The sequence below is a fragment of the Lynx canadensis genome, chromosome B2 (assembly GCF_007474595.2).
Source record: "Lynx canadensis isolate LIC74 chromosome B2, mLynCan4.pri.v2, whole genome shotgun sequence".
Taxonomy (NCBI): Eukaryota; Metazoa; Chordata; class Mammalia; order Carnivora; family Felidae; genus Lynx; species Lynx canadensis.
The window spans coordinates 3,046,287-3,186,669 of NC_044307.1; the positions used below are offsets into that span (position 1 = coordinate 3,046,287).

General features: G+C 49.2%; 3 protein-coding genes and 20 non-coding genes across 24 annotated transcripts; 11 read left to right on the top strand and 12 right to left on the bottom strand.

Annotated features, from left to right (window-relative positions):
• Positions 1–6,968: 6,968 nt before the first annotated feature.
• On the top strand, positions 6,969–21,250 carry LOC115514734 (zinc finger protein 883-like). 2 transcript variants are annotated; one of them, XR_003969079.2, is made up of 3 exons: positions 6,969–7,418; positions 7,878–7,968; positions 8,694–9,342. XR_003969079.2 is itself a non-coding variant. In XM_030316867.2 (3 exons), exon 3 carries the CDS (start codon positions 18,863–18,865, stop codon positions 20,783–20,785), a length of 1,923 nt encoding a protein of 640 aa, XP_030172727.1. In that variant the 5' UTR covers positions 6,969–7,418; positions 7,878–7,968; positions 18,679–18,862; the 3' UTR covers positions 20,786–21,250. The 2 variants fall into 2 exon arrangements, 1 of the variants encoding a protein (XP_030172727.1); XM_030316867.2 differs by lacking the exon at positions 8,694–9,342 and adding an exon at positions 18,679–21,250.
• Positions 21,251–30,193: 8,943 nt separating this feature from the next.
• Positions 30,194–30,267, top strand: TRNAK-UUU. Its single transcript has one exon. It is a non-coding gene; the product is annotated as a tRNA-Lys (tRNA).
• Positions 30,268–35,205: 4,938 nt separating this feature from the next.
• Positions 35,206–35,277, top strand: TRNAM-CAU. The gene has a single exon. It is a non-coding gene; the product is annotated as a tRNA-Met (tRNA).
• An 18,623-nt stretch (positions 35,278–53,900) lies between these two features.
• Positions 53,901–56,901, top strand: LOC115514729 (POM121-like protein 2). Its single transcript, XM_030316858.1, is given in 12 exon segments — positions 53,901–54,211; positions 54,213–54,321; positions 54,323–54,440; positions 54,443–54,643; positions 54,646–55,238; positions 55,241–55,304; positions 55,307–55,366; positions 55,369–55,518; positions 55,521–55,596; positions 55,598–56,121; positions 56,124–56,324; positions 56,327–56,901. Coding segments are annotated over 12 exon segments (2,982 nt in total).
• Positions 56,902–61,278: 4,377 nt separating this feature from the next.
• Positions 61,279–61,350, top strand: TRNAM-CAU. Its single transcript has one exon. It is a non-coding gene; the product is annotated as a tRNA-Met (tRNA).
• A 2,776-nt stretch (positions 61,351–64,126) lies between these two features.
• Positions 64,127–64,208, bottom strand: TRNAS-GCU. The gene has a single exon. It is a non-coding gene; the product is annotated as a tRNA-Ser (tRNA).
• Positions 64,209–67,216: 3,008 nt separating this feature from the next.
• On the bottom strand, positions 67,217–67,288 carry TRNAQ-CUG. Its single transcript has one exon. It is a non-coding gene; the product is annotated as a tRNA-Gln (tRNA).
• A 5,683-nt stretch (positions 67,289–72,971) lies between these two features.
• Positions 72,972–73,044, bottom strand: TRNAV-AAC. The gene has a single exon. It is a non-coding gene; the product is annotated as a tRNA-Val (tRNA).
• Positions 73,045–74,474: 1,430 nt separating this feature from the next.
• On the top strand, positions 74,475–74,549 carry TRNAI-AAU. Its single transcript has one exon. It is a non-coding gene; the product is annotated as a tRNA-Ile (tRNA).
• Positions 74,550–77,589: 3,040 nt separating this feature from the next.
• TRNAV-AAC lies at positions 77,590–77,662 on the top strand. The gene has a single exon. It is a non-coding gene; the product is annotated as a tRNA-Val (tRNA).
• A 4,623-nt stretch (positions 77,663–82,285) lies between these two features.
• On the bottom strand, positions 82,286–82,360 carry TRNAI-AAU. The gene has a single exon. It is a non-coding gene; the product is annotated as a tRNA-Ile (tRNA).
• Positions 82,361–84,088: 1,728 nt separating this feature from the next.
• On the top strand, positions 84,089–84,161 carry TRNAV-AAC. The gene has a single exon. It is a non-coding gene; the product is annotated as a tRNA-Val (tRNA).
• Positions 84,162–84,873: 712 nt separating this feature from the next.
• Positions 84,874–84,946, bottom strand: TRNAV-AAC. The gene has a single exon. It is a non-coding gene; the product is annotated as a tRNA-Val (tRNA).
• Positions 84,947–89,510: 4,564 nt separating this feature from the next.
• Positions 89,511–89,584, bottom strand: TRNAT-AGU. The gene has a single exon. It is a non-coding gene; the product is annotated as a tRNA-Thr (tRNA).
• Positions 89,585–94,905: 5,321 nt separating this feature from the next.
• Positions 94,906–94,978, top strand: TRNAV-UAC. Its single transcript has one exon. It is a non-coding gene; the product is annotated as a tRNA-Val (tRNA).
• A 4,605-nt stretch (positions 94,979–99,583) lies between these two features.
• TRNAI-AAU lies at positions 99,584–99,657 on the bottom strand. Its single transcript has one exon. It is a non-coding gene; the product is annotated as a tRNA-Ile (tRNA).
• A 311-nt stretch (positions 99,658–99,968) lies between these two features.
• On the bottom strand, positions 99,969–100,042 carry TRNAI-AAU. Its single transcript has one exon. It is a non-coding gene; the product is annotated as a tRNA-Ile (tRNA).
• A 3,916-nt stretch (positions 100,043–103,958) lies between these two features.
• Positions 103,959–111,961, bottom strand: PRSS16 (serine protease 16). The gene is made up of 12 exons (XM_030316852.1): positions 111,889–111,961; positions 111,653–111,813; positions 110,816–110,915; positions 110,081–110,210; positions 108,707–108,830; positions 108,378–108,455; positions 108,239–108,286; positions 107,399–107,689; positions 106,684–106,825; positions 104,663–104,842; positions 104,440–104,585; positions 103,959–104,333 (listed from the first exon to the last, which is right to left on the bottom strand). The coding sequence occupies exons 1-12, from the start codon at positions 111,959–111,961 to the stop codon at positions 104,088–104,090; spliced, it is 1,719 nt and encodes a 572-aa protein (XP_030172712.1). The 3' UTR covers positions 103,959–104,087.
• A 7,478-nt stretch (positions 111,962–119,439) lies between these two features.
• Positions 119,440–119,512, bottom strand: TRNAV-AAC. The gene has a single exon. It is a non-coding gene; the product is annotated as a tRNA-Val (tRNA).
• A 5,308-nt stretch (positions 119,513–124,820) lies between these two features.
• TRNAL-UAA lies at positions 124,821–124,903 on the top strand. The gene has a single exon. It is a non-coding gene; the product is annotated as a tRNA-Leu (tRNA).
• Positions 124,904–131,032: 6,129 nt separating this feature from the next.
• TRNAR-ACG lies at positions 131,033–131,105 on the bottom strand. Its single transcript has one exon. It is a non-coding gene; the product is annotated as a tRNA-Arg (tRNA).
• Positions 131,106–133,137: 2,032 nt separating this feature from the next.
• Positions 133,138–133,218, bottom strand: TRNAS-CGA. Its single transcript has one exon. It is a non-coding gene; the product is annotated as a tRNA-Ser (tRNA).
• A 6,164-nt stretch (positions 133,219–139,382) lies between these two features.
• TRNAV-CAC lies at positions 139,383–139,455 on the top strand. Its single transcript has one exon. It is a non-coding gene; the product is annotated as a tRNA-Val (tRNA).
• The last annotated feature ends 928 nt before the right edge of the window (positions 139,456–140,383 follow it).

The window sequence follows — 140,383 nt, forward strand, 5'->3', positions numbered from 1 at the left end:
TTTTAGAGAGAAATCTTCTGAATGTAATAGTCAGAAAGTCTTCAGTGACAATCTAACCTTTACTCAGCATCAGAAAATCCACAGTGGAGAGAAATCCTTTAAATGCAATGATTGTGTAAAAACTTTCAGCTAGAATTCTTCTCTCATTAAACATCAGAGAACTCATACTGGTGAGAAATCATATGAGTATGAAAAGTCCTTCAGCCCTGGCTCATTAAACACTTATTAAACAGAAGAATACACACTGAAGAGAAACCCTGTGAGTGTAATGAATCTGAGAAAGCCTTTTAAAACCAGTCAGTTATGATTCAGCATTGGCAAATACACACTGGAGGAAAACCCTACGGGTGTAATGAGTGTGAGAGAGCCAAGCGCCAGAGTTCACACCTTGCCTTACATCAAGTAATCTACACTGGAAAGAACCTTTATGAACATAACGGGGGAACGCTTTTAGCCAGAGCTCAAATCTTGCCAAACATCAGAAAAAAAAAAAACACTGGAGAGAGACCCTATGAATGTAGCCAGTGTGGGAAAGCCATTGGCCGGAGTTCAAATCTTACCACACATCAGACAACTCATCCTGGAAAGAAACCTTACGAATGTGGTGAATGTAGCAAAATCTTTACCCAGAGCACAAGTCTCATCAAACATCAAAAGACCACACACTCCACAAAGACCCTATGGACATAGTCAGTCTGAGAAAGCCTTCAGCCAGAGTTAAATTCCTTTAAGCATCCGATAACTCACACTACCTAGAAATTCTGTGAATGTGATGAATATATTAATGACTTTACGTAAATGTCAGTCATCACCAGAGATCAAAGATTTCACTGGTAAAACAAGGAAAGTTTAAGTAAGACTTGATATTTCATGAAAGGTGATCAAGTTAGCGTTGTGAGCAAGAAACTACCAAATAAATTTTGTAAGATATTTGAGGACGGGTACTGTGTAGTTCTGATATTTCAGCTTTCTATCAGTGTTTTATAGAGAGACTCCATTTAAATACTTACATCATTCATTAATACATTTTTGGCCAGATTTTTTATGCTCTCATCTTCGGAAGCTTTCTGAAATTAAAAAAAAAAAAGAAATTCCCTTATAGAACAAATATGTCACAGGGATGAAAAGTACAACATAGGGAGTATAGTAGAAAAATCTTGTAATAACGTTGTATGGTGACAGCTGGTAACTACTCTTATCATGGTGAGCATTGTGCAGTGTATAGAATTATTGAATTACTATGTTGTGTCCCTGAAACTAATAGAACATCATATGCCAGGTATACTTGAATAAAAAATTTAAAAAAAAAAGAGTGCCCCAAATGGAAACAGAAGCATCCAAATAAAAATTAAGAAAATTTTTTTTATTGAGAAGGTCACCCCAAATTCTATTTCCACAAGTTCTATTCAGAGAAGCCGGGAATCCAAGTATCTATCACATAAGTCTTCCCACCCGTGACAGAGACAATTCCAGAGGACCTGAAGAAGCAAAGGGACATCTTTTAAATGGCTGAACCCCTAAACAGAGCCATTCATTCCACTATGCTTCACTTCCTCATCTCCAACACCACAAGATCTTATCTAAGACGGAAAGACAACATGGGAAGAGAGTGATTTTCAAGGTGTGTCTTATAAGAATAAATTCTTCAGGATCTAGGCATGTACTTTTTGAAGACTATCTTCTCTCCTTTGAACATACTAGTAAAGCAGTAGAAGATTAGGAAAGACACACAGTTAGTTATCTCTGAGCCTATTTCTTATTACTTGGCACTTGGTTTAAAAAGTACCATGTCATCATGCTTCATGAATGAATCCTAATTATCCATATTTTAATAAGGTCACATCATTTTAAGAGATTGGGCCTCTTGAGATACCCACAGCATCTGAGAAAGAAACCAGAAATGACCTAAACATGATGAATTGTGAAACTTGATTCCCTCATCTCTCCCCAAACTTCTATTTAGTTTTAGTTGGCTGTTATCAAACAGTGTAAATTCAAATACAATTTAAAATATACCCTAAATTATATGGCAACAGTTATAATACAGCCATACATTGACAACAGAAATAATGGCAATGTATACAAGTTATTTGTCTAATCTTTAGGCTAGTATTCAATAACATGAAATGGAAAATACAAGTTAAACTTCCATTAACTTCAATTTTTTTAAGTAGGTGCCCAGCGTGGAGCCCAGCGCAGTGCTTGAACTCACAGCCCTGAGATCAAGACCTGAGCTGAGATCAAGAGTCAGACTTTTCACTGATTGAGCCACCCAGGTGCTCCCATTCCAGCCATTTTTTGGGAGTGTTTGACATTTTTTCTGTATACAAGATCATATCATCAACAAACAGACGGTTTTCCTTCTTCCTTTCTGATTTGGATGCCTTTTGGTTCATTTTCTTGCCTAACTGGATAGAACTTCCAGTACTATGTTGAAAAGAATGGTGAGAGGGGACACTCCTGCCTTGTTCCTGATGTCAGAGGGAAAGCTTTCAACCTTCCACCATCAAGTACGATGTTGGCTGTGTGTTTCTCATATACAGCCTTTATTATGTTGAGGTGTGTTCATCTTATGCCCGATGTGAGTGTTTTCTATCAGGAAAACATGTTGAGTTTCATCTGATGCTCTTTCTGCATCTGTTGAGATCATAACACGATTTTTGTCTTTCATCCTATTAATGTGGTTTATTGATTTGTGTGTGTTAAACCATCCTTGCATCCCAGGGAAAAGTCCCATTTGATCATGGTGTATGATCCTTTTAATGTAGTGTTGAATTTGGTTTGTTAACATTTCGTTGACAATTTTTGCATCTATATTCATCAGGGACATTGGCCTGTGTGTGTATGTATACATACGGTGGGTGGCAAAACAATGCTCCAGGCATTTCTTAGGTTGTACTCTTATTTTTAAAATTAATACACAGACCACATCATATTTGATAGAGTCCACGCTTCTGTGTTCTGGTACTTAGCACAGTGCCTGTCCCATTGAGAGGATCAGTTAATATTTATGGGGGGGAAAACGTATAAAGTAAACAATATCTATTGATTCTACCTAACTGAAGTTCCTGGGGCCATATATTTTATTTGATTTTATTTTTTAAAGTTTATTAATTTTCAGAGAGACAGAAACAGTGTGAGTGGGGGAGGGGCAGAGAGAGAGAGAGAAAGAGACAGAATCCCAAGCAGGCTCCACGTTGCCAGCACAGAGCCCGACGTGGGCCTTGAACTTGAACCATGAGATCATGAGCTGAAATCAAAAGTTGGATGCTTAACCGACTGAGCCACCCAGGCACCCCTGGGCCATACACTTTTAAATAAATAGATAAAAGTTTTAAATGAACATATTAAATTAACATCCTGTTCATTTCAATATTTTCAATAATTCCTCTGCCCGCTCTCATTTTTAAAATGCTCTATTTTTTAAAGTAATCTCTATACCCGGGGCGCCTGGGTGGCTCAGTTGGTTGAGCGACCGACTTGGGCTCGGGTCATGATCTCATGCTTTGTGAGTTCAGGCCCCACGTCGGGCTCTGTGCTGACAGCTGGGAGCCTGGAGCCTGCTTCGGATTCTGTGTCTCCCTCTCTCTCTGCCCCTTCCCCACTCATGCTCTGTCTCTGTCTGTCTCAGAAATAAACATTAAAAAAAAATAAAAAAAAAATAAGTAATCTCTATACCCAATGTGGGGCTTGAACCTACAGCTCTGAGGTCAAGAGTTGCACGCTCCACCGACTGAGCCACCCAGGCACCCCCCATTAACTTCAATTTAATCCATTCATTGATGAGGTAATGAGATGATGGTTATTTTGGTGCAACTCTAGCAGCTGGCATTTGGGGTAGTTGGAATACGTAAGAGTCAATAATGTTATTTTTCGTTGGCAAAATCAGTTAAAGTTGGTTAATAAATGCCAAGAGACATAGCTTCTAACAAAATAGCATATAAATTTGTATTATAGAATCAATGATCCAAATATGTTAATAAAAATTTTCTGGTTTCGGGGCGCCTGGGTGGCTCAGTCGGTTGAGCGGCCGACTTCGGCTCAGGTCACGATCTCGCGGTCCGTGAGTTTGAGCCCCGCGTCGGGCTCTGTGCTGACAGCTCAGAGCCTGGAGCCCGCTTTGGATTCTGTGTCTCCCTCTCTCTGACCCTCCCCCGTTCATGCTCTGTCTCTCTCTGTCTCAAAAATAAATAAACGTTAAAAAAATTTTTTCTGGTTTCATATATTCTATGGGAAATCATTAAAATGTTCTATAGAGGGATCCTGCCTGCAAGGGAACACAGGGAACCTTCTGGAGACACAGAAGTGTTCTGGATCATGATGGGGGGTGGTGCTTACTCAAGTGTATACATTTGTCACATCGTTCACCTGTATATTTAAAAATACTCTCAATAAATATTTGAAAAGAATGTTATGTGAACAGCCCATTGATTTCTATTATTTCTCTTTCAGATCATGTGATTTTTTTTTTCTTTAAAACATGCACACGTTCTTGAGAAGTTTGTAAAATGAGCTCTTTATTTAGATTTACAAGACTGTAGGATCCAGAGTCAAGCTCAGCCCCATCAATTTCCCTCCACACACACAATACACACTTGTATGTATATGCATTGCCATGTTCTGCGGCCTTATTGAAGGTCATGAGCCTTCATCTTTCCCAGTTTATGCTGACAATGCTTTTGTAGTTTTTAATTTTTCCAGATAGAATTGCTTTTGTTTTTCCAATTTTGCTTTATTTGAATCTTCATGGCAATTTTTCATTTGGGAGCAATGACGTTCTAGATAATTCTGAGCTGTGTTTGACTCTCTTAACTGTCCCTAATTTCTTTCAGATGTTCCTTGTGTCATCTACTGAGAGAGAGTGCCTCACACTGAGGGGTCTCAGAATCCCGCCCATTCTCGGAGGCTTGATTAGATGTAAGGATATGAGACTCAAGAAATGTAGAGAGACGATCAGACGAATCCATTGATGGTTGTCTTTTCAGGCTCATCCACTGATGGAGGAACAAGACGTTTTTGGAGATGACACTTGTTCAGCACCAGGAGGTGTTCTTCTCTGCTCATTACTGACTTCTTACAGCCACTGAGGTGCTTCTCAGTGCTGGGCCCTTTCACTCACCTCCTTCACTGTTAGAATGAACAAGCAACATCAAGGCTATACCTTACTGAGGGATGGAATCTGAGACTTTCCATCTGAAATATGACAGTGTTTGGATCTTGGAGATATTGTCATTGGTAAAAATATCGGTGTCTATCCAAAGTCAGGCGGCAGATGAGCTAGAGTATACATCTCTCTCTCTCTCTCTCTCTCTCTCACACACACACACACACACACACACACACCCCACAGTAGATAGAGTAGGAGAATAATTGGACTGGGATTAGACATGGACTCTAATCCCAGTTTGGACATTTGCTAGTTGTGAAATTTTAAGCACGACCTATCTTGGGTGAGCATTAGGGCACACAGCGCAACAATTAAGAATGTGAACTGTAAAAAAAAAAAAAAGTGAGCTCCTGTAGCCAAATCATGGGTGACCTTGGGCAAGGTATTTAACCTCTCTGAGACCATTTTCTCATCTGTAAAATGAGGTTAATAATGACATCAATCATTTATTCAAAAATTATTTGATTATCTACAATGTGCCAGTCTCTGTTGGAGCTTATGTTTTGAGGTGAAATGTGCTAAAACACATCTGATAAGGACTACCAGGAATAAATGTATAGTCCAACAAAATTCGGTTTATTCATTCGCTGCAACAAGGTAGACCCTTACCAGTAGAAACGTGGACCATCTCACAAAGAATGAAGCAGGGTTATTGTAGGATTTCGAGGAAGAGTAAATTTTAGGTAAAATTAGATAAAGCAGCATTTTTTTTTTTTTGATGGGCTCAATGTAAGTTCGGTCTGGATTAAAAAACAGACGCAAGCCTGTTGTTTTAGAAATCTCCAAGTTAACATAAACGTGACATGTTGTGTGTGAAAATGCTGTATCTGAAGCTCTGCACCCGGTTTGGAAATAGAGATTGTTTCTGTTGAAAATGGCTCGAATTCCCCTGGCAAGAGTGGGATGTTGATTTATCCTGAGAACGATGTCAAATAGTTTCTGACGGTCTCTGATTTTAGCAAAGATTTCTCACTAGTTTTTTCTTAAAAAAAAAAAAAAAGTGGGAGTAGCAAGGCAAAGGTGGGCATGCCATTAGTAAGAACGTAGGAAATCTTTAAAGAGGATCATTGTGCGCCTGGGTGGCTCAGTCGGTTAAGCCTCCAACTTCACCTCGGGTCCTGATCTCACAGTTCAAGCCCCACGTCAGGCTCTGTGCTGACAGCTCCGATTCTGTATCTCCCTCTCTCTCTGCTCCTCCCTGCTCACACGCTGTCTCTCTCTCAAAAATAAATAAAGATTAAAAAAAATAAACTCTGTGAAATTTCACAACTGCAATATGTATGACCAGTTGGGGAGAAATATTTGCTGTTAACTTTGCAGCAGGCTCTATCCGTGTCATCTGAGTCTGGTTAATGGCAGAGCTGACTTCGCTTTCTCAAACGAGATAATACATACAAAGCGCGGAGAAGAGTGCCTGGCACACAGTATGCGTTTAATAATCATTGCCTGTTGCTATGGAATCTGATTTTCCTGTGGCTCTGGGATTTTAGTGGTTCAATGTATGTCGAGAGAAGATAGCAGGAAGCTTCCTTTCTCCTTCGCTTACGAGAGCAGAGTCAGTGCTGTAAAACCGAGGAACTAAATTGCACGCGAGTTACTCACGAAAACCCCACTCCCCGAGGCTGTGCCGCACCGACCAGACCAGGACTGTACACCGAACGTTCTCCCAGACAAGCCCGGCTCTCCAGCGGCCACGCCCAGACCCCGCCCAGTTAGGGTCACGTGGACGTCTGCAGACCCGCCCCCCTCCGCCCAGTCGAGTCCGCGCAGCCGCAGACGTGGCTGGGAATTGTTTGCGGAGAAAGAGCGGGTCCTGTGGAGCCGAGAGCTGCTCAGGCGTAGTTCCTTTGGGACGGGGACCTGGTAGTCGGTGCCCCTGGCTCGGGACTGGTGGGTCAGGTCTTGCAGGCCCCGAAGTTTCGCAGGGCCTTGCCCTTTCGGAAGGGGCGGGGGGGTCGCCTTTTCACCTGCGCCGGCTGTGGCCCTCGAGAGGGGCGGGGTCGGGGTTCGGCACGCCCACCCCCCCGGGCCCGGATCTGCGCGGTGTCTTCGAGGGTCTCGGTCTCCCGGGTGAGGCGGCCTCCGGGCCTCGGAGCCCGGCCCTAGCGGCCCTGGTGGTCCCACGCGCGGCCTGGGGGTCCCGCAGGGAGGAGCGGAGGGGACTCGCCCCCTCCCCCCCCCCCCGAGCCATTGAGGGAGCAGAGCTGCGGTAGCGCCGGGAGGCAGCCTGCGAGAGGCCCCGCCGGGAGAGGTGAGACCTCGGCCGGGCGGGGTGTGGGGTGAGGTGGAGCCGGGACGTGGGGACACGACTGTCCTGTCGCTTCCCCGGGGGCTCAGAGAGCACGAGGGGAGGAGCTCTTCGCGAAGGTGGGGAGACAGGTGGGATCTGTGTGGAGCCCCTAGCAAAGCCCCTCCGGTGTCGCTCCCCGGGACCCCTCCTCCCACGCCGGCCTTTTATCCTTCGCGGTTCAAGGAAGAAGGCCTGGTTTGATCAGTTTCAAAGTCACCGTACCGCAGGGGGGCGTGCCGATCTCACAGCTGTACGGACAGGTGCAGCCACCAGCACCGGCAGGATGCACTCCACGCACCTGCCTTTATCGTGGTCACCCCTGCCCCCACTGCTGCCTTTATCGTGGTCACCCCTGCCCCCCACTGCTGACCGCCGGTAGCCGCAGACCGTGCCCCATCTCTCTCCTTTTGTCTTTTCCAGAACGTCCTAGAGATGGAATCTGACTCTGTATAACCTCCTGGGGCTGGCTTCTGTCACTCAGCACCAGGCCTTGGAGACTCGTTTGTCTTGTGTGAGTTCCGTACCGCTCAGTAATATTCCACTAAATAGATAGACCGTAGTTTGTTTGTTTTTCATCTGCTTACCTGTTAAAGAACATTTAGATTGTTTCCCGGTTCTGGTAATTATGAATTATGCTGCTCTAAATGTTCAGGTACAGGTTTTTCTGTGAACATAAGTTTTCATTCAGCCTGGTTTTGAAAAGCAAACCGGTCTGAATTTGAATGCTGGTTTGAGATTTATTGATTGTGTGGTGACCTGAGACCAGTTACTTAACTTTTTTGAGTAACTTTATCAGGGAGTTGCTGTGAGGTTAAATGACCCAGCGTATCCGTGGTTCTCCACTTTTTCAGACTCAGCAGGCCCTTTTTTATTACAAGTATTGTGGAATGCCCTCATTTCTATCCTGAAATGAAATTTATGAAATGGGTAAAACTAACGTACATAATTCTTAAGGCTATATAATGCCCTAACTTTAGGATAAAGGAGAAAGAAAAAGGAACGCACTGCAACTCAGGCTCAAAAAAAAACAAAAACAAAAAAACAAAAAAACCAAAAAACTGACCGAATCTTAGTAAAAACTCAGAACAAAGTACCTTGATTTCGATGGTAGTTGCCTTTATAGAAAAATCATTGAAAACAAAGTAATCACTGAAAACAGAAACAAAACTCTGTGGTTGTAAGGAAGATTTCAGTTCTGGCCTCCTCAAACCTTGAACCACTCTATTTTCTTCACAGATGGCAAGGAAAATACAGTCTCTCGGCTGAGAACCCTTTCACCCCCCTGAAACCAACATGAATCTGCCCAGATCTGTGTCATCACATTCTTTATCCCTCCCATGTTAGTAGAGGGCTGTCTGCCCTTCTGTCTGCGCCTTGGATCCCATCCATCCTACATTTTCAAGACCTTTAATTTTCCCTTCTCCCTCTTCATAGTTTATACACCTTTGCAACTGTACCCTTCCTATTTTTTGCCCAGCTTTGAGGTGTATTTACATACAATTGTCTTCATCAATTTTATTGGAATGGTTTGAGTTTTAACAATTGTTTATGGTTGTGAAACGTCTACCAAAATCAAGATCTAGAACTGTATTGTCCCGATTGAAGAACCCCCTAGCCATAGGTGGCTATTTAAAGTTAAATTAATTAAAATGAAATGAAATTAAGCGCTCACCTCCTTACTTGTACTAGCCATATTTCAAATCCTTATGGCCACTGCTGTATTTGACAGCCCAGGGACAGAAAGTTTTCCTCATTTCCGAAGTTATTGTGGACAGTTCTACTCAGTGCTCCTATAGCTATAGCTCACAAATTTTGATTTGTTATGTATGTTATCATTATGTTCAAAATATTTTCTTACATTTCTTATAACTTTATAAGAAGATAAATAAAGGGGCTCCTGGGTGGCACAGTCTGTTAAGCACCTGACTCCTGATCTCCGCTCAGGTCATGATCTCGCAGTTTGCGAGTTCGATCCCCACATCGGGCTCTATGCTGATGGCGCAGAGCCTACTTGGGATTCTCTCTCCTCCTCCCTGTCCCTCCCCTGCTTGTGCCTACACATGCACTTGCTCTCTCTCTTGCCAAATAAATACACTTCTTAAAAAATTTAAAAAATAATAATTTCTTGAATAATTGATTTAGCACTGTTTAATTTCTAATTATATGGCGATTTTTTCTGGATATCTTATTGTGACTGGTTGCTAATTCCATTTTTCTCAGAAAATATATTGTGAATGATCTCAGTCTTCTTACATCTGAAAAATGCCTTTATTTTACTTTCATTTTTGAAAGGCATTTCCTCTGTATATACACTTCTAAGGTGACAGGTAGTTTTCTGTTTGTAAGGAACTTTTAAAGAAGTTCCTCCATCGTCCTCTTGATCGCATGGTTTCTGACGTGTTGTCTGTGTTCTTCTGTATGCAATGTGTCTTTTTTCTCTCTGGCTGATTTTTAAGATTTTCTCTTTATCACTGGTTTTGACTAAATTGATTATTATATGCATTGGTTTAGTTTTCTCCATGTTTCTGAGCTTAGAGTTTGTTGAACTTCTTGGGTCTGCGGGTCTGTAGTTTTCATCAGATTTGTACAGTTTTCAGCCACTATTTCCTGACATACTTTTTCTGCCCCACTCCCCCAGTCTGTAGATTTCAAGTGCACAAATATTAGTCTGTTTAAATTTGCCCCCCACCTCACTGATACGCTGTTCATTCTTTAAAAAAAAATTATCTATTTATTTTTGGAATGTTTCTGTTGCTATCTGAAATTCACTAACCTTTATGTTTGCAGTGTCTACTTTGCCATTGACCCATCAGTGCATTTTTCATCTTGATCATTCGTTTTTTATTTCTAGAAATTCTGTTTGAACCTTTTTTTTAAATTTCCTCCACTGCTCTCTACTTATTTGGACACGTGGACTGTAGCTGTATTAATTGTAATTCTCACCTCTGTTCATTCAGATTAGTTTCATTTGACTGATTCTTTTTCATTGTGGGTTGTAATTTTATTCTTTTTTTTTCCTCTAGTGATCTTTGTTTGGATGCCAGGCATTATAAATTTTTCTTTTTGAGTGCTAGGTAGTTTTGTGTTCCTAAAGGCATTTCTGAGCTTTTATCTGGGATACTTGGAAACAATTTGATCCTTCCAGGTCTTGCTTTTAAGATCTGTTAAGTGGGATCGAAGCAGTTCTCAGCCTAGGGCTAATTTTTTCCTCATGCTAAGATGACCGTTCTGTGGATTCAATGCAGTATTTCGTGTATCATGCAATTTCCTAGTTTGGCTGTCAAAATGGGCCCTGTGTGAGCTCTGTGCACCGTTACCTCTAATACTTTTAAATAGTTCTTTTCCTGGCCTCGAGTAGTTTCCTCACATGCATATGGTGATGTACACCTTGCTATATACTCAAGGGGGGCCCTCTGAAGATCTCCAGAGTTCTCTCTACAAGTCTCTTTTCCCACTACTCTGTTCAGCAAACTCCGGCCACATGGGCCTCCCCAGACTCCGCACTCCCCCTGTTCAGTTCTTACATATGGATTCCCTAACCTTATGCTACAGTCTGGAAACTCTGCAGGCAGGCAGTTGGAGAGATTAGTTATCTCTTGCTATATAACAAGTCACCCCCGACACTTTGCAGGCTTAAAACAGCATGCATTATTATCCCAGGGTCAGGAATGGAACATGGCTTAACTGGATCCTCTACTTCACGGTCTTTTGCAAGGGCTGCAATCAAGGCATCAGCGAGGTCTGAGATCTTATCCGAAGGCTCAAGCGGGGAAAGATTCACTTCCTAACTTACTTAAGTGGTTGTTGGCAGGATTCGGTTTGTTGAGTTCTTGGACCGAGGAACTTAGCTTCTTGTCGGCTCGTGGATGGAGGCCACCTTCGGTTCCGTGCCACACAGACCTCCAGTGTTTCAGCCTCTTCAGAGTCAGCAAGAGAAAGAGTCCGCTACCAGGATGGAAATAACATTCTTTAGTAACCTCATCATTCCCTCAGTGTTGCAATATTTTATTGGTTGACACATGTTACTCAAGAGAAGGGAATTACACAAGGCTGGGAATGGGTCCCGGGTCATTGAGGGTCATTTCATAGGCTGCCTACCACACCAGGGCAGGGGTCACCTTTATTACTGGATGTCTGGTATCTTACCATTGTTTTATATATTTTGTCCTCTGTCGAAATCCATATTGTCACCTCCAGTTTTGTCATTGTTCATATATTTCTTGGTTGTTCCAGGCAGGAGGATAAACCTGCTTCTTGTTATTTCACCGTAGCTAGAAGTTCATTGTGGCTAGAAGGGCAAGTCCCAGCTCGGCTGCTGATTCCCATCTGTTTAAACCTACTGAGAATTGTTCTGGCCTGGCATCTGGTCTGTCCTAGTGAATGTCCCTGGGGACTTAAAGTGTGGATTCAGCAGTCGTCAGATGTTGTGTACTAAATAGCAAACAGGTCAAGGAGTCTGGCAATGTCATTCAGATCTTCTGTGTCCTTACTGTTTTTTAAAGTGCATGTGGTCAATTGTTGAGAGATGGCTGTTGAACATGAAGAAACGTCCCTCTTCAGCTCTGACAATATTCTATCTTGAAATCTGTTATTATCTGACAATATAGCCATCCAGCCTTCTTACAGTTTGCATAATAAATCTGTCTCTATCCATTTACCCTTGATCTATGACTTCACATAGGAAGTAATGTCTCTTGTAGAAAGTATATAGTTTGTCTTCTCTATCTTGATCTCTGCCTTTTAATCGGAAAGCTTAGAGGAGGATTAGACAGACGTTTTTCTTTAAGAGCCAAATGGTAAATACTTCAGCCTTGGTGGGCCATTCACTCAACTCTGCCACTCTGCCAATAAAGAGAAAGCCGCGGGGGGGGGGGGGTGGCGCCTGGGTGGCTCAGTCGGGTGGGCGGCCGACTTCGGCTCAGGTCATGATCTCGCGGTCCGTGAGTTGGAGCCCCGTGTTGGGCTCTGTGCTGACAGCTCAGAGCCCGGAGCCTGTTTCAGATTCTGTGTGTCTCTCTCTCTGACCCTCCCCCATTCATGCTCTGTCTCTCTCTGTCTCAAAAATAAATAAACGTTAAAAAAAAAAAAAAGAGAGAGAAACCACGGTAGATGGTGTGTAAATGAATGGGTGCAGCTATGATCCAGTAAAACTTTATTTTCAGAAACCGGTATCGGCCAGATTGGCCCTCAGGCCATAATTTGTCAACCTCTGGTTTCGACTATTTGAATTTACTGTAATTACTGATACGTTTGGGTTTGTCTCACCATTGTTCATCCCTTTGTTTTCCCTTGAGTTTCCTTTTCTTCTGTTTTGTGGACCATTTAAATACTTTTAAATATTTGTTTTAAGTTTTCCTATTAGCTTTTTAGCTGTGCTAAAAAGGAGCTGTGCTCCTTTTCATTATTATTTTTAGCAGTTCCTCTAGGGATTACAATATACATCCTTAATTCTTCAGTCTTCTTAGCATTAACATTTCACTTCCCGTAAAAATGTGGAAACCTTACAACCACATAGGTCCAATTACCACACTCCATTCTTTTGTTCTAGCTGGCTCATGTATTACCTGTACATATGTTACGAATTGTACTAGGCAGTGTTATAATTTTTCCTTTACATAGTCGTATGTATGATAAAAAATTGGATAAAAGCAAGCTCTTACATTTTAATTTACCCAGATATTTACCATTTCTAATACTTTAAATTTCTTTGTGGGGATCAGAATTTCCATCTGGTGTCATTTTCCTTCATCCTGAAGAACTTAATCGCTTCGGCAACAATCAGGGAAAAAAAAATCCAAAAGACACGCTTGGTCGTCTGTCAGTGTGCCTTGTCGTGGTAAAGAGGCCCATCTCGGGGCGCCTGGGTGGCTCAGTCGGTTGGGCGGCCGACTTCGGCTCAGGTCAAGATCTCGCGGTCCGTGAGTTCGAGCCCCGCGTCGGGCTCTGTGCTGACTGCTCAGAGCCTGGAGCCGTTTCAGATTCTGTGTCTCCCTCTCTCTGACCCTCCCCCGTTCATGCTCTGTCTCTCTCTCTGTCTCAAAAATAAATAAACGTTAAAAAAAAATTAGAAAAAAAAAAAAAGAGGCCCATCTCCCAGTCACGTTAGCCAGGGACCCAGAAGTGCACCATTACAGCCCCTTCTGTCTCGCCCGCGTGTCCGGCTTGTCACCACGCCCTGTCAACGTTGCCTCCTACGCGTATTGCCAATGTGTCCCTTCTTTCTGTCTCTGCTCACTTTCTCTCTAATCCGCGTTCTCATCTCGCCTAGATTTCTGCAGCATCCACACAGCACTGTTTCGTGTCCGTTCTGGCCTTTCCACCTCCCTACTCCCTGTCAGAGAGAGAGCCCTTCTAGCACCCAGATCTGCTTTTGTCATCTTCTGTCCCCTCCTCTGAGATGGCTTCTTCCTGTGTCAGGTTGAAGACCGTACGCTCTTGCCCGGGCCGTGACCTCCCAGAGCTGGCCTCTCCCCCTGCAGTGGCATTCTCCACCCACCCCCCACCCCCCGTTCGTTCATACACCTGGTCTGCTCCGTGCACGCGGCCCCCTTCAGCGTGTCACCCTCACGTGTCCCCTGGAGTGATGCTGCCTTCGCACCAGCTGCTGCTTCCTCTGCTCGGGGCGCTTTTCTTTATCTTGTCGCCCCGGTGGCTCCTACTGATCCCTCGGGATTTGGTCCAGCATCGTCTCTTCAAGTAAACCCCGCCGAAACCCCGACCAGGTCAGATCGCCTTATTAAAGACGCTCATGGCCTCACACGACTCTTCTCTATGACACCCGTCACAGCTATAGTTACATATTTGTTTGTGTGACTGTTTGGTTATTGTTTATCTCCTGGACGCTCAGCTCTGTGCGATCAGGTACCATGTTTTGTTAAGCTCTGTATTGTCAGTACTGAGCAGCGGGTTCAATAAATATTGGTTGAAAGAATAAAGGTCATTTATTCCAAAACAGAGGTATCCGAGTATATGTGCCGTCGAAGCGAGCACCAAAAGCAGAGGTATCCTAAAAATACTTGGAAGGAGAAAGATAATCAGGAGGCATTATTATAATGGTAAAATGTGCAATTCTCTGTGACACCAGCTGGGTGTCCAGTTCAGTTCTGACCCTAATCAGAGCTAGCGAGGACCCCAGGGGGTACGTGCTCAGTCTCACAGGACGGCCCCCCCCCACTTCAGATGCCGGTGGCAAGTAGCGGGTCCCCGGATTGCCCGCGACCCCTGTCTGACTTGGCTACAAGTCAGAGGGTCCCATGACCTCCCTCCTTGGATTAGATCATTTGCCAGGACAGCGCACAGGACCCAGGGAAACGCTTAGGTTGACCATTTAGTGGATTGTCAAGGACGCGATAAAGTTTACAGATGAACAGCCAGACGAAGAGATACCTGGGACAGGGACCCCAAGGGTCTGTTCTGTTTTTTTTTTTTTTTCCAGACTTTATGCTTTTTGCTTTTTAGGTTTTGGGGGTCCCGTTGCTGCATTCTCTTGGAGACGGTCCTGTCAGTGGTGTCCAGTCTGCTAGTGAGTTCTTCGAAGGCACTCTTCGTTTCTGCTGGTTGTGTTTTAAATCTCTAGCATGTCTTTCTGGTTGTGCTTACACTGCCCATCTGCTCTTGCCTGCTGTCTACCTTCTCCATTCGACCATTTAGCTTATTAATTACAGTAGTTTTAAATTCCCAGTGTCAGGAGTCCAGCGCGCCCGCCGTGTCTGTGTATTCTACGAGTTGGCTGTCTCTCCCCACCGTACCCCGTGTACTTACAAAGAGCGTTACTCCTTTTCTTTCAGAAGAGTCCGATTTCCTTAGCCTCCTTGTATCTATTGAGTCCGCTGTCCTTCACGAACCCACCTTCTCATGCTGTGCGTGACAGCGCAGAGCTCCAGTTCGCCTGACTTTCTGACTCGTCCGTGGGTTCCTTCAGTGGTTTCTGTTTGTGCCTCTTAACGGGTATCTGCGAAAAGTTGTTCTGCAGTGGTTGTTTTGGTTTACGGGCTGAAAATCCCTCTTAGCGTTTATGCAGTAGATGCTCTCAAACATGTACTGCTCCAAATATCAGGGTAATGGCTTTAACTCACCTTTAGCTTTAAGTAATTTCTAGGGCTTGGTTGCCAAAAAAGGACAACAACAAACAAACACGCCCACACACACACCTGGCCGGACTTATCTTTGAAAACGGCTGTCATTGGGACGTTTTCCTAAGAAAACCACCAGCATTTGTCCACTCACCAAGCATTCGTCAGGCATAGTCTGTGCGCCAAAAACCATGCCAGGAGTTGAGGGCTCGGAGGTTAAAGACTTTAGTCCGTGACCTCCAGAAGCTCAACGTCCAGTGAAAACACTGGTGGGTGCCGTGATGGAGTAGTGCGGACACAGCATGGGAGCAGTGGTGAAGAAGGGGCTCTGGGGCTGGCTTTAATCCTGGCTCTGCCACTTACTAGCTGTGCAGCCTTTGCACAAATGCCCTAAACTCTCTAAGCCAACATGACCAGTAGAAATATAATGCAAACCACATGTGTCATTTAAAAAATTTCCTACTAGTCATGTTTAAGAAAAGTAATGAGAAACAAGTAGAATTAACTTTAAGGATATCTTTTTTTTTAAATCCCGTGTGTGTAAAACTTAACACGTAATCAATATAAAAAGTTATTAATGGGACATTTTCCTTTTTTTTTTTTAATCTTCAAAATCTGGTGTGTATTTTACACAGAGTACAGCTCAGTTTGGCGTGGCCATGTTTCTGGTGTCCAGCAGCCACACGTGGCTAGAGGTCGGTGCACAGGGCTTTATGGGTTTATGCCCCTTCCCTCACTCGTAAAATGGAGACAAAAATAGCTTCTACCCATGGAGTTCCAGTAAAGGATAAGTGATTAAATACATGTAAAGTACTTAGAACAGTGACTGTTCAAAGCATAAGCACTTGTTAAATATTAGCTGTTATTATTTGTAGGAACAATTATTTTATGATGACAGAGGCTAAGAGAACATAGATAAGGAGCCTAGAACAGGTGACGTTAGGACTGAATCCTGAAGAATGAGCAGGAATCGGCATAGCAAACAGTAGGTGGTTCAAGGGCAGTTCTGGACAAAAGATCAAGTGCAGGGAGACGTGAGAGACTTGATGAGTGCTAGGAAGTGGACACAGGGTGGCTGGAGTGTAGGGTGTGTGTGAGAGTGACAAATGGCGAGGCTGACTGGTGATGGGTCAGCTCACGAAGGACCTCCATCTCGAAAGTATGAGAAGAATTTAAGTATTTGGAAAAAATTCACACCGTAAGTGGTATTGAGGACTGGAAAGAGGCCAGATGGGAGGGCTTCCCCTGATGTCACACAGATAGTCGTAGAAAAGTGGGATTAAAGCTCTGGATTTTCTGTGTCTTTACCCACTATCCTCTGCTCCATCAGGCAGCTCCCTAGGGCAGCAGAGATTAAGATTCAACTCTGGAATTCTGGCTTACGTGTAACTTGAGGCAAGTGACTTCAGCACCCTGAACCTCTTAAAGTAAGATCCTGTTTTCCACCTCACAGGGTTTTTAGGAGAATTAACTATGTCAATATTGTGGGTCAGCTCGGAATAAATTCAATAACTGTTAGCTCCACAGCCAAAAGAGTCTTCCAAGTTTCTTTCCCCCCAAGACAAGAAACAGTAACTCTGGAGACACAAATATGTGCACATCAGATAAGGGGTAAACAACAAAAGGCATGGCTTTTAGGTATTGAAATTAGAAGTTGAAACAGTACAGTAAATATTGTGGGAGATCTGGAAAATGGGAGTTAAGACTGTCATGGGACTTATGTAATTTGAGTGGGGCTCTAAAATATGGTCAAGATTTAGGTGGGCAAAATCAGGAAGGAAAGAAAGACTTTGGGGGCAGGAGAAGGAATGATGAGTTACATGAGGAATGAACGTTGAATGTTGGGAATACAGTTAATAAGACCACTAATTCCTTGTGTTTAATGCTTGCCTGTGATATGCCGTGATCACTGAAAACGGATGTTTAAGTGAACAAATCTACTGTTTACTATCCCTTCTGGGGAACCTTACCAGCCCAAAGTAAAAGACTGCATAGGTGCTAACACTTGGGGGTCGTCTAATGAAACAGCCAAGTCCGTGCCCAGCAGTCCTGCGATGAAACCCATCATTTATCATGTCCTTACACACAAGCACTTAACTTTCAACCAGCACATCGGTAACTCGGTCTTAAGCGTGAACCCATAATTAAAGACTACTTCTAGACACGCTAACATAGAAGATGAAGGGTCATCTCTCTTGTTTGTCTTCTATTCATAGTGTTTCTTGTCTTTCTGTCCATGACTGAGAGTAAAAAAGAAATACGTTGTCCTTGGAAAGCCATGAGAATTATTTTTCATTGCAAAAGAGTAGATTTCTCCCTATTCAAATTTTCCTTCTCTTTCCCTCTTCTTACATTAAATGTAAAACAGTAATGTCAGTAGCAGTTATTCACCAAAGGGGAATTAGGTAAAAGTATTGTTTTGTGTAAGTAAAAAAAACAAATTTAAAAGAAATGTTTTTGTTGTTGTTGTTTTTAAGCTTTTCTTTTTATGTAATCTCTGCACCCAACATCAGGCTCAAAAAGAAAAGTTTTCTTTTTTTTAACGTTTATTCATTTTTGAGAGAGAGAGATAGAGTGTGAGTGGGGGAGGGGCAGAGAGAGAGGGAGACACAGAATCGGAAGCAGGCTCCAGGCTCCCAGCCGTCAGCACAGAGCCCGACACGGGGCTCAAACCCACGAATCGTGAGATCATGACCTGAGCTAAAGCCGGACACTTCACTGACGGAGCCACCCAGGCGCCCCGAAAGAAAAGGTTTTTTAAAGAGACATTTAAAGAGCTCTTAATGGGCTTTAGGATAATAGTTTCAATGCTGATTAAGTACTTTTCTCACAGAAGACTCCCTAGAAGCCATTTCTCTTTGATCACAGTTCTCCTTTCCTAATACCTCCTCATCTTCATGTTCTTCTTTTTTGTAATCTCTTCAGTTTAGACTTTTCCTGAACCACCTTCTCACCTGACCGTGTTTGCTCCATTCCCTTCGGTCACTTTCATTTAGCTCCAACCCCTTCACACCACTAGCATTTCCTCCCCAGAGAGCAGGTAATATTTACATCCCCCTGTTGTATGATCTCAGTGTTTACAGCTTCATTACCCCATTCCTCACAGAGCAGCTTCTTATATTCCAGCTTTGGACTTTCATGTCTTGCAGATGGCGAGTCTGGACCTGAAGCCGAGAAGTCAACACTACAGCAGCAGGACATTTTCAAAGAAATTCCATCCCGAGGAATAAACACGGAAGAACTTACAAAGATAAAGTCTGTGTTGGGAGGTACCTGGAGACCCAGAGAACAGTTTAAGAATCAGCACATCTGGGACGAGATAAAGTCACCTGCATGGAAATTCCTGCCCAAGAAAGAGGTATAGAAGCTAATGAATTTGGAAAAGCTGTCACTGTACAATCAATAGTTTCGGAGCAGTGTGAGCCTGTAGAACGGTGTGTTCGTGAACATGCTACACGTGGGAAAAGCTTCCAACAAAACTCAGACTTAATTATACAAAGGGAGTGTGATGGAAAGAGACCTTGTGAATGTAGTGGATGCGGGAAAGCCTTAAGAGACCACACCACTCTTATTCAACATGAAAGAACGCATACTGGAGAGCGAGCCTACAGATGTAACGAATGCGGAAAGGGATTTAACCAGAGTTCCCACCTGACAAACCATCAGAAGACTCACACAGGGGAAAAGCCCTACAAATGCAATGAATGTGGGAAGGCCTTCAGTTATTGTTCAGTCCTTATTCAACATCAGAGAATTCATAGTGGGGAGAGACCTTATGAGTGCACTGAATGCGGTAAGACGTTTAGTCGTAGCACATACCTTACTCAGCATCAAAGAATTCACACTGGTGAGAAACCCTATAAATGTCTTGAATGTGGAAAGGCTTTTAGCCAGAGCACGCATCTTACTCTACATCAGAGAATTCATACTGGAGAGAAACCTTACGAATGCAGTGAATGTGGTAAAACCTTCAGTCAGAGTGCACATCTTACTCAACATCAAAGAATTCATACAGGAGAAAAGCCCTATGAATGTAATGCCTGTGGAAAAGCCTTCAGTGATCACTCCGCTCTTATTCGACATCATATCATTCACACTGGGGAGAAACCTCATGAATGTAATGACTGTGGGAAAGCTTTCAGCTACTGCTCCGACCTGATTCAACACCAGAGAACACATACTGGAGAGAAACCATACAGGTGCAGTGAATGTGGGAATGCCTTTAGTGACTGTTCAGCCCTTATCCAGCATCAAAGGATTCACACTGGGGAGAAGCCCTATGAGTGTCGTGAATGTGGGAAAGCCTTTGGTAACTACTCAGCTCTCACTCGCCATCAAAGAACTCATACTGGGGAGAAACCCTATGAATGTAAGGAATGTGGAAAAACCTTTAGCAGAAGCACATACCTTACTCAACATCAGAGAAGTCACACAGGAGATAAACCATATAAATGTCATGAGTGTGAGAAAACTTTTGCCCAGAGTTCATTCCTTACACAACACATGAGAGTTCACACTGGAGAAAAACCCTACAGATGTAATGAATGTGGGAAAGCTTTCAGTGACCGCTCGGGGCATATTCAGCATCAGAGAACTCACACTGGTGAGAAGCCCTATGAATGTAACGACTGTGGGAAAGCTTTCAGTTTCTGCTCAGCTCTTATTCAACATAAGAGAATTCATACTGGAGAGAAGCCCTATAAATGCAATGACTGCGGAAAAGCCTTTAGTGATGGGTCAGCACTTATTCAACATCAGAGAACTCACACTGGAGAGAAACCCTATAAGTGTAACGTGTGTGGAAAAGCCTTCAGTCAGAGTACAAACCTCAGAAATCACCAGAAAACTCATTCTAGTGAAAAATCCTATACATGTAGTGAATGTGGAAAAGCCTTTAGTTACTGCTCAGGCCTCATTCAACATCAAATCATTCATACTGGAGAGAAGCCTTATGCGTGCAGTGAATGTGGCAGAGCCTTCAGCCGGGGGACAGACCTTAAAAAACATCAGAAGACTCATACTGAAGAGAAACTCTACAAATGTAATGAATGTGGAAAAGCCTTTAGCCAGAGCACGTATCTTACAAAACACCAGAAAATTCACAGTGCCGAGAAAGCAAATATACATACTGCCTGTAGGAAAACCGTTAAGCAAAACTCCTCTGTTCAACACGAAAAATCTTACACTGGAGAGAAATCCTCTGAATGCCTTGAGAGTCTGGCTGCTGTGGAGACCAGGGAAACAGAAGGATCATGAAAACTGTCAACTAGAGTGGCCACATGGCTTAGTGGGAAGAGCGCATTTATGGGTTTTAGAGGTCCTGGGTTCTAATCTCAGCTCTGTTACTAACTGAGTGCATTACTTCCTTTAGGGTAAGTCACTTTACCTCTTTAAACCTTAATTTACTCACCTGAAAAATTTGAAGGTCTGACTAACTGATCTTTAAGATTCACATTTATTTTATTTATTACCAATGTGGGCTTTTACAGAGGTGATTCTTAAATTGTGACCTATTTATTCTACAACAGTTCTGATTTACATTGTGAGGATGTGGTCATCATTATGGATTCAGTAAAGATATGGCCTACACACTATTTATTACCATGGGTCCTCCAAAATTAAACATACTATGACTATTCAAGGAAATTAAGAGATAAAGTAATATGAATTCTGTTAATTATTGCAGTAGGAAGGTTGGGATCTTTTCTTGATTAAGAATATGGTGTTGGGGGCGCCTGGGTGGCGCAGTCGGTTAAGCGTCCGACTTCAGCCAGGTCACGATCTCGCGGTCCGTGAGTTCGAGCCCCGCGTCAGGCTCTGGGCTGATGGCTCGGAGCCTGGAGCCTGTTTCCGATTCTGTGTCTCCCTCTCTCTCTGCCCCTCCCCCGTTCATGCTCTGTCTCTCTCTGTCCCAAAAATAAATAAACGATGAAAAAAAAAATTTAAAAAAAAAAAAAAAAAGAATATGGTGTTGGATAAAACCTCAAAAAGAATGAATCAAATTATTGGTAAAGGCTGGGTTACCTAGAATCCACCCAAACTTAATGGTGCAATATAAATTTTCTCTATTAATTGGTTGCTATCATGTCCCAAGTGAAAAGGAACTGGAAAGCAGTTCTAAAGTCTCGAGCAGATTTCTAAGAACAGATGAAATTGGAAAGTGTATTTGCCATTTCCACCTAAATATGTAAAGGCCACGTGAATGAAAATGAATGTTGATCTAGGAGAGTCTGTTGGTCTCTGGTCTTTTTCCTATGATTACAGAGATAATAGCCTGAAAATATGAAGATTTATTTCAGAGGCCTGTGATACTAAGTTGACCAGTTAATTTTTTTCCAGATTTTCTGTGATGCCTGTGCATGTTTATAATCAAAGAAACACTTTTTAAAAGGAATTTGATAACTAAGCAAATTTAACGGTTTGGAATAGGAGACTACTTTAGCAATTAGCAATGGATTTAAAAACTCTGAGCACAAGTTTAAGGACTGTCATAAAGCTGTTTTGTGGCATTTTTGTTGTTGCTGTTCCAGCCTGTTTCCCCCTGCAGCAAACATCACTTCCACGGAGACACATTTCAGCCAGGCGGCTCTCACTTTCTCTCCTGCTTCCCAACACTCTGACCATGTTGCTAACTGCACTCAGTATACCCTTCTTGTGTACCTTCCTCAGCCTGTCTCTTTCAAGCTTTCATCTTATGGCCTGGCACACACACACTGTTGGGTGGGTGGTGGTGATATTGATGATGATGATGGTGATGACGATGGTGGTGATGGTGGTGATATTGATGATGGTGATGATGATGGTGGTGGTGATGGTGATGATGGTGGTGATGGTGGTGATGGTGATGATGGTGGTGATATTGATGATGATGGTGATGATGGTGGTGATATTGATGATGGTGGTGGTGATGATGGTGGTGATGGTGATGATGGTGGTATTGATGATGATGGTGATGATGATGGTGGTGATGGTGGTGATGACAGTGGTGATGACAGTGATGATGGTGATGATGCTGGTGATGATGGTGGTGATAGTGATGATGGTGATGACAGTGATGCTGGTGATGATGATGGTGATGATGGTGATCAGCACTCATCTCTTTTTTCTTTGCATTTCTGTAACATTTATTCACATGGACTTTTTAGTATCTAGTGGTTCCTTGATGCTCAGTAGGAATATGGAAAGTAGGTTCTATACCTTAGTTTTAAACCTTCACAGAAACTAAGTCAAAGTGGAAATATAGTAGATGTTCAATAATCTTCATTGACTGAGGAAGGGAAGGTGCTGTTTACCACTGACTAAAGAAGGGCAGGTACCATGGGAGCACTGATGGAGGGATGGCGGGCCCTGTGGGAGCACTCACCGAGGAAAGGTCGATGCTGTGGGAGCATTGACGGAGAGAGGGCGGGCCCTGTGGGAGCACTGACTGAGGGAGGATGGATGCCATGGGAGCACTGACAGAGGGAGGGTGGTGCTGTGGGAGCACTCACTGAAGGAAGGATGAAGGGCACCATGGGAGCATTGTCAGGGGGAAGGCAGGTACTGTGGGACCATTGAGAGAGGGAGGGTGGTCACCCTGGGAGCAGTGACGGAGGGAGGGAGGGTGCTGTAGGGGCGCTGACTGAGGGCAGTGCTCGGGAGCACCGCAGGAGGGAAGCAGGTGCCGTGACTCAGGAAAGGAAGGTGCTGTTTACCGTTGACTGAGGAAGCATGCGTTATATGTGTTATACCTAGATGATTTCCTTTATCAACCCCTTAGCAACCAGGTTTGGCTCAGTATTCAGAGAGTTTGCATTTGTTAGGATTAGGGGTGACTCTCAGACCCAGACCAGTGGTGGCACACAGATTATGCACGTGAGCACGGGGGCTCCCTGGGGATGGGAACTCCAAGATGGCAGGAACACAGGCTTTCAGTCTCGTTGCCCCACCATCCTCGCTGTGTGCCTTGGCCTTGACATCCAGGCATCTTCTCCCTCTTCAAGACGGCAGAAGTGAAAGAACATCTCTCTCCCACTAGGAGTGCGACCTAATCTGGAAGTTTTGTGCATTATATTACTCATATCCCATTGACCGTAAACGGGCCATAGTGATATGGGAACAGAGGCAGGAGGAAATGGCAGGTAAAATCAACTTTCCTCAGAACCTGCAGCCCTTTGGCAAATACTCAGGCAAAGACAGAGTACAACATTCCTCCAGGAGCTCCCACTGTCAATGCTAATGCTTTGCTAGAGGGGAAGACAACCTTGGCTTGAGGATAGCTGGCTCTCCTGCATCCTGTGAGTCTTCTGTAGGTATGAAAGTCCCGCTGGAAACCTCCCCGTGACTTTACCTCCCCCAACCCCATGGTATATAATCGTCTCTGCTCATGGTCCTGGGACAGCTCTTCCTGCCCACATGTCCTGTCCCCAAGCTTTAATAAAACCACCTTTTTGCCCTGAGGACACCTCAAGAATTCTCTCTTGGCCGTGGGCTCTGGACCCCAGCACCATTCCCAAACCCCACCGCTGTGACCTCATGTCCTGCAGAAGGAGAAGGAGCAAAGTCATGTGTCGTTCTCAAGGGGAGAATGGTAATAAACAGCCAGCTGTGATCTCAGAGCGGTTGTGCTCCTTGTCGCTGACATTGCAGTAGAAACGCCCTGGCTTCATAACGCAGGGCCCAGGAGTTCAGTCTGGAGGGCAGGCTGGCAGGTGGTCCCCTAGGGCCGCTGGGGAACAGGGGAAGCAGGGAGACCGGTCTGCACAGGCCAGGCGCTCTCAGGAGGGGCAGGCCGTGCTCCCCATCCGCACGGGGAAATTCAGCTGATTTCTAAATGCATTAACGTTTACTATAAGGCCTTTCTCGCCACGCGATGCGCCCAGAGCTGAGCACCAAGCCAAGTACAGGCACCCCCAAAGCAGGCACGTGACCAAGGATATCTCAAACGGGTTTCAAGCCGGGTGAAGGTCTGTGTTGGCGTGTGCTCGTGCGCTCTTCGCACAAGTCTGTCCGAGAAACTGGAGCACTGGTTTTCCTCCAGCCTATCTGGAAACCACAGCGATACGGCCGAAAGAGACCTGAAATCCAGCTGAGCAGAGCCCTCCACAGCAAGGGAGGAAAGGCCAAGGCGGGTGGGCAGGGGAGGGGAGATGCGGTTTCACCCAAGACCCCCACCTCTGGGAGCAGACACACGACAGGAGGGCCTCGAGGGCGGGGGTTTTCTCCCTGAGCAGGGAGGGGTGTGTGTCCCACCGGAGGCACCCCTGAACCTGGGGACCGGTGCTGGGTGGGGACACCCTAGAACATCTGGCTTGGGGAGCAAGAGGCGCTTCTGTCCGGGGGCCCCAGGGGCTCTGGGGCCTGAGATGCCCTCGTTTTCAAGGTCCCCGGGCTGACTCCTCCAGAGCTGCCTGGATTCCTTGTAAAGGAGATCACTGCTAATCTCACGGTGGCTGCCGGAGGGGCAGGGAGCAGTTGGGACTGTCTCCAGATGATGGAGGTGCTGGTGAGCACCATCTCACTACTTCAGGGGCACAGGGGAACGCTGCCGCCCCAGTGCGGGTTCCCCAGCGCCCCTGGCCTGCATCACCTGGGCTCCCAGGAGCCCCTCGCTCAGCCCTGGGCCACGCTCCACGCGGGTGGAGGGAACCAAGTCAGAGAAGCGCTGTCTGATCTCGCTTCATGTGCTTTCTAAAACACAAAGCAAATGAACACACAAAACAAAACTCACAGATACAGACAGCAGACTGGTAGTTGTCGAGGGGAAGGGGGCCGGAAGATGGGTGGAGGGCATCACTTGTATGGTGATACCTTCCTATTGTATACAAATACCAAGCTATTATGTAGTGCACCTGCTACTAATGTTATATGCCAATTTTTCTTCAATGAAAAAAAAAAAACAACCCTCCCTCTAAAACCTCATGAAGGCACACAGCGTGGTGTCCGTGCAAGGATGGACAAGTGGATCAATGGAACAAAAGAGGAGCACATTCTGTATTTAACAAATGGGATGCAGAGGAGTATGGAGAGGAAATTGTGCTGGCATAATTACATATCTGTATGAGAAAAATATACACCATACCTAAGAGCTAATTCCAGGTGCATTAATGGTGCAATGTAAAAGACAAAACTATAACGCATTTAGAAGAGAAGATAAAAAATACACACTGGGGACTTTTGGACAAGAATAAGGAATAAGACACAACAGCACTAAATATAGGAAAAGTGGGGGCGCCTGGGTGGCTCAGTAAGCGTCCGACTTCGACTCAGATCATGATCTCATAGTTCATGGGTTTGAGCCCCTCGTCGGGCTCTGTGATGACAGCTTGGAGCCTGGAGCCTGCTTCAAGTTCTGTGTCTCCTTCTCTCTCTCTGCCCCTCCCCCGCTCGCACTCTGCCTCTCCCTCAAAAATAATAAACATTAAAAATTTTTTTAAAAAATAAACATAGGAAAAGTGGATTGACTTAACGAGATTAAATTTACAAGTTATTTTAAGAATAAGTGAAATGAAGAATTTGTTCATCAAAAAGCACTACGAAAGAATGAACCTAACTCACAAAATGGGAGGGGATGTTTGTGACGTAAGTAACCTACAGAGGACTAGCGTGAAAACTCAGAATTCAGAAAGAGCCTCTAGGACTATGAAGTCTGTGACTCCCAGAGAGAGAGGGAGCCAGGCAGATGTTTAGCCTGAGATGTCACCAGTGTCCCTTCTGCCTCACTCAGTTAGAGATGAGTCACCAGGGCCCCCGGTCAAGGAGAGGGAATTTGGACCACCTTCTGCGGACCGGACAGACTGCCAAAGAATTTGTGCACATACTTTAAAACAACTACAGCAATCAACCTTATTAGAAACTTAAGAAAAGGCAAATTAACCTGCAATCATGATGCTACTGATCTTCCACCAGAATTGCTAAAATTAAAAAGACAAGAAATACTATTATTGGCAAGGATGTGAAGTAATAGCTTCAATCACTACTATTCAGAGTCTAAACTGACACAAATACCGTGGGAGACAGCTGGACTTTCGTCAGTTGAAGATACACATACCGCGTTATCCTAGACGTTTCCCCGGGAGAAACACGTGCACACATACAGCAGGAGACGAGTATCCGAATTTTCACAGTAGTGTTGTTTGTAGAGCCACAATTGAAAACAACCCGAGTGGACATTTGCACCAACGCCAATAAACAGTGTCCAACACTATTCAGCAGCTGACAACAGATCAGAGCTACAGAGAACGATACGGATGAACCTTACAAACTAATACTGTGAAAGGCAGACACAAAGGAAACATTTAGTACATTATACTTATGTAAGTTTCAAAGGAGACAAAATTAACATGTGCACGTGGTGAAATGTATTAAGAATGTAACCACGCAGTTACTGTAATGCCCACAGTTTCCAAAACGTAGTTTGAAGTATCAAAAGCAAGGCCCATGGCGCGCCTGGGTGGCTCAGTGGGTTGAGTGTCCAACTTCGACTCAGGTCATGATCTCGCGGTTCATGAGTTTGAGCCCCGCGTCGGGTTCACAGCTGTCAGCGTGGAGCCCCCTTTGGATCCTCTGTCCCGCCCTCCCCCGCCCCTCCTGACTCGCGCGCGCGCTCTCTCTCTCTCTCTTTCAAAAATAAAAAAATAAGCGGCTCAGGAGTCAGGGTTTATTCCTTGGCGACCTAAAGGTTGGAAAGGGGGAGAACTAATGACCACGGAGACGACGTGTGCAGACAGGCAGTCCCGGTGTGAAGTCCCACCACAATCTGTGGCTCCTGCACCAGCACCGGCCAGCGCGGTCAGGCCACGTGATTAGAACAGAAGACCCACGGTCGGCAACTCAGGTTGAGACACACGACCAGGAGCCATGTAAGCAGAGCCTAGAACACTCTGCCGAGGAAAAGACCATCGTGTCCTCTTTCGGTCTTAAACTCTTGAACGCGTTCACACGTCCTCCTGCAGGAAATTTGTTTACTGCGTGCTTCCTATGTGGCTGGTAGGCCATTCGTTCAACACGCACTTAACGGATTATTAAGGTGTAGCCGCAGAGGACATGCGTTCCTCTGGACCCCGGGACGATGGCTGTCAACAAAATGGGCAAAGTCTCTGTCCGTGGAATTCGCATGCTAATGGGAAATTCAGACAAATGAGTGAAAAAAGTATGTAGTATATGCACTTATAAGAAATAAAGCAGGAAGATGATGGGGACAACTTTTAAAAAGTGGTTTGAGGGGCGCCTGGGGGGCTCAGGCGGTGAGCGTCCAATTCGGCTCAGGTCATGATCTCACAGTTTGTGAGTTCGAGCCCCGTGTCGGGCTCCGTGCTGACAGCACAGAGCCTGGACCCCGCTTCGGATGCTGTGTCTCCCTTTCTCTGCTCCTTTCCTGCTCATGCTCTGTCCCTCTCTGTCTCTCAAAAAATGAATAAATGTTAAAAAAAAATTTAAAAATGGTTTGAAATTTTACGTACGTTGAGCAGGTAAGATTTCACTGAGCAAGTGCTATTTGAGCAAAGGCCTGAAGGACAGGAGGAAACGAGTTAGGCGCATCTCTTGGGAAGAAAAGAGCTTTCGGGGGCAGAGCACACAGCAAGGGCGAAGGCCTGAGCCCGGAGCAGGCGTGGTTCGTGCCTGTCTGAGCCCAGCAGGAGGCGCTGTGGCTGGAGAAGACGGGGAGGGGAGGGAGGTCACTGGCAGCAGCTGGGCCTTTATCCGAATGAGAGGGAGCCCCTGGGAGAGTTCTGCCCTCATTCTGTGTAGACAGGAAGAAGGCAAGGAAAATTGAAACAGGAGACCAGTGACGAGTCTGTTGCACAAATCTCGGCGGCAGGCAAGGGAAGCTGGGCGTTCCAGTGGGACAGCACCGCACCAGACGGGTTATAGTTGGCGAAGACGGGTGAGGAGCCAGACTGGGGAGGGGGGGCAGGAGTCCAGTTTCGACGGCGGGCAAGTGTAAAATACCTGTGCAGGAAACGATTGCATCTGTGAAGCTGGAGTTAGAGGCAGAGTCCGAGATGAAAAGAGGCATTTGCACATACGCAGCATTTGAGGACTGGGCCCCGAACATGGCCATGCCCCGGGAAGGGACAAACCAGGGAGTGATACCACATCATGTAACAAGTGCTGTTAATGACACGGAAATAACCCCAGGAATCCTGGGTGCATTCCGGGAGCTGCAAAGCCAGTCTTGAGGCGTCCGCAAAAGCTTCCAGAAGGAGGTGATGGGTGGTGTCTGAACGGAGATCCAAAGCACAAGCAGGGGCTGGCAAATGGGGAAAGGGGAAGGAGTTCCAGGGTGACCGCGCCTGCAAAGCGGAGAAGCAAGGGAGGACATGAGACAACAGGAAGGTCACTGTCCCCGTGCGCTCCAGCCTCGCTGTCACACTCTCCTGCTGCAGGACTGGGTCTCCTTCCACGATTTCTTTGGGGGGCGATGAGGGGGAGGGGGTAACGAATTCCACATGCACATCCATTACATCTCCCACTAAGGCAGGTGCAAATAGAACACAACCCACAGGAAGTGTTTTTAACACAGATTTGGGGTCGCAGGAAATAACATCAGATTTCAATGCTTATACCTGTCTTTGGTTCCTAGAAGCGTATGGTAGGAAGATCAAGAAAGACCAAATACAAAATGACAGTATTGGGATAAAGTTCCATGGGAGACATGAAGTGGAAATAACGAATTCAAGGGGATAAAGGATCCAAGTAAACTCTTCCACGGAAGATTAAAGAAGGGGTCTCTCTCTCACAAGGGATATCGCTAAGTATATTTTTAATGTTTATTTAATTATCTGTGAGAGAGACAGCGCAAGCAAGGAGTGGCAGAGGAGCAAGAGAGAGAATCCAAAGCAGGTCCCGCTGCCAGCACGGAACCCCTTGCGGGGCTTGAACATACATCCTGTGAGATCAGGACCTGACCTCAACTCTGCCACTTAACCAACTGAGCCGCTCAGGTGCCCCGAGGCATGTGGCTAAGTATTAGGTTACCTTTTAGATTTCTTTGATACAAGTCACAACACCCTTTGGAAGAATTTAAACATGTGAAGAAAAATGTTACATGTCCACTGAAAAAAATGTAACAGGGAATACTAAATTGCCAACATTCTTTCAGGGGTTAAGAACACCAGCCCAGGGTACAAAGTAGGGCCACTCACAGTCACCACGACATTTCTCTTCCTTTTTAATGACTCATTTTTTTCTTACAGCAAGAAAAAAAAATTGGCAGATGTTCCCAAATTTCGCAGATTCTTACCATCGTTCTCCCCTGGTTGCTTTTCACATTTCTTCTCTTGTTCTTTGTTAGTTATTTATATTTTTATTGTTTCTTTGTTCCTCTTTGTATCCTTTTTGGTTGTTTCTCGGTGCCCCGTAAATAAGGGGTTAAAGATTTCACTAAGCATTCCATAAATATTTACTGGAAACAATCGGTTGCTTTTGTTTATCTTCCCCCTCTACAACTGTACTCAAATAAGGATTGTTTTCTGGATGTATATTCCTTCTCTGTTGTTTTCTAGATGTACATTCCTTCTCTACCTACAGAAAACATGAACAAGTGCTGAGTGAACTGACTGACTATAGAGATGAAACGCATGTTCAGCTGCCTTTCCTGAATGCAAGAATGAATTGACCACACTGTTGAGCCGAAGTAGTTTCGATCTTATTTATGCATCTAGACAGAGCTGTGCTCCAAGAGCCTGGGTAGCTCAGTTGGCAGAGCATCAGACTTTTAATCTGAGGGTCCAGGGTTCAAGTTCCCTGTCCAGGCAGTATGGCCCTTGCTTTCCCCTAGGGGTCTGAAGGTTCTCTAGGTTTTGTCCTTCAGAGAAGGTTAAGCTTGGGTTCAAGTTGGACGACTTTTACCTGTCCCAAGTAAAACCTTACCCAGTAGCCAAGGTTTGCTATTTATTCTATGCAAGCAGAAGACAACTTTAGCACTTTTTAATAGATTTCCCAGGAACACAGTACAAAATGTTCAAAAGTCCATAGAGTGTAAGAAACATCCTCTAGACTTGGGTGTTTTAGAAAAGGAACTGGAAACCATATTTACAGAGTAAGGTGTTCACCGTGTCAAAATCCAGGACCTTCAGATTTTCTGTCCTTTGTGCTCACAACTGAGCCCTTGGCAGGTGAGGAGAGTCTCTGCCAAACCCCCCTGACGTCACTTTGTTTTTTCTTTCTTTTTTTTTTTTTAAGTAGGCTTCACGCTCAGCACGGAGCCCAACACGGGGCTTGGGACTCACGACCCCAAGATCAAGACCTGAGCTGAGCTCAAGAGCCAGGTGCTTAACTGACTGAGTCACCCAGGCGCCCATGTCACATTCTAATGATAAACAAAACGGTGTGGAGTTACTCGTCCGATACTGCAGTATGGTCTTAGGTGACATACTTATCCGACCCAGAAACACCAGGACACTTTGCATTTTGCAAAAGTGCATTTTGTTCATTTCTACAATTTTGGCAAAGTGCGGGTTGATGGTGCTGTTGACTGCTCAGTGGATTACATTTTCTCCAGAAATACACACTTCCCCCTCCCTCTCTGCCTACAGATTGTACTTCCCGTTCCACTTGAAGATGTTATGATGGTTCCACAGGAAATCCTAAGGAAACCTAAAACAAACACAAACGTCCTAGAACTAATAAGTATGTTCAGCAAAGTCACAGAATACAAGATCAGAATACAAAAATCCATTGTATTTCTATACATTAGCACTAAGCATGTGGGCACCAGAACTAAAATACAGTACCATTTAAATGGTACTTAAAAAAATAACTTAGCTTCAAATCTACCTGGATATGTACATGCGGAAAAAACACAAAAACTACAAATGCTGTTGAAAACAATCAAAGACCTAAATAAATGGAGAAATATTCTGTGTTCATTTGATTGGAAGACCCAAAGACGTCAAGTCTTGTCAAAGTTAGATACAGGTTTAACAGAATTCCTACCAAAATTCCGGTGTGAGTTTTTTGTAGACACGAACACGACTATTCTACGATGATATGGCAAGGCAAATGAGTTAGAATAACTAAAACAATTCTGAGAAAAAGAGAAATAAAGTGGAAGAAATCAATCTCCTTATTTCCAGACTTATTTTACAGCCACAGTAAGAGACCGTCTAATCATTGGCAGACAGATGTGTAAGTCAAAGAAACAGTAGAGAACCCATAGATCGCCACATACAAGTACAGCTAAGTGATTTTTGACAAAAGTGCAAAAGCAATTTTAGAAGGAGGAAGGAAGTCTTGGTCTTCTCAAAAAAAAAATGGTGGTGAACGAATTTGATATCCATAGGCAAAAAAGCACAAACCTCAACCTAAACCTCACACCTTATTAAAAAAGTAATTGGAAATGATAAGTAAAATACAAGGGGCGCCTGGGTGGCTCAGTTGGTTGAGTGTCTGACCTGGGCTCAGGTCATGATCTCGGTGGTTGTGGGTTCGAGCCCTGCAACGGGCTCTGTGCTAACAGCTTCGGAGCCTGGAGCCTGCTTCGGATTCTGTCTCCCTCTCTCTGCCCCTCCCCGCCCCCCACACTCTGTTTTCTCTGTCTCAAACATAAATTTAAAAAAACCATAAAAACATAAAACTTTTAGAAAAAAATAAAATCTGGAGGACCTCGGGCTTGCAGAGCTTTAGACATGACACCAAAAACACATCCATAAAAGACAAATGTGACTCATTGAATTTCATCAAATTAAAAGCTTTTGCTCTGGAAAGGACCCTCTTAAGAGGATAAACAGGCAAGTTACAGTTGGGAGAAAATATTTGCAAACCAATATCTGGCAAAAGACTCCTAGCTAGACTATGTGAAGAATTCTCAAAACCCAACATTAAAACAACAATCAACCTGGATGCCCTGGCCTGACTCAGTGGATAGAGCATCTGACACTTGATCCCAGGGGCTTGAGTTCAAGCCCCACGCTGGGTGTGGAGCCTACTTAAGAAATAAATAAGTAAATGAAGGTGGGCACAAGACACAAAGAGACATTTTACCAAAGAGGATATACAAATGGCCCGGGAAAAGATGTTCAATATCACCAGTCATTTAGGAAATGTGAGTTCATGATGAGGTGTCACTGCGCAGCCCTCAGAAGAGTTACAATAACAACGTTTAGTTGTGTGACCCTGCTTAGGACTGGCCAAGGGGGCACAGAAACCGGGTCTGGTCACCCATGGCTGATGGGAAGGGAAAGTGGTGCCGCCGCTCTGGAAAGCAGTTTGGTCGTCTCTTTCAAAAGGCTACACACAACACTGTATGCACTCCAGCAATTCCACTCCTGGGCAGTTATCCCAGGACAACGAGAACTTATGTCCACACAAAACCCCTACATTCTTACTCAGAGCAGCTTTGTTTGTAATAGCCCCAACTGGGAAACCACCCAAAGGTTTCCCAGTAGGTGGCTGGGTAAACACACTGTGGTCCATCTATTCTATGGAATACAACTCAGCAGTAAAACAAACAACAAACAAACAGCTCTTCGAGGTATTCACAAGAAAACGGAGGGCAGGCTGAATCTCTCCAAAGCCTTTGGATTCATGGGTCCTGCCATGTGAACAAAGGCCGGGAGCAAATCCTATAGAGATCAGAAGTAAGAATTCTCCAGGTAGAGGGGACCATCAGAACAATATGTTGGATACGGTCGGTAAACAGCGAAAAACCCCAGCGGAACTATGCCCTAAGAGGCAAGAATGCTTCCACAGATGAGGGGACAGAAACCGCCTCTCAAATGTAGGACAGAGGTGGGAAAGCTGACTCAGAGAGGACAGTGTGGCCCGTGTACTATCCCTTCACCTGCCACAGGGACACACGTACAGGGAGGAATCTGGAGTATAGACCCTGACAAAGTTCACTTGTTTACTGTGTAATACCAAACGAAAGCTGCTGGAACCAGAACCTTTTCCCTACTCTTTGACTACTGGTCCCCTCCAAATGAAAAGGGCACTGTCTTCCACTCCATTGTTTGACTCCAGGGGGACAGAGCCATTTTTTATTACCATTATACAGGTGCCAGTGTTTTTCAATCTACTATGTGTCTCAGAAGTGTAAAATCAACAGCGAAGAAAAGGCCAAGACTGGTATCTTAATAAATGAAATAGACTATCATGGTGAGTGGGAACTATCAGAATAAACCCCATGTAGTAAAATATTGTGTGATGGAATTTGGTTTCTCTTCCTTTCTCTCTTTCTCTCTCGATTGAAAGATAGATAAACCAGTAGACAGATTGTTTGCATACTGTACTGAGTTTGGGTTTAACATGTATTCTGACTCGGGGGATGCAGTCCCGAAAGTTTGAACGCTGTGCGCGCCGCGCTCTGCTCCGGGGAGGGCCGTGCGCGCCCCCGCTTCTGCCCCGGGACGGGCCGCGCAGCGACCCCCGCCTGTCCCCGGAAGGGCCGTGCGCGCCCCCTCTTCTGCCCCGGGACGGCCTGCGCGCGCGCCCCGACATCTGGCACCGGAGCAAGCGTGCAGAGGCCGCCCCTCCAGTGTCCCTGCGGACGGGCGTGGGGGCGAAGGGGAGACGAATACCTGCAGCAAGCGAGCGGCGTCCCCGCGAGGCTCGTTCAACGCCCGTCGTCCCGAAGTTTCCTCATCGCGAGGATCCGAGGTCTCAGCGATCGGGACGCGCCCTCGGGCCTGGCGGCCTCGCGGGGGCAGCGACGAGCCAGGGCGGTTGTTCCGGGACGTGCCCAAAGTTCTGTTCTGATCGGAGCCAAGGGAATGCAGCTCCTGTCTCTATCGGTGTCTCGTTTTTTATTTCCGACGGCGTGTGTGAGTGTGACTGTGCGCGTGTGTGTGCGTGAGTGCGTTCGTGCGTGAGTGCGCGCGTGAGTGCATGCACGTGTGTGAGTCTGAGTGCGCGCGTGCGTGTGAAAACGGCTCCCGACGGGATCCAGCGGAGACTGTGGCCCCCGGGCAAGCCCGGGAGCACCGCGCAGGGTGGGTCCCCTCTGTTCCCGGCGCGCCGTCCCCGGGACAGTCTGCTTCCTTGCAGCACAGACAGAAAACCTCCTTTTCCTCCTCGCGACGGTCTGCGAGCCTTCTGGAGGGGAAGCCCGCGCGGCGGTGGCACGACTCCTCTGACGGCGGCGGGTCCGCTCCGCGACGACTCGGATCGCGATGACTCGGATCGCGCCGAAAAGGCCGCACGCAGTTGCTCAGCGAGCGCACTTTCCCCCCGCGGCTCTCTGAGCGAAGAGCGGCTCCTGGAAAGTAAATCGAGTTAAGGGGGGTGGGGGGGGGGGCGGGGAATCCCGAGCTTGCACACTCTTGGGCTGGTTGGACAAGCGGGGTCCGGAGGTCGGAGCCCTTGGCCGCCTGGTCGGGGGAGAGCGGATCTCCCACACGCGGAGAGGAGGGTGACAATCCTTTCCAAGGGAAGGAGATAGAAAAAAATAGCTAGATGGGGCGCCTGGGTGGCGCAGTCGGTTAAGCGTCCGACTTCAGCCAGGTCACGATCTCGCGGTCCGTGAGTTCGAGCCCCGCGTCGGGCTCTGGGCTGATGGCTCACAGCCTGGAGCCTGCTTCCGATTCTGTGTCTCCCTCTCTCTCTGCCCCTCCCCCGTTCATGCTCTGTCTCTCTCTGTCCCAAAAATAAATAAACGTTAAAAAAAAAAAAAAAAAATTAAAAAAGAAAAAAATAGCTAGCTAGCCCAGCTCCGACAAGGTGATGTTTGTCATATTAACAGAGGGCTAAACGGGAAGAGCAGAGTGGCGCAGCGGAAGCGTGCTGGGCCCATAACCCAGAGGTCGATGGATCGAAACCATCCTCTGCTATGAGCCTTTTACACGTGCCTCCTCGTGCAGCGGAGTTTTACTAAATTAGACGATGAGCCCAAACACCTAAACCAGTTTCCAGATCTTCCATACCCTCCTCGAATCTGGATTCTTCGTTCCCAACTTCCTTTGAAAACGTGCCTTCTCCAAGGAGGCAATTCTCAAACTTCTGCCCAGCTCAAGTTCCCGGAAGGGTGGAATTCCTTCCATCCAGGGTGTCCAGCAAAAGAACAATGGGAAATAATCCTTCAGTTAAGGTGGTCTTTATATGCTCCGAGATTTCATGGAGAAGGTGACAAACTCCATATTTACTTCCGCCATATCTTCCAGCAAAGGGATTTCCAAATGTGCTAATATCTACCGGTGATGTTTTGATTGCGTTGCATAAATGCAAATATAACTCAAACCAAAAGAATTCATTATGATACAGACGTGTGGTCCTATCAAACAGCAAAGTTGCAGATTGTGATATTTATACTTACATTTAGTGCAGGCTAGTGTAACAGCATGAGCAAAGGAGGACTTTAAGGAAATATACATTATATACATAAAATCTGCATAATGTATACATTATAGGCAAAAATCTTTTATATACATAAAACATACATAAATATACATAAAATCTGCATAAACTCATTCAAGGAGAAAGAGAATCGAATGTAAAATTTCCCTTCATAGAAGGGCATGTTTTTCTATATTTTAAAGGGATTTTGGCCGGTAGTCAATCACTATGGTTTTTAGATTCCATTTAATGTGATAAAGGAGTGTGATGCCAGACTTCAAAAAACAGTGAAAAGTTTACGATATGCCAGTCATTACAGTCTTCACGCATATCTGATGAAAAACGTTAGGTATTTGTTTAAAAAGTACATGAGGGTGTTCCGAATTGGCAAAAGATAGTTTAGAAGGTAAAATCGTCCCCTAACTAGTGAAGTTCAGGGCACAAAGCAGGGTCACATTTGCCAGGACATTCCCTTCCCTGGATGCTTCATTTTTTTTTTTACATCAATAAATATTTGGCAAAACGTAATAATTCCAACCATTGCTCTCTACTGATTGCTTTCCCCTTCTCCTACTTTGTCATTAGTTTTGTTTTTTCTTGGTCATCCAGAGAAGACCAGTGACCATGATAAGTGTTACTAACTATATTCCAAAGACAATCAGTTGGTTCCACTTTTGAGTCTCACCCTTACAAACTCTATGTCAATAAGCAAGGGTTGTTGTGTCGATGCTATCTACTTCCTTCTACGTAAACCGGAATGGCTTCTCAGACACGGTACAAACAACGTAGAACAGCTCACCAGTGACTATGGCGTAGCGCTCAGGATAACTGAATACACTTCTGCTCCGTGAATTGGTCCCATGGACTTGAACCCGTTTCTTCAACAGTCTTCCCTGAGTCCAAGAACGTATTTACAATACTCATCAATAGCAGCGATATTTGCTGAAACCATTTCTGTATATGAATAAAAGCTACTTCCTGGGGGCCTATGGGGCTTGCTTGGTAGAGCCAGAGACTTTTAATTCTAGAGTCAAAGGTCCAAAGCCTCCTCCAAGTAAGAGAGTATTTTCTCCTTTGAGGCGCAACGTTCCTTTCTTTGTACCTGAAGGAATACGTTCAAGGTACCGTGCCCAAGGGACTTCATACCCATGGATTTGATTTAAAGGCTAAATTCTGGGACCTCTGGGGCCTCTCGGGACCTGGCGAGTGTGTTTTGCATAAGCGAGTGTCGTAGATCACTGGCCAGAGGCCAGACTCTGGAGGCAGCCTCTAAGATGACCCCGATGATCTTTACCTCTTAATATTCTTGCCCTTGTATAGCTCCTACACCATCGTTTCAGGGTTGGTCTTTTGTGGCCAAACACAGAGGTGGTTGTGGCTCTCGGGGAAGCCAGGTGCCATGTCCTGAGCAGCCCCAGGAAGAGGCCCACGTGGGGAGGAAGCGAGTCCCCCGACCAGTACCCTTGGGAGAGTCTGGCACGGGACCCTCCTGCCAGAGTCACGCCGTAAGATGGCTGGAGGTCTAGCTGGCATCTTGTCGGCAACCTTAGGAGGGACCGAGAGCTGCAACCACCCAGAAAGGACACTCCTGAACTTCTGACCCGCAGACCTCAGGAGACACGTGCTTGTTGATTGTTTCAACCACTAAATGTGGAATTGTTCCAGTAATAGATCAGTAATACAAACCTCAAACTCTGTTTGCGGCTTGCGGCTCCCTGAACTACTCGGGAACTGCATCTAGGAGGCCTGTCCGCTCAGAGGCCCGCTTTGGGGCTTTGACTTCTTAGTAGTGAGGATGGTTTCCATCTCTTCCACTCCACAGCTCCCAGAGCGACAAGACCGTTGTTCCTGCAGTTCACTGGGAGTGGGGGCTGAGTTTTGTTTCTAGGTCATGGTTAGGTGAACGTGTACCAGGAGGGACGTGCGATAACACAGAGTGATCCTCTATTTGCAGCAGATCCCAATGACGTCGCCTTGCCTCAATTTAGAAGCTGCCAAAATAGAAATGCAATTTTGCCTCCAGGAGTAAGAGCCTTAAAAGCAGAAGCAACGTGGCGCCCTAAGTGCTCTCCTGCTCTGTGTTTTTCCTTTTAGATTCCATTTTCACATGTCCCTTAGGTCTCTGCAACGTTTTATCATTTTCATTTTCTAAAATGAACTCTCAAAGAACGGATTTGTAACATATGTATCGATTCATAACAGTCCTTAAGCTTTTAAAGAATTGGCTTATAATACTTTAAATCACACAATTCACATGGATGGCGGTAAATAAATTTTCACGCAGAAAACCCGCGAGGAACCGCCATCTAGATCAAGAAACAACATTTTTTTTTAAAGCAGGTTCCACGTCCAACGTGGGGCTCAAACTCACGACCCTGAGGTCAAGCGTCACACACTCCACCAGCGGAGTCAGCCAGGTGCCTCTGGATCAAGAAATACAATATTACCAGCACCTCAGAGACGACCGCGAGGCCACCTGTCAGGCACTTTCCTCCAAAAAGTAACCACCGCTCTAACACCAAAGTTGAGTTTCCACTGTCCTTAAAATATATGTCAGTCGAGTCCTCTTGTCTATGCTCCTTTGTGTCTGGCTTTTTTAATTCAATTACGCCTGTAAAGTAATCTATGCTATTGAATGTAGCCATAGCGTCTTCATTTTCATGGCAGGGAAGTATTCCATCGTACGTATATTACACAACTTATCTATTTGGGACGACTACAAGTAAAAAACCAAAAAAAGGAACATTTTTGTATATGTCGGGGTCTGAGTCTATATACAGAGGCGGAATGTTGGATCAATGAGATTCGTTGACAGGTCCAACACTGTAAAATGTTGCCCCACAGACTTCCAAAGTTGTAACAATTTACACTCTTTGATTTTGCCATTCTGCTAGCTGTATGGCTGCAACTCAAACATCTTAATTTGCATTGCCTTGATTAATAATGAAGCCAAGCATATTTTAATACGCTTAGGGGCTTTCTGCGTACTTTTATTTTGCTAAAAAGCCTTTTCAAATTTTTGTGCTTTTTCTACCGGGTTGTCTGTACGTTTATTATTGATTTGTGGGTGTTGTTTACGTATTGTGGATAAAAGACTTGTGTCAGTCAGATGTGCTGGAAATATCGTTTCCCACATTACAGTTTGGCTATCAACTCTCTTAACGACGTCTTTTGACGTAGAGAATTTCCTAATTTCAATTTAACCCAGAATATCAATATTTTCCTTTATGGGCGTGCCACTCAGTTTTCTGTTTACGGAATCTTTGCCTACTCCATGCTCGTGAAGATATCCCTTTATGTTAGCTTCTAGAAGCTTCGTTTCACCCTTCATATTTAAGTCTAAGATTAATACGGTATTGATTTTTGTTTATGTGATATAAAGACAGGATTTATTTTTTCAGTATTGTTTATTGAAAAACCATTCATCCCCCCACTGCTATGTAGTGCAATCTTTTCCATAAATTGTGTCTACAAATGTTTGGTTCTGTTTCTGGACACTGGTTGCACTGGTCTATTTTCAGCATACTGTCCTACCATGGCATTGGATAAGCCTTGATATCTGTCTGTGTACATCTTCTCATTTTGTTTTTTTTTCAACAGAGTATTGGATTTTACATTTCCATTCCAAGTATAGAATGAGCTTGTCAATTTTCACAATACTGTCTTTTAATTGTAATTGCATTGAGTTTATAACCAATCATTTTAAGGAGGACTACAATTTTACAATACTGATTCTTTGATTCAATAAACACAGGATATTGTTAATCAGGTTTCTTCACAGTCTCTTGACAATGTTTTATTGCTTTCTGAATAGAGGTCTGCCCACTTTGGTAAGATTTATGTCTCCAATGGCTTCAAGTCACATACACACACACGCACACCCTATGTGTGTGTATGTAACTATATATATATACACACACAATATATACATATATAATATAATACATATGGGGGTGTGTGTATATGTAACTATGTACATAATGTATATGGGAGGTGCATGTGTGTGTAACTATATATATAATATAATATTATGGGGGCGTGTGTATGTAACTATACATATAATATTATATGGGGGTGTGTGCGTGTGTAACTATATATATATACGTACATTCCTCTCACCCTGTTCTAATAATCCTTAGTGGGAGAGTTGATGAAAAGCTAGTCAGTTATGCCCAGAAATGATTTTCTTTCTTGGAGGTTAGCTTTTCAGTTCCTACTAGCTTATAAAGTATTTTATAATTTTAGGAAAAATTTTAAATTTAATGTCATTTAGATTAGGAATATTCAGTGAGAGGATATACTACACGTGGAACTAGAAATCTGTTCCATGATTTCTTCTGGAAATCATAAATCTAACCAACTCTATAAATCTAATGCAAAATGTGTGCAAATAAATGATTTACAAGACAGTATGAAAATGAGACCTAATCTGCTTATTTAAAAATGTATTTATAGGACATCTTGGGCACATACAAATGTTAATAATAGATACATAACCCAATCTAGAAACAAAATATTACAAATGAAAATGTGGTTCCCAACTTTTTGCATCTTCTACCCAACCCCTTAAAGATAACACTCTCTTGGGGGCACCGGGGCGGCTCAGTCAGTTGGGCGTCTGACTTCAGCTCAGGTCATGATCTCACAGCTCGTGAGTTCGAGCCCTGCGTCGGGCTCTGTGCTGACAAGCTCAGAGTCTGGAGCCTGTTTCAGATTCTGTGTCTCCCTCTCTCTGCCCCTCCCCCGCTCACGTTCTGTCTCTCTCTGTCTCAAAAATAAATAAAAACATCAAAAAAAATTAAAAAAAAGGTAACACTCTCTTGAATTTGATTTCTACCATTAATTACATTTCTTTATTTTTACTGCATTGTAATTTTATCGATATAATTTTCCACGTTTTTAGAATTATATGTACGTTATTGTACGTATTCATCCACAATGTGCTTGCTCTTTTATTCTTGAAGAGATTTTCATAGATTGAATCGAATGGATTCATATTTCTCAAATTTTTTACCTAGATGTAATCAAGACTGCTGTCTAATACTCATAATAATTCTAGGGGCGCCTGGGTGGCTTGGTTAAGCGTTGGACTCTTGGTTTCAGCTCAGGTCATGATCTCACTGTTTGTGGGATCGAGCCCTGTGGGATGGAGTCCTGAGTCGGGCTCCACACTGACAGTACAGAGCCTGCTTGGGACTCTCTCTCTCCCTCCCTTTCTCTGCGCCCCTCCCCTGCTTGCTCTCTCTCTCTCAATATAAATAAACTTTTTATTAAAACGTTTTTTAACGTTTGCTTATTTTTGAGGCAATGCGAGAGGCAGACAGAGGGTGACACAGAATCCAAAGCAGGCTCCAGGCTCTGAGCTGTCAGCACAGAGCACGACACAGGGACCGAACTCATGAACCATGAGACCACGACCCGAGCCAAAGTCAGATGCTTAACCCACTGAGCCACTCAGGCGCTCCTTGACATAGGTAAACTTTTAAAGTCATACCAATTCTGACACCGTGTTCTCTTGCAATTAAAACAACTTTTATCAGTATTTTTTAGATGCAGTAGAAATCCCAGTTGTGAGCAAGGGAAAATGATCATATTTGAAAAGGCACAGGCATATCTGGAAACCCTATTATCATATTTAATCAACATCAAAGCACAGACCATTGGGTAACAAGATGAGAGAAACTAGTGATGTTCTCCCTCTCCGGCATCAGGTGTTTCTCGTAGAAAGAGCCCATATAAATGGAAAGACACGTGTTAGCCCCGTAAAAGAAAACAAAGCAGCTTACTAGCAAGAAGGCGACGTGGGTGGCTTTTGTTTCGGGAGAAAAGATCGTGGCGAGAGGCTGGTACCGTGAATCCGCAGGGCCGTCTTGTGGTGCCTGAACAGGACGGTCACCATGTAGAAACTGGTCCAAATCATGAGGAACAAAAAGAAGAAATCTTGCATAAACATGACAGTTCGCAACAACATTGCCTGATGGTACGCGAACCGCCTTGTTTTACAGAACTTCGGGGAATATACGGGTCCGACCCCAGCGGAGTTGCCTGTGACCACAGTGCTTATGATGACCCACGTGTTGATTAGCACCTTGCTGGCCCAGGAGTAAACCAACAGGGGCAGGATTTGTGCGTAGATCTTGGACTTGAGCCATGCCCACCTGGAGCGAGCAGGGCGGATGACAAGGGCCTGAAAACTGCTCAGGAGAGAAGCAGCACATATACAAACACCCCGCGTCACTCTGGGAATGCACAGCACAGCTTTACAAATGTTTTGGACAGCCTCCAAAACATCCCTGACTCCGAAGGGGGACGTTATATACGGGACGCCCCTGAAGGTGGCTGTTGTCACATCAGCCAAAGTTAGATGAACGAGAATCGCATCTAAGGGCTTTTTCTGATGAGGTCGAATGAATGCGACGTGCGGATATACAACGAAGAGCAGGAAGTCCCCCAGGCGCCCAATGCCAGTTTGAAAGGTAATTAAAACCCCCCAAATTACGTCAGTTGAAAAGAAAACTTGCATGATTGTTTGACGGAGGCAGCGTCACTTAAAGGGTCACATAAATCTATTTCCAGTATGACAGCAGTCGCGGGGGATAGCACATCTGTGCCGTCTCCAGAGGCTCGGTGTCACGCCCCGTTCACACTCCTGGAGGGCGGTTCCCTGTATGGACCAGTTCAGCTTCGCGTGCACACCTTGATCCTTGTTCTAGGCCATTTTCCAGGAGGGGTCTGTTCTACTTTAAAGACAATTCTGCAAAAAGCAAAAAAGAAAGAAAGAAAGAAAGAAAATAAGGACAATGTAGAATATAACAAAAGGCAATTTTTCTTCAAATTCCAATATTGTTTTTTTTTAATTCTAACCTTTAATTTTAAATATTTTGTCCCTTTTATGGACAACAGTAGTACAGGTGGGGCATCTGGGTGGCTCAGTCGGTTGGACGTCTGACTCTGGATCTCAGCTCAGGTCGTGATCTCACGGTTGGTGGGTTCGAGCCCCGCGTCCGGCTCTGTGCTGACAGCTCGGAGCCTGGAGCCTGCTTCGGATTCTGTGTCTCGCTCTCTCTCTGCCCCTCTCCCGCTCTCTCTCTCTCAAAAATAAATAAACATTTTTTTAAAAACTTAAAAAAATGGTAGTACATGTATAGAATTCACTTTTCAGAATAATTACCGCACGCTGCTGCGTTACGAATCGTAAAACATACTTAGACCACACAGTTAAAACTCCTGAGTAGTTTCTGCGGTCAAAATGCTAATTTTGCTTGTTACGACAAATCCCCTTTGCTTAGAGAACACATTTCTCACGTTTACAGATGCCGTGAGGGTCCCACGGAGGTGGGTAAAGGGATCAGCTGTATTCATCAAGGTACCAGACAAATTCGCTTTCCAGCCACCCAACAGAAACGACAAAGTCTCTGTCGTTTAATTAACAAACAGCCCTTCTCCTTACACTGACCTAGAAATTGTAGACCTCTCCTTTTCTTCACAAGGTATATGTGAAACTCTTGGCAGAAGACTGAACGGCTGGTCACCACCGACCGCTCCCACATCCTTGCTGCTCGTCTTCTGCTGTCCCATTTCTCACTCAGCTTCCCTTTCTGACCTTTCCCCCCGCAGCCCTGTTTTCCGATCCCTGCACCTCCGCGTTTCTCGTGGGTTCTGCCCTCACTCCGTGCTCTTTCCTAGCAATCCCATTCACTCCCACGATTTCAACCTCAACTTAACCATCCTCAATGCCCAGCACGCGGGCTCAGTCGGTGGAGCGTAGGACTCGATCTTGGGGTTGTGGGTTCAAGCCCCACGCAGGATGTAGAGATTCCTCAAAAATGAAATCTTCAAAAATATGTATCTTCAACATCTAAAGCAAAAGAAACTACACGCGGAGGGTCTTAAGGAGTTTGGACAATCCTGTAACATGTAGGAACTTGCAACGACTCACTGCTATCCGAGTGATGGTTTCTGGCCAAGACCTTCCTCCCGAATTCCAGAACTAGACCGCATACACATTTGCCAAACGCTACTCACGATTTTACACTCCAAATTTGTTTCTCCTCTTCAGGCAGGAGCATTAATTGAGTTTAGAGCTGAAAGTGGCATCATTTAAATATTTTTTTACAACTCCCCCTTCATAGGGGGAAGAAATGTCATACTAATTCTATTTCCTACAAATAAGCACTATATCCCTTCTTTCCTGGCTCGTTCTTCCAAACTTTTTTTTAAGTTTTTTTTTTTATGTTTATTTTTGAAGGAGAGAGAGACAGAGCGTGAGGGGGTAGGGGCAGAGAGAGAGGGAGACACAGAATCCGAAGCAGGCTCCAGGCTCCGAGCTGTCAGCACACAGCCCGACTCGGGGCTCGAACGGGTAAATCACGAGATCATGACCCGAGCCGAAGGCTTAACGGACTGAGCCACCCAGGCACCCCCCCAAACTTACTTTTTAACTCATGACTTGAAAATCTCTTTTCTGGTGTTCTGTGGTGCATTTACGATTAGTTCAATTTTCTTGCTTGACTTTGCCATTCAACATATTTATTTTAAATTTTTTTAACGTTTTTATTTATTTTTGAGACAGGGAGAGACAGAGCATGAACGGGGGAGGGGCAGAGAGAGAGGGAGACACAGAATCCGAAGCAGGCTCCAGGCTCCGAGCTGTCAGCACAGAGCCCAACGCGGGGCTCGAACTCACGGACCGCGAGATCATGACCTGAGCCGAAGTCGGATGCCTAACCGACTGAGACACCCTGGCGCCCCTCAACATATTTATTATGTGGAAAATAATTACATCCTGTCTGATGGCATCACATTCTTGCTTAAAATTAATCAGGCTATTGGGGCGCTTGGGTTAAGCATCCGATCTCGATCTCCACTCAGGTCATGATCTCATGGTTTAGTGAGTTTGAGCCCCACGCCGGGCACTGGGCTCACAGCGGGGAGCCTGCCTGGAATCTCCTGTCTCTCTGCCCCTCCCCCACTCGTGCTGCCTCTCTTTCTCTCTCTCAACATAAATAAACATTAAAAAACACAATCGGGACATGGTCAAAAAGGGGCGTGTCGGGGGAGAAAAACAAATTAAAAGCTGCATGTTGTCAGGCAGGATAAAAAAAAAAAAAAAAAAGCAAGAGCCAATTATAACGTGCCTGCAAGAAACGTCCTTGACCGGTGAACACACAGGACGTCAAGAAAGTGCCAGAGTAGGGGCTCCCAGAATCCCTCCCTCCACGGAGCAACCAATAAGCCGGCCACAAGGAACAGAAGCAACTGTTCTGGAACTCTGAGACGAACGAGAAAACTCACGGGAACGGGCGTCTGTCCGCCCACCGTCCAGTTCCATGACCGTGGAGACGGCAGGCTGTGGTCGTGGTGTGGCTTGTCGGAGGGAAGGGGAGGGGGTGTGTGCAATGCAGACAGTGTGCTTCGAGTTTGTCGTTTTGTGTCGCGACCTGCTTGGTGGCTCTGGGAGGGAATGGCTCAGCCACCTTGGTTTTGCAAGCGCCCCCTCCGGTTGGGGTGCCATTCTGGGTGGCGTCTGCCGAAAGCGTTTAGAAAGGCACACTATGCAAAGCTGCTCTGGAGAAAGCGAGGGCAGAGGGGACAAGCAGAGGACGGGTCCTGAGCCCCGAGAAGGAGGAGACTGAAGAGGAACGTTCACAGGGAGAGAGCTTGGAAGGGGAGGGGGGGGCGGTTAATTTGAGGTGTTGACTTGTCGAAGCGACCTGTGTCCAGGTATTAATTTGGTCAAGCACCAGTCTGGATATTACTTGAAGGTATTTTTTAGATGAGACTAATATTTAAATCAGTAGATTTGGGGCAAATCGGGATACCCTCCCTACAGAATGCGGTGGGTGTCATCCAATCAGTAACAAAATTCTGCCCCAGACTGCCTTTGGACTGGAACTGTGACAACTCTTCCCTGCGGCTCCAGCCCAGCGGCTCCCCCTGCAGAACTGGGACTTGTCAGTCCCCACCGCGGGGTGAGCCAGTTCCCTAAAATTTCTCTCTCTGTGTCACCCTCTCCAGATGCCCTTTGTTCCGTTTCTCTGATGAACCCTGGCCAATCCTACAAAGACAAGCTGAGGAAGAAGAAAATACAGTGATCACAACAAGGCGAAAGTGGAGGTGTGTAAACGAGCACGAGGTTTGCATCAAGAAGGCCTAAAACATTAAAGAGAAGCCCCAGAAACAAGAAAAGATTAAGCAAACAGGCAAGGCGCAAAGATAATGGATAAAAAAAAAAAAAGAATGCCTGGGTTTCTAGACAACTATATACGTACAGATATTAAAAGCTAAAAGAATAATTAAAGGCATTATTAAAACAATACTGGAAATCTTGATCGACATATAAGGATTAAAAAATAATGGAAAAAAAAAACCCAAGAGAACACATTTAATAAGAGGATGAGCAAAAATAAAGAAGGGAAAGAAGAAATTAAGGGGATCCGTGGAAAGAGGACTAAGAATGAAGAAAGAGAAAATAAAATGAAATGTGTAAACCAGCAGCAGCAAAGTGGAAGACAAGAGACAGTTGCTATGGTAACGAGAGTACCGATGCTCCACGGGGCTGCAACATGAGATGAAAGGAGAATGCTAGACTTTGAAGAGCTATATGTAAAGAAATTTTGAAAGGCTCCCGGGAGAAACAGGAATAAAAGCTACACACGTCCACTGGTGAAATCAGAGAAAATCAAAAGCCACTTGCAGAACGATAGAGAGTGAGTCCCAGGAAAAAGGAGAAGAGCTTGGTACATAAGTGGCTGCAAAAAGCATAAAGAAAATATGTAGAACGTCTGGAACGTATGCAAAGCATCTTAAATGCGAAAGAAAGGGACTGTGATAACGATGAATAAAATATAAGGCAGAAAAAAAAAAAGCAAGAGAAGTTATAACAGAAGACAAGAGGTTACCCAGCAAAGGGGATTGAGACTCGGATATTTTGTCTTTTGTGTTTATTTTTTTTAATTTTTTTTCAACATTTATTTATTTTTGGGACAGAGAGAGAGAGACAGAGCATGAACGGGGGAGGGGCAGAGAGAGGGAGACACAGAATCGGAAACAGGCTCCAGGCTGTGAGCCATCAGCCCAGAGCCCGACGCGGGGCTCGAACTCACGGACCGCGAGATCGTGACCTGGCTGAAGTCGGACGCTTAACCGACTGCGCCACCCAGGCGCCCCTTTTGTGTTTATTTTAAGCAGTCTCCACGCCCAGCGCAGCGCGGAGCCCCAACCCACACAGCGAGACCAAGAGCTGAGATCCAGAGTCAGATGCTTAACCGCCTCCTGGGAATTGGACCTTTTAAGAAAGTCGCTTCATGTATGAAATACAGAGAAGGAAGAGGGGAGGAATTAAAAAAACAAAAAAACAGTAGAGGGATGTCACGAACGGAATTAACTAAAGCAGAAGCAAAATAATCAATGCCAAAATGTATTTAAAATGTGGGAGGAATGTTAAAAGCAACGTGAACGTGGAAAAAGACGCTGAGATGGCCTTGAATGCAGGAAGTTTACCATAAAGGTAAGAGAAGACGACTTACGTATTCGGTGAACACTTGTTCAGCGCTTACTACGCGTAAAGCCGCGTTCTAATGCTTCACAGAGGCTCACTTTAGTTTATTCTCACAAACTCCTCCGAGGGCCGCACGGGGACCGCTCCTACTTTACAGACGAGGACAGGCAGAGAGTCTCGCCCAGGGCCACCCGGCGAAGATGCCGCGGGGACTGAACCGATGCCAGGCGACCAGTCCGCCTCCTGGATCCGTCCTGCCGAGCGCTGCTCGGGGACAGAAGGAGCAGACGAGGAAAAGAGGCATAAGGGAAGGGAGCGGGGGGATGAAGAGAAAACAAAAAGACGAAGAGTCGTGTTTGCTGACCAGAGAGACGGCGCGGGGCCTTCCGGTGGGAAAACAGGAGGGGGTTCGAGAAGACGACCGGAAAGGCGCTGGAGCAACGCAGGGCCCTTCTGTCCCCGCGAAGCGGGCGCTAAGGGAGAACAGGAAACGCCTGCAGGAATCTGCAAACCCCCCTCACGTTCTCAGAGCGGGAGGCTTCGCGGAATCCTCGCCGAAGGAAGCTTCCCGGGCCCGCGATCGCAGGCCGACGCTCCCCACGCTGCGCCGGGAGGCCGCACCGCGGCGCCGCTTCAAGCGAAGGCCCCGCCCCTCGGCCCCCGCCGCCCTCCGCGAGCGCCCTCTGCCGGGCGTGCCCTGCTCGGCTCGCTCTCCCGGAGGCCGCGCCCCGCCCCCCCGCACGTCGCGTGGACGCGTTACTTACAATCGCCCGCCAACACCTGGGCCCACGTGCTGTCGTCAACGCCCACGGTGCGTGGAACCTTCCGTTGGGTTCCCCGGGGCTGCGGGGCTCCGCCGGGGAGGTGAGTCACTTCCGAACTTCAGCCGGCTGACAGAGGGAACCGCCACGCGGCTTTCACGCGGGCCTTCCTGCAGCGTCCCAGAGAAGTTTTTCCCCCTTCGGACGCTGCCGTGAGAGCAAAACGTTCAGCGTGGGTTCGTATCTCTGAAGTTTTCTTAGAAAGCGATCTGAAACGCCGTGTTCTGTCCAAGGAGCTAAACCCCCAAACTTTAATAGAATCCCTACTCCCTCTGTTAGTGGGTACATACAAGATGACTTAAGATTTAAAAAAAAAAATTTTTTTTTTTACTGTACCTTAATTGCTTTCAACCGCATAAGATGGACCCGGATACACTATATTCCAGTGTGGAAAGTAGACTGCATAAAACCACATACCCATTCAAAAATGCAATATATAGAAATAAGTCAGCCAGACAAAGACAATTAGCATACGATTTCACTCATGTGTGGAATTTGAGCAACACAACGGATGAACATGGGGGAAGGGAAGGAAAAATACGATAAAAGCAGAGAGGGAGGCAGACCGTAAGAGACTCATAAATACGGAGAACAAACTGAGGGTTGCTGGGGGGGGGAGGCGCTAGATGGGTGATGGGCATCGAGGGGGGCACTTGCTGGGGTGGGCACTGGCTGTTGTATGTAAGTGACAAATCACTAAATTCTATTTCTGAAATCATTATTACATGATGTGTTAACTAACCTGCATTTAAACTTACAAAACAAAGCCCCCAGATGCAATATATAGAGTAAAACGAATACACCGATTTGCACAACACAGCTTGAGAAATCAGAGCCTGGAGCTTTAAAGCTTCAGATCGCTCCTCCTCGATGCCACCTTTCCACCCAGGGGCGTTGCTAGTGTGTGTTCACCATTCTTTTGCGGTTGTTTATAGGCGCGCCACAAATCTAGGCGTGGCCAGACACGTGGCCTGCTCGTCAGGCGGAGCCGGGGCAGCAAACCGTCCCCGACTCCTTCGGCGGCGGCGCCAGTGGGACCCCGAGGGGCTGGAAGCCTGGGGGCGGGAACGGGGACTTCTCGGTCCGCGGGTTCCCCGCTGCCGTGGGCACCGGCCCAGCGGCGCACTCTCACTCCCGCAGTAGGTTCCGGGAGCACCTGCCTCTTCCAGCCCCTGGGGGTGTTTCCCGCACCCCCCAAACCAGCCCCACCCTAGAGCCTCGGGGAGCACGGCCCCGCGGGCCCCCAACGTCTCCTGAGGGACCTGGGCCCCCTCCTCCGGCCTGTCCTCCCCCCATCTCCCACATCTGTCGCACGCGCGTCCCCCTGGGCTGCAGCCTGCGTCACGAGGCTTCCTTTTCGGTCCGGCACCCTGGCTTCCTGGCAATACCGTCCCGGGAGACAGGAACTGAAGCTACCACGTTCTCACGGCCTGAGTCCACGAATGGGCACCCCCCCGCCCCCCAGAAACACATATAAACGTTTTTAAAAATATAAGTAGCATCATTCTCTATACAGAAACTGGCACTCCTTTTAGAAGAATCTTTCCGTCAGAGGTCAGAGCCTGAGCCGCCGCCGCGCCGGCCCCACGGTGCTTTCTGCCCCAACCTGCCTTACTCTCCAGCAACTCTTGCCCGCAGGGCCTGCCCCTCCCCACCCCCACACCCGTCCCGGCCCCCTGCACCCTCCCTCTCCCCAGGTCTGCCTTGGTCTCTATCACCCTCACTCTGGAAGCGGCCCTGACCCACCACCCCATCCTCCTAGGCCGCACCCCTCCCGTCTCTCTCTCCCGGAACGAATTTCAGTTCACCCCAAGGCCCTGGCCCCAGATCCGGGGGAAGGGGGTCCGGCACAAGGGCAGACAGGTAAAGTGAGCCGCGCTAAACCTTGGCTTGTCAATTTCGCCGACGAGAACTGTCAACAATTGCCTTAATTTCCCGCGTAACTGACAATGTGCTGAATGCCTGCGTTACTTGCTTAAACAACAAAACAGCGACGCACCTGTGATTTACCTATTGTGTTAAGTAAATCATAAGGCGGTTTTAAGAGGACTGAGGCATGGAGTCCAAGCGCCAAGACATTGCAAATTTCATTTTTTTTTTTCAACGTTTATTTATTTTGGGACAGAGAGAGACAGAGCATGAACGGGGGAGGGGCAGAGAGAGAGGGAGACACAGAATCGGAAACAGGCTCCAGGCTCCGAGCCATCAGCCCAGAGCCTGATGCGGGGCTCGAACTCACGGACCGCGAGATCGTGACCTGGCTGAAGTCGGACGCTTAACCGACTGCGCCACCCAGGCGCCCCAACAAATTTCATTTTTTAATAAATGATTTATTTATTTTTGACAGAAAGAGAGCACAAGCAGGGAGGGGCAGCGAGAGAGAGAGAGAGAGAGAGAGAGAGAGAGAGAGAGAGACCCAAGCAGGCTCCACATCGTCAGCCAGCGAAGAGCCCCACACAGGGCTCGAACTCACCAACCCATGAACCGCGAGATCAGACCTGAGCTGAAGTCAAGTGTCGGAGGCTAAACCGACTGAGCCCCCCAGGCGCCCCATTTTAATTTTTAAAATTAGCAGACTTTATATCTTTAAGAACAGTTTTAGGTTTGCAGAAAAATGGAAGAGAAAGTACAGAAAGTTTCCTTACACTCTCCTCCCCCTACTTCCACTCCCGATTCCCCTCCCATCCACATCTTCTTGGTGTGGTACATTGGTTACTACTGGTGAATCAATATTGGTACATTTTATTAACTAAAGTACAGAGTTTCCATTCGGATTCACTCTTTTGTCCTACAGTCTATGGGTTTTGCCAAATACACAACATCTTGTGACCACCGATGTGGTTTCACGCAGAATTAAGTCCCCTGTGCCCCACCGATTTCCCCACTTCTCGAAACCACCGATCTTTTTACTCTCGATAGGTTTGTGTTTTCCAGAATGTAATAGAGCGGGAATCAAACAGCACCTTCTCAGACTGGTTTTGTTTGCATAGCAATACAGCCTTAAGGTTCCTCTGTGTCTTTTTCGTGACTTGACAGTTCATTTCCGTCTGGTGCTGAATACTATTCCACTGTAGGAATGTGCCACGGTGTATTCCTCTAGCGAAGTACTCCTTGGCTGCTTCCAATTCCTGACAAGTAGAGATAAAGCTTGTACCAACATTCATGTGCAGGTTTTTGCATGGACAAAACTTTTCAGCTCCTTTAGGTAAAATACCTAGCAGTGTGGTTGCTGGACGGCACGGTAAGACAATGTTTTCTCTTGTAAGAAACTTCCCACGTGTCTTGCAAAGTGGCTATTGCCCGGTTTGCATTTCCACCAGCAAAAAGTGAGAGTTCCCGTCGACCCACATCCCCACCAACTTTTGGTGTTGCCAGTGTCCTGGATTTTAGCCATTCCGATACGTGCGCCTTGGTATCTCACTGATGCTTGAATTTGCGATTCCCTAATGACGTCCAATGCCGAGCACTTCTTGCCACATCTGTCGGCCATCTGTATACCTTCCACGGGGCTCTGTTCAGGTCCTTTGTCCCTTTTGAAACTGGGTTTTGAAACACTCATTGCGAGTTCTAACAGTTCTAGGTATATTTTAGAGACGAGTCTTCCGGCAGATATGTTTTGCAAATATTTTCTCAGTCTGTGGCTTGTCTTTTCATTCCCTTAACAGTATTGTGCAGAGCAGAAGGTGTTTTTTTTTTTTTAATTTTAATGAAATCCAGCTGATCCATTTTTCCTTTCAGCACCAAGAGTTGTGACGCTTTCTGTCTCCTTACCTGGCACGGACCTCTAACTCAGTTATACTGTCACGCCATCGTGCACACGGGAATGTTCCAAGTAGTCTTCTATTCTCCCCTCTCATTCTCCCTGCGCCTCAGCCAGGCTGTTGTCAAGGATCACAGTCCACCTCCCTCTGACTGGATTCCTGACTCTTCCAATGGCCCCCTGCTCATCGCCTGGCCCCAGACACCGAGTTCAAATACATCTTCTTTGTAACTTTTTTTTCCTTTTTAGCCTTTCTCTTTGAAAATGGAAATCGTTTGATTATTTATGAGATGTAATCTTGTTGAAAATTTGAAACAGGGCAGGAAAACCAAAAAGAATCCCTTCCAAAGCCACTCTCTTACCACCCCAGAGATAACCATTATGTTAATAGTTTGGTCAATATCCTCCCTTCCTCTCTGAGCACATCTTTATCTAAAAATCTACCGGGTGGCTCAGTCCCTTAGCGTTCGGCTCAGGTCATGATCTCACCAGTTGGTGGGTTTGAGCCCCGGTCGGGCTCTCTGCTGACAGCTCAGAGCCTGGAGCCTGCTTTGGTTTCAGTGTCTCCCTCTCTCTGCCCCTCCTCCACTCAAGCTCTCTGTCTCTGTCTCTGTCTCTCAAAATAAATAAACATTAAAAATATATAGCCACACTTTCACACCCAGAAAGCCTAGTATTTAAAATTATATGAGATTAAAAGAACCTTATGTATCATGGACATAGTTACACGTGGATACATAAAGGTCTGACTTAACGTTGTTGTTCTATTTTATAGCTGTACCATAATTTATTTAACTAAGTCCCGTTTTTGGACATTCAGGTTATTCCTATGTTTACTTTCTCGTAAAGAGTCCTCGCACAGACCCACCCCGTCCTAGGCCCAGGGATCTGCGCTCTGTTGTCGGCCCTCCAGAGTCCCATCACTTGCCCGGCCCGCCCCCTGAACCCAGACCCAGAGCCCAGTCTCAAGGTCCTCTCAGTCCGGTCCCTCCCCGGCTCCACTCCTCCGAGGCTGACCTCCTGCTGGGGGCTCTCCCCACCATCCCCTCTGCCTCCTGGGGCCATGAGCTGGGAACTTCGAGAAGTAACCGCGGCTCACTTGAACGCTGGGGTGGGGAGCCTGGGCTGACTCTGGTCTCTCCGTCTGTGAAAAGGCGCCTCTGACATCTGGTTCCGGATGGAGCCTAGAGAGGTCGGCAGCGCATAAACCCTTGTGAAAGTGCTGATCTGGAACCCTCCAGGACTCTGGGCGCCCAGCACAGGGGCCGAGAGCAGCCCGGCCTTGACTCGGTGGCACAGGACCCCTCCCCCTTCCCTTGTCCAGGAGTCTTCTGTTCAGAACCTTGTACTTTTAACTTAAGGCAACGTGAGAATTCTTTCCCGGGGGCACTGAGGTCGTGGGCAGGGGAGACTTCAGGGGTAGATTCATCCACAGACAGTCACGAAGGGCTCAGGAAGGGAGACTGTTGGGCACCCGGGAGGAGAGCGTTCCCTCCAACCTGTCACTACCGTCTCGCCTCCCGACCCGCTCCTGCGGGGACAGAAGGCTGCGCCCCGGACTCGCGGCCGCGCCCAGAGCCCTCCAGGCGCTGGGTCCCTCTCCATCCCCTCCTGCCTTCCCCCCGACGCCTGGAGGGCGACCGGGATTCGGATTCGGCGGCGGGGAGACATAGGACGGGCCCGGGAGGTGGCTGGTCACTGGCGGCGAGAGGGTGAGGGCGGCGGGAAAGGGGAAGGTGGGAACCGCCTCGCGGATCGCCAGCGCGGCCTCCAGGGCGGTCCCCGCGCACCCCGATCCCGCGCCCCCTGGACTCCGGCTGCTCGAGCCTCGGTGCGCTCGGGCCGCACCGTCCCCGGCGGGGCGCGCGGCCCGGGGTCCCCTCCTCCCTTCCCTCCGGCGCCGGGCCTGCGGGCGGGCGAGCGCCCCGAGAGCCTCGCCCTTTCCTCGCGCCAGGGTCCCAACCGTCGGGGGAACGCGGCGAACGCCGACTCCGACCTCGGGAACCGAAACCCGGTGGCCCGGCCGCCGCGTCGCTCCGCATGGGCGGCTACCTGGGCAGGCCGGGGTCCCCGCCGTCGTCCCCGGCCCGGGCGCGCGCGCACGCCGCCGAGCAGGTGCAGCGCGTCCACCGCGCCCACCCCGCGCCGCGGCACCGGCCCCCCCGGAGGCCGCCCGGCCGGGACCCCGCGGGCCCCGTCGACGAGGCCTGGAGGCGCTTCCCCGTGAAGAGGCCCCGCAACGCCATCGTGGGGCCGCTGCCGTCGGACTGGTGGGACAGCTACTTCAGGCGCAGCGTCTGGTCCCTCCGGCACCCGCGGGCGCGGCGGAGCCCGGTCACCGTGAGGATCGCGCCCCGAGCCCTGGCCCGCGCGCGCGATCCGCTCCGCTGGGCCCCCGGACCCCGGCGCAAAGGAGACGGTGCTGCGGGCGCTCCGGGGGTGCGCGAAGGGGAGGGCGGCGGCTGGGAAGACCGCCCCGTCCCGGGGGCCTGCCGGCCGCCAGGCGGAGCCCGGACCCCAGGCCGTCCGCATTTCGGCCCCTGCTGAGAAACGGGGTCCTCGCGTCTTTCGAGCCCCGGCCGGGCCGCTGAGGAGAAGCCCGGACTCCCTGGGCCCGGACCGCAGCGCGAGCGGGGGCCCCGGCTGCCCCTCCCGGAGCCCCGAGGCCCGCGCGCACTCGGGGGGCCCCCCGCGCTCCCCGAGAAACGCCATCAGCAGCTCTTACAGCTCGTCCAGACCGCTCGGCGCGCCCGGGAAGCGAAGGGCGCCCGGTGCGGCCCTGCGGCCCCAGAACGGCCGGTGAGAAAGAAAGGAAAGGGTCGCCGGTCTCCGTCTCCAGGGCCACCGCCACCGGCCAGGTCCCGGGCGGCGGCGTCCGGCGGCTCTGAGCCGCAGGGTCAGGGGCCTCCGCGGCCGCCGCGCAGCCCTGGGACCCCGGGTCCACCTCCTCCCGGGCTCGGCGACGCGGACCCTGACGAGGACCAGGCCTCGGGGCACGAAGTCGGGCTCCGGTGGAGCAGTACAGCCCGAGAGGACGGGACCGGGGTCCCCACACGCTGTGTCCCCGAGCCGGGCCCCGCCGCTCGGCCTGCCGCGTCTCCCGGTCCGCCCGGTGCAGGCACGGCTCGAACCCAGGACGCGGATCCGCGGGCGGGAAGCTTCGCAGAGACGCGGGAGCCTCCGGCGGCCTCGCCACCGTCCCCCGGCCGGGCGGTCCCCGCGGCGCTCTCGCCCCTGAAGGAAGCCAGCCCGCTGCCCTCACGCGGCTGCTCGCAGCCAGAGCCCCTTCCGCGCCCCTCTTCTGACTCCGAGTCCGCAGCCACCTGGCTCCGTCTGAGCCCTGCTTCCGCCCCGCCGCCAGCCTCGGACGCCACCAGCACCCCCCCCCCCCCGCGGCTCAGGCCGGCGGGACCGCCGCGCCCCCGGAGCGGCCGGCCCTCACCCCGCACCGCCCGCCGTGCAAAGGGCGGCCTTTCTGGGCGGCCGGGCTCCCCTCCCCCCCGCACCTGGCCTCCTGCGGCGGCTTCTGCCCCCCCCACGCCACACCCCACTTCGGGGCTCCCGCCCAACGGCGAGATCGGAGACTCCTTACGTCCCAGCACTTCGGCCACCGCCTCGGCACCTTCAGCCCCGGGTCTCTTGGCCCCTACCTTCGGGCCATCTCTGGCCGCGGAGGACCGCGTCAAGCCGGGCCCGGGCTCGCTCCTTCCTCTCCCCAGCACACCTCGCCCCCCGCTCCCCTGCTCCCCCCATCTCCTCCGCAGCCAGCTCAAGGCTACCGCCGTGGTCGTGTCCGCCACCCCGGCCCGCGCGTGCCAAGACTCTCCTTTCCCGCCCCCCGTGGACATCGGCGCGGCGCGAGTCGGCGGTGCCGTGGACCAGGCTGACCGCGCCCCTGCCTGCCGCGCGTTCCTTCTCGGGGCCTCCTGTGCCTTCAGGGCCTGCTTCTCCCAAGCCAAGCTTCGTCTTCCCCCCACACCGCGTGCCCCCGTCCCTGCCGTGCACACGGTCACCATCTTCAGCCAGGTTCTTTCCGGCGCTGCGCAGATGCCCCCTCGTAAGAGCTCTGCCGATCTGCGGGGCCCGCCTCTGCCAGCCTCCGCGCCCGCGGCCGGGAGCCGGTCGGCATCAACGGCCCGAGCCTCCGGCGTCGGCTCCGCACTCCCCGCGCCCTCGGGGGCGGGCCCAAGGCCCCCCTTCCCACCTCTCCCCGGAGCCCCTCTCCAGCCGGCACTTGGGGCTCCAGATGGGCAGGAGCAGGGGCACCCCCGGCCCCGCCGGGCCCGAGTGTCACTAGTCCTTTCGGTCCGGGGACGTGGGCAACGGCAGCCCCCGCCCCGACCCCGGCTGGGCCAGCCTTCGGTAGGACCGCGCGGTCGGCCTCTGGGGGTCTGACGCCCTCCGCCTCCCCCTGTCGCGTCCCCTCCGCCCCCTCCGGCGGCGTCCCGCCAAACTTGGGCAGCGCTCCGGGGGGTCTCCCTTCGGCCAAACCGGCGCAGCCGGCTTTGGAGCTGCGGCCCAGACCCGCCGGAGCGGGGCCGCGGACTCCGTGTTCGGCAGCACGGCCCCCCGGCCTTTTGCCTTCGGGGGATTGGTGACCCCTATGGACTGCGGGGAGTCCGGGGTCAGTGTGCCCGCCCCGGACGGGAGCTCCGACTCTGGAGCGTTCGGCACCGCAGCACCGCGAAGTGGGACCACGGGCGCCGCCCTCACGCCCTTTGGGAAAGGCCGGAGCCAGAACACCCGGGGCCTGGCCGGCCAGAGCAAGCCTTTGGCCTTGGGGAGGACCAACACCTCGGCAAGAAAGACTACGTTTGGGGGCCCCGGCATGGCCCCCTTTGCTCAGAGCACCCCTGTCCCCGGGCCCCTTACCAGGAGCAGCGGCCTTGGCTTTGGGATGGCCTCTCCACCCGCCCGCAGTTCCGTTGGGAGAGGACCTTTCAGACCATCGGCCTCTTCCTTTTCCACTGGAGCAAAATCAAAAACCCCAAAGAGTCGGGAACAGGGGCATTCCCGAAGGCATCACGCCCACAAGAAGTAGCCGGTGCCCCCGTCCCCTGGTCTGGGCCTCCGTATTGTGACGAGCTCGGTGCCCTCCAATTCTCTAAAGCAAACGTACCCCAGATCTAAGGCTGGAGCTTCCACATACTCACCCTGATCCATCATCTAGAAGAAATCAGAGGACCAAGTACCTCGTGGTAACAGCGGAATGAAACCGGGTGGAACCAAACCTCTGGAGTTGAAGAAACTCTCCTTGCCCACTCCTCTCCGTGTCAGGTGGGAGCGCAGTCAGGACCCTGCCTCGGGCTCTCTCCTTGGGAACAGACAGGCGGAGCGGGGGGAAGGGAGCACAGCCCACACTCCCGGCATCCTTAGGGGGAGGGGCAGATGCTCTCTAAGTCCTAGCCAGCTTCTAGTCGGCCCAGGAACGCCTACCCTGACTTGGCGTCGCTTTGTGCTTCGATGAGTCCCGGAGGAGCTTTTGATATAACGTGACCTTGAATCGAACTTGATGAAATCTGCCGTTAATTTTCCTTGACTGACCAACCCTCAAGGGCACCGAGATGGGCTTCTCTTGCTGTACCCCTTTCCCCCCCACCCCAAGCTGTTCCAGTCTCTGCCAGGAGCGGTGTCCCAGGCTCTTCCCCGTCCCTTTCTCCGCCCATTTAGCCCCTAAGAGCTTGGCAAGTCAAGACTCAGTCCCTCCGATCCCAGCGGCCACTCCTCATTCCAGAAAAGGAAAGCCCCGGGCCAGTCTCCTTCCAGGCCGGGCGCTCTCTGGCGCGTCCGCGCGGAGACGCGTGCTCGTGGCTCCGCGCATTTCCTGCTTTGAGCTGGGTTTGGAGGAGGGATGGCCTGTAGGGACGGTGCCACGTGGGTAGAGCCAGAGCACGCGTGAAAAGGTCTCCGGGACCTGGCCGACGGTGGGGGGCGCGCCGCCCCACTTAAGGGCTGCGCGTGTTGGTTCCTGAATTCACCGCAGTGTTTTGACGTGAAGGGTTGACTTCTCTCCCCGTTAAAGGTCACGATCCTTGCGGCGGGAGCCAGAACCGCCCAAGTTAGGGAACCGAAGTCTACACTTCATTTTTTTTTCTTTTAATTTCTACCTGGCGAAGTCACCGCTCCACCCGCACATCTCTCCCGGAGGGGACAGGCAGGGGCAGGAAGCCTCTAGCACCTGAGAAGCAAGGGAGAACAGCAGATACCGGCAGACCTCTGTTCCCTAACCAAGGGGAGTAAGAAGGAACACAGTCCTCAGCACTAGTGAACCCACGAAAGGAGGCGACAATGACGCCCGCGCTCCGTCTATCTCCTGCCTTATGGATCCCTGGGAAGAGGCCCAGGGGGAAAAAGAATCTTAAACCGGTTGATGACACGCAAATAAAATTTTGAAATAAGCTTCTGACACAGGAATGACTGTTAAACTCCTGGCAGTAGAGATGGGGCCCGAGCGCACCCAGTTAGTAAAGGGCTAGATTTGGGAATTGAAGCCTCACGGCTTCAAAGTCCGTGCTCACTCTCTCTCAGCAGATCATCAGAGCCAGAACTCCGCTGCAGGGATGTCTGGCTCTAATATCCATGCTGTCGCGACTTTTAAAGGCATCGCCTGACCCAAGATTGCCATCATACGGGGGGGGGTGGGGGGGTGGGCGCAAGAGGAACGTATAGGATTTTGTCTGCTGCCCTTGACACGGTAGCTGAACACTTCGACTCGCATTCTGCCTTCGGGTGCTCCGAGCACCAAGTAGAAAAGGGCGTCGCGGGGCCAAAGACCGAGCACGTGCACAGGCCGGTCTGGGAGACACAGTGGATGTGTGTTGGGATCACCTGCAGGGAGGATCACCTGGGAGGCCTCCGGGCACGGCCGGGGAGAAGCAGGCAGGTAGATGGGCACGCGGTGTGGACCGGGTCCTAAACACGGCGGAGAACAGGGGAGAGATTTTAAGCAAGAAAGAGACAAGTTTGGGTTTGACTGCCGTGGCTGTCACGTGAGGGAGGAATCAAACGGGGGACGGACTGGGGCCCCCTCCCCCGAGATGTGGGAGGTTGCGAAGGCACCTGCTACCACCGTTAAGGATGTGAGTTCGAACTCGGTAGCTGGCAGTGAGCGCCAACCAGGAGGTAGGGTGTGTGAGCAGAGGAGGCGACAGGATTAGGTCCCAGCAAGTAAATGGGTGATACTGTGTCCTGGAACTAATCCCGTCATCGCATACATGTAACCACGTACCTCCCGTCGCCTTTGCCGTAGAAGAGATCGCACAAGGGCGTGGGCATCAGGAGGGAGGGATCGTGGGCATCACGTTAAGAGCTGTTTCGCCACACCGGTTTCGCTGGCCACTCCTTTCCACCCACGACACCAGTGTGTCGTATCCTACAGGTCAAGGTCATGGAAAATGAAAGACAAAACAAAGCCCCAGGAGGCCGGGGGTGGGTGGGCATGGTCCGTTCAATAGAAGGCACTCGAAAAGGATGTGTTGAAGTAAAGATTAGTTTATTTTACATATTTATTGTATATACATGTTTTAACATCTTTTTAATATATTTCTGCATGTTTCATGCTACAGCAAACGCAGGAGGGTAGCCTCTGGCATCTTCAGAGGCTCCATGTTTTCCTCACACTACGCGCAAGCCTGTGCCCTATTCTCGAGAAATCTACATTTTCACTGTGGTTGTAATTTCTCCTTTTTTGTTTTTCTTTTGCCATCTAAATGAGATTTCTGCTCAAGCAGACTACCCTGGTTGGGGGAGACGTGTGTGCACCGAGTGTAGAAGACAAGATTTTCGGGTTCTCATTTTAAGGCCTTCTAGACTGTTCCAAAAAAAAAAAAATACAAATACGTTTCCTATTAAGGAGAGAGAAGGGCATTTGACCCACGCTGATGTTGTCGTTACGGGTGTGGCCGGAGACGGGCAGACCGCTCAGTTTTGCTGAGCATTCTCCTGTGGCAGATGGATGCTTTCTAGTCACATCACACTGGGCTGGGTCACAGAGGAGAGCATGAGGAGGAGGGTGGCCGTGTGAGGGGCCCCTTCTCTCCTCAGTACTTTCTCCCGCCTCCACCATAAAGCGCCACACAGATTGTTTGTTTGGCCTTCCTCACAGAACCAGTCGGCCAGGTCTTAGAGAGGCCCCCGCCTTCAGGGGCAGCTTTCCAGAGCCTCTGAGGACACCGTTCTTCCTCACAGGGACACAAGACCGCCTCCCCAGCGGAGCAACCACCGTGAAGCTTCTAGATTGCCTCGTGCCGGTGGAACTGTGACCTTGCGGGCAACGTGGAGAAAACCTAAGCCTGTTGTGTGTACACAGAAGTCTTGAAAAATCTGTAACTGGGTGAAAGGACGTGATTTCTACCTGTCTGAGAATGTGCTTCTAGAAAACTATATCCATGTTTTAGTTTTGGTCTTTCTTGATACACTCTTAGAACTGATATGAAGGAAATGCAGCCCTGGAAGGAACACTTCAGAAGTCAATTTTCTTTCCCTCTTGAGGAGAATGCGCTCAAATCTATAGGAGCAGCTTTTCCTCAAGCGGCCCTTCTTGCCCGCGCTTGGGGGGCAGGGGAGGGTGTGAGGCGGCCGCCATCTTGCCCGCGCGCGAGTGTGTGAGGCGGCCGCCATCTTGCCCGCGCGCTAGAAGGCGTGAGGCGGCCGCCGGGGTTCGCCAAAGCGACCTTCTGCGCTGACCGCGTCCTGGCTGCTGGAGGCCTGGCTCAGGCGCTTCCCCAACGAGTGTTGGGGATCTTCTCCTGCTCCCAGGGAGCTCTTCGTGGCTCCACACCTTATTTTGGGAAGCTTTGGGGGCCACTGTTGCCTTAGCTCCCTGAAGTATACATAGAAAGTACTTCTTTTCTTTGCTCTCTCTCCCACTTTCCCTTCCTCCCTGCTTCCTTCTTTCCTTTTCTTTTCCTTTCTCTTCTCTTGCTCTCCCTCCCTCTCTTCCCTTTTGGTTATTACATCTCTGTGGTCCCCTCCGTGTTTTCAGCAGTTTATTGAAGTATATTTTACATGCAGTAAAATGCATAGATCTTGAGAGCATCCCGTGTGACCACCATTCGCATCAAGGCTGAGAACATTCCCCTTACTCCAGACGGTTGTCTCTTGCCACCTTGCCCGTCGGTGCTGCATCCTACAAGCTAATCCCTCTTCTGATTTCTGTCACCAGATAGTTTCGTTTGCTCTTGAACTTCACATAAGTAGAATCCTATAGTACACATCTGTGTGGCATTTTTTTTGCCCAGCGTGATGTTTCTGAGATTGAATTGTGTCGTTATATGTATGATAAAATTCACAAAAAAATATCGTTTTTATTCCCGAGTAGGATTGTATCTTATAAACAAAATCACAATTTACCTATACAAGGAAATGCGATACCTGATCATGTTCATAGGGAGGAAATAGGTGAGTAGGTGTCGCGACTAGCAGAGTGGCGCAGCGGGAGCGTGCTGGGCCCATAACCCAGAGGTCGATGGATCGAAACCATCCTCTGCTAGGGTTCCTCCTTTCCCACCTTAAGAGGGGAAAGGTAGAATGAAAGGCATCTCTTTTTTTTTGTTGTGTTCTTTACAACTCCTGCAATGTTTTTTCACCCTTTACCTAATTTCTACAAATGGGTATTTTCCTTTCTTTTCTTTCTTTTTTCTTTTTGCAAAAGCTGCCCGTCTCATTTCAAAAGAGATGCAAACCTCACCCTTCTTACTTGGGAAGAGGTGACAAATTTACCTTTCATTTCTGGTGGATCAACATTATATCTTTCAGAATACCTGCTTGTCTCCGGTTATAGTTTTCTATTTTTTTTTACACTTGAAGGAAAAACATTTTCATTGACTTCTGCCCAATGACTATATTGCATTTTACTTGGGCATCAGTGTCCTGCTCCTCACTTCTTTATGCAGCCCTGTGCACGGTTTATCACATTTAGGTCAAGTTAATGGGAATGTTTTGGGAGTCCTTCGCTAAAGCAATGCATGTTGTAATAATCACAAAGACGCCATTTGTAGGATTTTATGCATCAGATTTTATGGAACAGATGCAAAGAAGTTACATGTGAAATGGTAGAAGAAAATGGAAGGAATGCATTAAAGTAAAAAAGTGTGTGCATCAGGATCCCATGGACAAATTCAGGGGGGAAAATGGAAGCCATTAAGGTATTTGCAGAAACGTGTTTATGAGGAAAATTTTGTAAGTAAAGCACTCTTTAGTGAGTCTCTACATCATAACAAGAAAATAGAAATTCCTGTAACAACAAGGACCTTAAATAATGAAAATGAAGAGGAAATCCTATGGAAAAATAGAAGTAAGGTGAGGGGCCGACGGGACCAGGGCAGGGGGGAGGAGGAGGCACAGCTTTGATCCTTTGCATTTAAAGGTGTGCGCCCTGACTTGTCACAGAACGTGCAGACAGTGTTGGAGCTAAAGTTCCATCATTTTGCAACCGCCTTAGTAAAGATGGGTTCAGGTAAGAATTATTAATGCATGCTAAATCTGAGGGGTAACTTTGGTGGGCCAAGGGCAGGCAGGCTCCCCCAAGGTGGGCCACTTTGGCATGAAGATTATTTTGACTTATAAAGCAATCAACTACCCCTGAAATCATTGTTGTACTATATGCTAACTTACTTGGATGTAAATTAAAAAAAAAAAGTCAAAACTAAATAAACAATCACAGAAGATCAAAAAAAAAAAAAAAGGAATGTTCTAGAACCTGATAGTGGTGATGGTTACACAACCTTGTGAATGAACTAAAAGTCACTGAATTATAGATTTTGAAATGGTTACATGGTGAGTTGTAATGTGAATTTCATATCAATAAAAATTTATATGTATGTATGCAAAAAATCTATCAAAACCCAGCAGGTTCAGTAAAAGCTCTTTTTTTAAAAAAATGTCTTTGAAGCCTATGTATTTATTTTGAGAGATAGAGCGAGTTGGGGAGGATCAGAGAGAGAAGGAGATAGAGAATCCTAAACAGGCTCTGCACTTTCACGAACCCTGAGATCATGACCTGACCCGCCACCGAGAATTTATATAAAAAGAAATTTAAGAAACTTCTTAAAAGAAAAAAAATTTAATGTAAAAATTTTTAAAAATTTAAAAATTTAAAAATGTAAGAAATTTTCTTAAAGAACAAAAAACAAACAACAATGAGCAGCTACTGTATTCTTAAAAAATGTCAATATCATGACATACAAAGAGAGGCTGCGATGATGTTTTAGATTAAAGATGGACAACTGAACTTAACTAACTGGAATTGAAGTAAAAAACATGTTTTTGGACAAATGATACAATACCTAATCTGTACTGGGGGGGGATGCTCTAAGGGGCATTACTGGGCCAGTAGACAAAATTGAAATACAGGTGAGAGATTTTAAAACAGTATCATTGTTAAATACACTGAACGGATACATATACTGTCGTTATACTAAAGAATATCCTTAGTTTTAGGAAATATCTACTTAAGTATTTAAAAGCAAAAGGCCATGAAACATACAATTTACTCTTCCGTGGTTCTGAAAAAAAAAAAAAAAATAGGGAGAAATGGAGATAGACCGAACATGGAGACTGAATCAGAGAGGCAGGGAGGGAGACAGAGGGAGGAAATGGGACAAAATGTTAATAGGTGAATCCCAATAAAAGGTATAGAGGTGGGTTTTGTTCTATTCTTATTCTTACCAATTTTCTTTAAGATCGAAGTTATTTCCAAGTGAAAAGTTTAAGACCCTTGTTATGGCCGTTTGAAAAAGTAACAGGAACTGTGTAATATACACGCAAATTCCCACCAACCACCTTAAACCATTAGCAGTGTTTTGTGGAGGTCGTTTCTGCTCTGACCCGCCCACCGCCCATCAGCATTTTGAAGCGAATTCGAGACGGGAGGTTCCCAAGCGCTGGGCTGTGACGAGAAACAAGGAAAGGTAAGGATTCCTGCGGCTTGAGGAACGAAGGAGGCGGTGAACAGAGTTGTAAACTGTTCCCAGGAGGGGAAGCCGGCGTCGGACCGAAGCCTCGGCTGCTTTGGTTCTGCGATTTGAGCCCCGACGTGACTGGGGCCAAGGACTGTGCGCCACAGGGATGCTGTGCCTGAGTCCCAGCTCCGCGACCGCGGAAGGGGGCGGAAGCAGCAGGCGCTCTAAAAGGGAGCACTCGCCCTCCCCCCGCCGTGCAGGAAGGCAAGGAAACCGCCGTCGAAGGGGATGGAGGGTGAAGGCGGAACGTCTCACACCAAGGTGAGGAGTGCAAAACTCACACCGCGCGCTCCCGACAGCCAGGACCGACGAGGGTGGGATTCGAACCCACGCGTGCAGAGCACAATGGATTAGCAGTCCATCGCCTTAACCACTCGGCCACCTCGTCCCACGAGCGGCAAGCCCTTTAGGTACCTCTTTAACGTCTTACTTTCGGCCAAGCTTTGCTCTGTGACCCCGAGCTGTGGCGTTGTTTTTCAAATCACAGTCGTGGCAGGGACTTCCTACCTCTAGTCCTTTCCGCCTTCCTCCAGGTAGCCTTCCCCGTTTTGTTAATCGCATCTTAGCCCGCCGGGGCCTCCAGCTCAATTGTCTTCCTTCCTCAGTACTCCACTTGCCTTCCAGAATTTTATCCAGATATGTATTTTGCGCTCGAAGACCCTATCCTGCCGCTATGCAACAGGGAGCATAAATTGAAGTCTATTTTTTACTTATTTCCAGGGACAATAAATCTATCTTCTGCCGACCTGAATTAGCTTTGCGTTTCATTTCACACAACAAGATCTACATAGATAAGTTTGACAGGTAGATTATTACATATGTGAAGCAGCATTGCATTGGAAATGCGTTCTTTAGTGAAAGGGCCAGGAATATTTTCCCCGTCGGGTCATGTGTCCACAGAGGAAAACTGACGACTTGAATAAGAAGACTTCGGTGGAGGTTAACAGCAAAAAGACCCCTAGTTTGTGCTTTTGAATAAGTGTGCTTTTATGAAAGTGTGCTTTTATGATTACTTAAGGTGCATTATTTAAAGTAGACTCTTTAATACATTTCCTGTCACTGAATTTAATAAATACATGATAGCAGTGAATAAAAGCGCTAGCAAAGAAGGGACTTGCAACCATGTACAAATAACTTTTACAAAATGTGGTTATCTCTTTTCTTTGACAAAACTGAAGGAGGATTTTCTTATGAGTCTGAATAAGTAAAAAGAATTAAAGCGCCAACTTTCCGTGATACATGTCTGTTCCCTTTCGTTTAGTGTGATGTTACTCTGAAGTAGATGCGAAATTTGTCACCTCCTTCTCCAAGAAATCGTATAAAATATGCAACTGAGACGCCGCCCCCTGTCCTGCTTACCGACAATACTTCCAGAATGTCGGAGACGCCAGTATTTCCGATTGTCCTTTCTTGTCAGTGGGGATATTTTACCCCCGAGGTCACAGGCCGCAGAAGTCTGTCGCATAAAAGGAAATAGACCAGCCTGATTTGCAAGGGGATGTGGAAGCAGGGACGGCTCACATCCATCAGGAGCAGGTGCGTGGTCGGGAAGGGACATTTTAGGAAAGTGTTTCTCTGTGTCCCGATCTCCAGCCCTCTGGCCTCGGTGGCATGCATTCTCCGATCTTCACTGACACTGGAGCTGCTTTTTTCTGACCACATCCGGCTTTTCGCCCTGCTCTCCTCTTCCATCAGAGCCTCCTTCCAAACCGAAAGGGCCCCAGCAGTTCCCAGAGCAGCCGCACTTTTCCAACCTGCACAACAATTGTCCTCTGGGGGGAAAGCCAACTTCAAAGTAGGTTAGTCAGTGTTTTATTCGTCATCTCCCCGAGGACTATAGCCAGGGAGACTGGTTCAGACCACTCTGGGAGCTGCTGCGAAGCTGGTCAGCTCACAAGGGGTCGTAGGCAGGAAGGGAGGGAAACTTGATTGATCGCCGCCGAGCTCCAATCCCTTGCACTCGCAAGATAGTCTGTTCGGTTGTAACAATTAAGATGTGCGGATTTCCACATCACTACTTAAAAAGCCCATAGTTAATCTTAATACATATGTTTCTGTCCTATCTGGTTGTCAAAAATATTGTTTGCGTGCCTGCGCTTGACTGGTTTTCTCTTTTTTCTGCGTTGGAGATCTCCTTGAGGTCACTGGGGATGGTCACAGAAGACTGACTTTGGTCACCTGCTCTTGGTGCACAAGGGGCTCCCAGATCTGAGGGCCGGACCGGCAACAGCAGAGAGGGCTGGGGGCGGCTCCAGGCCAAGTCCTCAGGGAACCCACATCCAGAACAGTTGAGGCCCGTGGAGTAAACACGCTATCCTGGGGAAGAAGTCTCTGAATCAGCTCATTTCCCCTTCCCCGAACGTGTAAAGCTTGCTCGTGCAAACTCGAAGCCTCACGTCTAGCGAGTATTGACTATCGCGGATCGGATCGGATCTACCGACCCAGACCTCTGAATTAGGGCTGCGGTTCTCATGGTCTTGTCTGAGGACAGTTTGCTCGACCACCTGCGCCCATAGCTTAGGGTACATCCTTTTGTCAATTTCCATCCTGACTTTGGGTCCACGACATCACCAGGTTTTCTCTGCTCCTCTCACAGGCCATCTTTCCTCAGTCTCCGTTTGCAGATCTTCTCTAGAAACTTCCAGTTCCAGCAAGGTTTGGGAGGTTTCCTTGCACATTTCCTGGAGAGATTTCTCCTTCCCCTGCCCTCCTCCCCACAACCAACTGTGCACCCCAGGCATTAAGCTAGCCTTTGGCAAGTGCAGGGGCCAAGGGCAGGCCACTCCAAAATGTGTCACTTGGGCTTGCAGATTATTTTGAGCTGAAGACAATCAAGGCCCAGAAAACTCAGGAAGAAACTGACACCCCCCCCCACCACACACTGCCTAAAAGATCCTGCAGCAGGAAGAAAGCTATCAGCATAGATTACGTCATACTTTGAACCAGGGGCAGTAGACAGAGAGGAGGACCCCGGGAAGGCCCGTTTGACCAAAGTTCCTCTTTGTCCCCTTGCTTCTGAATGGCCCTACAAACACTGTCCACCAAACATTCTTTTGTATCGCCCATCCCTTCCAGGGACCCCTCTCTCCTTAGTTCTAAATAACATACACAGACAGCTTGTTTCGCTGTCTTTGGAATCTCATGTCTGTTTGGGTTCCCTGAAGTTTGAAATTAAATTTGAGTTTCTCCTTTTAATATGTCTCATGTGACTTTAATCCTTAATTCAGCTAACAACCTTGAAGGGCAGAGGGCATTATTTTTGTTCCCAATACTGGTGACTGCAGACAGGGGCTCAGTACGAAGGAATGCCAGGAGTAAGTTTGGGCACAGGGGTTCCTTTGCAAAAGGTTTGGCTTGGGGAAAGGAGGAGCCAGAAGTTGGAAAAAGAGCCACGCAAGGTCCCACCGAGATTTGAACTCGGATCGCTGGATTCAGAGTCCAGAGTGCTGACCATTACACCATGGGACCCACTTCCTGAATCACTTCCCTAAAGACTTGGATGACCTACTTCTCCTTCCTTAAATCCAGTTGATGGGAAGGAGGGAACACCTTGCTTTTCCTCCTCCGGGATGGAGTCGTGGACTGTCACCTGTCGCACACCTCCTACCCCAGGTCTTACTGGAAAACACCGGCTTCCAAACCTCACGAACCCTCTCCCCCTTTTACCTGCGTATTCCCCCAAGCGGTTCCGGAACGGGGTGCTCCGGGCCCCTAAATAGGAGCACAGGTGAGGTCGTGACCCGGGCGGAGCCGTCACCGAGTTCAGGTTTTGTGACAGGTGTTGTATTGTTACCTCACGTGAGGCTCACACGCGCCCCCTGCCGACCTGCTCCGTCTTGCCTCCCTGCTCTGACTCCTCTACTCCCTGATTTCCTTCTGCGGGGCCCCTGCACTTGCGCGGGGACCGGGGACGGGACGGGAGGAGGGTCCCTTCGCCCTGGGGCACCTGTGTGGGGCGGAGGACCGGAGCCATCGCACCCCCGCCCCGTCCCCCGGCCTCCTTCTGGGCGCTCCGCTCGGGACGAGTGAGCAGAGGGACCCGCAACGGCCTGGAGGACGACCCGGGCGGCCCGAGCCCCCGCCGTGCGGGTCCACACGCGAGGACGCGCGTCTCGGCACCTGATCCGCCCCGGGGGCCTTTCGCCGGCTCCGAGCGCGGGGATTCCCCCACACGTTCCGTGAAGGACTTTTGGGCAGTTTCCTTAGTGGGTCAGAGTACAGACAGGGCTGCTATTCCTGGTTCTCCTGGCCCCACTCCTTCCCAGAGAGCCCACCGGGCGGATTCCGGGTTAGGCCAGGACCGGCCCGACGCGCGCACCTGCCGCGCCCCGCCCCGCGCCCGGATCTCTGACACTGACCGTCCGCGGCTGTGTTTTTCTCCACATGGAACCTTTCGACCCCGGTCCCATCCGCGTTTCTTCTGTGGAGGCTGGGGCCTGAGCCCGGGGGGGTGGGAACTGCGTGCGGCCGGCGTCCCGGTCCTGGAGTCTGTGGCCCCGCCGGGCGGTGGCCGGCCGCCAGTTGGGATGGTCGGCGTCTCCCGCCCAACGCCTGACGAGCGGACGCGGACACGCCGGGAGCTTCCTCTCGGCCCAAAGCAATCATGCTCTCTGCCTTCGAAATCAAGTCCTGGCCTTTGCCCTGCGGAACGGAAAGAGCGCCTCCGCCCCAGCCCCGGTCCCTCTTGGGCACCGCGCCGGGGTCGTGGGCCGTGACAAGAAATTCACTCGCGACAATCACTGATGAGACGCGTGGAAAGTTAATTCTGTAAACTCGACCTCGGACAGTTTGTGACAGGGGGGTCCCTTCCCTCTGTGGCATTTGACCCCTGACGGGCCCCTGCCCAGATCTGAAGCCGGTGCTGTCCCCGCTCTGTCCCCTGGCCTGCTTGGCGCAGCGGGGGACTCGCCCCTCGTGGTCCTCCGGCCCCACCTCTCCCGGGTCCTGCCCCCTTGTCTCCACCACGGCCCCCACCCCCACCCCCCTGCCTGCCCAGCCGGGTCCCCTGAAGAGTTCTCAGCAGGATTCATGGCCGGGGTGGGTCAGGAGAGGCTCCCCCATTGTGTTCCAGGCGGGCAGGGACAGGCGGTGAAAACTTCAGTTGACAGAGGTAGGAGGTGAGGTGGAGGAGTGAGGGAGAGCCACCTGCGGGACCGTGCAGTTGACAGAGCCCAGCTGGACTCCGGGCTTCCACACACCCCTTCCGGGCTCTGGAAAATGGGTGCGAGTCAGATGTTGTCCGGGTGGGTGTGAATTCCTGGCCCTCAAGGTCCTTGCTGAACTAAGAAGATTGACATGTGACACATTAACGGGCGAAAATCAAATTTAATAGGAGGAATCCACACAGACCTAGAAATTTCGAAGACAGTCTGCCCGAGTCACCTCCGGCATCCAGAACTAACAAGGGGCAGGGGTCTGGGACTTCAGAGGAAAGAAAAGCAATTTGCAGGGTGGTCAGGGGCAGGGCAGATGTTCCTAAGTATGCTTGCCCTGTACAGATGGGTCAAGGAAATTGATTTACAAAATCAGATATGTGAAGTGATTCTCGTTTAGGAGAAGGAAGTTCTCCCAGCAGGTCGTAAAAATGGTAAATCAGATTTTCTCTAAATAAATTAGAAATCAACTACTTGAAACAGTGAACATACGGTTTCTTATCTGGGTTTTTTAGGACAACCAAGATAATATTTGTATAATAAATATATAAGGTCTAATTTAATTAGTGGCTAAATATTTATACCAAATAGTCACCTAGGACGCCCTTATTCTCTCGAGACTTCCAAAACCAAATAGTGCGCAAATGACTCCTTCTAATAACAGTGTCTGTACAAGTTCAAGGTGACTTTACAAGGAAGGTCATTTAAAGATCATTGGCTAATGGGGCGCCAGGGTGCCTTAGTCGGTTAAGTGTCTGACTTGATTTCCGCTCAGGTCATGATCTCACGGTTCCTGGATTGGGCCCGAGTTGGGTTTTGTGCTGACGGTGCGGAGCCTGCTTGGGATTCTCTCTGTCTCCCTCTCTGTCTGCCCGGACAAATATTTTCTCTTTTCTCTTGATAGATATGGCATTTTATCCAGGTTGTGTGTGCGTGTGTGTATGTGTGTGTTGCTTTATTTTTTATTTAGAAGGTATTTTTGTGATCTTTCCATATCAAAACAGGAAAGTGGTTTTCTTCCTCTTTTAAACCGCCGTAGTCTTCAGTTATATGGGATGTACCACAGTTTAATCGACAATTAAAATTTCCCCACAAACTGCTGTGGCAAACACTGCTCCTATCTACGAACATACACCAGATCTCACGTCATGATGTCCCGCACACATATAGAAAATATGTCAAAGAATGTGTGCTCTGATAATTTTGATAGACATTGTCCCATTATGCTTCAGAGGGCTGCCCCAGAATGTGTTTGTTTCCTTTAACTGAATTGAGGACACATAAATAGAATCCTGGCCACATTCTTACTTCCTTTTTTTTTAAAAAAAAAAATAAAAGTTTATTTATTTTGAGAGAAAGCCAGTGGGGGGGGGGGGGAGGGGGCAGGGCTCAAACTCACGAACCCATGAGATCATGACCTGAGTCGGACACTCAACCCAACTGAGCCACCCAGGTGCCCCGAAGCTGCTCTGTCTTTCTGAGTCCCCGGCGGCATGCTACACAACTGAGGCAAAACCAGACCGTCAGTGAAGAGGTGGAAGAATTCACAGTGGGGGCGCGTGTAATTCAGAAATGTCATCTGATCTCAGGTAGACGAGACTTTGGGGTGCAGTTAGTGGTTTGACAAAGAGAATGTGGGAAGAAGCAGACAGGAAGGGGCTGAGTGAGAGGCGGGAGAAGGCGCCGGCGGTGGCTTCCTTTTTTCACACACCGGAAAGAACCTCGTGGGCAAAACCACCTGAGGAGAGAAAGCCTGAGACACGCCAGTTGTGTCTGGGGACGAAGACTGGTGGGGAGAGTGGGAGACGAGACAAAAGAGGAGACAGCAGGTGGCAGAGCCCATGTAGTTTACGTGTCTATATCAGAGTCCTTTCGTTGATGAAGAGGGTGATGACAATTACATAATGTACAAGGAGCTGTTAAATGCGATGGAGAGATCGGGGCTGGGTGGGGGACTGTGGCGTGGGGAGTAGGGTGCAGCTCTAAACTCAGGGGTCCGTGGGGGCTTACTGAGACTGCAGGGACACCCGACGGGAAGGGGGGGGGGTCAGGTGGAGAGCACGATGTGGCCAGAGCACAAGCAAGAAGAAGAACGGCGATGAGATGGAGACAAATGCAGGGTTAGAATGCGCAGGACCTTGGAGGAGATCTGAGGAAGTTGGCTTTGCTTCAAGTACAATGTGAGGCTGTTCAATCATCCTGATTTTAGGAGAGATGTTAGTTGCGACGACTTTTTAGAGGTGTCCTGGATTGAGGAGCGCCTGGCGTCAGACAGGGTGGGTCCGGGGGCTCTGGTCGCCCCTCACGTCCAGTGTACCACCCTGGCCGCTCAGAGCCACTGCCTCCACGAAATGAGTTCATGCCGCCAGTAACTTCTCCAGGATCTGGGTGTCCCGTTTTCCTGGCTAAGTTAATAAGAGCAAGTCACTTTCCTCTAGAGAGGCGCTGTGTCAAGGACCCCGCATCGCTCTTCCGGTTGGCAGGCTCAGGTTGTGGCTGTAGCGGCGACTCGATCAGCCTTGATTAGTGGCACCCCATGTTATGGGCCCATTCCTGCCACTAGGCTACTCCGTTTCTGTGACCGATTAGCCCGCCAGGGTTGCTGATTACTAAGGCTGGCAGACAAAACCTGCAGAATCATCCTGGCTCCTGAGCTGTTCCCTGCTTCTGGGTGTAGGCAAGCTGGTGGAAGTTATCATGTGACAGCGATCTTCTCCTGGGTGCCCACTCTGACCAGGCAGCCGAACCGTTAGTCGCTGTACGTGAGTTCACGTCTATGCTGATATCTGGGTGACATGGATGACCAGGTCCCCCATCCAAAGATCTGCCCCCCACACTGCTGTCTTTCAGCGATATTCCAGGATGCCTGCCGGAAGTGTGTGAGATCCTTTGGAAAACCTACTTAACACCCCAAACCGAGCCACTTTATTTTTAGGCCTGAAGCCCAAAGGGCCGGTTTTGAGGTCTCAGAGGCAGAACAATAAATAAACAGCCTGAAGATGTCTCCTAATGTTTTAAATCGATTTACATTCTTATAAGTCCAGCTCGGGCACCAACAAAACAAACGTTCTTGCTGAGGGGAACACCAGCCCAACGTGAACCTGTATGTGGGCTTCGAACCCACAGGAGCAAACCCCTGACCCGATCAGCCAGTTGCAAAGGAAAGCCTGTTGGGCGCGGCTCATAGTCTTGGGGAAAATATGAGACTAACACAACCAAGTCACTATTAAGCCTCTCCCACACGTCCTCACTTCCAAATGCAGCAAATGACCCCACTTGGGAGGTCCCACGTGGGGCCCCTCCCCCCACAGGAACGGTCATGCCTGAGCCCAAGGGACCTTCAGCCCAGCTGGACGTTGAGTCCTGGGCAAGAGTCCCGCAGGGCCCCGGTGCACACGCGTGCAGGCAACACCCTAACCCTGTCCCACATGCGCCACGAGTGTTCAGGCTCCAAGTGCCACAAGCGCTGCTCCCACCAAGCTGAATGCACCAGGTGGCCCTGGAAGGAAGGGCCTGGCCAGGGCCTTGTGCCACACAGACTTCCCCCAAGTCTGGCAGCACCCCCTCCCCGGGGCCAGGCGGGCATCGGATCAGCCTGAGGTCCAAGTCCCTGAGATATTCCTGGGGACCTGGTGAGTGGAGCGCCGGCCTGAGTGGGCCGCGCGCCCCCTGAGATGTCCCCGCCGATTCATGTGATTCCTGTCCGCCCATCTGCACCCCCGACACCTCCGCTCTTCTTCTCTCCCTCACTCTCCTCCTCAAAATTCACCCGGATACTGGATATATTGATCTGGCAATAAATACTTAACTGGGGACCTTAGCTCTGAGAAGTCCTGGGGCAGGGGGTGGGGGCGCTTGGGAAGGAGGGGGAGACTGATCCCCCCCAAGAGAGAGGCCCCCAGCCCTGCACGGAGGGCCCCTTGAAGGGGGGTCTTGTGCCCCCAGCGCAGCTCCAGGGAAACCTCAAAAGTAACACTCCCCCGGGAGAGAGACCTTCCTGTTTCCGCCCGGTTTCGAACCGGGGACCTTTCGCGTGTTAGGCGAACGTGATAACCACTACACTACGGAAACCACGCCGAACCCCGCTCGCCTCCTCTGTGATGGAGACTAGCCGGTCTCTGGGTCTCCCGGCTTTGTTCCCACTGGAGGCCTCTTTCCTTCCGGGAAATAGCAACCTTATTCCGCCTCTCTCTTGACTAAAAGCAAGAACCTTCGAGGCAGTGAATCGCTCCAAGGAAACACCGTCTAGGGAAGAACGCCTTTCCAGATGCAGGACAGAAAGTGCAGGCCGCCTCGGGGGTCTGGCGGGTGTCGGAAAATTCCTCCATCGGGGCGGGGGGGGGGGGGTTCTGCTTACGTTTGCCTGACCTCAGAGGGCTCCGTGACCTGCATCTCCTGGGTGCCAGACACGGGTCCGGGCCGGGATACTGACCCGGATCCGGTGGACTGACTCTGGAAGGGGCCCGTTGCGTGCGGGCCCCGCTTGACCCACAGAAGCTGAGGCCCGAGAGGGGGTGTGCCCACCTGCGTGCCGGGCGGAGTGGGGACGGCCGTGGGGGCCAGACCGTGCGACGTTGCCTGGCGGGGCTCGGTGCCCACGACGCACCGCCCGGCGCGGAGGGGACATGTCACGGGCTCCTCTACGCACTGGGCGCGCTCGGGTCCCATACCCGCCGCCGTCGCTAATCCAACAGCGGGAGGGCGCGCTCACAAACTGCGCCCGCCACGCCTCAGGGGACTGCCAGTGACCTTTGGGAGGGGACCGGAGCCCCATCTCCACGGCTCGGCATGGGCCCAGAGCTGGAAGGGGACGCGCCCCCTCACACCTGTGCGTACGAAGCGCCCTCTCATGGTGACGGTCATGGCGTTTCCCTAGGGACCGGGGATCGTTTTAACTGTGGGTGGTGGCTATCCAGTGTCCCCGCTATTTGCTGCGAATGCTACCCTTCACCCTCGTCGACTTGCCTGGCACCGTTGTTGACAATCAGCTGGCGATGCGTGCCCGGTGTTATTCTAGACTCTCGGTTATGTTCTGTGGGTTTGCACACCTATCCTTTGCCGGACCATCAGTCCTCGGTTTCCGTGTCGTGACAGACAAGTCTCCCATCAGAAGAGAAATCCTCCAAGTCGGGTCCTCTTTTGCAAAACGATGTTTCCTTCTGGCGTCTCTTGCGTTTCCAGGCGATTGAAAGACTGGCGTTTCCATGTCGGCGGGGCAGGGGGAAGACGCTTCCCCGGATTCTGAGCGGGATTAGGGTGACTGTGGGGCTGTTGTCATTTCACCTGATGCTCGTCCCTGAGCGCAGGACGCTTCCGCCCTGATCCCCCCTCTTCCCCGCGTGTGGGGCCCGCTCCGCGTGTGCGCAGAGCACTTTCGCCGCCCGAGGAGAGCACAGCCTTCCAGAAGGTCCCCGAGGATCGAGAAAGGCACCTGCCCCCTGCGAGTAGGAGCGGAGTCCTAGGGTGGAGTCCCGAAACGCGGAGTCCCCGAATGCCGACCTGGCCGGTTAGCTCAGCTGGTTAGAGCGTGGTGCTAATAACGCCAAGGGTCGCGGGTTCGAGCCCCGTACTGGCCACGTCTCTTTTACCAGGAGTTCAACGCCATCTACAAAGATGTGGTTTTTCCCCAAGTTTGCACTCGAAGTCATTCTAAAGAATCCCTGCCACCAGGGTTCCTGCTGCCTCACTTGGTAGCACATGTGACTCTTCCTCATGGGATCATGAGTTCCTGCCCCAATTTGGTCAGTGTTCTGTAACAGAGCAAAACAAAACAAAAAAAACCAACTAGTCTTACCATGATTTACACAAATCCACAATCCACGGCATTTCTTCATTACGTAATTGTGAAACCAGTTTTGTCCATGGTATATTCATTCTATTATTTTGCAATCAATTCCCTTCCCTAAAACCTTGCCCTTTAACCTTCCTGTCTTCAGCCTTTCCAACTCCTTTTATGGAATTGCCAAGATACTCATTTTATTCACACTTACCTGGTGAAAAGCATTTCATTTCCCCCCTTTTCATGGCAAGTTATTTCTAGAATTTGTAAGACAGCACTGTGTGTTATCAACTGTGTGTTGATAGCCACATACAGGGGTATTTGGGGTTTTTGTTTGTTTGTTTGTTTCTTTACCCATTTGTAGGATCTTTTTAATTATGAGGACCATTCGTCATTTGTCTTTGATGTGAAACAAAAACATTCTAATTTGTCATTTGCCTTTTGACTCCCCTTATGATTAATTTCCCTTGCAAAGAATGGTCATGTTTGTAGTTATAATTATTAACATTTTCAAGTTTTTAGTTTCTGGGGTTTCCACTTTGCGAGGAGTGTTCAGTTCTAGGCTCAAGCAAGGAAAGTATTTTTACTTACAAAAGAGTCTGAAGGAAGGAAACGAAATAAAAACAGAGAGGGAGGCAAACCATAAGAGACTCTTAAATACAGAGAACAAACTGAGGGTTTCTGGTGGGAGGTGGGGGGATGGGCTACAAGGGTGATGGCATTGAGGAGGGCACTTGTTGGGATGAGCACTGGGTCTTACATGTAAGTGATGAATCACTCAACTCTACTCCTGACACCACTATTACAGTATATGTCACTACCTTGGATCTAAATTACAAATAAACAAACAAAGAAACAACAACAACAAAAAATCTAGAAGGACATTTGCAAGTCTAGTGGAGCTTAGGACATCTGTGGGCTCTCCAGCAGATTTCAGGATGGGTAGCACCCCTGGCCTCACTTACTAAATGCCAGAGAAGCCAGCCAGTTGTGATGCCAATCAAAATGTGCCCACATTTCTGCAATGTCCCTTAGTGCTGTCTTACACATCCTAGAAACCACTTACAACGAACAAGAGGGAAATGAAATGCTTTGTAGCAAGTAAGCACGATAAAATGAGTATCTTGGAAACTTCATAGAAGGAGTTAGGAAGGTTATTCCCAGGCTGAAAATCGTTGTAAAGGCTAAAGATGGAAAGGTTAAGGGGTAAGGTTTTGGGCAAGAGAATTGATTGTAAAATAATAGAATGAATGTACCATGAACAAGACAGGTTCTACAATTACAGAAGGAACAAACACCATTGTTTCTTAAAAAGTTACAATAAATCGGGGTGCCTGGGTGGCTCAGTCAGCTAAGCGTCCGACTTCGGCTCAGGTCATGATGTCACAGTTCGTGAGGGCAACTCAGGTCATGATGTCACAGATTGTGAGTTCAAGCCCCGTGTCAGGCTCTGTGCTGACAGCTCAGAGCCTTGGAGCCTGCTTCAGTTTCTGTGTGTCTCTCTCTGCCCCTCCCCTGCTTGTGCTCTCTCTCTCTCTCTCTCTCTCTCAAAAATACACATTTAAAAATTTAAAAAATAAAAATAAAAAAAAGTTATAATAAATCCATTTGATTTTTTTTTTTTCCTTAACGAAGCCTCTGCCCAAGGTGGGGCTTGAGCTCATGCATAGCCATAGGCGCTAGGAGCTAACTGAGCCAGCAGGGAACCCTGGCAACAGCGATCCTTTAGAACTCCTTCAAGTGCAAAACTTAGGACAGCGGAACCAAATCTTTGCAGGTAGCATTGAACTCAGGTGGTCAGGCGACCTTGGTGTTATTAGCACCGCGCTCTAACCAGCTGAACTAATTGGCCAGCTCAGCTCCAAAGGTCTCGCTGCAGTTGACAGTTGCACTAGAATAACACCGGGCACGCATCGCCAGCTGATTGTCAACAACGGTGCCAGGCAAGTCGACGAGGGGAAGGGTAGCCTTCGCAACAAATAGCGGAGACACTGGATAGCCACCACCCACAGTAAAACGATCCCCGGTCCCTAGGGAAACGCCATGACCGTCACCATGAGAGGGCGTTTCGTACGCACAGGTGTGAGGGGCGCGTCCCCTTCCAGCTCTGGGGCCCTGCCGAGCCGTGGAGATGGGGCTCCGGTCCCCCTCCCAAAGGTCACTGGCAGTCCCCTGAGGCGTGGCGGGCGCAGTTTGTGAGCGCGGCCCTCCCGCTGTTTGGATTAGCGACGGCGGCGGGTATGGGACCCGAGCGCGCCAGTGCGTAGCAGGAGCCCGTGACATGTCCCCGCCGCGCCGGGCCGGTGGCGTCGTGGGCACCGAGCCCCGCCAGGCAACGTCGCACGGTCTTGCCCCACGGCCGTCCCCCACTCCGCCGGTCACTCAGGTGGGCACACCCCCTCTCGGGCCTCAGCTTCTGTGGTCAAGCGGGGCCCGCACGCAACGGGCCCCTTCCAGAGTCAGTCCACCGGATCCGGGTCAGTATCCCGGCCCGGACCCGTGTCTGGCACCCAGGAGATGCAGGTCACGGAGCCCTCTGAGGTCAGGCAAACGTAAGCAGAACCCCCCCCCCCGCCCGATGGAGGAATTTCCGACACCCGCCAGACCCCCGAGGCGGCCTGCACTTTCTGTCCTGCATCTGGAAAGGCGTTCTTCCCCTAGGACGGTGTTTCCTTGGAGCGATTCACTGCCTCGAAGGTTCTTGCTTTTAGTCAAGAGAGAGGCGGAATAAGGTTGCTATTTCCCGGAAGGAAAGAGGCCTCCAGTGGGAACAAAGCCGGGAGACCCAGAGGACCGGCTAGTCTCCATCGCGGAGGAGGCGAGCGGGGTTCGGCGTGGTTTCCGTAGTGTAGTGGTTATCACGTTCGCCTAACACGCGAAAGGTCCCCGGTTCGAAACCGGGCGGAAACAGCCGCTCGCTCGCCTCGCTTTTTTCGCACTTTACCCAGTGCTGCCAGTGCCTGAGACCCTGCGCCCTGCCCGGGGTCCCACACGAACACACACCTTTGCCACCTGCCCCAACGCCACCAGCGCGGACCCTTGCAAACACGCGCCCTCCTGGACCCCCCACCCCCCGCTTCCCTTCAACATCACATCCCTCTCCCACGGGCTGCACCCCAAGACCTCTCAGGTCCCTGCGCATAAGCCGCGTCCCACCCGTAGTGGGCACCCTCCGCGCGGGGGCCCGTGTCTCCTCTTCTTCACGCAGCCTTTTCACGAAAACCTGCTCTGGTTTTCCAACAGCATCACCTTCCTGTGACGCTAAGTGCCGCGTCCTGTCCGGGAATCGCCTGCCTTCCTCGGAGGCACCAGGAGTTCCCCGCACGACCTTGCGTCCACCTACTGCTTCCGCCTGGGCCGCGGGCACAGGGCTGACCCGGGGACAGGCAGGGGCCGGTGCGCAGAAGTGACCCGCTGCAGCAAATGTCACCACGGGGAAACCGTCGGGAACCAAGGGCGATGCTCCCCGGACGGCCGTCCATTTCCCACATCGTGTCCTCGCCGGACGCGGTCCCTGCACCTGGCGTCCGGGCTCTGTGTGCGGAGCGGGGCACCGGAGCGGACTCGGGGTGCGGAGACCATGCGCACCTTCCGCCTCCATCCTGCCTCTCGCCCCTCCCACCCCCCAGCCCCCCTCCAGGTGCACCTGCGCTCCAGGGACCCGGTCCGCCTGCGGTTTCCGCTGCTGTCCGCGCGCCCTGCACCCGCCGCACCTGCCGAGCCGCCCCCGCTGCCCGCGGCCCCTGCTTCCCGGCGGGGCGGCCACGCGCGGCCACCAGCCGGAGGCGGCTCCCCAGACGGCCCCCTGAGGCACCGCGCGGTCCTGGCCGGGGAAGGGAGGGCGCTGAGGCGGGGTTCCGGGCGTGGGACGGACAGAAGGCCGCGGGACACGCGGACACGGCCTTGGGAAGCGGGACACGCGCCCGCAGGTGTCCGCCACCGCACCTGCTCCTGGGCGGCCCTGCGGGGACCCGGCGGCCCCGCTGGGCTGCGGGACTCGCGACGCCGCGAGTGAGCTTTCCCGCGGTGACACAGGAGACCGGGACGCGGCTTCATGGCAGGTTGTTGGTGTGTTTGGTCACAGACTTTTTTTTTTATGGAGAAGAAAAACCGCGACACACGGGTCCCAGCGTCTGTACTGGGCTGAGGGCCGGGCCGGGCGCTTCCACATCCAGGGAACGGATCGCTCACCTCTGAGCTCCCAGAGCCCCGCGTTTGCAGGGACAGCGCTGGGGAGCGGGGCCGGGGGCGGGGGGGGGGGGGTGGGGAGAGGGCGGGTTGACCCTGCAGATCCGGGAGGGGAGCTGAGTGTGGGGTGCTTTCACCCCAGCCGTGGGGACTGAGGGGTGCACGGTGATCCCAAAGGGAAAATGAGAGAACTTTCCCATGAAATAATCTGAGAGGGCGCCTGGGGGGCTCGGTGGTTAAGTGTCAGACTCTTGATTTCAGCTCAGGTCACACTCTCATGGTTTGTGGGATCGAGCCCCCCACGGGACTCTGTGCTGACGTCTGGAGTCTGCTTGGGATCGTCTCCCTTTCAGAATAAATAGATACACTTTAAAAAAATAATGGGAGAAATCTTCACGATCTCATCGTAGGCAATTTTTTTAGAGCAGCACATAAAAAGCTACATCGAATTTCTCTCTGTTCAGCTCTTTTCTGCGGGGGGGGGCGCTGAGGGTCAGAGAGGCTCTTACAAAACTAGACTCTGCTAACAACGGGGATGAGAGGACATCACAGCAACAGAAACCGCTAACAGAGTTTCACTGCCTGAAGCCTCCTGGTGACACGAAATACGATAAGCAGCAAAGGCAGGGCCCCAGCCAAGCACCTGCCTCACAGAGACTTGTGGGCACAGTTAATCTCAGGTTGTGTCCGCAAAGGAAACGAGATGATAAGCCAGATACTGAGGGTGATTACACCGGTAACAATCACAAACTTTCCCCTGTTTCTGAACCTGAGAAAAATCTCAGACTTGGAATCTGTTGAAGGAACAAGAGACACCCTGGGCCCAGGATGCCACAGAAGCTTCACTGGTGAAAATCTGTTGCTTTCATTGAAGAGACTTAAAGTCAAGCATTTGGTTCATATGTGCGCTAATGAGGTGAAATTCCATGTAGTTAGACATATCAGGAATGAACGATTAAAATATTAAAGAAACAGGACGATGCTACTGGATGAGGACAAGAAACTTGGCAATAAAAGAGAGTTTCTAAAGGAAAGGAGTACTTTCTGCCACAGGGAAAGGGATTTATACCTGCAAACCAGCTGATAGTTACTGTTCGTGCAGGGGTTTGAGTTAGGGAGTGTCTCCCTTTCAGAAAGGAGAACGTTGGGAGATAAAGGGAAAACCACAGAATTCAAACTCATATTTGTAGGGATCCAGGTTCCATGCTCCTTTACTCTCAAAGGAACCAGATCACTGCTACTTAAATGTGGAAATGAGCAGGATTTCCACATAGGACAGCATTTCGTATCAGTGGGAGAAGCAATGGTGGGGTGTGGGGGGCCGGGCCCCGGTGCCAGGCTGAGACCGGGTCGAGCAACGTTCCCTGTTGACTCAAGCCAACCCGGTGGTTCCCCCTCCCATTCCCCCACTTTCAAGGGCATACGAAAGCCTTGTCAAGGCTGAGAGAGTTAATTCCTGAAGCCTGTGGTCTGCAGGTGTTGGCAGTAATGCTACCCTCCCTTTTTCTACCCCGAGTCAGATAGAAACAAACATGGGAACTGTGTTTTGCTAGCAATCTTATCAACAAGGTCTTGTGACCCGTCTAGAAAATGCACAAGAAACACAGAACTAAATGTTTTGGTTGGCAGCGATTATGTGAAACCTGTTTATTCTTAGAATGACCTAACCCATAAGAGTCTGGTTATAAAAGATTGTGTATAGCAACAATAAAGCCGTCACTTGGGCCATCAGCCCAGGGGACCCTCCTGTTCCCAAACTTTCTCTTCTCCTCCTTTTTTCTTGCATTCCCCTACCCTCAGGACCCTGACCTCGGTGTTTGTCACGCCGGTTGGTCGGAGGCGTGTAGCCCACAGGGCGGGGATGCCAAGGGGATCCCTGCGCAGGAATCATACAGCTCCTGTTAAATAGGCACATTTAACACGGTGGGTCACAGATTTAAATGTAAATACAGAAATGTGAACTTTCCACAAGAACACATAGGGAAAAGTTGTTATGGTGGTAAGTGCAAACGCGGCAACCTAAAACCTCAAATCTGAGCATTGTAACTACAAACATGAGCATTTTGGTGCAAGACAGAATCAGTCACAAGGGGAGTCAAAAGGCAAATGACAATTAGGATGTTTTGCTTCACATCATAGACAAATGACAATGGTCCTCATATTTAACGAGCGCCTGCAAATCGGTAAGAAAAAGACGAATACCCCTGTGTGTGGCTATCAACACACGGTGCACAGAAAAGAAAATTCAAATGTCCTATATGTATGCCAAGAGACTTAGACGGACTCATTAGAGAACTGTAAATAATGAAACACTCCTGAGTATCCCTTCTTTGCACCTATCAGATGGCAGAAGGAAAGCATGGGCGGCAGCACTGTGTAGTGAGGACTCATTCATTCAATAAACAGCCGTGGAACGCGGACTTTACACCCGGTGGGGATACGTGCCCTGGGTACACTTGGATCTAGACTCAGTACCATGACACAGGCAGGTTTCACTCGTGACCCAGAACCAAGTGAACTGCTCTCAGTGACACGATTTTCTAACATAAGCACGTCTCAGCAGGTGAAACAAAAGTCAATGGACCCTCACTTTATAAGTGGAATACATGGAAAGCAGGGAAAATGTTTGCATTTACATGCACAGAGAGTTCGTTTTAGGCTCAGGGAAGGAAAGCATTTTTACTTACAGAAAGTCCAGAAGGACATTTGCAAGTCTAGCGGAGCTTAGGACGATCTGTGGGCTCTCCAGCAGATTTCAGGATGCGTGGCACCCGTGGGCTCACTTCCTCAATGCCGGAAGAGCCAGCCAGTCGTGATGACAGCAAAGATGTCCACACATGTCCCAATATCGCTTAGTGCTGTCTTACAGATTCTAGAAATCAGCTTCAACGAATATCGGGGAAATGAAATACTTCGGAGGCAAGTAAGTGTGGGGGGGAAAACATTGAGTATCTTGGAAATTCCATAAAAAGAGTTGGAAACGCTACTTCCCGGCTGCAAATTGTTGTAAAGGCTGAAGATGGGCAAACGGCAAGGTTTGGGCAAAAGAATGAATTGTAAAATGACAGAAGAATATACCATGCACAAAATAAGTTCCGCTAGTAATAACAAAACACCGTGTTTTTTTTAAGTTATATAATCCAACTGATTTCTTCTTCTTTAATGAATCCCCTGCCCAAGGTAGTGGGTGAGCTCATGACCCTGACCCTGTGATCGTTTTATGCTCTACCAACCGACCAGCGGGGAAATGGGGTTGACAGTGAGTCCTTCACACCTCCAAAGTGTAGACTTGGGGGAGGAGAGGTAACCCTGAACTCAGGGGGGTTAGGAGGTAAAAGGAACCACTGGCCCGTACGGGGATCGAACCCGCGACCTTGGCGTTATTAGCACCACGCTCTAACCAACTGAGGCTAACCGGCCACACCCGCACCCCGCGCCTGTCCCTCAATCTTTCCGCCTCTGCTCCTGCGGTAGCTCTTCCTGGAAAACCACGTTTTCATAGTTTTCCTCATTCCACTCAATTTTCCACAAAAGAAACACTGAAAGAAAAAGTCCCCTTCCGGCACACGTGATCCGCACCCACTAGCAAATCTCGTCTCCCCCAAATCCTAACGTCCCACCCGAAAAGACGCAAGAAACCGGGCTGGGAAGGGGCGGGGCGGGGCGTCCCGTTTCCCTCTTTTCGGGAAAACACCTGCGGCAAACGCAAGGCTTCCCAAGCTCTGCGACCAGAGCACAGCAGGTCTCCGCAGGGCCCCGAGGACTCCGCTCCTACTCGCAGGGGACAGGTGCCTTTTCGCTCCTCAGGGACCTTCTGGAAGGCTGTGCTCTCCTCGGGCGGCGAAAGTGCTCTGCGCACACGCGGAGCGGGCCCCACACCGCGGGGAAGAGGGGGGATCAGGGCGGAAGCGTCCTGCGCTCAGGGACGAGCATCAGGTGAAATGACAACAGCCCCACAGTCACCCTAATCCCGCTCAGAATCCGGGGAAGCGTCTTCCCCCTGCCCCGCCGACATGGAAACGCCAGTCTTTCAAATCCGCCTGGAAACGCAAGAGACGCCAGAAGGAAACATCATTTTGCAAAAAGAGGACCCGACTTGGAGGATTTCTCTTCTTGATGGGAGACTGTCTGTCACGACACGGAAACCGAGACTGAGGTCCCGGCAAAAGGATAGGTGTGCAAACCCACAGAACATAACCGAGAGTCTAGAATAACACCGGGCACGCATCGCCAGCTGATTGTCAACAACGGTGCCAGGCAAGTCGACGAGGGGAAGGGTAGCCTTCGCAGCAAATAGCGGGGACACTGGATAGCCACCACCCACAGTAAAACGATCCCCGGTCCCTAGGGAAACGCCATGACCGTCACCATGAGAGGGCGCTTCGTACGCACAGGTGTGAGGGGGCGCGTCCCCTTCCAGCTCTGGGCCCTGCCGAGCCGTGGAGATGGGGCTCCGGTCCCCCTCCCAAAGGTCACTGGCAGTCCCCTGAGGCGTGGGGGCGCAGTTTGTGAGCGCGGCCCTCCCGCTGTTGGATTAGCGACGGCGGCGGGTATGGGACCCGAGCGCGCCCAGTGCGTAGCAGGAGCCCGTGACATGTCCCCGCCGGCGCCGGGCCGGTGGCGTCGTGGGCACCGAGCCCCGCCAGGCAACGTCCCACGGTCTGGCCCCCACGGCCGTCCCCACTGCCGCCCGGCACGCAGGTGGGCACACCCCCTCTCGGGCCTCAGCTTCTGTGGGTCAAGCGGGGCCCGCACGCAACGGGCCCCTTCCAGAGTCAGTCCACCGGATCCGGGTCAGTATCCCGGCCCGGACCCGTGTCTGGCCCCCAGGAGATGCAGGTCACGGAGCCCTCTGAGGTCAGGCAAACGTAAGCAGGACCCCCCCCCCCAGACGGAGGAATTTTCCGACACCCGCCGGACCCCGAGGCGGCCTGCACTTTCTGTCCTGCATCTGGAAAGGCGTTCTTCCCCTAGACGGTGTTTCCTTGGAGCGATTCACTGCCTCGAAGGTTCTTGCTTTTAGTCAAGAGAGAGGCGGAATAAGGTTGCTATTTCCCGGAAGGAAAGAGGCCTCCAGTGGGAACAAAGCCGGGAGACCCAGAGACCGGCTAGTCTCCATCACGGAGGAGGCGAGCGGGGTTCGGCGTGGTTTCCGTAGTGTAGTGGTTATCACGTTCGCCTAACACGCGAAAGGTCCCCGGTTCGAGACCGGGCGGAAACAGCCGTCGACCCGCTTTTTTTCGCTTTACGCAATGCTTCCCAGCGCCACCCAGCACCCGGATCCGCTCCGGTGCCCCCGCTCCGCACACAGAGCCCGGACGCCAGGTGCAGGGACCGCGTCCGGCGAGGACACGATGTGGGAAATGGACGGCGTCCGGGGAGCATCGCCCTTGGTTCCCGACGGTTTCCCCGTGGTGACATTTGCTGCAGCGGGTCACTTCTGCGCACCGGCCCCTGCCTGTCCCCGGGTCAGCCCTGTGCCCGCGGCCCAGGCGGAAGCAGTAGGTGGACGCAAGGTCGTGCGGGGAACTCCTGGTGCCTCCGAGGAAGGCAGGCGATTCCCGGACAGGACGCGGCACTTAGCGTCACAGGAAGGTGATGCTGTTGGTAAAACCAGAGCAGGTTTCGTGAAAAGGCTGCGTGAAGAGAGAGGAGACACGGGCCCCCGCGCGGAGGGTGCCCACTACGGGGTGGGACGCGGCTTATGCGCAGGGACCTGAGAGGTCTTGGGGTGCAGCCCGTGGGAGAGGGATGTGATGTTGAAGGGAAGCGGGGGTGGGGGGTCCAGGAGGGCGCGTGTTGCAAGGGTCCGCGCTGGTGGCGTTGGGGCAGGTGGCAAAGGTGTGTGTTCGTGTGGGGCCCCGGGCAGGGCGCAGGGTCTCAGGCACTGGCAGCACTGGGTAAAGTGCGAAAAAAGCGAGCGAGCGAGCGGCTGTTTCCGCCCGGTTTCGAACCGGGGACCTTTCGCGTGTTAGGCGAACGTGATAACCACTACACTACGGAAACCGGCCTGGCGGAGCTGTTTCTAAAATCCTTCTAGAATGTCCTATGGAACGTACTCCCATTTTCTGGGTGCCCCCAAACCCGGTAACTGTGAATGATTTTTCTTTGTACGTATCCTCACTCACGATGACTCTCTTTCTCTTACACTTTTTGTTGTCAAAATAACAATACAGAAAACTCCGTAACTCGTAACCACGCATAACTGAAACCCAGAGTCCAAATTCCTTCCCAGGCTGCAGGCAGGGGTTCCCGGGGGTGGGGGTGGGGGTGGGGGGGTGCTTGGGGTCCGCTTCTCTTCTGACCTGGAAAAGCTGGGGACCCCCAGACCTGCCGGGCCATGCTGGAAACTCCGCCTAGCGCGGGTGGGGGACCGTCCCAGTTTACTGCCGGGCGGGGTCACAAGGGGAGTCTTTTGGGCGTCCCTGTGACTGGACTTCGTGTCCCCGCTTCCGCTCTGGGTGCCAGTGCTCAGGGACCGTGTCAGTCTGCCGAGCGAGTTTGTTTTCCTCCTCGTGTACCCTGACGTCCGTCACTCTTTCCCCCTTCCCAGCATGTGTCTGGGACTGGAAGGTGCTCATTGCAAAATGATCAGTCTTCAAACCCATCGTAAGAAGTTCGCGGCAGGACCGCGCTGTGACTGCATCGGTCAGAAACGGCAAAGCTGGAAAACCCCTCCCGTAACCCAAACTCGGACGGGTCTCAATGCTGCCGGAAACGGAAGCGAGGCAGTATTTCCTAGAGGGCAGGATCTTCAGGCTTACTTTTTCTTCTGACATCGAGTGGACAGCATTACTTCTGGTTCATTTTTTTGAAAAATAAGTTGATTAGATATTTATTTTAAAGGAATTAATGAGCAGCCCACAAGGTGCCCAATCCTGACCTAGGCTCGGGAGGCAACAGGTGTCCTGAAAAATCGGACAAGCCTGGGGAAACAAAGGGCATGTGCACTGATTATTATAATATGATTGCACAAAATAAGTTATTTTATTTTTTAGTGTTTATTTTTGAGACAGAAAAAGAGAGACAGAGACCGAGAAAGAAGGGGGGAGAGGGGCAGAGAGAGAGGGAGACACAGAATCGGAAGCAGGCTCCAGGCCCCGAGCTGTCAGCACAGAGCTGGATGCAGGCCTCAAGGTCACCAACTCCAAGATCATGGCCTGAGCCAAAGTTGAAAACTAAACGGACTGAGCCCCCCTGCCCCCCCCCCCAGTTTATTTTTAAAATTGCCAAATAAAACTACAGAGGTAAATGCTCATGCTTTTTCACAGATGCATACAAATGAGACAATTTTGCAACTCCTAATGATTAGGAAAGACTGTCAGAAGAAGTGATCACCGATCTGAGACTTGATAGACGAAAAAAAATACATTGGTGGAGCAGAGGTGAAATGAGGCCTGGGGGTGGGGAGGGGGGATCGGCATTAGGGGCAGCATGGTAGGTCCCGGGCCAGGGCACATGCCATGGGACCCAGGAGTAATGAGCACTCATTAACTTGAGTTGGTAGAGAAAGGATTTCAGTTAAAGATATGACATATTGATGAATTTCCAGGTCTTATTTGGGATCGAATTGTAGAGAACAAACATTCTCCTGTATTATATTTACTCACCTCTCCCAGCAGAGTTTCATAGCACTGTTTATTATTTTTATTTCTAACAGAAGTCATATTCCACTACAAGAGATCTACAGAATAAGTCTTCTGAGACATAACATTCCTTCCAAATGGCTCACAAAAGGAGACGTCAGCCCGTTAGACCTTTAGGGGGAGAAGCAAGAAACGAAGGAAATGAAACTGATTGTTTGAGAAGTGTTGTGCACATTACCAAGAGTGGGGAGCATGGCACTTATGGAGTATGATAAAAACTTTAAAAGTGTTTTTTAGAATGTAGAAGAAACAGAGCAGATAAACAAGAAAATCTCAAGTGTTGGGGTTTAAAGTTTTTTTTCCAGCTGTATTATTTTTTTAGAGTTATCTAGCTAGTAAGTGCACCAAGAGTTTTCAGATTTAAAAGCACTTTTTTATTTTATTTTTTAAATTTACATCCAAATTAGTTAGCATATAGTGCAACACTGATTTCAGGAGTAGATTCCTTAAAAAGCATTTTTAAAAAGCAGTTGCCTCCAGCTTTTTTTTTAAAAAGGGAATCTTGTGTGCTTTGCCATTCTTTTTTATCCTCTCCTCTTTCAGATACAATCATATTACTCCTCCTTCCAAAATTTCTGGTATATTCCACAGTCCCTTAACACATTAAAAGGAGAAAACAGTTACAACGTTAACTGATTTACACTAATTTATATTAGGGTTTTTCCCTCGTTCCTTTCTTTCATTTCTTTTGAACTGGATTGGATGAAAGGTAAATGAGTAGACAACTCCAGGTTTACTAATGGGTGTGGAAAATAGTTATAAACATATAAAAAAAAACAGAACTCAAAACCACAACGACTGAGGTGCTGGGAAAACTGGACAGCCTCGTGCAAAAGAATGTGGGTAGATCATCTGGAAGAAAACACAGGCAGTAGGTTCCTTGACATCAGTCTTAGCTGTCTATGTGTCTGTGGATCCAACTCTACACGCAAGGGAAACAAGCAAAAATAAACAAATGGGACTACATCCAACCAAAAAGCTTTTGCACTGCGAAGGAAACCGTCCGTTAAAATGAAGACAACTTCCTGAATGGAAGAAGATATTTGTAAATCATCTATTTGATAAGCGTTAATACCCCAAACATATAAAGAACTCACAGAACTCAACAATGAGAAAACCACCTGATTAAAAGATGGGCAGGTGATCTGAATAGATATTTTTCTAAAGAAGTTATACGGATGGCCAACAGGTACGTGAAAAGATGTTCAACATGACTACTGGAAACGCAAATTAAAAGCAAATGAGATATCACCTCACACCCGTTAGAGGAATTGTTATCAAAAAGGCAAGCAATAACAAGTGTCGGAGAGAACGTGGAGAAAAGGGGTCCCTCATACACTGTTGGTGAGAAAGGAAATTGGTGCAGCCACTCTGGACATCAGGATGAAGATTCCTAAAGAAATCAGAATAGATCTTCTGTAGGATCTGGCTATTCTACTTCTGGGTACTTACCCAAAGACTATGAAGACACTACTTGGAAAAAATGTATACGCTCTTACATGCATTGCAGCATGATTTTTTTCCTATTTTTTAAAATGTTTTTATTTATTTTTGAGACAGAGAGAGACAGATCATGAACAGGGGAGGGGCAGAGAGAGAGAGGGAGACACAGAATCTGGAGCCTGTGTGGCTCGAACTCTCGAACTCTCCAACTCTTGAACTCTCCAACTCTCCAACTCACGGACTCTTGAACTCACGGACTCACGGACTGTGAGACGCTTAACCGACTGAGCCACCCAGGCGCCTCTGTTGCAGCATGATTTCCAATAAGCAAGACACAGAAACAACCTGAGCGTTCGTCAATAGGTGAATGGATGGGGAAAATGTGGTATACATACAGTGGAACAGTATTCAACCGTAAAGGAGAATGAAATCTTGCCATTTTTGACAACATGGATGGACCTCGAGGATATTACACTTACGGGAAAGAAGTCGGAGAAAGACGAATACTGTATGATCTCGCTCATATGTGAGAGTCTAAGAAACAACACGAATGAACAAACAAAACAATATAAAAACAAACTCATAGAGGCAGAGAGCAGACTCGTGGTTACCAGGGAGGAAAGGGGATTCGAGAGCGGGCAGAATGGAAGAAGAGGGTCAATTGTATGGTAATGAAAGGGAACTAGGATTTTGGCCGTGATCACTTTGTAGTACATACAGATGTCTAATTATAATGTGCACTTGAAAGTTATCCGGTATTATATAGCAATTTTACCTTGGGAGGGGGGGCAAAAGCCACAACCACTGAAGCTAGATCACTAAGTCACTAGCCTTTCTAAACCAAATAGGGTCCTTGTAACAGTGGCATAGACATCAGTCACCAGAGACTTGGATGAATGCTGGATTTCAAGCCCCACCCAAGATGCGGTGAATTAAATATTTCATTTTAATGGAATGCCAGGTAATTCATGTCCTCGCCAAGGTTTGAGAAGCATGGCTCTGGTCCAACACACGATTCACTATTCGGTGGGCCAGAGAGCGATCTGATGCAAAACTGGGGATGGGGGAGGGGGAAATGGCCATTCAAGGAGCCAGTCAAGAAAAACAGCTGTTTACAACGTCCTGGTTGGGAAAGATTCTAGGGGGCGAAAATGACGAAGACAGTCACAGAGATCATGTATAACCTAAGTGGTGAGTGCCTGAGGTTTGGTCTAAAATGGCAAAAGAAGACCAAGGGGCAAACCCCACTTTTCCTAGGCAATCCCGTGCCCAGGTCATAGTCGTAGAACAAGATCTGAGTTTCTCCGCTCTCAGCACAGATATTTCGGCATTTCTATCACTGTCCTGTTGGGAGAAGTGTGTTTTTGTTTTTAAAGAAGAGTCTTCCCCTAATGCTGTCCCTTCCATCTCTGGTGCTTCAGGGATGTGAATTCAAATTCTGTCCACTTCTCAGCTACTAAATCACAAAAGCTCGTGTGGAAAGGCCCCGCTGGGAGTCGAACCCAGGATCTCCTGTTTACTAGACAGGCGCTTTGACCAGCTAAGCCACGGAGCCCACAGCGAGGGCAGTCTCCTTTGTATGTAATTTGAGGGTGATGTCACTGTCTGGTCTGACCAGTGTGGTTCTCCAGAATGTTTGCCCAACAAAAGCGCATCCAAACTAATTCTCAGGATCTTTATCACGTTTTCTTACTTTCTCCCGAAAGGCGCACAGCAGTGTCGATACGCTGCACCAGGAATAAAAACTTCCTCAGCCACTGGACCGTTGCAGTAGGCAGCCAGACGGTCGCGCTTCCCGGAGTCTTCACAACTGCTTGGTATGGAAGGTGGGTTCAGCTTGGACTCTGCCACACGGGGGACAATGGTGCCTCTCAGCCGCGCCGACCCAAGGCTTTCCTGAAGTGAATCACTTGGCGAAATGCTGGCGCTCAGGCGCTGGCGGTTTTCTTCCCTTTGTCGCTCAGCGGTGGCCGTTTATCCCACGTGCAACTATGTTCCGTATTTGCGGACAGTGGCAGTCTGCCGTGGCACATGGGAGGCATTAAAAATACACCACGCTTCTTAAATTCCACCCCTGGCATGCTAACTGGAATTTAAGTAGAAACTTGGAAAAAATTAAAAAAGAAATTATATATGAATGTCAAAACACATTAGAACTTTACTGGCGTATTATTTTCTTACACTTTCCCTCCAAGCAATATTGCATAGACGTCTTCTTACTCTCACCCTCCTTTTTCCTCTTTAAAGTTGATAGCGATCCCCTTCTTTCCGAAAAACGGATACTAAACATTACCCGGGAAAAGGCATATGTTCTCATTCCAAGAAACTGGAGCTGGACAAATCCTTGAGATCGTTTCTATCCTTGGGACAACGCTGGGGGAGTGCGCTGTGACACGCGCCAGTTAAACACACGGATCTATAATACAATCCCACAAACTTCTAGAAATAATTCCTCAGCCCTTGGTTGGGAGCAGAGTCACTGGGCCCTGGCTGCTCGGCCCCGCCCGAGACACCCAGGCAGAGGTGGGGGTGGGGGTGGGGGTGGGGAGGGCAGGTGGTGGTGGTGCAGAAAGCCCTTAGCTGGAAGAGGACAGGCGGTAAGGAAAAGCCCCAAAAGATCAGTGAAGGCGACCTCCAGGCCTGGTCCTGCAAAGAGGAAGTTCAGGTGACAATTTTGCAGCACTGCCTGGGGGCGGGAAGTGCAAATAAAACGGAAAAGAGTGACACGGGGGAACTGGGAAACTGAGGGTTGAGGCTTAAAACCAGCAGAGTCCAGAGTCTGGTGTTGCCGGAGAGGGAGAAGACAAATCTGATATGCCAGACCTACAGGGAGTCCCAGCCCTGCTCCCTGGTAGCTGCCGCCTGTAAATCCACAGGGAGGGTGTAATCAACCACTCGTAAATGTAAATAACAGCCCATACTTGACGTAGAATAGTCAGGAAATTCCACCTCCTCTCTCTCTCTTCGTATTGAGATAAACGTAACCGCTTTCTCGACACAGGTGGAATTAGGTGCTGGTTGTCTTCCTGTACGACCAGAAAGTGGGGGATGATTGGATTAGGGAGGCTTTGTCTTGTGTACGAACCTTACTTCCACTGTGTAGTGTGGTCAACATCAGGAGAGACGAGGGAACAGCGGAGCCAATTTCTCTCCGAGTCATTCTCTGCTCGCCTAAATCGTGGAGGAAGAAAGACACTTGCTAAAAGGACAAGAGCAAGCCAGCCCGTGGTTGAATCTCGAAAGTCTGGGTTGATTTTTAGACGAGATACTCACTGCGTCCCTCAACCTTCTCCAGGAAACACCTTCAAAACGCCTTTCTCATTAGCAAGCATCTGTGGTCCAGGAAGATGTGATTGGTTTAGAGACACAGACAGACATGAGGTGCTCAAGTGTGTGATTCGGGGACTCAGACCAATTCATCTTGTGCTCAGTTTCCAAGACGTACATTCCTTTATTTTTTCATAATAAAGAGCAAGTGATGTTATTCTTTAGAACATTTTTATGTATGATAGGATGGATGCCATTCCGCTAAGGTCTTTTTGCTTTTGGATATATCTTCGTGTCTGTCTCCTTTCGAGCTTGTGAAATACCATGTTGCAGTTGGTTGATCTCTGCACTTTCACCTAAATTTGATTTGTCATATCCCTGAGGATGTGAATGAATCCTAAGACTTATAGTTTTTAACTCCTAATGGTGACTGCCAAGTTGATTCATTTACTTTTTGGTATTCTATCAATTTAAACAGATAAAATACTGCGAAGATATCGTATGTTATTCTATCATTCGAGAAAGTAAACAAGCAATAAATCCAGCATGCAAGAAACTGTAGCAGAGGTTAGAAATAGCACACCCTCAGAGGACGATTACACGTGTGGGAGAAAACATGTTTTTTAATATGGTAGACTAAATAACAATCCACTATCACGATACTCTATCCTACATGTTTCTCTCTTTTTTTTTTTTTATCCTATGTGTTTCTCTCTCTCTCAAACTATACTGCAAACAGAGGGACCAAGCCAATTGCATTAGTAAACTTCCCTCACTGCATTTTTGCATATAATAGGCACCAAAGGCACTAATATATTTACAACTCGTGTAAGGGTTAAATTGTAGCGTAGGGCTAAGCTAGAGCTTGAGAGATAACAGCTTTGTGCTGACACTGAAGGTTAAGAGATAACAGCCTTGCTTTACTCTTGTAAATTACACTTCATACTCTTGTAAATTAGGCTTCACCAATTAAGGGAACAAAAGTTCAAAGAAAAGTGGGCCAGAGGCAGGGTCAAGGAGATCAACTGGTTGCGACTTAATGGCAGAAAGTCTAAAATAATCACCCCATCCGGGAACTGTTTCCATCTCATCTGGGAACTATTTCTTTGTTCTGTTCCCAGGTGATGATAAGACGATGTGGTCGGCTATAAAAACTCTGTACCCCGGCTGTTCGAGGCCGCACTCTGATCAAAAGTGTCGGTCCCGATCGGTCGGCCTTGCCTCTCGTAGCAACAAACTTTGCTGTGACTGTCATTGGCGCCCTTAGCATTCTGTTTCAGGAGTCGTGTGGATGCAACACTGGTAAATAACATTGGAAATGTTTAGATGCACATAAAAAATAAGTAAGAACCCTCAATAGAAACTCAACCTTCCAGCCTACACAGAAACTAGTTATATTTAATGGTTTTTTTCAGAAATGTCTTGAGCTATAGGTCTCACTTGAACAGAACTGCTTTAACTGATTTATATTAAATACTGAAATTTTATAATAAACGATAAGAGCAGTAGAGAAACCGTTTCTCACATGAACACACAAAGGAACCCCTGGTACAGAAAGGGAAAATGCCATCATTTAAGAAGTCCTGATATTATTGTATACAAAAAGCAAACAATTTGAATAGGGACATCAAGCGCTTTGTAAGTTATCTTAACTCTTAAGTATGTTTGCAGTAGCCCAATGTAAAAAGGATTGGTAGGAGATGTGGGTATAAAGTGTATCTTAACTATTTGAAATTCAGTATTTTACACACATTTCATCCTCCTTTTCAAAAAATTTTTTTTCAACGTTTATTTATTTTTGGGACAGAGAGAGACAGAGCATGAACGGGGGAGGGGCAGAGAGAGAGGGAGACACAGAATCGGAAACAGGCTCCAGGCTCCGAGCCATCAGCCCAGAGCCTGACACGGGGCTCAAACTCACGGACCGCGAGACCGTGACCTGGCTGAAGTCGGACGCCCAACCGACTGCGCCACCCAGGCGCCCCTTCATCCTCCTTTTCAATCCGTTCTTAGTTTCTAAATAAATTGGAGTACTGAAATAAGGCACTGTATTTTCTCCTTCGTACATTTTACAAACCGTTACACTTTCAGGGATGTGGGGATTATCGCTAGGGTATTACGGGTGCTCTTGGTCCCGGCCTGGGTGGAGGCTGTCTGGTCTTCCAAAATTCATCTTTATCACTGCAGCATCTGAAGTTCAAGTTGCCTCCATTTTGGAAGTTGCTTCCACCGAATTCATTAAAACCTCCATGGTCTTTCTTTCCTAGACTTTCATCTAAAAAGAGCTACTCTCTCCTTTCTATGACAAGTGTCTGGCTGGCTCACACACCTCTGCAATTTACTCTTACTTTTGTAACATGGGTGCCTTGACACCCAGCATGTACTGGAACGTGATATGTATTTGGAACAGCTTCAAGGACTTCATCACATCTTTTGCTACTGGCTCAGGCTCGTCCTGCTGCCTGGGGGAGTGTGGAGGTATTTCTAGAGCGTGTATTGTAAATCCTGGAGGGGGGATCGGGGTACCGGCCGAAATGTCAGCACTGTTCTGGTCTCCAGGCGGTCGAACGCGTGAGATACAGAGCCCCACAGTCCCGCAGAGGACAGTTTAGATACAACACCTGCTGTAACTCGCTGACATTCCTGGAAACCACACGCGCTCCTTCGTGCCTTCACGTCGCCACCAGACGTATGTCTGGCTCATGTCTAAAGATCCTTTGTGCTCTTTCTTTGCTCTGATATTCTTTGATGCTCACATCTAATGAAAGATGAAATAAAGGCTATGTGCGGGCCACGGCTGCTGCTGCGGCTCTCTCTCTTTCTCTCTCTCTCTCTCTCTCTCTCACAGAGGCAGCCCCGCACGTCCACTCAGTCTCCGTGTCTGAGAACTTTTCCTTCCATGCACGGACATGTGGGGGCACAAAGAAATAAGCCAGCAGCACACATACTCCAGCCATGTCAAGGCCGCGAACTTGCCATTCGCGGGGACAAGGCATATAAACAACCTCACGACCCTTTTCCAAGGTCTGCAAGTTCTAAGCTGATTTCACAGTAACACTAGATATTTGTGGTGGGGTTGATGCTGATCTTAATGGATGTGGTTTTTGATCTTGTCTATTGAAACATGCAGGAGTTTCAGGACAAGGGGCAGAGAAGGAGTTCATGCGGCTGCTGCTGAATTCAAGGATAGTTTCCATGCAATATAAATGCACTTTTTTAGTGTCATCTCAAGAAGGATTTTTTTTTTTTTTACCTTTGTATTTACTGCTGTATCCCAGAGCCTTGAAAAGTGTCTGGAGCATAGTAAGCTCTCAATAAATATGGGCAGAAAAACAATAAATGTTGACCAGACTAAGAGTGTCCCAGGAGGATAGAAAAATGGAGGGTGTCTCCGAACATTTGAAGTCATTTTCATACTATATTTTCAGGTGACAGTATTCATTAAGACTTTCAAACTTGTGTATGTAAAGTTCATCTGTCCCATACATGCTCCCTGGGCCAAGTTCACAGGACTTCGTTCTCAATCATAATAACAATCTATACCTAATTTTGGTCTTCTTTTCTTACCTTGATTCTAGTAAGAGCACCTGGGGAGATAGGTTGCCCTCAGGTTCCATGGTGTAGTGGTTAGCACATCTGCCTTACACGCAGAAGACCCTGGGTTCGATTCCCAGTGGAACCACAAACTTACCTTGGCTTCCATTCAGGAGAGGTTTGGAAGGTTCCTCTTTTCCTTCCAGACACTTAGATAGCCAAGAACCCAGTGGGTTGTGCGCTCAGTTTCCCCTTCTGGACTGTGCAGTGTGGGGCCACGCTGGCTTGCACAGAAGATTTCCCTGGCTTTCGTGATGGTTGGGGGAAAACCATCAGCAGCAAATGTGGAATATTTTAAATGAGTGCACAGCCAGGGCCTGACTGGAAAGATTATTATTTTAATTCCATCCTAGTTACAATGTTAAGGATTTAAAATTGCAGAAACAACATCTACTTTAGCAGGTTTGAGCAGTGTATTAAAGGAAACCCAAGTGCTGGATGCCAGAAATGGGAAGGCTCCAGTTTTCATGCAATTAGACATGTGCAGTTTCCCACAGAAGCAGATTTGAAGGACAGCAGATCAGACGTTGTTTTGTGGTTTTGTAAGGAAACATGAACTTTCACGCTCTAGAGGGCAGAGAGTTGCTACAGCACCCACGTGGGAAAATTTGGCACTATTAAATACAATGGAAAACACACTTATTTTTTTTTTTAAAGCACTATGTGATTTTTTAATGTCTCCTCATTTTGGTGGTAATCTAAAACCTGAGGATAATAACAATCGCCCAGATCTGAATTTCCCCACGTATTACAACACACGCACACAACATTAAAGCCATACCTTCTCCCCAACTAGAAGACAGACTTCAAGTTCCCTGTAAAGGAGAACTAAAAAACACCCACGTCAAGCAGATCTGCCTTTCAAGAGCTCCCAAAGGCGACTCTCTGTGGAGAATGGAAGGAGCTCCAGAAAAGCCATCTAGAAGTAAGAAAATGGGAACTGAGATCCCAACATTCAGCTAAAATTCTCCTCCTCTCAAATAGAAATTTCAGCTTAAAACACTGGGAAGGGACCTGGGCACGCACGCCAGTCCTGAGACGGTAGCAGCAGCAGAAACTTCTGGGGGAGAAGAAAGTGAGGAGAAGCCCTCCGCGGAGAGTAGCTGGTAAAGGAAAAAAGAAGGAAGGGGGGGATTCAGAATCCCCCAAGACCAAGAGAAACATAAAAATCGGAAGACACAGAACTCTTTCCCAGTGGACCCCCAGCCCTCTCCCCAAAGACATCTATTAAAGATACTGTATTTTTATGTAGGGATAGAAGAGGATGGCCTTGAACTAGGAATCCTGTAAACGATCCCAAGTCTCTTCCCACAATATCTGAATGAGCTTTATTTATGCAAAGCTACTATAAGAAAACCCCAAGGCAAAATATTTTAGCTGATGAAAATTCCTCCAAAAGTGAAAAAGCAGAAGAAAACTGTAACACAGCTCTCAAAATTGAATCAGGCATCCTCAAATAAGCATTTTTTGGATTTGAAAAAAATCACACGAAGTCAGAAATACAAAAAATTAAAACAAAAAGAAAAAGGGTCAATAAAATGTCATAATAATTAAATTTATAATCCAGGAAGTTTCTGTGACAGAAGAAGTCCAGGACCAGATTGGGGGAAAAACAAGTTATGTAAGGGTAAATAGATGGGGGTAACTGTTACAACAAAAATTCAAACCATCGTAGGTGTCACAAGAAACTTCTTAAATGAGAAAAGAAATATCAGGGGTGTCTGGGTGGCTCAGTCGGTTGAACTAACTCATTATTAGTTATGGAGAATGCCAATTAGTACCACAAGGAGATAATACTTTAAGTCTATTTAAATGTTTCAAATCGGCTGTCTAAAATTTAAAAGTCTGGCAATACCAAATGTTGGAGAAGTCTGGAACAAATGGAGCTCTCACAAAGTATTAATTGGAAAGTAAAATGGCCTTACCATTTTGGAGAATATTTGGTAGCTTCTTATAAAGTCAAACAGACATTGACCAAATGACCCAGCAATTCTACTCCTAGGTATTTACCCCAAAAGAAATGAAACCATTGCTGGGTAATTTTACGTGTCAACAAGGCTAGGCCACAGTATTCAGATATTTGGCCAAATACTAGTTTAGATGTTGCTGCGAAGATGTTTCTTGGATGAGATTAACATTTAACCAGTAGGTTTTGAGTAAAGCGAATTACCCTTCATAACGTGCGTGGCCTCATCCAATCAGTTGAAGGCCTTGAAAAAAGAAAGACCTTTCTCTCCTGAGGAAGGGGGAATTCTGCCAGTACACTGTAAAAATTTTTTTTAATTTATTTGTTTTGAGAGAGAGAGAGACAGAGAGTGTGTGCTTGCACGAGAGGGGGAGGGGCAGAGACAGAGGGGGGGAGAGAGAGAGAGAGAGAGAGAGAGAGAGTCCCAAGCAGGCCCTACGCTGCCAGTACAGAGCCCCATGTGGGTCTTGAACCCGTGAATTGTGAGATCCTGACCTGAGCCAAAAGCAAGAGTCAGGCACTTAACCACCTGAGCATCTTGCCTTTAGGCTGCAGCTTTAACCTCAGATCTTTCCTGCGTCTCCACTCTGCTGATCTACCCCGCAGATGTGGGCTTGCCTGACCCTCACAACTGCCTGCGCCAGTTCTTTAAGATCTCTCTCTCTCTCTCTCTCTCTCTCTCTCTCTCTCTTTTTCTGGAGAACCCTGACTAATACAACATACGTCCACACAAAGACTTGTGACATTAATCTTCATATGAAAAAGTCTATTCACATGTGAATGGAAAACAGACGGTGATATGTCTGTACAGGGAGTACAATTCAGCAAGAAAATGGAACAAGCGACTGATACATGCAGCAACATGAACGAATCTCAAAGATATCGGGCTGAGCAAAGGAAGCCGGGAACATGAGACTACGTACTACCTGGTTTATAAGAAATTCTGGACAAGGCAAAGCCATCATGATAGAAAGAACATCTATAGTCGCCTGGGGCTGGGATGGGGGTATAACAGAGAAGAAGGGGTATGTAAGTTTCCTATTGTGATTGTAACAAATTACCACAAATTCAGTGCTTGAAAACAACATACACTTACTTTCTTCCTGTCCTGGAGGTCAGTCCAATATGGGTCAGCGGTACTGCATCGCTTGGTAAGCTCTAGAGGGAATTTTGTTTCCTTGCTTTGTCCAACTTCTAGATGCTGCTGGCATTCCTTGGCTAACAGCACTGCACCTCTTCAACCTCTATTTCTATGTCACATCTCCTTCTGTGACCCCGACCCCTCTTAGAAGGGCCCTTGTGATGACATTGGACCCCATCTAGATAATTCAGGAAAATCACTTCATTTTAAGATCCTTAGTCACATGTGCAAAGTCCCTTTTGCCACGCAAAACAATATATTCATAGACCTCAGGGATTAGGAGGTGGACATCTTTGGGGGGACATTCTTCTAACTACCACAAAGCACAGAGGAGGTTTGGGGGATTGTAACGGTTAAATTGTAGTGTAGGGCTAACGTGTAGCTTGAGAGATAACAGCTTTGTTCTGACACTGATAATAAGCTTATCAAATTCTACACTTAAAATGGGTGCATTTTATTGTACGTAAATTATCCCATAATAAAGCTTGTTTTAAAATGGAAGGATCGGAATCTTACACACACCGTTTCGAATTCTGCTTTTTTCACATAGTCATACATCTCCAGCATTTACCAGACACGGAATAGCGGCTAATTATTGCATTCTGAAGAGTGGAGCGATTTAAACAAATTTGTTAATAATGCACAATTTTCTTTAGGGGTCGAGCAGAAAGTGCTTTGCTTGAACATTTCCACCTGTTCTCAAGTTTCCCCAAGCTGCCTCCCTGTGTGCCTTGCCTCCAACAGTGATACAAAAGGTTAGAACGTTTCAGGTTCAACTTTGCTGAATATGCCAACTTTTTTGAAACTACCCTTTCATTTTGCCAAAGGCACAGTATCGAAAGTGTTGCCTGAAAGCTCTCAAAACGCTGATAAGATAAAGATACCACCTTATATAGCTAAGTGAAGAAGGCAAATTGAGCGCATATGCTGACTCTTAGGGGAAGAAGAGAAAACAAGAGTTTATGTAAATTATTTGCTTGTGTAAAGGGAAGTGGAAAGAATACCTAAGGGGTCTCCTATAGAAGTTGGAAATCACTACTGGGTGCATGACAGGGGCGGGAGGAGACTTTTCACTGTACCTTTTAATATTTTCTAACTTTGGAACACGTGAACATATTTTTACCCCCAAAGTAACGTTTTAACGGTGAGCCCGCTGTCCGAATGTTTACAACGAAGCTGCCTTTCTTTCCTCCTGTGTCGATATTAATAGGAGCTTGCTTCCCATATAGCTTCAGACATCTCGTTTCATCTCTCATTCAACTAGTGAAGCCCCAAGTGTGGACGTGCACAAAGTGCGGGTGGTCTTACAATTTCTTCCCAGTTGGAAATAATCCAAACAGGCCAGTTTCCGTTGGCAAGAATCAGTTTCCCAATGGAAAAAAAAAAAAAAATCGCACAAAGGTAATTTTTTTCTTTTTCCAGGTCCCTGCTGACCTTTGTGGACAGAAATCAAACAAGGACCTACTAAAGCAGGGAAGTCAGAGAACCGTGTTCAAATTCTCTAAATTCCGCATTGGTTGAGGGCTGGGGATGAGTCCTAGACTGACGGACTCCGATGTTTAAATGTAACAAAAGCCGCCCCCGTGTGGCCAGTACGGGGTTCGAACCCGCGACCTTGGCGTTATTAGCACCACGCTCTAACCAGCTGAGCTAACCGGCCACCGAGGAAGGACCTCTCGGTCTGCGGGACGTGTTACATAAGCCAAAACCAATTCAGTTTTTTTTTTTTTCCAACACAAACCAAGGAATTCTCTCTCATCCTGGCCCCGCCTCGCCTAAATGTACCCGCTCCTTTGTTCAATGTCTTTTAAAAACACTTTCTATTCTAGCTTTCGTTTGTTACTTCTTAAAATCATAATAACAAGACATGAAGGTCCCACAGCTCCACGCAAGTGTTTGACTTCAGCAGTCGGGTCCACCAGGGTCGGGTAGGGGAACTGCGCGCGCAGCGACGGTAAAACGGTACCTGCCTGGCCCGTACGGGGATCGAACCCGCGACCTTGGCGTTATTAGCACCACGCTCTAACCAACTGAGCTAACCGGCCACCCGACGGGAGGGTGGCCTCTATTGTGAAGATGTAAACAAAAATCCTGGACACCGGTTCTTCAAGTTGGAGGAGAGGGAGGAAGGGGGAGGGGAGAGAGGAGAGGGAGGGGAGGAGGGGAGGAGGAAAGGGAGGAGAGGACAAAACAAAAAAATGCCAAAGACGGACAGTTTTTTTTTTTAAAAAGTCCTGCCTTCTTCCCATTTCGCTCTCCCCCACCGCGGAGATGGGAAAAGCAGAGAAGGTTAACTCGTGGCTTGAATGGACGAACCCTCCTGTCGCGAGTCTTTCTCAGATCCTGGTTCTGACCCGAGAGGATTCAGACCAAAGCCGCCCGGCGGGGCTTCCTTTCTCCCACCCACGTGTCGCAGCCTTGTCTTCCTGAAATTGATTTCCAGTTCTTCAATCTGGACGCAGATCCTTGGTCGGACGTACGTAGTGTGCGTGTTTCCCTTCAGTCTTTTCCTTCCCTTTCCATTTCTTAGTGATGTTTTATAATGAGTTTTTTTTATGAGAAGTTTTAAATTTTGATAATGCCAATGTATCCTTTTGATAATGTCAGTTTGCTCCTTTTAATGTATTTTATGCTATGCTTTCCTCCCTAAGAAATATTTGCCTACTACAAGGTCATAAGTGATTTTTCTATTTTATAGCTTTAGCCTTACCTCCACTTGTATTAATTTTTTGAGTATGGTATGAGATAGGGGTGAGGTTAATCTTTTCCCCCACGCTCTGCAGCTCAGAGAATGCTTGGGAAGAGAAAGTAGTCCGGCACCAAACCCAGACCCATTCGGATACCAAGTTGCAAAGAAGCTTGCAAAAGAGATTGAGAGAAGGTCTGTAGTTTACCCAGTTGTTCCAGGATTATTTGTTTTAAAGACTTCCTCAACTGATTGGCCTAGGCATCATTGTAGAAAATTAATTGATCGCGCGCGCGTGTGTGTGTGTGTGTGTGTGTGTGTGTGTGTGTCTGTCTGTCTGCTTCTGGACTCCGTCCTGCCCCGTTGATCTGTTTATCTACATGCAATGCCCAAACCACATCGTTTTCATTATTGCAGCTTAGTAGGAAATCTTTTGATCAGGTGGTACTAGTCCTTCACCTTTGGTCTTCTCTAGACTCAGCGTGAGAGGTTTGTGTGAAGCTGAGAGTCTCTTCTGGTGAGGGCGCCATAGAACAGGCATTTTCACGTGCCCCCGGAGCTCGCGCCCTGGGATAAGGTCATGCTGCACCCGCGCCAGCCCACAAACCCCCAGAGAAGGTGAGAAGCCCCACTGGGTCCCGCTTCCTGGGGGAGTGTGTGTGGCACAAACCAGGGACCCTCAGAATGCAATGTTTCTACGTTCCTCGGAACTGTTTATCCTCATTCGAATTCAAGTGTTTTCTAGGATATAGCGCATAACCGGTAAATCAAAGTCACAGGTGGGTGGACCACAAATTTACCAGCCCTCCTGGTCCTGAGAAGTGCTTTGCGATCTTTGATCTGGTAGACCGCTGAGCTTCTGGAGAACCAAGTTCGGGTGAAAACGGCACAGGTTGTGAAACGCAGAACTCACAGGGGTGTGTTTACCAGGAGAGCACCGTCCCCTGGCTCAGGGACAGCGCATTCTAGTACAGAGGGGGCCGAATTAGAAAGAAAATAAAACAAGGTAATTTCAGGTGGTGCTTGTGGCTGGGAAGCACGTAAAACAGGTAATGTGACAGGGAGTGACTGGGACACAGAGGCAGTCAGGAAAGGCCTCCTGGAGGTGACATTGGAGTGGAGCCTGAATGTTAAGAAGGAGTCAGTCATTTAAAGGTCATTGAAGGGAACCACCTCCTGGCAGAGGGAACAGCAAATGCGAGGACTTGAAGTAGGAATCAGCTTTAGATCTGAAGTAAACGAGGAGGCCAAGTGGTTGGCCTGCAGTGTGGGGAGTAGTGGGAGTTGAGTGCAAAGGGTCAAAAGCCAAAGGCCGAAGGGCCTCGTAGCCCCGGGGGAAGAATTCCAACCTTATTCTAGTTCTAATGGGAAGCGCGGAGGCTTTTAAGCAGAGGTGACCTGATTTACCTTTTGCAAGAATCATCGTGGTTTGCAGGTAGAGAAGGGGTAGTAGGGGCCAAGTATGGGCCAAGGACACCAGGAAGGGAGAGTACCTCAGAATTCTCCATCCTTCCCTAATACAGACCCACACAGACAGTACTGCTGTTCGCCCGGCAGTCTCATCAGAGTCTCAGCTGAGTCAACTGAGGTGGCCCAGCCTGGTGCGCGGGCCGCCGCAGACCCGTGCCCAGAGGGAACGAGGATCTCGGCACAAGGGCAGCTCAGCCTGGTGCCGCACTCACCGCTGGGGGAGCTCTGAGAATGCTCGAGAAGGGAGCCGGGCACCAAAGCCAGGTCCATTCAGACGGCAGGCTGAGAAGACGTTTGCAGAAGAGAGTGCGAGCAGCTGCATCCGGCAAAGCATGGGAAGCGCTGACGTTAGACCTGGTTCTTTCATCCCCCACGGGCACCGAGCACCCTCCATGTGTCAGGCCTCGGAGCTCGTGTAAACATACACGCTAGGCCTCAGCTTGGGGCTGTCCCCACAGGGAGGACCCGGTGAACGGAGCTGGGGTTAGGGGGGTCAGCGGGGACAGTCAGGACTCAGGGTTCAGAGTCCAGACAGGCGAGCAGGGACTTCCTCACAGGACTGCGGGCTTGTGGCTTCTCTTACCAACCCCAAACCTCGTCCTGACTTGTCTCCCCCTGCCCTCCCCAGCCCCCCAGCGGCACTTGCCTCCCTGACTCGCTACTTCCTGTTCCCAAGGCCGCGCTCCGAGTGAACCAAGGCTCAGCAGACACCCCTGAGGGTGGGCGCACCCCCCCCCAGAGCCTGGGGCTCCCCTATCGTGAAGGCTGGACCAGGGCCCTAGACCCCCAGGGCGGGAAGCTGGAGGTGTGGAACTGTGGGAAACGGCGGTGAGGGAAGGGCTGGGAAGGAGATTAAGAGCCGGAGGCAGAAGCACGAAGATTAAATGGCAGGGGAGAGACCGAAAAGGTCTCAGAGACAGAGAAGGCAGCGAGGAGAGACAGGGAGAATCTGAAGAGAGGGAAACTGAGGCAGAGACGGAGGAGGAAAGGCAGACACCGGCCGCTGGGGAGCTAGCCGGGGCAGACAACCTAGAGAGGCGGCGAAGAGGGACACTGACTGAGAGACAGGACACCACAGACACAGACTGCAGCACAGAAATAAACGGGGGGACAGAATGACCCACAGACAGATGGAAATGAGGATATTCAGAGAAACAGGAGACCGGCTGGGGGACAGACAGAGACAGAGACCAGGAGAAAGCAAGAGCCTGAGGAAGAGGGGGCAGTGAGAAGCAGGGACAGGGCCTGAGCGGGGAGGGAGGGGCTCGCTCAGCAGGGCACCCAGCCCAGGAGCCGAGCAGGATTTGAGCTGCAGCACATTTGACACCTGACTTAAAATACCAATATTCCTTGGGGCGCCCGGCCGGCAACGTCAGTTAAGTGCCCTGACTCTTGATTTCGGCTCAAGTCATGACCTCCTGCTGGTGAGGTTGGCCCCGCCCCGGGGTCCAGCTCCGAGCTGACGAGCTGATGTGAAGCCTGCTTGGGCTTCTCTCTCCCGCTCTCTGCCCCTCCCCCGCCCCAGAGAGAAGCCGGCTGAGTGAGAACCCGGAAGCGAGGTCTCCCCAGACACCTGATTTTCCGGTGCCCTGATGTCACGCTTCCCAGTGTCCAGAACCTCGTGAGATAAATATCAGTATCTGTCGTTTATAAGCCACCCAATCCACAGGGTTCTGTTATCGCAGCCCGAACAGACCGAGATGGAAGCTGACTCCCTGTCCCTTTGGGACCCGAAGAACCTACCAAGGTTGCTGTGCTTTTGAAAGGAGGACAAAAAATAAGTCAGTGGGAGATCGTTCCCGAACTATGTTACACAAAGAGGTTTACGTTAAGGTACTTTACACAATAAAAGAGACAGCCACGAAACAATGAATCAAATGCTCCCTACAAAGGAAAAGAAGATGCCAAGAGGCACGACAAGAATACTCCTCCCCTTATCCTGCCATCCACTCTCGGGAGTGAGGGGTCTGCAGCAACGAGTCTGTGTGCGAATCAGAAGCTGAAGCCCGATTCCTGGCAACCCCCTCTTTCCAAACAAGCTCCCTTCTCCCGTCCAGAGGACACGTCCGGGAAGGAGGTGGCCGCGCAGGGAGTGGCGAGGGTCCGGGCCCTCGGTCCCCACCCCTGGCCTGGCTCCGCTGTGCCGGCCCGAGCCAGGTCTGCAGCCGCTGGGAGATGCTCTGGGGAGGGGACAATTCTGGAAGTCAGACTCCGGCAGTGCAGGGCAGGGGCAGGCAAATTAACGCGCAAACGAATGCGACTGACCCAGCGCGGCCGCCCTCTTACCTGGCGCCCCCGGCGGAGGCTGGGGGAGTCTGACGGCCTCTCGGGGGCCATGTCCATGCAGTGGGAGGCTCCGGGGATGAGAAGGGCCGACGCCGACGGTCCCGAGGCTTGTGTTACGCTTAGCGCGTGCCAGGGGTCTGTGTCCCCTGGAAAGAAAGGAAGGATGGCATGCCACGCCGGGGTTAGGTGCCCACCCGGGGCTCAGGCGCCGAGGGACGCTCACCATTAACGAACAGCACCCGGGTGGCCCCCGGGGTCTGGCCGCCGTAGTAGGAGTTGGTCTGGGTCACGGCCTGGGCTACGGAGGAGGTGGAGAGCCCGAACACCTGCTGGCAGAGCTCTAGCTGGGAGGGCAGTGCCGGGACCCGGGAGAAGGGGCAGCTGGGGTCCTCACAGGTGACATCTGTGGGGGGAGACATCTGTAAGCATGGGGCATACAGCCTTTAATCGTCACCATAGAGTCTCCCCTGGTGATGACCCAAGCAGCCCCATACCCTCCCTCCGGTGAGCTCACAATCCTGTCAGAGAGACCCCACCCACAGTGACAGCCCAGACTGGTCATGGCTGGGAGGGAAAAAGACCTGGGGTGGGAGGAATCCCAGTTGGCATGAGAGGCTCCAAGACAGGAACCTGCCAGGGATAAAACCTTCAGGAGTGAGGAAGACAGAAAAGAAAAAGCAGCCTGAACAGGGGAGAGAGCAGGCGCACAGGTCCAGAGAGACAAGGGAGCGTAGGAACTTAAAGCACAAATTGGACCACGTCTCCCTTGCTTAAAATCCTTACCTCCCCCGTGCCCCCAGGCTAAATCTAACTCCCTTAGCCTCACATTCAGTCATTCCTTTCTTCACCAGGCATGGAGCACCTATTGTATGCTCACATACATGGCGACCGGTACTGGGAACGCAAGACGGTCCCAGGCTCTGTTGTCACAGGGCTCGCAGTGCACAGGGGGAGATGGGCAACCGGGTCTGTAGGATGAGATTGCAAAGTGCTAATGAGAAAAAACACAGAGCAGTTGAGGGGGGTGGTAGGGGAGGCCAGGAGGCGGACCTCTCTCCAGCAATCAGGTAAGGCTTCCTGAGGAGGGGGCATCTTGTATTGAGACTTGAAGATGAGTAAACTGTGTGACGAGAGGAAGATGAGTAATCCAAGCAAAGTGAACAGTATGTGCAAAGTTCCTGAGGTGTTAGGAAAACTGGTGTATTTGAGGGTCGAAATGTGTAGTCTTGTAGAAGTAACAATAATTACTACTTAGGGAGAACTCACTGTATACCAGTGTTATTCTTAGCATGTTACAGATATTACCTCCTTTAATCCTGGAAACAACCTTATGAGAGGCACTACTGTTATTCCCATTATACACACGTGGAAACTAAGGCACAGAGAGAGAGCTTAGGTTATTTGCCCAAGATCACATAGCTATGAAATAGAGCTGGAATTTGAACGCTTTGCTTTAAACCATATCTTCATTGCCTGCAGGAGATGGGAAAGGATTTGAACTTAACTCTGGAGTAGAGGACCCAGATTAGCAAACGAAATTACAGGATGTCCAGTTCAATTTGAATTTCAGGTAACAAATACTTTTTTTAGTACGTCTCATGCAATATTTGGGACACACACTAAAAAAAAAAGTTTTCTCAAATTCACATGTAACTGGGCTTCCTGTATTGTATGTGGCAACCCTGCCCAAGGGTCACTGAGAAGCCATGGGAGGAAGGACAAGGTCATATTTAGAAAAAGCTCTCTCGGTGAGGAAATTGGATTGTAGGGGTGAAATGAAGGCCTGGAGACCAGAGAGGAGGTGGGGTCAGGGATCCAGGCAGGAGCGGATGGGGGCCTCTACCAGGGCGGCAGAGCTGGGAAGAGAAAGGGGGTTGGGGTGAACCGGAGGGCTGTCCAGGATGAAGAGTGGGCAGGACTCAGTGGCTGACAGGCTATGGGACAAAGGGAAGGAGGCATGTAAAATGTGCTAGGGTTTCTAGGCCAGTGACCAGGGAGAGAGTGGGGCCACTCCTGGGACAGGGACACATATCACTCATGTGAGGACTGTGTGCGTGAGGGATTCTGGCACACTCTAGTACAGCTATGTACCTTCCAGCCCCACACCTATGGGTAAAACCAGGCCCAGCAGTGTGGCCAGGGTCCTATGGAAATGGAAACAAGTCCAGACCACGTGTGAGACAGCCTGTCCGGGCACAGTGCAGAATGTACGTTTCAGGGGTGAGGGGTGGGCGGGTCACTCACAGAAGCCGAACTCAGTACAAGTCTGGTACAACCACTGGCGGTCGCCCACACCGGACACTTGGGACTCTGTGACCTTCAGCTGTGCCACTGTCTCTGCTCGGGAAAAGCTTAGACACCTCTGGCCCAGGCTGTGCATGACGACCTAGGGGACAATACACACACACACACATTACTCCTGTCCCTGAGAGTCAGGGCCCAGGGCCTGAAAGCATACACAGGTCCCTACAAGTCAAAGGTCAGAGGTCAGAAGAGCTACAGAGTTCTCCTGGGAGTCGGGGGTCAGGGCGAGTGGGTGCCTGGGTCCCTGTGGGTTAGAGGTGAAGGCACTAGGTGACTGTGAGACCCTGGGCGTGTGACCATCTCTTGGAACAGCCGTTTCTAGCCGTGGATCCCGAGGCTGGAATCTCGGTCTCTAGGGACGCTATGTCCCCAGGGCTTCTTTCTTCCGTCAACGCTACCGGAGCACCTGCTGTGCGCTAGACTCCGCTGCAGGTCCGGGAGGGGACCGAACAGGAAGCGCAAAATAGGGACCGGTCGTAGTCGCTAACACCTGCAGAGCGCGCGCTTCCCCTGACCGGCTTCTCCGCACCTCCCCCGGCCCTGAGGCGTCACCCCCCTTCACAGACAGGGAGACCAAGGTCAGAAGGGGTCACGCCCACCGCAGGACACGCGGCGGAGCAGGCGCCCCGCCGGCGGACTCTCCCAGGCCGCTCACCTGCACTGCCCGCCGGAGCCCGCGGTAGGGCGCGGAGCGGCTGCGGTTGCCCCCGCCTTCCAGGAGGAGCCCGCACAGCCGCCGCACGCTCAGCGGCGCTCCCGCCTGCGCGTCGTACTGCGCGGCGCCCCCCACCAGGGCCTGCAGCGCCCCCAGCAGCTCCGCCCGGTCCTCCGCGCGACCCAGTGGCGCGCAGGCGCCCAGCTCCGCCCGCAGCGCCGCGCGAGCCGCCCCGCCCGCGAGCAGCCGCCGCTCCACGTCCGCGAAGGCTGCGGCCGCCGCCGCCCGGCACTGCGGGGAGCGAGGGGCCGCATTGGCGAGGACTCGGGGTCCCGGGCCTCGCCTTCACCGGCCCAGGACCCCGAGTCCTTCCCCCCAGCGCCCCACTTCCTCAGAGGTCCCGCCCGAGGCCCCGCCCCCTGACCGTGCTCCTCCCGACCACCTCCCCGGGCCCCGCCCCTGGAGGAGCCTCGCCCCTCTGATAGGGTTGTCCCCTTAGGCCCCGCCCCGCGCCCAGCCTCGCTCTCCTGATAGGGTCGTCACCCCGGGCCCCGCCCCACGCTGAGCCTCGGCCCATTTATGAGGTGGCCCCGCCCCGCGCTGAGTCTCGCCCTTCTGATAGGGTCGTCCCCCCTTGGTCCCGCCCCCCGCAGAGCCTCGCCCTCCTGTTAGGGTCGACCCCGCCGGGCCCCGCCCCATCCCACGTCCCCAAATCCGCCCACCTTCCCGGTCTCGGTCCTCTCTCAGACCCGGCCACCTTGCCAGCTCCCCCGGTTTTCTCTGCCCCCCCTTCCAAGTTCTCCCGTCCCCATACCCCCGCGGACTGGCCCCACGTGCTACCTCCGGGGAGCCGCCGACGGCCGCGCTCGTCAGACTTCGGGACACCACCTGTGGAGGGAGCGCGGGAGGAGGTTTCAGGGGACTCCCTGCACCAAGGCCCCCCCCCCCCCACCCCGCACCCGCCGCCCGCCGCCCTCACCTCGTTGTACTCGGAAAAATCCAGCACGGCCCGCACCGGAGCAGAGGAGGCGACGGAGGCGAAGATGAGGTGGGGGAACTGAGGGAGGACAGCCGTCGTCAGCCTGGGGGGCCCAGGTCCTAGAACCCCATCCCCGCCGCCCCCGTGTCACCGCCTGCACTGCGGTCGGGGGCGAGTCCCTCCCCTCTACACGTGGACCCTGGAGACGACAGCTTGCGGAAAGCCCTTCGGCGGGGGGCAGGAGTGTGTGGGGGGCGCCTGGGGGGCGGGGGTGCCCTTGCCGCCTGAGACCGGGACCCACCCCAGCCCGCCCGGAGAGTCCCGGGGACCTTGAGCCGGGCCCAGGCGGCCAGGGAGCCGGCGTAGGAGCCTCCAAAGCAGATCCAGGGGCTGGAGGAGGAGACGTTGAAGAGGCGGCCGAGTGCGAGGCGGGCGGAGGCCACGTCAGCCAGCCTAGGGGCAGCGGGGAGGTCGGTGGGCCCTCCTCGCCGGGAATCCCCGAGGATGCACCCCCCGCCGCTGCACGGGTGGGGGTCCAGAGACCCGAATGGGGCGGGGGGGGGGGGTCTGGCCAGAAGCCAGGGCTCTTGTCACCGGTGTGTGTGAGCCTGATCTCAGCAAGTGCGCACCTGGGCCAGAGGAACCCCCCCCCCACCGCCGCCAAGCCTCCACCCTCCTCACTGCGGGCTATAGGGGGGAGGAAGGGTCTCCCAGGCAGCGCGGGCAGAAACCTGGGGGATACGGGGAGGGCTGGGGGCGCTGGAGGAAGAGGAGACACCGTCAGAAAGGGACATGTTGCCATGTGGCTACATCCTCTTTTCTAGGTGTTTCCGTGTCTTCCGGACTTTCCGAAGTAGGCTGCAGTTAGTGCCTTCCTAGGGCACTTAGAACCCCGTACAGCTTGTGAAAACGTGGGGAGACAGAGAAGCGGGGAGGCACAGAGACAGAGGTGGAGATAGAGATGACAGAGGCGAGAGTGAGACCGAGAAAGGCCGAGACTGACACAGCCGGAGACCAGGAGAGGTAAGTCCTGGGGCCGACGGCAAAGCAGGTGGGACGCACTGGGGTCTGGGAAGAGCGTCCAGGGAAGGAGGTGAGGGAGACAGCCATACAAATAGGGGGGGGGGGGGCGCTCCCCGCAGAGAGAAAAAGGCTCAAGGCAGCAGTGTGCCTGTAAGCCTTCAGAGCAGCAAGGACGCGGGCGTCGCTGGAGCCCAGTGAGTGTGCGGAAGTGGGGGCCAGAGAAGTAACGGGGACCCAGAGCCAGTAGGACCTCGTGGCCCCTGTGAAGATTTTGACTTGACTGTGAGGCAGATGGGAGACCCTGGGGGATGTGAGCTGGGAGAGGGTGGTCTGGTCTATGCTCTACCAGTCACTGTAGCTTCGTGTGTACAATACGCTGACGGGCTCAAGGGCAGAAACCGAAGACCAGTGGGGAGGCTGTGTCATCCAGATGCTGCTGGTCTGGACCGGGAGGCTGCAGTGACGCAGGAAGAGATGAAAATGTGGCCGGAGAGAAAGAGAGGGAGGGACAGGGACCCAGAGACAGAGAGAGAATAAGACGCTGAAAGAGCGAAGGAAACGTGGACCAGAGACCCGGAGGTCGACCTTGGGCAGTGGCGGAGAGCCACCCAGAGGCAGAGGTGCCCGGATACAGACGGCCTCGGCGCCATGACCCCGAACACTCCCCCACCCTCACTCACGCGTGGCGGCTGGACAGGAAGCGGAGCTGGGCCACGTCCAGGCCCCCGGCAGGTATACTCAGGCCATAAAATCTGTGCTCCAGGCCTATCACGAGGGCCCCCCAGGCTGGGGCCAGGGCTGCGGGGTGCCCTGTGAAGAGTGTCCGGTTGGGGTGATGAGGGAGCGCGGGGCCACCTGAGGGCAGAGTGCAGCCTCCGGGCACCCCCACCCTCAAGGTGGGATCTGTGTCTTAGTCCCTGGACACTCCAGGCTACCCCAGAACAGGAAAGGAGAAAAAATAAGAGCCTCCACCAGTTTACGAGAAAAAGGCAACCCCATCAATAGCCTGAAGTCCGGGAAGTCCCTGCTGTCTTATGTTAATGCTTTGCCAGAGGGAGAAACAACCTTAGCTTGACCACAGCTGGGCCTCCGGTAAGTCTTGAGCTTGTGAAAGTCTCTTTGGAAACTTCCCTTTTGACTTCACCTCCCCCAAGTCCATGGCGTACAACCAGCCCTTCTACACGACCCCGGTACAGTTCTCCCCGCCCACGGGTCCTGTCCCCGCACTTCAATAAAGTCACCTTTTTGCACCAAAGACGTCTTCAACAATTCTGTCCTGGCCGTGGGTTCCGGACCCCGCGAACCTCACCATCACCCCAAAACTTCATCAGGGGGTTACAGCCCTCCCACCTCACCGCACGACAACAAGGGGCGCCCTTCCCGGCCCCAGCCAGCTTCCCAGCCTTGCTTCTTACCTCTCGTCACTGAGCCAGGCCTGAGGCTGCCCTCGCCCCCCAGATGCAGGAACACGGGTCCATGCCGGCTGGCCCAGTGTTGGTCATTCACCCAGTACCGCTGAGAGGTGGGGTGGAGAAGAAGATGAGGATTGAGAGTTCTGACCTGTTCTGTATTCCCAGTTCGCCGCGGTCTCTCTCCCTTATGGGTCTTCCTTTATATACTTAGTAGTGTGTGAACTCGGCTTGTGTAGTTATGTTCCTTTCTCTCCTGTTAGTCTCTTCAGCTAGAATGCAAGGTCTGTAGGAGCAGATAGTTCATCGACATTTTTACCCTTGTGTCCCCAGGGTCCAGGACACTGGCCAGCGGCGGGGGCCCTGGCTGTATATGGAAACGCTAAGCCGAGGATAAGTGACGGGTGCAGACCAATTTGGAAGCAGGGCCTGGGGGAGCTGACCTGCACACACTGTGCACACAGGAGGTGTGAAAAATGGGGCAAGTGTTCATCCATCAGATCCCTTCCAGTTCCTCTCGTGAGGTAGGTCTGCTTCCAAAGCTGGTCCCCATTTCTGCTACGTATTGAGCCCTACGTGTTGGTGGTGGATTTGCTGTTCGGTCGAAGGACAGGGAGAAGGGGGTCAAAGACGGCGCCTGAGGGACAAGGGAAGTGGAGGCTGAAGAAGGAAAGGGGGGCCCGGGGATCAAGGGCACACTAAGGACCAGAGGGGCTGACCGGAGGCCACAGGGGCACGGGCAGCGGGCACAGGATGAGCCCGTGGGGCCCAGAGACACAGAGACTGAGGGTAGATAGAGCTGGGGAAGAAAGCGTCAGCCCCCCCCCCCCCCCCCGGCCTCACCTGCAGGAAAGATCGCTGGTCGGATGTGTTGAAGGGGTCCAGTGGCTGCCCCAGCCAGCCTTGTTTTGGGGGGACCGATGCATTTGGGCCGAAACCCAGGCCCGGGCCGGAGCCCTCCTGAAACCGCTCAATGTGCTCAGCCAGGCGCCTGAGGAGGGGGGCTGTGGGACACAGACAGGGAGGGAGTCAGCCGGGCCCCCGCAGGAGCCCCTGCCTGACCCGCGGCCTCTTCCTACCCGGAGCCGAGGACCCCCAGAGGGAGAGCAGGAGCAGAGGGCCCAGGCGTGGGGGGCCGGGCCTGCCGGCCATGCTGTCCGCTCCTCCGCGCTCTGTTCCCCCGCCCACTCAGGACCTTTATCGTGTTCTGGGGCTGGACTTTGAGGCTGTGGCCTTTCAGTGGGAGCTCGGGTTTCTTTCCAGATGCCTCTCCGGGGACAGGCGTCTGTGAGAACCAGTACAGCGGGGCAGGGACGCCATCTGTACACGGGGCCTGCGGGTGTGGTGCCTGAATATCCAGTTTCCCTCTCTGTCCCGTGACTTTCCCTCCAGCCGTCCCTCAGCCTCCCCCTCTCTATGCCTTAGTCTGCGTTCTGGCCTCTGGTCTCTGGGTCTCCACGCAGGGACCTCGCCCTGCCCCCTCCCTCAGCCCCTTGGTCGCCCCGCTGCCCCACCTTGCCCTCTCTTTGTTCCTCCGTCCCTCACCCGCTGTCGTCTTCTCTACTTGAGTGACTCTCTGTCCAGGTCTCACCCTGTCTGCTTCCTGGTCTCCCCGTCTGTCTTATCACCTTATCACTGCCCCCCAGTCTCACCTCTCTTAAAAAAGCCTCCTTTGGAGAAGAAGAAGGATTTCCTTTAGTTTTAAAGAGACACAAGCACGTCAACACCCTTTTTACCCTTTTAAGTAAAAAGGAGGTCTGGCCAGGTGGCTGGTTGGCTCAGGCGGGCAGAATGTGGCGCCGACAGCCCGACGTCGTGGGTTTGATCCCCAAACGGTCCAGGAAAGGCACCCGTTCTTGGGCTGGAAACAGCCTCTCCAACATAAAATTGAGACTAAAGTTGACTTTACTTCCAAATCCTCAGCAGAGACACCTACCTTCTTTGTCCCCCTTTCCAAGGGGGGTGGTGGGGGGAAAAAAACCAGCAACTTGAGAAAAAGTGGCTTAAAGCCTTGAGACGGAAATTTCAGTGAAGAGAACCAGGGCGCAAAGCCAGGGGTTGGCGCTGGAGAGACGTGTGACCATCCGAGTGCCCATGCCCTTGTCCCTTTCTGCGTGGCCCTTCTGTGCTTCATGTACCTGATTGTGCCCGCCTCTCTGCGCTGCCTCTCAACACTGTTGAAGTTGACATTTCTTATTGTTAAAAAATCAAGTTAGACACAGTGCGTACTTTCCTTTTTAAAAAGCTGCCAGTTTGCTTCCACCAGAATTTCCTTCCATGGAAACAGGTTTTGTTTTGCTTTGTTTTGTTCTCTGGATCTCTAAGACCAACAACAGTTTTGAACATACAGCAGGCATTCGGTAGATATTCGTGGAGTGAATGGATGAAACTTTTCCATCAGAGTGTGTCGGTACTTTGCCGAATCTGGTTAACACACGGTACAAAGGAACCGAGGCCTACCCGAGTCACTGCTTATGACAAAACCGTATGGTTGTGAAGGCCACACCGCCGCATCCGACACGCAAGAATATCAGCAATGGAAAATGAATCAAAAATGTAATCCCAGCAAAAAATGAAATTGAGGTGTTTGAGATTCGATGAAGGGGCTTTCTCAAAGGATGGTGAAACCACCACCCACTTCTTGAAACACAGAGCCAAAACTCATTTGGGGAGGGAGCTGGGTTGGTAAGGCACCGGCCCCTGAGAGAGCTGAGGGGTGGATGATGTTTTGGGGGAAGGGGCTCAGGGAAGCGAGGACGAGGATCTGTGGATCTGTGGACACGATCTGTGGAAGCGTGACTGTTTGGGAGAGACTGGTTGGTGGCGCTCAGGGGCCTGTTTGTTGGAGCGAACCCGTGTCTGACTGGCTGACCTTCCAAAGGCAGGGGTTGACAGTGATTCATTGCCTTGAAAACAGTTATCGCTGATAGATTGAGTTGGTGGCTGCTGGCCTGGCTACAGAATAATCAGTCTGTGTTTTTTGGAAGTTTGTTTATTTATTTTGGGAGAATGAGTGTGTGTGCCTGCGTGAGTAGGGGAGGGGCGGAGAGGGAGGGAGAGAAAGAGAACCCCAACCAGGCTGGGCACTGTTAGCGCACAGCCTGATAGGGGGCTCGAACTCACAAACAGTGAAATCATGACCTGAGCGGCAATCGAGAGCCACGTGCTTAACTGAGCACCGCCCCCCCCCCCCCCCGCCCCACCAGGGGCCCCGGATCAGTCTTTTCCTAAGTTTGTGATAAGTTTATGTTCTCAACATTTACTTCGACCTAATAGCAAAATTTCTTCTTCCTTCCTTCCTCCCTCCCTTCCCTCCTTCCTGTCCCATCTGTTTGTTTATTTTAATATCCAAGTAATGTATAATAAAAACGATTTTTTCTCAGAGCCTCTCAACCCATCTTGGACACAGTGACGAGATGACTAGCAGAGGTGGAGTTAAGGACACCGTGAGGCATGGGGGGGCTTAGGAATGCTGTAAGTGGCAGGGATGGTCATGATCGTGGCGTGGGTGGTGATGGAGTTAGAGTGAGAAGCTAGAATACGTGGAGCACATAACCAGGTTAAAAAAAAAAGGCGATTTTTATTTTGACCTTTTTGCATCAAATTAACTAGAAATAATTCATTACTGTGGTGGGTTTATTGCATTAATAACCCCAACTCTTCTCCCCTCCCTTTATTCATGGTGTTCTTCGTGTGCCCTTGTCGTGCCTTCCCCCTTTCTTTTGGCCGAGCCTTGTGGCCGATGTTGGCCAACGCAGTGTTAGCAAACTTGACAAAGAAGCTTCTTGAATATGCCCTTTACTCTTTCTGCTTGTTTTGGTTCCTGTTTTTTTTTTTTTTTTCTTTTAAGTAGTCTTTATTTTTTAGAGCAGTTTTAGGTTCACAGCAAAATTGAGTGGGAAGTTCTCACATGCCCCCTACCCCACCACACACACAACCGCCTGCACTGTCAATGTCCCAAATCAGAATGGCACATTTACTACAACTGCTGAACCTACAGTGACACATTATTATCATCCCAGGTCCATAGTTTGCATTTGGACTCCCTCTTGTTGGGCGTTCTGTAGCTTTTGGCAAATATGTGATGTATGTCTACCATTATAGTATCATACCGAATAGCTTCACTGCCCTAAAAATCCTCTGTGCTCTGCCTGTTCCTCCCTCCATCCCTCCTAATCCTGACAACCTCCGATCTTTTTACTGTCTCTATAGTTTTGCCTTTTGCAAATATCGCAGAGTTGAATCATATAGTGTGTGGCCTTTCCAGACTGGCTTCTTTCATTTAGCAATATGCGTTTAAGGTTCCTATATATCTTTTCATTGCTCAATAGCTCATCTCTTTTCAGTGCTGTATAATATTCCATCGTGTGGCTATACCATGGTTTACTTATCTACTCACCTCCTGGAGAACATCTTGTTTCCAAAGGTTGGCAATTATGCATAAAGCTGCTATCCACATCTGTGTGCAGGTTTTTGTGTAGGCGTACATTTTCAACTGATTTGGGTAAATACCAAGGAATGTGGTTGCTGGATTGTTTGGTTGGTAAGAGGATGTTTAATTTTGCCAGAAACTGCCAAACTGTCTTCCAAAGTGGTTGCATTCCCACCAGCAACGTTGTGAGAGTTCCTGTTGCCCCACACCCTCCCCAGCATTTGGTGCCGTCCGTGTTTTGGATTTTGGCCATCCCAACAGGTGCGTGGTGGTGTCTCATTGTTGTTTTTATTTGCATTTCCATGACGACATGTAATGTTGACCATCTTTCATATGCTTATTTTTTTCTCCTATGTTATCTGCTAGGAGTTTTATAGTTTTGTGTTTTACACTCAAGTCTATGATTCTTTCTTTTTCTTTTTTGCATGTGGACATGTAATTGTTCCGGCACTATTTGTTGAAAAGGCTGTCTTTTATCCATTGTATTGTTTTTGCTCCTTTGTCAAGGATCAACAGATTAAATTTGTGTGGGTCTGTTTCTGTATGCTTTATTCTGTTTATTCTTATCCATTTATCTGTTCTTTTGCCAATAACACGATGTCTTGATTATTGTGATTTTATCATACTTCTTGAAGTCAGGTATGTGTCAGTCCTCCAACTTTATCCTTCTCTTTCAATATTGTGTTGACAATTCTGGGTCTTTCGCTTCTCCGTATAAACTTTAGAATCAACTTGTTAATATCCCAAAACAATTTGCTGGGGGTTTGATTGGGGTTGTGTTGAATCTATAGATCAAGCTGGGAAAAACTAACATCTTGTCAGTGTTAAGTCTTTCTATCCATGAACATGGAATATCTATTTAGGTCTTTGATTTATTTCATCAAAGTTTTATAGTTTTTTTTTTTTTTCCTTAAGAGAGAGAGAGAGAGAGAGAGAATATGAACAAGTCAGGGGGTAGAGGGAGAAGGAGAGACAGAATCTTAAGCAGGTTCCCTGCCCAGCACAGAGCCTGACACAGAGCCTGATGCAGAGCTTAATCCCACAACCCTGGGATCATGACCTGAACTGAAATCAAGACTTGGACGTGTAACCAACTGACCCACCCAGGCGCTTTTGTACTTTTCTTCACGTATAGACTTTGTACACATTTTGTTAGAATTGTACCTAAGTATTTTATTTTGGGGGTGTAAATGTAAATTACATTGTATTTTTAATTTCAAATTCCAAATTTTCATTGCTAGTATGTAGGAAAACGATTGACTTTCGTATATTAACCTTGTATCCTACAACCTTGCTATAATTGCTTTTTAGTTCCAGGAGGGATTTGTTTAGTATTTTTTCCTGGTTGTTTTTGCCTTGAGAACTTGCCTGGGTTTAGCATGCTGGAGACTATGAGATGTGTGGAGATTGTCTGATTGTTTATTGTTCACCAGATATGTGAGTCAACCCAGCTGGGACCTTAAACAGTCTAGTCAGTCCTGACCTATATTAGTTAACCACAGGCTAGTGAGATAAATAGATTCTAATTATTTTAGGCTACTGAATTTGGATAGTTTGTTAAGCAGTAGATTTGTGGCAGTAGATAAGTGTTGTGTACATTAAAATAGCATTCATTTTACTCCAGCAGAACTAGCCTCCTTGGTATTCCTTAAATACACAAGGTAAATTCCATATCAGGCTCCCTGTGGGCACTCTATCCTCTGTCCGGAATCAATTTACCTAGACAGCCCCAAGGATCATTCATTTTCTTCCTTCAGATTTTCTGCCCAAATGTCACCAATAATCCATTTAGAATTTGAAAATAAAAATTCACCCCTAATGTCCTTCTCTCAATTTTTTTCCTTAGCATTTATTGTCACATTGTATTGCATTTTATATGTAACTTTGCTTTTAAAAAATTTCTGTAATCCTGCTGCTAGAAAGGGAAGAGATTTCTATTTTGTTCATAGGTGTTATCCCGGTAACGAATAGTGTATGACACAGTATATGCGTTCAATACATATCGATTGAATAAATGAGTGATTAAGTTCTTTGTTTAAAGAAAAGAGGACATAGGCTTGAAGAAAGGGGGTGGAGAAAACCTCACCTTAACTCCTTCCATCGCCTTTCCCTCCTTTTAATATCTAGGGGCTAGATGAAGTGGAAATTACCTAAAGAGGATTTTAGGGTACGATCACGTGTACTCTAGCTGGAAGGGTCTCTTAATTTAGCAAGATCTATTGAGGGTCTAGATTAATCATCTTGATGTCATTCAAGGGCAGTAGTTCATTGACCTCTATGCTGGCAAATAGGGATTAATGTGACTCAGTAAATCAATGTAATTTTCTCTTTGAATCTATTATGTCTGTGGCATTAGTTTTGCTCTTTCCAGTTCTGATTCCTCCCCCCTAAAAAATCCATCTAAATACGTGACCTATCTAAATACGTGAATCATTTTGGGGCAGAGATTTTTATGGAGGATCAGGTTATAGGTCTCCTCACAGGTCACGTGCCAGCCCACGGATTGGCTGCCTTTGAGAGCTCTGACCTGGAAGTTGAGCGTCAGCATTACATGTGACAAAACATGGCCGTCCTCCAAGACCATGTAGCACTTTTGTGATTGCGGGCTGATGGTGGAGTGGTACCTATCCAAGGAGACTGAAGACGTGGCCAGCTAGTGGATTGCTAGTAAATTACTCAGAGGTGGACATCTCATGGTTCCTTCAACTATTTTAAATGTTAGCATAGTTCCAGAACCAGTCTTCATATATTTTTGTCCTGAAAAGGGAAAATAACAGAGAAGAGAAAGATGGAATCAAAATCTACTTGTGACCTGTTGCTATTATCGAACTCTGGAAAATTCTTCAGTCTCCTCAGGGAAAGGAATTTTTTTGTACTGTCAAAATTTTTTTGTACTCCTGTGTTTATATACACACACACACACACACACACAATGGAGTATCACTCAGCCATCAGAAAGAATGAAATCTTGCCATTTGCAATGATGGGGATGGAACTAGAGTGTATTATGCTAAGTGAAATAAGTCAGGGAAAGATGAATATCATATGATTTCACTCATACGTGGAATTTGAGAAACATAACAGATGAACACAGGGGAAGGGAAGGACAAATAAGAAAAACAGAGAGGGAAACAAACCATAAGAGACTTTTAAATACAGAGAACAACCTGAGGGCTGCTGGAGGGGAGGTGGGTGGGGGGTGGGCTAAGCGGGCAAGGGGCATTAAGGAGGGCACTTGCTGGGATGAGCACTGGGTGTTGTATGTAAGTGAAGGATCACTAAATTCGTCTGAAAGCAATAAAAGATACAAGTTAGCATGCGTAAAACAGAACTCCCAAGTTTTCCCTATCCACGCTGCTCCGTCCCGACGCCCCCATTTCAGTTAAGGGCAAGCCCGTCCTTCCAGTTCTGCAAATAACTTCAGGGTCATCGCCGATTCTGTTTTTTCTCACTCTTCCCATCCATTTCCTCAGGGATTTCTCTCGCTCTACCTTTAAAGTATAGACCGTAACGACTTTCCAGCAACCCCACAGCCACCATGCTGTCCAAGCCACAGTTAGCTCTGATGAGCCGCCTGATGACAGGGGCTCCGTAGTCTCCCATTCTCTTGTGCATGCAGAATATTCTCCACAGATCTGGCAGAGGCGTCCTTGTAAACACTTACGTCGTGTAGAGTCATTTCAATGCTTAAAACCCGGCGCCTTCCTATTTTATCCGAGTGAAGGCCGAAGTCCATAAACAGCGGGCTAACAAGGCCGCCCTTGACCTGTCCGCTCCTTGCTGCCCCCTCTCCGCCTCCTGGAAGTCCTCTCCGCCTGGCGCCCTGCTGCGGTTGCAGGGGACTTCTTGATCCCCCCCTTGCGTGGACGAGCCACACTCCCCTCCCAGGCCTGTCCCCTCCGCTTTCTGCTCCAGGCGGATGCAGACGCCCGCCCCGCTGGACAGCCTCCCCCCCCCCCCCCCCCCCGCAGCCCCGCAGAATCTTCCCCCACCCGGTGGTGAGGATTCAACAGTGTCTGGTTGAACAAGGAGAGGAAGCGAGGCTCAGCTCTGGGCTTGTTTCTAATATAATTCTTGTAATTAAAAGTTCAGGGCTGCAGAGAGAGCACAAAGATTTGAGACTGGGTGGAAATGTGAGTAAATTTAGGTAGACGATTTCTGGAACAGAACTTGGGGGAAAAAAAAAAGGCAAAGCCGCTGTTTCCGCCCGGTTTCGAACCGGGGACCTTTCGCGTGTTAGGCGAACGTGATAACCACTACACTACGGAAACCCGCTGGCTCGGGAGCTTTACTTTCCTGAATTAGTTAAATTTAACCTTAAATTTAGCCTTCCCTGGAGGCTGTACTCCGGGTGGAGGCAAATGTTTTCCACTCCACACTTTCCAGTTCTTTGACCCCACAGCGTCTGCACTGGACAATTCGGGGCCAGGCCGGTGTTACCCCAGGGCCCAGCTACTCTGCAGACACCTGGCGGGGAAATCCTGGGCCGATTCCTGGGGGTGTCCTCATCTGCCGTTGGCTCCTGCCTCTGACCTTGTAAGACGCTCTGACCTTCACCTCTCCACGACTGAACAGTGTCCTGTAGGAGCCGGAGCCGCCTGGCGAGAGGACGCTCGTCTCCGGCCACAGGTGGCGTCCACGTGGCCAGCACGCCCGCGCTGTGTCTGAACCGCTGGGCATCGCCGCGCAGCCATCGGTCCGGGACAGGGTGGCCTCGCTTCCGCCGACCACCTAGGAGAGACAGGTACCAGACGTCGTCTCTGTTGCCAAAGGGGCAAACGGCCCCACGGACTCCTTGCTCTGTGGAGCCGAGGGGCCTGGAGAACTGAGATCCCATCAGACACGACATCCACCTGAGCGCTTTTCCTTCGCGCTGGAGGCCTGTCGGGATCCTGGCGGTGAGCTTTGTTAGACACCCGCTTTAAACACTCCTGAATGAGACACTTTACCCAGGTTTGAAAACAAAAGACAGGGCAGCGTTCGTGCAAAGATGTACAACAAGAAATACATCGCCTGGATGGGCTTGGGAGGGTGTAAACACGAGGCAGAAGAAAATTATCCGTGGACTAATCAGCAGCGAGCTAATATGTAGATCTATTTCTCCCACTGTGGATTTATTATGGTTTCGTGCATATATTGGCAGCTTCCTCATGCATAATTAGCTCAGCTTTGTGAACCATATCCAGCGGTTTTTACCGAGCCTGAGGAATGTTAATAAAAAGTTCTCCTAAGTATGGTTATGGCTTTCATCAAAGAAAGACATATTCAATCAGCTTAGAACTGAAACGTAAGTTCCCCAAGGAAAAGGATGTTTTGTCTCTTGTACCCACCGCTTTATTCCGAACTGTTCAACAACGCCTGGCTGCTAATAGGGGTTCAGTTGATGTTCCTTGAATGAGTGAGTGGATGATGGATGAATTAATGAATGATGAAGCAGGACCACGTAAAAATCAAGAATGGAATTTCGGACCTGTAAGCCTAACTTTCCTCCCAGTGTATTCTAAAGAATGGGCCTTTCACACACATGCCAGATGAGCTGCTTTTAAGGCTCCTCAGCACTTAGAATGCCCTCCTCACTTGGCTTGTGATTAGACCGTCCTTGGACCTGTTAGCTGTAACCAATTTTTTTTTTTTTTTTTGTCAGCTTCCTGCTCTTCCTTGCATTTGTGCCTGTCCTCAGCAACGACCTCGTGTCCTAATGTAGTGGCTGTTACCTGTACTTCGCCTGAAGAAGCCCCAAAACAAACCAAGTGCTGATTCCTTGTCCTGCTTTTTAATTTCATAACAGAGAGTCCAGGCTATTATTTTACGGCCTTTCCCATCCAGGGGATGTCTGCTCCACTGGGCTGCAGGGGTCTGGGGTCTGGCAGACTTTTCCATTTCCTTATTTCTTTCTGGCTACCATAAGGAGCCACCGAAAACGCATTTTCAACAAAGCCTGAGCACCTGCGACTGGCAAATACTCTCAGGACACAGAACCAGGGGCACTGACTTGGGGGACAATTGTAGAAGCTACGGAGATACAGATGCTGCCAACTTTAGCTCACAAAGGATAGCTACACCAGCACAAGCTTCCATCAGCAGGACGCGAGGATTGTTCTGTCCTCGTTCCTGCGGTAAAGAACACATGCGGTTTTCTGATTTTTCACACTTAACATATGCAGAGTCAGATCTCATTTTATTTTGCATTTGCATGCATTACTAGCAATATTAACTGTTTAATATCTTTGTTAATCTTTTCAGATTCTTCTTTATCTTGGCTTTGATGAGCACCCTGTTCCTTTTTTTTTTTACCCATCACATGTTGAATTTTCTGTCTGATTTTGCTGATTTCCACGCCTTCTTACTACATAATATAGAGCAGGCTGTCAGTTTTACTTTTAAAAATTTAAAAGTTTATGTATTCTGAGAGAGAGAGTACAAGCAGGAGAGGGGCAGAGAGAAGGAGAGGCAGAATCCCAAGCAGGCTCCGCGCCATCAGCACAGAGCCCAACGCAGGGCTTGAACTCAGGAACCCTGAGATCATGACCTGAGCTGAGATCCAGAGTCGGACGCTTAACCAACTGTGCCACCCAGGTGCCCCTAAGCTGTCATTTTTAAATGTCTCCGTTATCTTTTACTTTAGTCATACCTGTCCATTTACTGTCCCATTGTGGCCTTCGCTTGAACATTTGATTTGGATGAAGTAAACCATACCAGCCGTTGGAGCTTTTACGTTTTTTTTTTTCCTTAAGTCCTCCCTGACCTCCAGGTCATAAAGACACTTTTCTACATACATTTCTATTAATTTTTACCTCTCACATTTAGGTATTTACACTCTCTAGCTAAGTGTATTTTATAAACTCTACAGACAATTCTACCCTGTGTTAAGAATCACAATAATCGCGGCAACAAAAGCAAAAATAAACAAGTGGGACTACATCAGATCAAAATCTTCTGCACAGCAAAGGAAGCCATCAACCAGTCAACAAAAAGGCAACCTATGGAATGGGAGAAAATATTTGCAAACCACGTATCTGATATGGGGTTAGTATCAAAAAAATTATAAAGGACTCATACAACTAATAGCAAAAAATAAACAAACACACACACACACGCACACACACACACGCCAAACAATCCCATTTTAAAATGGGCAGAGGATCTGAAGGGACATTTTTGCAGAGAAGACACCCAGACGGCCAACAGACACATGAGAACGTGCTCACTCATCATCAGGGAAATACAAATGAAAAACACAATGAGATATCACCTCACACCTGTTAGGATGGTTAGTATTAAAAAGATAAGAAATAACAGGTGTTGGTGAGGATGTGGAGGAAAGAGAACTCTCATCATGCACCGTTGGTGGGAATGTAAATTGGCGCAGCCCCTGTGGAAAACAGCACGGAGGGTCCTCAGAACTACCGTGACATCCAGCAATTCCCCTTCTGGGTATTCATCAGAAGAAAACAGAAACACTAACTTGAAAAGATAGATGCATCCCACGTTCACTGCGGTATTGTTTACAATAGGCAGGATGGGGACACAGCCTAAGTGTCCCTCGGTGTGTGAACGGATGAAGACAACGTGGTAAATATACACGAGGAATATCGTTCAGCTGAAAGGAAGAACGAAATCTTGCCCTTTGAGACAACACAAATGGATCTGGAGGGCATTATGCTAAGTGAGATAAGTCAGAGAAAGACAAATACTGCATGACCTCACTTATGTGCGAAATCTTAAAACCAACAGGCAAAAACAAAAACAAAAACTTGAGTTCATAGATACAGAGAACAGATTGGCAGTTGCTAGGAGGTGGAGGGTGGGGGGGTGGGCAAAATGGGTGAAGGGGGCAAAAAGTACACATTTCCAGTTATAAAAGAAATAAGTCATGGGGATATAAGATACACCACGGTGACTCCAGTTAACGATACTGTATTGCATGTTTGCAAGTTGCTAAGAAAGTACATTTCAAAAGTTCTCATCACGAGAAAGAGAATCGTAACTGTATGGTGATGGACGTTACCTAGACTTATTGTGGTTATCGTTTTGCAATGTACAATACTTAACCATTAAATTTTACACCTGAAAATAAAGTTATATGTCAATTTTGCATCAATTTAAAAAATTGGCAACAAAAAGAATCACAATAATAGAAAAATATAAAAGCCCTTGTGTGTGCATATGTGTGGGAACTCCTTTCTCCGACATGCCCTTTGTTGCACCCACCACTCACTCTTCCCAGTTCAGCTCTGACCCAAGCACGGACTTGGCATTGACCCAGCCTGGATCTCCCTCAACAGGCAAAGGCAAGAAGCTTCTAGGCCATCTCTTGGCTCGCTAGCACAGAGTATCTAAAAGGCCAGAGACAGAGCTCTGAGCTGATGGACCAATGAAATGAGTGACACATTCCTTTCTCGTGGCTTTACCAGCCAATACAGGACATGGTTTTGAACTTGGTGAGCTCTGTGCATTGCCAGCAAAAGCTGGACTCTTTCTGCCTCAGTGGTTTCAAGCCGGAGGAGGGCGGTGCTTAGACCTTTCATGCTTGTGTGGTGCAGCTGACAATCTTCTCATATTACAGTTCTCTCTCCAGGTAACCAAAATAGCACAGGAGTATTTATTTATTATGGTGGCTCTCAATAGGTGTTTTATGATGTTTGCACATTAATTCTATTCCAGACCCTACATCAGGATTAATTTCAGCTCTGATTCCGGAAGCCTTCACAGACTTTCAAGACAAGCCCCCAAATCCCCATCTGGAACCTGCTTCAATGAGTTCTTCATCAGCCCACTCCCTGAAGTGTCTGACCGTGTCTTACTGACTTAGTATTACGTGCACCTGGCTCGGTGCCTAGCGCACAGTAGGTACTCAGGAAAGAGACTTCATCAGTGGAGAGTTGGAACTCTCGGTTAAAACACTTCCTTTATTAGAACCAATGTCACGTATTAAACTCCAAACTCCATATGTATGCGGTAGGGTTTTCTAAACTTACTCCAAGGGTAGGTTGTCTCAATATTAACTCTTCTCTGGTTCCAGACCTGAAACCCTCACCCGGACAGTTAGATTCAATGGGCTCGGAATGGGGGCTGAGATTCAGCAGGCAAAACAGTGTTCTCTGATGAGTAATGAAAAGTACAGATACCACCTTTGTAGAGTTAGAGATTCTCCTCACCTCTCACTCCACTTCCTGTTCTCTTTGGTTTTCTTTCCAAATCCACTAAAAGAAGGGTCTTCTCTTGAGCGTAAGTGGTGACAAAGTGAGTTGAATCTGATGCGTATTCCTGTAGCATCCTGTGTTTTTTATGTCACAATATTTCTCATTTTGATGCAGGTCCGTGAGATCAGGCATATTTCAGTCTTTCCCTAACACCCGCCGTAATGTATGGTCCAAATTAGTGATTACGTAACAGTTGTTGAAAAGAAACATTTTCATTAGTTTTCTGTTACCCCCAAGAAGCATTATAAGGAATTGTTTCCTCTCGGCGTGTTAAAGCCTGGTCACAGATTTCCCAGGTATATTCATAACTTACCAGGAATTAGCAATTCTAATTAATTCTAGTTCAGTAATTTTGACATCAGAGTTTGCACGTGCCACCGGGATGGCCGAGTGGTTAAGGCGTTGGACTTAAGATCCAATGGGCGTGTGCCCGCGTGGGTTCGAACCCCACTCCCGGTATGCATACTTTATGCGAGATAAAAATTCCCTCCTGGGGAGTCGGTCCAGTATTGCAGCTGGGTCTGAGTTTCTATTATCGAACTTGACAAACTCTAATCAGTGGATTCAGATAAGCTACATGTAACGTCATCGCTGACATGTTGGTGTTAAAATCCACTGTCTCGTTACCCTGTTTTCTAGGTGTTCCTTTCCTTTATCTTTCTTCCTGTCTTTGACACTTCGGAGCACTCTACGTGATTCAATTTTATCTTCATTGTGGCCTTCCTGTTTGCCTTTGAAAACAACCTCGACTGGTTTCCCTGGGGTTTCCTGCACCCAGCTGCAATGAACCCAGGTCCACTTTTCAAATGACATCATGTTGCTTCTTGAGTGGCTCCGAGTTTGCAACAGCGGGCTCCTGGCTCCTCTCTCCTCCGTTGTGTGTTCTCCGTCCCGCGCCTTGGCTCTCCCGTACACTCCACAGCTCATCAGCACCATTGCTTTATGCAGCCGATCGTATTTAGAGTGATTCGAATTGGGAAAAAAATATTCCTTATACGTACCTTCTTCACGGGGTAGCCACCTCCTTGGATATTCACTCTTTCTTGTGTCTCTGGGCTCGTAGTCCTTCTCCCTGAATTCCTCCTTCTCACGACGTCTCCTGTTGCGCAGGTCTGCTGGTCATCCGCCCTTCAGATTTTGTGTGTCTGGGCAGACCTTAATGTCTTCTTCATGGTTGAAAAATATTTTTTGCGTGATAGAGAATTCATGGTCAAGAGTTTCTGTTCTTTTGGGGTTTTGTTTGTTTTGTCTCTCATCACTTTCAAGTGTCATTCCCTTGTCTCTGGCATACTTAATTTCTGGTGAGAAGTCTGCTGTAATTTTTATCTTTTTCAGCTATATGTAATATGTATTTCGTTCTTTGACCGCCTTCAGCTCTCTCTTTTGTTTGTTTTCAGCAGTATGACTATGAGGCAAATAGAGTCCCTCCCACCCCAACCAATATAAAATGCTTAGGGTTCTCTGATCTTGGAGCCGGGGTTGGATGAATTCCATTATCTTGGGAAAGTACTCAGTCTTTATCTCTTCAAATATTTTTTTCTATTTTTTCTCTCTTTCTTTGCCTTCTGGGATTTCAACAATAAATATATGAGACTATTTGGCATTAATCAATAACTCTTTAATGATCTTTTTTTCCCAGTCTTTTTTTCTTGGTGTTTCAGGCTGGGTAGACTCTACCGACCTTCCTTCAACTGCCCCTCAGGCCAGAGTCTCCTGGGGAGACATTAAAGGCATTCTTTATCTCTGTTACTGTGTGTAGCTTTTTACGAATTTTTTTAGCATATCTATTTGGCTTTTAGTTTCCAACAATCTACTGAAATTTCTCATCTGCTAATGTACGTGGTCCATTTTTCCACTGGAGCCTTTAACCTAATAACCACGGGTACCTGAAATTCCCTTTCTGACAGTTTCATCATGTGAGACATATATGAATCTCATTTTGCTGCTTTGTCTCTTGACAGTGAATGGTTTCTTCTCGCTTTTATGAGCGTCTCATAATTTTTCACTAGCTGCTGGACACAGTGTGAGGGCTGTAGCCAGTGAGGTTAGTAGTATCTAAGCCGGAGACCGATATGTCCCTTCTACTAGGCTATTAATGTGTGAGGTTGAGATTGAAGCAGGAGTTGAGATATGTTTGTATTTTATCGTTGCTATATTTTCCATCAGAGCACAACCGGCTTCAGATTCTTTTGGCTCTTCTTTGCGTTTGGGGTGAGGCTTAATTTCTTGCTTTTTCAATGTTTTTGCTCAACCCTCAGCTGTATGCCTTCTCTGTACAAGTTTCAGAGAGGGCTTCTCTCCTTGGGTTTCTTGCCTTCCCCCAGCGCTACACTTCTGTTTCTTGATAACTAGCGCTCACTGGTCTAGGGGGTCGTGTGGGAGGCTTGAGCCCCAGTCTTCTTGTGCTCTGTGATCCTGGGGCTCTGGGGTGTGACTTTCTCAGTCAGCCTGCTCGCCCCCCACCCCCCAGCCCCACCCCCCGCAGCTGACATTCTCTAGTATTCTGGGCCCAGTATGGTTTTCTGACACTCCCCCGGGGCAGAGATTTTTGTTCTTTGATGTTTTCTTTAGTTTCTAACAGTGTTTGCTGTTTCTCTGTCAGTGTTTAGGAGTTTTGCCGTTGTCAAAATAAAAGCCCAGACTACTGACAGAGGCTTTCTCTGCGCTCTTGCCCTGCCCCCGAAAGTGCTCGGTGAAGTGTGGGTAACCCCCCCCCCCCACCTCCGCCCATCCAAACACTGGTCCCAGGGGTCCCAGCCCCCTGCTGGCCAACACTTGAGTTTCAGCAATTCACTACGAAATGATGAATTTTAGCTGGACTTTTCTGACCCTCTTGCCTGGAGGCCCCGTCTTCATCCCACTGCTTTTGGGTGAGACAGTGCTCATGTCCCATCTCTGCTGGAGGCAACTGTTTTCCTTAGATTGCATACTATCTGGTCGCTCTGAGACCTCAGCTCTTCATGGATTCACAGAAACTTATAATTTTTTTTTACATGATCTAGATTTTCGGTTGTTAGATTAGGAGCAACACTCTTTCCAGCTCTATTCATGTTAAGTGAGAGCTCGAGTCCTCTAGGATTTTAATCTGAACATAAATGACGCCATACTATTCATTGCCTGTGATATTATTGTACTGATCTTTTGCGAATTCAGCATGATAAGAAATCACAGTAAGTCAGAGATAGATCTACTTATAATGATGGCGTGGTAAAAATGAGCATTTGATGTCTCTCTATCCAAAAATCCACTAAAAAAAGAAAGAAAGGGGGGTGTTTTTTACAGCAGAAACACACAAGGACAATCATAGGAAAGTAAAGGGTGGCACCCAAGTTTTGAAAACCAAATGGCAGAAGGACTGGCGAGATACTCGACGAAAGGTTTGTTTTAAGCCAGAATTGGGAAAAGCTGAATAAAAATACAACTTCTCTTGTGAAAGCTGACCTCCTAAACTTAAAAAATTGGCAGCTGCAGGGATTAATATGTAGACAGTGAAAGTAAGAGTGAGAATAGAATTTGGCTGAATGTCACTTGCAAGGAATTTAGAACTGCAGACCCTCTCCCTCAATTTCAAGATATGGGGGGGGGGCACTACCCCTCCAGACTGTGGCAGGACATCTGGAGGATAATTTCATTGAGAAAAACAGAGGCTCACCTGCCCGGAAGACACCAACAAATTGGAAAGGTGTATTCCATGGTACCAACCAATGGAATTCTATCTTATCTTGGCTCCGATTCATAGTCAGGACTATCCTATCCTGCAGCACACTAGAAGGTTTGTTTCTGAAAAGCTGCCCAGCCCGCTTACGGACGCTGACGGGGAAGAGTTTCCCAACCAACTGGCCCAGCCATATCAACCGAAAATGAATTTCCCCTTTAAGAGCTCCACCAAATGCTCTGAGCTTCTGGTCAGGCAGGAATTGGAGAGAAGGGGCCTAGATACTGCCTACTAAGTAAGGGTGAAGGTCTCAAGTTACACCTGGCCTTCTCCAACACCACCTTCCTTGCTGGTCAAAGGTGGGGGTCTGAGCTGTCCACTGGGTCCTTTCAGATGGTGAACGGGAGGGCGGGGGTATTGGGACAGTGTTTCCTGCGGTGTGTTGCTGGAGTAGAGTTTTCCTGTCTGAAAGTTGTCTGTCTTGCTCGGCTGCTCTCTTCCTGATCATTTGGCTAGAGAGAGATGGCTTTCCTGTAATTTCCTGGGTGATAGGAGTGTCTTTGGTCCTACTGAGGTGCCTCCGGCTGGGCTCTTGGTGGCTCCCGGATGAGGGTCACCAGAAAGACCAAGCCATGATTAGAAGCTGGGAATGCTCAGCCCTGCCCCCAATTCTCTTAAGAAGGGAAAAGGACTGAAAATGGGGTGTGTGATCAATCACATCCACATGATGAAGCCTCCATAAAAATCACCGAAGTGTAAGATTCAGAGAGCTCTAGGTTGGTGAACTCAACTCACTCAACTCACTTGAGTTTGTACCTCAGTGTACTGGGAGGGTGACCTCCCCCCAGCTCCCCAGGGACAGGCACTCCCGTGCTTGAGATCCTCTCAGACCACAGGTGCCTGCCCAACCGTATCCTTTATCAGACCCTTTAATAACCTGCTAGATGTGTGTAAGTGTTTCCCTGAGCTCTGTGAACTGTGCTAGCAAATAATGGGGAGGCGCTCATGGGACCCTCCAATTTGTTGCCAAGTTGGACAGAGTGGTGGGTAACCTGGGGCCCACAACTCGCCTTTGACATCTAAAGTGAGCACAGTCTCGTGAGACTGAACCCTTACCCTGTGGTGATATGTACACGTTTAGAACAAAATCTTGAGGAAAACGAAAACTGAGGAGAGAAACGATCGGTTCCCTTGAAATTAATTAGCTTGGTTAAAGCACAGCGGAATAAAGCTGAAGTGGGGATTTGCACCTCCGCGGAGAAGCTCTATTTTTCTTTTTTCCAACCTCTGGTGGATGGATGTCCCCCGTCGGTGTTGGCTGCACAGAGCGGGTAGAGCAGGTGCCACCGCAGGTGTGGTCTGCGGGACGGTCGCTCGCGCACCTCTCACTGACGGGTCCCGGGCTGCACCCCAGGAACCGGCGTGGAATCCGGGGAGCGAGACGCAGAAAGCCGGGTTTTCCCCCTTCCGTGGCTTTCCTGCGCGCTAAACTTTGAGGAGCACCGACTCTGGAGGCTCCCAACCCCTTAGACCATCCGTCCCTCCTTCCCGCCTTGTAATGCGCTTCCAGCCCGACGGCCCGTGTACCTATGGAAGGAGGTCTGGACGCGTGGCAGGTTCATTCTCCGCGCCAGCACCCGTGACGGCGCACACCGTGCCACCGCGTTTTTGTGACATAAATCCGTGCATATCCGCAAGCCGAGGTGCCCGTTGCTTGTTTGCGCCTTCCCCGCCCGGGCTTCGGCCTCTCCCCCCGCCCCGGCTGCGGGGTCGAGCGCGGGGGCCCGTGTTCAGGGAGGCGCACCTGTTCGGGGAGACCCCGCCCAGGGCCGCCGCCCCCTCGGCTCCCGACCCCCTCCCCTCTCTCTCGTCCGACCCCCTCCCCTCTCTCTCTCTCGTCGGGCCCCCTTCTCGTCCGTCCCGGACCCTTTGCGACTGCAAACAGTTCCTCAGTCTCAGCCTGCCGCGGCCAGGCGGCCGCGCCGTGGGTGACCTCGCGGGGCGCGGCGGGGACAAGGAGGCTCAGTCGCTTTCGTGCGTGTTCGGGGCGGGGGGACCTTTGCGGAGAAGGCAGAACTGAGGGTCCACGGGAGGCTCTGGTTTCGTTCGTCCGCGGCCGCCTCTTTCTCGGTTCCACATGTCTCCGGTTGACGTCCCTTCTCTTTCCTCCGGGCCGCGGACCGAGGGACAGAAAGTGTGCAGGAGAGAGAGAGCCCGAAGAGGCAGAGCCCTTGCCCAAGTGGGGGACAACCTAGTGAAGAAAATGCTGGCCAATTTTTATTTTTTGACACTTCTTTGGTTTTTAAAAATTAAGGTATAATTCACATACCACAAAATTCACATGAAAGTGCACAGTTCAGTGGTTTTTAGTATATGCAGACTTGTGCAACCATCGCCATGATCTAATTGCAAAACATACTCATCACTCCCAATCACATTCTGTCCCTTTCCACCCGGTTCCCCAGCTCCTGGCAGCTACTAGCTCTTTGAATGTGCCTGTTCTTGACATTAAACAGAAGTGGAATCATACCCTAGGGCCTTTTGTGTCTGGCTTTTTCTTTTCTTTTTTTTTTTTTTTCCACTTAGCATGATGTCTTCGAGGTTCATCCAGGGTGTAGCATGTATCAGAACCTCATTCCTTTTTATGGTCGAATGATATTCCTTATTTGATCTTCGAGCTGTCTTTCCAAAGATCCTCAGTATCAGCTCTCTCAGTATCAGCAAAAGGAAGCAGGTGAAAAGGGACGTTGAGAGGACAGACAATTCCAGCATCCATTCAGACTTGGGTGGCGTGGCAGCACCACGTGAGCTCAAGAGCTAGACCAGAGCAAGTGCCTTCCAAAGGACTAAAAATCTGTTTCTCTTACCCACTTGAAGAACTTACACAGAAAGACATTCTTACCAAAAGGAGGGAGAAAAAAAGAGAGGAGGTACGAGCCAGCCAGGAGTCGAACCTAGAATCTTCTGATCCGTAGTCAGACGCGTTATCCATTGCGCCACTGGCCCCCTCGGCTGCTGTGTGTTGATTATCCGTCATTCATCGGAATCGTCGAGCAGGCAGTTGCTTCGTGATGCGGGCAGAAGTGAGTTGAAGAAAGACCTGTGGACTCCGGCAAAGCTGACTGATGGGGTCTTTGTGGTTAGCTTGTATAAGTTACATCCCCGGAAAATAGTTGCGTGAATGAAAGGGTTTTCCGCCTCGAAGCATCACGTATGTGACAGGATGACTGGTGTTTGCATTTTTCCATCTATGTGCTTGCCTGTTTCTACTTGTGCATGTTCCGTCAGTTTACGCAGCTGGTTCATGGCTCCGTCAGCCATCTCGTTTTCTTTACGTGCTTAACACTGATGCTATGTGTGGCTCAGTCATAGCGAGCCATATGATGTAAAATTTTGATATCGTGAGAAAAAGTGGAATAAAATACCTTATTTGAGTGATGAATCCTATGTTTCCACCTCACTCTCTGAAGACCTGTAACTCAAGACGGAGAGATATTTGCAGACTCTATGCTGAGAACAGACATTCAGAAACACCCACCCTCCCCAGTTAGGCCAAAGGCCGGCCAGAATTCAACAAAGGCAAGTGTTTTCAGAACCAGATTCACATAGAAAGCTTCGACGTTTGGGTTTACGGCTATAAAGTGAAAGAATACCATTACATAAAACAGCTAGGTATATTAAAGGGCTCGATACAGGCGAAATAGACACGTGGAAATACCAAAGTATTTCTAAGTGAGGGTGGTGCTCTCCCCTGAGAGCCAGAAGCATGGGCGCCGGGGTCTCAGGGTGCCTTTATGCAGACTCCTGGCCCACTGGGTTCATTGCCTTGGCCCAGTTGTGACTTTCTCTTTGCTTCGATTTCCTCGTTTCTATACGATGTTTTAGAGAGCAGTTGACACACACTCATGGATATTTCTTTTTTTTAATTTTTTATTATTTTTAAATTCTTTTTTAAATTCACATCCAAATTAGTTAGCATCTAGTGCAACAGTGATTTCAGGAGTAGATGCCTTAGTGCCCCTTCCCCATTTAGCCCATCCCCCCTCCCACAACCCCTCCCGGAACCCTCAGTTTGTTCTCCATATTTAGGAGTCTCTTCTGTTTAGTCCCCCTCCCTGTTTTTATATTATTTTTGTTTCCCTTCCCTTATTTCATCTGTTCTGTCTCTTAAAGTCCTCATAGGAGTGAAGTCATCTGATTTTTGTCTTTCTCTGACTGACTGATTTCACTTAGCGTAATACCCTCCGGTTCCATCCACGTAGTTGCAAATCTCATGGCTATTTCTGATCCTAGAGCTTTGTGTTTCCCACCAGCCTGCGTTAGGTCCGGCCCCTTCCCTCCACTTCCCTCCCCTTCCCTCCCCTCCCCTTCCGTTTTTTCAAATACCTGAGAACTCTTTAAGGAAGTTACCTACATCTCTATTGTCAGCACAAGGACTTTTATTCAAGAGTTTTAAAAACAAAATCTCCTGTTTGTCTTTGCCCCTGGGGTCTGCCTTCGGATTTCCCAATCTCATTACAAAGCAAGTGGCTCTTCTGAGCGCTAAACCTCAGGCTTCACTTCCTGGGTCCGTGGAAGCGGTGCCCGCACCCAGGGAGAGATTCAGGGGTGAGTGGCTCGGACAAGGACTTTATTCAAGAGTTTTAAAAACAAAATCTCCTGTTTGTCTTTGCCCCTGGGGTCTGCCTTCGGATTTCCCAATCTCATTACAAAGCAAGTGGCTCTTCTGAGCGCTAAACCTCAGGCTTCACTTCCTGGGTCCGTGGAAGCGGTGCCCGCACCCAGGGAGAGATTCAGGGGTGAGTGGCTCGGACGAGGACGAGGACGTAAGGGTCCCAAACACCCGAGTGGTGCCTAAGCCAAGGTGGGGGGGACCAACACAGCCCTCTGGATAGGAAGCTCCCCGCTCCCCTCCTACTTCTCAGTTCGCTCCCCTCCTACTTCTCAGTTCGTGGAGTAAGATGAGAAGCTAAGAAGACCAAGACCGTGCTTTGTGAGAATTTCCTCCTAGAACTTGGATAGAAAAAGCACCGCAGAGCGCTGTGAGCAGGATTTGAACCTGCGCGGGAGACCCCATTGGATTTCGAGTCCAACGCCTTAACCACTCGGCCATCACAGCCTGGCACGCGGGCCTCTGCCTACAAAGAAACACACGTTCGTGCAAGGCCCTGACTGCTGCAGTCCGGTTGCTTCTGCGCCTTTGGCCTATTTCCTTTGAGTGGACGCGACAGGAAACCACGCCCAAGCCCCTGCATCAGGCGTCTCCACTCAGCACCCCCAGCCGCCTTCACCTCACCCCCATCCTGCCAGGCCCCAGGCTGCAAAATCTCACCTCTTGGAGAGGAGGCGATCTTCCAGCATCGCAAGAATCCTTGATTTTCAGACTTTTTCTACAGTCTTCATGGATTGCCCGGTTGGATTCATAGTTGGTAGGAAGTGAATTAGGGAGCTGTATTATTCATGCCCAACCTCCTATTTAATCGTGCTCTCCAAGGAACATACTCTGCCTTGTTGCCCGGAGGGCAATCTGACAGGATCTTACCAACATGTCAAATGCCCATACCCTCGGGCCCAGCATTTCCACAAATATACCCCGTAGACTTGCACACACGACAGACCATATTGTGCCGCAGTTTATTCTCTGTGGCATTAATTGTAATAACAAGATGGGGAAAAACCTAATTATTCAGAATTATTTATTTGGATAAATTATGGCCTAACTCCACAGTGGAGTGCTATGCATATTTCGAAGAAAACGAGAAGGGTCGTTATGTACAAACACATATTTTAACAGAAAAGCGACGGTCAGAGCAATCTGCATCCAGTGTTACCATTGGAAATCTATTTGTGTTAGATCATACATAGATTTTACACGACACATCCCTCAAGGATAATGAGTGGACTCAGGACGACAGTAGTCATTTGAGGGGCTCATGGGCAGGAGGCAGGAGGTGCCCACAGGCCACTTTAGACTTTGACGCACCTACTAAAAAAAATGAAAAGCTCAAGAAAACACTACGAACGAGGAGGTGGGGGACAGAATTGTTTTTCCCAGGGGCCTCCTCTGGAAGGGTGAGTGGGCCTTCCCTTCTGGAACTCAGCGATCAATCGAGGGCTCTGAGGGAGGCCTCACCAGGAGCACCAGAGGGAGCCAATCGCCATTCCGAGTGGGTTGAGGAGGCTGCGGCCACAGGAAGAGGGCTCTGGAAAGTGTCCTAGGGGCACGGACACCTGGAGTGCACACCCTGCTTTCCAGGCCCGCTGGGGAGTGGTCTTGATTTGCTCTAGGTGTTCCGGGAGAAGTGGAGAAGTCCTGTCTCCACAGTGCAACCTTGCACTATTTTTTCCCAATTCACAGAGTTCAAGTAGCTTGAACTTCTTCCTTTGGGTCTGGGAGTACAATTTCAAATATCTGTAGGGTGCGTGTGCGTGCGTGTGTGCGTGTGCGCGTGCGTGTATTTTATTTTTGCAGAGAAAGGAGCATTTTCTGTCTGGGCCTGCATGTAGTTCTCCTTACAGCGTAATTTCCAGGAGTGGTTTTCACTGGGAAATCCTCTCGTGGCAAAGAGCACTGAGTGGAGGAACTGTGTAGTGGCAATCTCCAGTCTTTGTCCCCAGCTTTGCCATTTAACCAGTTCACAGCTCTGCAACAGACCCAGGACCAACCCAAGGCTGGCCACGGGGCAGTTTCATTGGTTTAATTTTCAGGGCCTTTGGCAGAACCCTTTGGAGGCTCAAGGTGTCTTGGGACGAACACGGTGGAATCCATCCACAAATTCAAGTGTCTTTTGAAATGTCTGTGGTTCTTTCTCAGCTAGATCTTGATTTTCCCCTAGTCCTACTCTGCCAAGGAATTCAGATGTCCCTGCAGAAAAAAACGGAGAAAGGAGGCTGTTTGTTAAAAAGGACCCATCCACAAGCTGTCACTGCTCACCCCTTCCTTCCTGTCTCCTCCCCGGGAGTTTAATTTCCAAATTTCTCAGACTCTCGGTGTCGCCGGGAACCTGCCGTGTTCTTGTCCAACTCAACATCCCCCAGGAGACGTTCATTCTCTCTTCTCCAGGACTGACTCCCCAGCCCAGAGCCCTGAGAAGCTGAGCCGGTGTAGACGCTGCTGAACTGGGAAACAGTTGGAAGAGAACGTACTGGTAAATTATCATAATTTTCTTTAAAGCATCTTTGATTTTAAAGTTTGCCAGAGTCCTGCTCAGTCAACTTCCTTTCTCAGTTTCAGAAAGAAGGGGGAGAAGGAAAGAAATCTTAGAAGATGGCTCCTTTGATGCCTCTGAAGGTCCTCAGCTGACAGCCGAGACCACTGTGGGACGGTGACTTCCTCTCAAGATGTTTTGGTAACTCGTTTCAGCGTCAGTTTTAGTGTCACGGTTCAGTATCACTTCTTTGGATGATGTAGGAAGAAAGATGTTTTTCACAAGAGAAAGGAAAGAAAACTGAGGCGGCCAGGAGTGGACGGTGACCCTAGTCCGACCCGTGACCCCTCGTGTCACTGGCCACCGTGCCCAGGAGGCTCGCATCAACTTACTCTGCACCAAACCTATTTGAAGTCAGAAAAGGAAGTGGGTGTTCGGGGGATTGCTGTGGACTATGTGTGTTCCTCCCAAATTGGTGCCTTGAACCCTAATCCCCAATAGGGTGATGGTACCTGGGGGTGGGGACTTGGGAGGTGATGGGGTCACGAGGGTGGGGCCCTCAAGAATGGGAATAGGTGCTTATAAAAGAGACCCTGGAGAGTTCGCTCACCCATTCCTTCAGGTGTAGACACAGAGAAAGACTGCCCTCTATGAGCCAGGAAGCCAGGAAGAAAACTTCACCAGATTCAGAATCTGCTCCTGCCTTGAGCTGGGACTTCCCAGCTTCCAGAACTTCGAGAGATACATGCTTGTCGTTTAAGCCACCCAGTCTATGGTGCCTCTGTTACAGCAGCCCGAGTGGACTACGACTGGGTTGGAGTCACAAAGGAGACCCACAAGACCGAGCCAGTTCTGGAAAGGCACACCCGTTCGCCTTGTGGTCAGTTTGCAAAATATACATTTGCCTCAAATGTCCATGTGTCAAACAAGAATCAGCTTTCAACTTTAGGGCATGGTCATGGGGGTGAAGGTCTCCGTGCCTAATTTAGGCCGTGGGATGGGAGTGTTGATATGCCCTGAGGTGGGGTAGATGGGGGGCGGGGGGCTGCTGGCTGAGCCAGAGGAAAGTCCACTGCTTCCGGCGGGTTCGACGGTTAGGCACAGAGAACACAGCACCAGCCCTGCCCGCAGCTGCACACTAGGTGCCCGCGTTAAATTTCTCCACGGATGAAATGGCGTCTGGAATCGCACGCGCAATGGGAACAACCACTCGACGACACTGACAGTAGTTTCCGTCACCCTGCACGAGCGACCTCTCTTCTACGACGACAGATACAGATACAGATACACATACAGATACAGATACAATCACAGAATAGCGAGACGGAGGGAGTCTCTACCCTGTCGCTTTCTAGTCCCCGATGTTGGCACTAACCTCTGTGACCCCTGCTGTTGTTTCACTGTTGTCATCATTAGAGGAGTTTCTAGTGGCTTCCACTTGGCCTTTTCTGCCATCGTAGCATTCACTCCGTGAGCCATGGAAGTAATATTAAAGTTACCGTCTGGAATTAGGGAAATGGGTTCAGGGAAGGTTTCGGGACCCACCATGCCCACAGCGAGACAGATGGGAAGCAAGGCTTCACTGAGTCCCTGTCTTGCTCGGTGGGCAGCCGTGATGCTTTGTATCTCTAGGAATCAATGCCAGCCTGGAGCCATTTTCTAGCAATCCCCAAAATTCCACTTCCTCTTCCCTAACGCACAGTCACTTTGGTAAGTGGACACAGGTCCTTTTAGGAAAGGCTCGGAGGAAGAACAGGAGTGTAAATTTTTGTCTATGTGCCAGGGGTGTTTCTCAAGGGACACTGGACTTCTCTGCCTTCAAAACCAGCTCCCGTCTGGGAGCTCATACAAACCAAGTCCAAGGTCTACGTGCGAGCGGGACTGCTTTCTGGGGGGACCTCTAGGCCCGTAGATGGCCTTTCCTCTGTGCACACTTGGAGAGAGATTTCCAGTGTGTCTTTGTCTTCAAGCAAGGACACCAGTCCAGTTGGATGAGGACCCCACCCTATGACCTCACTTAACCGTATTTACCGCCTTAAAATGCCTGCTTCCAAACACAGTCACATAAGGGGTTAGGGCTAGAACATGTGGATTTTCAGGAGACACCACCAAGTTCGTGACAACACCCATCCAGTCTTTGGCAGTTTATTGCCGACATTTGGCCCCTATCACCCTGGGCTCCAGTCATCTCTGTTACGTGTGGGGATTCCAGGTCAGGGTCAGCAAGGCCCCCCTGTCATTTCTGGCCTCTGAGGAAAAGCCACCCGAGAACAACTCAAGGATCCTGAGGCGCTCCTCATGAACTTACTTCTCACAACCGGGGTGAAAGTTAGTTCCCCCCGGAGAAGCCCATGACAAATTCCTTCTAGAATTTCAATCTTCTTAGGCCTTGGGTTTGCTCTCCATACACGGAGGAAATACTGATGTTTCAATTTCGTTCTGTTGGTTCACCCTAACTTTGGGTCCATACATTAATCACGTATGAATTATAATGTTTTAATTAATGAAAATTTGGAGCTGCTCCCAGGCCCTTGAGTTAAAACACTGAATTGGATACCTGTGCCAAGTAAGACTGTGTCGGTGAGCTTGTGTGATGCAGCTTTATTTTCCTGCCACCTTGATCGTGTCCACTCGAGAGCCATTCCCATTCAAACCTGCCAGGGTCCTGTCAATATAAACTGGGAAAATCATGCAGTTATTTTGATGTGTGCCACACCTCCTCATGGGTCACACTTTGTACTTGACCCTCTGGGGTCTCAGAAAAGGAGAGAGGTGGTCGTGACAGATCCGGGAGAGTATCAGCCGAGCTTAGCAAGACAAGGAGCTCAGAGAGGCCATTACAAATACCTCCGACAAGAGGACACTGACCTTCTTCAGGTTGGGACAGGAAGCTTCTACCAGTTACTAGGGGATTGTAATCTGGAAGTGGGGAACAACGTCCCTAAATATGGTTGAGAGATGTGATGGTTCCCCCTTCTAAGCTTATTTCATTCCAGAGGAAAAAAAAATCAAGTCTTCGATATTTCTAATTTTTAGCAAAATCTCTGACTCACACACAGACCCACGTATCACCAAATTATTATGCAATTTACTCCTTGCCTTTTTCACTATCCTACCCTTACCCATTCCCCAAGACAGACATTTACCTTTTACCTGAGTCGGTTCGTTTGTATTTGAGTCCGTTCAGCTTTTAACAATGAACTTAGAAAGATTTGTTCTCAGGCTGAGAACACGGTCTCATCAAGAGCAACCGTGGCATTACGTTTTGTGGCCAAATATGGCCCATTTGGTTGGCATAATAGCGTGCGTCCAGTTCAACTGTGATAGAGCGTGAGACCCAAGGGCGAGATGACATAACCTAGAGACGCTTGTCTCTACCAGCTGTAAGTTTGGGCAAGCGACAGTACAACAAAGATACCGTGACTCTATGACTCTGTAAAGAAGACTTATTACGGACTCCGAGTTCCTTGAGGACAAAGACTTCTTGCATTTGCATTCCGCGCCCGGGATGGTGTTCCCTAAACATTTCACCTCCTTTGTGGGTCCCAGAAGCCTGGTAGCGAGGTGAAGCCACACGACTACTACTCAACTCACCTGCAAAGGAAGAGGCTGGGGCAGAAAGCGTCCGTGGCTTCTGACCATCTCCTGTGCTCAGGCCGCTCAATCCTGGTTCCCAGAGTCACTTTCTGTCACCAAGAGAGGAATCCCCATTGCAGGGACAGAGAAACAGGTGTAGACAGCATGGGGTGGTCTTGAAATCAAATTCTCCAGTTGTAATCATTTCTTAATAGGTGGAAGTCAGATCATTATGCTGCACATCTTAAATTCATACGGTGCTGTATGCCAATTCTATGTCAAAACTAGGAACAGTTTTTTAAAAATAACAACTTATTAATTTACCCCCCCCCCGAATTCTCCAGGATGATGCAAGAATCGGGGTCCTGGGTGAAGCCTTTGTTTGGTTATGGCGGTTTTCTTTTTTCATAAATAGAAGGAAGAGGCAGAAATGCACCATAACAACAAACATTTCCTGGACAGGCCCATGCAGGCAAAAAAAAAAAAAAAAAAAAAAAAAAAAAAAAGAATCTTAATTATGTGCAGTCAGAGGCACAAACACGTGAGCCAACCCACGGCCGTTTCCGTAGTGTAGTGGTTATCACGTTCGCCTCACACGCGAAAGGTCCCCGGTTCGAAACCGGGCGGAAACAACTATTTTCTCAAAATACGCTGGACTTCGGGGATTTCAACTTCCTTATATTTCACAAACAACATAAAAACCAAAGGGTCGCCCCTGCCGCCCGCTCCCCTCTGCGGCCCGGGGGTGAGCACCCCCGGAAAGCGGGCAAGAAGGGGCCGAGGCTGGGTGTCCAAGGTCGTGCGCCCACCCCCCGCCGCGCGCGCCCCGCGCTGCACCTGCTGCAGACCTGGCGGTCGGTTCTCTCCCCGGGAGCCCTCTCGGAGCCCAAGGGCGCTCTGCCGCGCTCGGAGTATTCTTGTCCCGTCCCTTCTCAGCACCGCGGAGTTGAGTGTGCCCGCGAGGCCAGCTTTAGAGGGCCGACCCAGGACAGAGCCGCGCCAGGTGGAAACGAACAAACATAAACCCGACATACAAACTGAATACTTCCAACACATTACCATAAAAATATGAAAAACAAGTGTTTATTTGAAATTATATTATTCTCTTTGCTGCTCTGTTACCTGAATACTGTTATTTAATCAAAACATTGGGACCAGTTAAAAGTGGCAATTGGTAGTTAACAGCAGGACTTAACAAATACACATGTGAGAAAATATAACAATAATTTTATAATGTTTCTGTCCTCTGATAGAGAAACGTAAACTTCTTATTGGGTATTTAAGTTGTGTAGACGATGTTATTGTGTATGCATAAGACACATACGTGTAATATTTTTAAAAAAGATGATTACAATAGGACAAATTAAGCAGATGATCTATGTTTAATAAAAACTAACAACATGGTTTTTTTTTTTTCCTGTCCCATAATTCTGTAGGTTATTTTTACTCTTTGTTTCCTGTTCCAATAATACTTCACTGAACTGCCTGCAGCCTTTAGGACATTCTTCTCTTCTTTGATGTAGTGGTGAAGACCGGTTAAAGAAAAATCACTTTGACGTG

Bases quoted from the DNA above. Each gene is read 5' to 3' on its own strand.
- PRSS16 (XM_030316852.1), bottom strand. From the start codon at position 111,961: ATGGCCGGCAGGCCCGGCCCCCCACGCCTGGGCCCTCTGCTCCTGCTC. The intron at 111,814-111,888 runs GTAGGAAGAGGC...TGTGTCCCACAG, and splicing joins CTGGGGGTCCTCGGCTCCGG to CCCCCCTCCTCAGGCGCCTG. The intron at 104,334-104,439 runs GTAAGAGGGCGG...TCCCCTCCCCAG, and splicing joins GCCTCCGCCGGGGGCGCCAG to AGCATCTCCCAGCGGCTGCA.
- LOC115514734 (XM_030316867.2), top strand. From the start codon at position 18,863: ATGGAAATTCCTGCCCAAGAAAGAGGTATAGAAGCTAATGAATTTGGA.